The sequence below is a fragment of the Lithobates pipiens genome, unplaced genomic scaffold (genome assembly GCF_037356315.1).
Source record: "Lithobates pipiens isolate NorthernLeopardFrog02 unplaced genomic scaffold, aLitPip1_a1.2 Scaffold_16, whole genome shotgun sequence".
Taxonomy (NCBI): Eukaryota; Metazoa; Chordata; class Amphibia; order Anura; family Ranidae; genus Lithobates; species Lithobates pipiens.
This window is the reverse complement of record NW_027507748.1, coordinates 312,835-457,013: the sequence shown is the minus strand read 5'-3', so window position 1 is coordinate 457,013 and position 144,179 is coordinate 312,835. Positions and strand designations below refer to the sequence as shown.

The 144,179-nt window shown below is 49.5% G+C and overlaps 1 protein-coding gene across 1 annotated transcript; it reads left to right on the top strand.

Annotated features, from left to right (window-relative positions):
• Nucleotides 1–27,974: 27,974 nt before the first annotated feature.
• Nucleotides 27,975–114,357, top strand: LOC143981490 (uncharacterized). The gene is made up of 6 exons (XM_077479359.1): nucleotides 27,975–28,830; nucleotides 53,697–54,023; nucleotides 72,688–72,939; nucleotides 87,909–88,154; nucleotides 109,419–109,641; nucleotides 114,150–114,357. The coding sequence occupies exons 1-6, from the start codon at nucleotides 28,755–28,757 to the stop codon at nucleotides 114,355–114,357; spliced, it is 1,332 nt and encodes a 443-aa protein (XP_077335485.1). The 5' UTR covers nucleotides 27,975–28,754.
• The last annotated feature ends 29,822 nt before the right edge of the window (nucleotides 114,358–144,179 follow it).

Genomic DNA, 144,179 nt, shown 5'->3' with positions numbered 1-144,179 from the left:
TGTGTATGCGCCAAATACACATCAAGATATTTTTATAAGTAAAACTCTGACCAAATTAATGGAATTTGCAGAAGGGAAAATGATCTTAGGCAGAGATTTTAATATACCATTATACCCCAAGGAAGATACGTCATCGGGAGTCTCTTCATCCCCTAAGGGTATCAGAGGGAAGTGCGAAAGTTGCAAGAGATGCAAGTAGTGGATGTATGGAGGTTGTTACATGTAGGAGAAAGAGATTATACGTTTTTCTCCAATCCGCATCAACTCTACTCCCGCATTGATCTCTTTTTGATACCACACTACTTACTGCCGGCAGTGCATAAAGTGTAGATAGGAAACATAACTTGGTCAGATCATGCACCAGTGACACTACAGATATCCCTGTCGTGCTCGGCTCCCTTCACGGGGGGGCAATGGCGTTTAAATGAAAGTCTGTTGCAGATCCCCGGAAGATGTAGGAAAAGAAATGGAAGCGTACTTTCAGATAAACGACACTCCGGGGAGTGACCCGGGCATGATATGGGAGGCACACAAGGCGGTAATGAGAGGAGTGTTGATCAAACATGGCTCTCGAGTTATTATTTAAATAGGCTATGTAAGTTTTGGTATTCTGGGAGGGTAGGTGCGGCCTGCATTCCCATGTAGGGGTCTGGAGGAGGACCAGAGGAGGACTGGAACTCTCCTGCAGCTGTAGGAGAGATGTGAGGGCCACATGAAATGGCCTAGAGGGCCGGATTCGGCCCGCGGGCCTTGTGTTTGGCACCTGTGATCTGGGGCATTGGAACTGGTTACATGTCAAAGCTCATACATGTCAGATCAGAACACGACAAGAAAAGATTTATCACCTTATAATGTAACAAGAAGCTGCTAAGGGGGGTACAGACTCAGGTGACGGCACCCATATTTATCTAGTGGGGGGAGGGGGACCCATAAATGTTCACATATGAGAATAGAAAGACTTTAGAAGAAAACTTCCATTGGGGGATTGTCTTTGAAGGCCGGGGGGCTCCTTCTGTTCTGAAGACCCCAAATAAATCCTCTCCGGGGGAAGAACTAATCTGAGGAATAAGCATCAGGATTGTAACAAAACACATTATTATTTCCTCCGAAAAATAAACCTTCCAGATATTTAACATTTTCTTCCTTGGATGTTTTAGCAGTGCGCTTCTTCTAAGAGCAGAAATTGTTTGACGGAAAACGAAACGTCACCACGTGGATTGTATGTGTGGTGCACCATTACTATACAAACTATTATTCCCCATGGGTGAAAATGAGCCGCTCAGAGAAATCGTTTTTTTTTATATACGTTCCAGCCGACGTCTGATGACGAAACGCGTAGAAAGGCCATCGCGTCACTTCCGGTCGAGGCTGATCACAGCGTTACGACATTACTGAATTGTTTTGCTGGGAATTGTTTGTCTAAATGTGAGTACAACTAACATCTCTTCATAAATCACAAATAATTGGGGTTTACACTCGGGGCCCCCCTTCTTTTTTCATATGGGGGATAAAAGGAATTGTTGACAAATTAACATCATCCAAAAGCGTGCTCAGGAGGAGAAGGATCGCCACACATTGCTACACAGTGGTTATACTGCGGGTGTGCAGCACCCCCTGGAGGGGGGAGGATTTCTGGTGAGTGCATTCGATATATAATCACCGATAAGAGGCACTAAAAGAACGGCCTACCTATTACATATACACTGACCCTCATACCTGATGCAATACACTGACACACTTACCTGATCATTACACACGCTTACCTACCTACCTGACACACACACTGACCTACCTACCTATTACACATACACTGACCTACCTACCTGACCATTACACACACACTGACCCACCTACCTGACACATACACTGACCTACCTACCTGACCATTACACACACACTGACCCACCTACCTGACATATACACTTACCTACCTACCTGACCATTACACACACACTGACCCACCTAACTGACACATGCACTGACCTCCCTGACCATGACACACACTGACCTACCTACCACATACACTGACCTACCTGACCATTAAAAACACACACACTGACCTACCTACCTGACACATACACTGACCGACCTGACCATTACACGCATGCTGACCCACCTACCTGACACATACACTGACCTACCTGACCATTACACACACACTGACCCACCTACCTGACATATACACTGACCTACCTACCTGACCATTACACACACACTGACCCACCTACCTGACACATACACTGGTACCCACCTACCTGACACATACACTGACCTCTGTTACCATGACACACACTGACCTACCTACCTGACCATTACACATACACTGACCTACCTACCACATACACTGACCTACCTATCTGACACATACACTGACCTCTACCTGACCATTACACATACACTGACCTACCTACCTACCACATACACTGACCTACCTGACCATTACACACATTGACCTACCTACCTGACCATTACACACACACACTGGCCCACCTACCTGACACATACACTGACCTACCTACCTACCTACCACATACACTGACTTACACTGACCTACCTGACCATTACACACATACACTGACCTACCTACCACATACACTGACTTACACTGACCTACCTACCTGACCATTACACATGCTTACCTACCTGACACATACACTGACCTACCTACCTATTACACATACACTGACCTACTTACCTGACCATTACACACACATTGACCCACCTACCTGACCATTACACACATACACTGACCTACCTATCTGACTCCTATTTCCTGCACTACTCAGCCCCCATTCCCCACACACAGCTCGCTGTAGGTAGGTAGGATCCAACCTCCTCCTTCCCTTTTCTGCTTCATGGACCATCACCTCCGGGGCTCTCCTCAGCACTGGGCGGTGTTGCTCTGGTGTCCCCGCTGGCCGGGTGGTCGGCTAACAGATGCTGCACCTCTCCGTGCTCTGATCTCCACCGAGCCCCGCCCCTCCCCCGCACACACACGGCTGTGAGACATTGGGGGATTGGAGGCATACAGAGGCCGTGGCTGCGCCCTGGGGGGTAGTGTGCCCTAGGCGGCTGCCTACTCCGCCTAGTGGTAGCACCGGCCCCGACTAAAAGTCACCTGAAGGAGAAGATTTTTCTGGGAGAATAAATTTCCTGAGCCCCGGACACTTTATTATTTATTACCTTTATCACTTATAAGTGCTCTAATATCAGATCTATATACCTTTCTATGCATTGGAGTTCATCACATAGATCATTGTATAAAGGTTTGTAAGTATTATATTTCACCATATCTTTTATGATGACACCCGCCAGAGGGTACAACACACTTTGCCTTTTCTTATTATATTTGTATTAATGTTTCACTAAGTATAAACGTTTTCACTCACACCTCATTGTTATCACCATCATTTCACTCTACTTTTCACTTTACTTCTATTTCCTTCTTCCTTTATTCATCAACAAGAAACACCAGATGGGGGAGGGGCACTTCACCTTTTTTTGCATGACAATTCATCTGTTCTAACATGCACACACATGCGCACAAGCACACACACGCGCATGCACACACATGCATACACATGTACACACGTGCACACACATACGTGCATGCACGCACACACACACACACACATGCACACACGTGCACACAGACACACACACAGATGCACATGAACACACACACACACGCACATGCACACACAGACACGCACACACACGCGCGCACACACATGCATGCACACACACGTGCACACACGCATGCACAGGTGTGTGCATGCGCACAAGCACACACACACGCATGCACACACATGCGTGCACACTGGTACATGCACACACACGCGCACGCACATGAATGCACGCACATGCACACACACGTACATGTGCGCACACACAGATGCGTGTGCACGCACACACGCATGCACACATGCGCACATACGCACGCACACATATGCATGCACACACAGACACACGCATACACGCACATGTGCACGCGCTCAAAGGCCTGGGGTGTCGGGGGCCCCAGCGCTGGAGAGCAGGACCCTAACCGGAAGGCTTGAGGGTTCCGAGACCTCAGAGCTGGAAGGTGCAATCCCACAAGCTACAACAGAAACCCTGGAAAAAGGAACCAGGCATCCCGGCTGACCGGGAAGTAGCTGCCAAGCGGACAGAGTAGACCGGGGGGCGCCTGGACTTTCCTGGCCTGGGGAGGAATCGCAGAAGGTGAGAGAGACAGGTGAGGCCGGGGGCTTCCAGCATTCCAATGTTACCAAAATGTCTTTCAGAGGGGCATTGGCCGGTTCACCAAGGGAAAGGGTTCCAGCTACTCACATGGAAGAAGAAGAAGAGGCGGCTCATACTTTCTCACATCACCAATACCACGTGCCGCAACACAAGAAATACAAGTTCCTTGTTCAGCTGCTGATCTGTGTCTGTTGTTCCTCCAGTGGAAGAGCGGGGGTCACACCCGCGGTCCTGTAATGAAATACAATAGCAGCTCCCGAGGGGGTAGTGCGCTACAATCACCGATGACTACATTTCCGCTGATAGTGATCCTTCATATACATGGCTCCAGAGAACAATGTATACCTGGATTATGCCCCCTTCCCTGTGGATGGAAGGTGATCTGCAGATGTGCGCTGCGAATCCCGACATGTGCTGATCAGACACAGCAGAGACAACGAGCGTACATCCGCCCATAACCCATCTGTGCAGAGCAAACCTATCCCCTCAGACCATCGTCTGTGCAATGCACAGGGGCCCTTTCCCTGGCGGACCCCCCACTCCGCAATCACCTCTCTCCAATCCCAGGAAGTTCTCCACTACCTAACACATCTCACCCAGCGTCAGTCTGCCCCAGTCAGCTCTCTAGAGCGGCCTGTAGGGGGCGCTAACACTGGGAGACTCTTATGACAATACAGGGAGGTTAATTGGCTTCTGTCCATAAATTGTCCCCAGTATAAGAATGGGGGACCTTGGATTGTGGGGTCCTTGAGGGTCGGGACTGATGTGAGTGCGATGTACAGGGATGGGGACAATTGTGGACACTCAGGATGATCTGGATGGACTGGTGTCTTTATTCACCCTCACTGACTATGTAACTATATAAAATACATCTTATGAAATTCCCACAACAAATGTTTTGCTGATACAGCACTTTGGGGAAATGATTCCAAGTAACATGACATAAGAATCCATGGATCTCACACACACATAACTCTCTCTATTACACAACGACACCCTGTAGACTAAAATATCATCACATTTCTCCAATAAAACGCCACTTTCTTCTCTTTATTTCTCTGGTGTACATCCACAATGGGGTCTAATCCATGTCTACTTAGGTCACTATGAGACCCCTTTCACACCGGGGCGTTCTGCAGGCGGTATAGCGTTAGAAATAGCGCCTGCAATCCGCCCTAAAGAAGCTGCACCATTGTGTGTAGTGTGATCCCCCCGAGGACTTTCACACTGGAGCGGTGCGCTGGCAGGACGTCAGGGAAAAGTCCCGCCAGCAGCTTCTTTGGAGCGGTGAAGGAGCGGTGTGTTTACCCCTCCTCCACCGCTGCTCCCCATTGAAATCAATGGGGCAGCGCTGTAATAGTGACGGCAAAACGCCGCAATAGCGGTTTTAACCCTTTCTCGGCCGCTAGCGGGGGGTAAAAGCGCCCCCCGCTAGCGGCCAAAATGTGCCGCAAATCCGGCGGTAAAACAACACTAAAAATAGCGGCGTTTTACCGCCCACGCTATGGGCGGTGTGGTGTGAAAGGGGTCTAAGTACGCTGGGTGGTATAATGTGCTTGCCGTTATTTTAGCAATGTTGTTATTAAGTTGAAATATAAAATAGAAAATACTCGAGCGCTGATATCAATAATAAAAACGAATACATTATAGAAATAGCTGCACCAATGATAATGATCCCTCAATAAACAACGTAAATAAAAATAAGTATTAGTGCGCTAAAAACACTACAATGATGAGAAGATTGAACTAAACACAATATTGTGTCTCCACTTCACATGGATTTATAGGCGACACCTTTTCTCATATCCATGAACAAGAGATCTCATGTATAATTACCCGCAAAACATCCAAATATAAGGGGCCCAAAAAATGGAACCACTTGTGTAAACTTTCTACAAAAATCATTACAAGTGCACAACTAATAAGAAAATATATCAAGAGAAAAATCCATTCATGTAAAGTAAAAATAAAGTGACATGAGGTATTGTATGGTGTATGGGCTTCACACAATCAGTGATAAGGTCTCTCCTGCAGAGATGCATCAGAATAACAACCAAAATGATCTCAATCAATAGTAAAGAGCTCTTGTGCATAAAAAGTGCCGAAATAACAATCAGCAGCGATATCAATCAAAAATGACCTTTTTCCATCTCGTATCAAACAGACTGATAGCGAGAGAAGAATTTCTTCATTTCATTGGGAAGGCCACTACTCTCTGCAGACACCTTCTATTTCCTCTATTGCACTGCAATACATCTCAGTATCATTCATTGGTCTCTTAAGCCCCGTACACACGAGAGGACTTATGTCCGACAGACTTCCAAAGGAGTTCCGCCGGAGTTCCGCTGGAGTTCCGCCGGAGTTCTGACAGACTTTTCGGCCGAACGGACTTGGCCACACACGATCACACTAAACTCCGACGGATTCGAACGTGATGACGTACGACTGGACTCGAATAAGGAAGTTCATAGCCAGTAGCCAATAGCTGCCCTAGCGTCGGTTTTAGTCCGTCGGAGTAGCACACACACGAGCGGATTTTTCGAAGGGGACCGGGTCCGGCGGAGTTCCGTCGGGAAAATTTGAAGCATGCTTCATTTCTAAAGTCCGTCAGACTTTTGCGAAGCTAAAGTCCGTTGCAGCCCACACACGATCGGATAGTCTGACGGACTCGGTCTGACGGACTTTGGATGTTGAAAAGTCCACTCGTGTGTACGGGGCTTTAGTGTTTCTGCATATTCCCCTCCACTTCCTATCCCAATTCTTTCCCCGATCATGCAAAAAACCCTCCAATCGTGTAGTACTGGAAATACACCTTATTTGCTGCTGCTTTTACATGCTTCTACTCACAGAACCAATCATGTGCGCACGTCTTTTATCCAGCATCAGTTTAGCACTCCTCCTCACAGCCTTCCCGTGCAACCCAAAGGCTCCACGTCACTTGGCTCCTCCTCCCGACGCGTTGCGTCACAGGTCACAAGACGTTTTCAAGGGAACTGAGCCTAGTGACCCCCTGGGAGGATTTATTAAGCCAATTATGTTTACGGTTGCCATAGTGACTGGGCGGAGTCATCGCATCATCATAGCCCATCATCATAACTTTAAAGAAGCCGGGCTTCTGTGTTTACAAGTGACAGTGAGTCTGGCCAGCCAGGGCCTATTGTATGGTAGGGGGCTGGGGCTGCAGCTCCAATAGCCCCTGTGTTATTCCGGCCCTGCACACGATGAACAACTGCCCAAACCAAGTATATACAGCAAGCAGGGAACACAAACCATAGTCATAACAGAGCCAGGGACATACACAGAGGATCAAGCACAGGGAGCCGGGAACAAGACAGGACAGGGAGAGGGTGACAGGTGATGGAGAGAGCAGGTGGGAAGGGATCAGGCTGCAGGATCAGGATCAGGAACAGAAAGCAGGATGCAGGAACACAGGAACGCAGGTCAGGGGCACATGCAGACAGAACACCAATCAGGAATGAAGCGCATGGACAGGGCTTAAAGGGGTGTTTCAGTGGGATTTTTTTTTTTTTAAGTCAGCAGCTGAAAAAAAGTAGCTGCTGACTTTTAACAAGGACACTTACCTTTCCAGGGCGCCCACGATGTAGGCTGCCCGAGGCCAACCCGTCACTCGGCTCTCGGGTCCTGGCGCTGCCATCCTCACTAAGGGAAACAGGCAGTGGAGCCTTGCAGCTTCACTGCCCGTTTCCTACTGCGCATGCGCGAGTTGTACGGCGCTTTGTGAATGGGACACGCTGTGTTAGGAAACACACAGTTCCCATAACACAGCGCACCCCATTACCCAGAAGACAACGCGAGGAGGAGAGAAGACAGAGTATCACCACGGAGTAGGAAGAGGCAGATTAGGAAGACTGCCTAGCAACAGGGGTTTCTGGTAAGGTAAAAAAAATGTCAAATGTGTTTTTCTTTTTTTTTTTAAGAATATTAAAGCGGAGGTCCACCCTAAAGTGGACCTTCCGCTCGTTGGAACCCCCCCCTCCGGTGCCACAATTGGCACCTTTCAGGGGGGAGGGGGGTGCAGGTACCTGTACAGTACAGGTATCTACACCCACTTCCGGCGTAGATTCTGCAGAAGGTACGCCCCTTTCCGCAGAATCTACGCCCCTTTCCGAAAGTCCCCCCGCTGCCTGCTGGGAAACACACGGATCCCAGAGACAGCGGGGACCATCCTTATTGCGCAGCGCGACTCGCGCATGTGCAGTAGGGAAATGGGGAATGAAGCCAAAAGGCTCCACTTCCTGATTCCCATACCCAAGATGGTGGCGGCAGCACCCGAGAGACGATCGAGAGATTGGCTTTGGGTGCCGACATCGTGGGCGCACTGGGCGGGTAAGTGTCATTATTTTAAAAGTCAGCAGCTGCAGTATTTGTAGCTGCTGGCTTTTAAAAAAAAAAAAACGGCGGACTCCCGGCGGACTCCCGCTTTAATGCTGTTTTTTTTTTTTTTTTTAGGGTGGCCCTCCACTTTAAATACACATCCTGCAACCTGCAAGGTGATGACTGATTACATGAGATCTTCTGGCTGCTGAGAGACACCCGCTGGAGGACACTGGAACTGCAGCCTAAAGATCTGGGAGCCACAGTGCCACCAGCAGGTGAACCCTCTCCTGACAGCGGCTGTTTTTTACATTGAGAAGACAATCCAAGAATTCTCTAAACGGAAGTACAAACATTTTGCCAGCACATGGAAAAAGGACCCGGATGTTCCAGTTGGCCGCCACATGGCCTTGGTGCACGCTGATTCCAACCCCAGGGTCCTTTTTCTCATTCTGGATGGCATTCACCCTAGCCCCAGAGGTGGCGATCTTAACAAAAGCCTTCTACAAAGGAAATTAAGGTGGATATACCGTCCAAATGCCACCTCACACCCTGGCCTCGATGAGGCCTTCACTTTCCTGCCAGGATTTATTTATGGGGGTTATGAATTATCCATGTGACTTCATCTGTACCAGGGGGGTCTCCCTCCAGGAGGCTACCTCCCTTCCCCCTAATTCTTTGCACCATGCCCCCTCGCCCCATGCATCTTTTTTGTTTAACCTCCCCATCATCCCCTTTCCTCCCTTCCCCCTCCCCCAGTCTTTCTCCTTCCCTTTCCCCCTTTTTGGTTTATCTATTTATTCCATGTTCATATGTTGTATATTACCACTGTGGTTGCTTTCTATGTATGTTTCTGTATTGCAGAGATCTCCAGACTCCAGGCCCTCCAGCTGTTTCAGAACGACATGCCCCATGAGGCAATGTAAAACTCTGACATTCACAGACATGACTGGGCATGATGGGAATTGTAGTTCCTGACCAACTGGAGGGCCGTAGTTTGGAGACCCCTGGTCTATTGTATTGCATTTATTTGTGACAGGTGGAGCTGCAGTGCCCTTTCCCGACTACTGGAGGCTTTGCACATTGCGTGTCCATGACGTGTTCAGCCCGACATGTAGGGGCTCCCTGTCCTGGGCAGCTCTTCATTTTAGGCAGCAGGGGGTGATACGCATGTTCTTCCACCCCCCTTATCCACCCATGGCTTTCCCTGGCTGTGGGTGTTGCCTGGCAACGTCGGGGGTGCGGTGACATGTGATGTCATCCCGCCAGTGGGTGGGGTGTCGCCATGCGTCATCACGCCGAGGGGCCCACCCCCTCCCCGGGGCTGTCAGGGGTGGCACTCTGTGGGTTCTCAGCCCCAATGAGCAGAGGGGGGGTCTCATTACCTGCACCCAATGAGAGATGATTTTTGCACATTTATATAGATCCCGCCCCCATTCAGTGACTCTCCATTTGGGATTGGCTGCGGATTCATTGAGGACACTTTTACACCTCCAGCAGGGCACAGGTTGGCTCCTCCTACCCCATTTTACTTTCTGGAATAGATTATCTTTCTCTCTCTTCGAGACTTTACTGATCTTCATTTTTCATTTCATGTATTTTAGTTGCTAGATGGGCACCGCTTGCCTACATTACAATCGCTATTATGAGGTCATTTTTTATATATTTTTTTTGTTGTCTCCAAATTCCCTCCAAATCCTTCACCTCTCCCTCCTGCTTATGTGGTTGCCTGTGGCAACCTGGCTTTGACCTCTCTGGTTGGGCCCTTGTGGATGCACATCTTCGGGTCACACGCTTGTACCTCTCTGTGAATTGGGATGTTTTACTCCATGACAGTGGCGGTGCGTCCATAGAGGGGGTGCAGGAGCCCCGCCCCCTCTCTCCTGCACCGCTCTATCACCAATAGATAGATTCATGCATTGCATCAATCTATTGTCGCCACTGCCGCCCCCTATTCAGGTGTCCGGCCCCTTATCGGGCGCCGGGCATCTGAATTACAGCGGCCGGGTTTCTCTGGAAGCACCTGATTAAAGCTTTCAGCTCTAATAGGCGTCATGATTAGAGCCGTGGGCTCTAATAGGCTTCCAAATTGGTAAACAGCGGGCGCAATGCTGTGCGTTTGCTGTTTACACAGTTTTGTGTTAGAGAAGCGAATACATTGCTTCCCTAACACTGACCCGCCTCTCAGCTATCACAGGCGCTGTGATTGGACGCCTACCAGGCATATAATAATTGCAGAAGACGAGAGGAGGAGCGGGCAGTAGAAGACATGGGGGTCAGGATGAAATGGAGGACACTGGACACCGCTTGCCGCCACCACCCACTGCCCACCCGAGACAAGGTAAGTGCCGGGCAGACGGCGGGCGGGGGGCACAGTGACAGCACTTGGGGCACAGTGGCAACATTTGGGGCACAGTGGCAGCATTTGGGGTACAGTGGCATAATTTAATGGGCACAGGGGCAACACTTGGGGTACAGTGGCAGCACTTGGGGTACAGTGGCAGCACTTGGGGTACAGTGGCAGCACTTGGGGCACAGTGGCAGCACTTAATGGGCACAGTGGCAACATTTGGGGCACAGTGGCAAAATTTGGGGCACAGTGGCAGCATTTGGGGTACAGTGGCATAATTTATTGGGCACAGGGGCAACACTTGGGGTACAGTGGCAGCACTTGGGGTACAGTGGCAGCACTTGGGGCACAGTGGCAGCACTTGGGGCACAGTGGCAACATTTAATGGGCACAGTGGCAGCACTTGGGGCACAGTGGCAGCGTTTGATGGGAACCGTGGCAGCATTTGGGGCACAGTGGCAGTATTTGGGGCACAGTGGCAGCATTTAATCGGCAAAGTGGCAACATTTGGGGCACAGTGGCAACGTTCGATGGGAACAGTGGCAGCGTTTGATAGGCAAAGTGGCTGCGCTTGATGGGCAAAGTGGCTGCGTTTGAGGCACAGTGGAAGCATTTGATGGACAAAGTGGAAGCATTTGATGTTTTTTTTTTTCTCTGAATTTTTCAGTTTGTTTGCGCCCCCCAAAAATTTTGAGCACCAGCCGCCACTTTTCCAGCTCCATCTGAAGGCTTGTATACTACTCTTTACCATATATAAATGTAACTTCATTCAGCCTTTTGTACCATTTGCAGATAATCGGTGGCAGTTGGTGGTACATTTTTTGGGGGGGCAGCACACAGTCACCCCCCACCCCGGATTTTCTCATTCTTTGCCCTTGCTGTTTGCAGCCCTGAACACCAAGTAGTCTATACTCTTCTCCCTGGTGTATAGGCCGGACTCTACCGTTACATCACTGACCATACGGCATCGGCTCTTCTTCAGAACGGATTGCGTCCTCCGATGTCCTCATTTCCAGAAAACTGTTAAACATTTCGGCATTACTCAATGTTTTTTCCTTTGTAATGAAATTATCACTCACAATGTTCTCCAGAGGAGATGAGGTGTTTTTATGTTGGACTTGAAGGGTCTGTTTTTTACCTGAATACTACACTATACTATAATACTATACTACTACCATACTACATTTTACTTCATCAGAAATTGTGAAAACTTTCTAATAAAAAGAACTTCTAACCTTCAATTATATTAGAATTGTGAAAGGCATTGTACACTTTCAGATGTGTTTGTTGTATAACTCGATGTAGCAAGGGCTCTGGCTTTGTCCAGTCTAATGAGAACATTCCAGGCCAAAGATAGCGGACATCCTTCAATATGTGGTGGGTTGTGAGGCATGGTGGGTGCAAGATAAGGACAAGTTATTGGGCGCCAGACACTTCTTGGAGGCAGAAGAGGTTTTATTTCTTTTAACAGTCCTTTTTATATTTTGAAGGGAAAGAGGGTTAGGGCCAGGACACCCTTAAGTAGTTGCAATTTCAATAAGCAGACTCTGAGACTTCCTGGACAGGGAAAGGCCTCAGCAAGAAGCCACATTTGCACTTGCAGGAATGCCGTCTCCTATGGTAACAGTCTTTAAAGTGGTTGTAAACCCTTACAAACCACTTTGACCTACAGGTAAGCCTAGATTAAGGCTTTCCTGTAGGTCCAAGAAATATCTCCTAAACCTACACGGTTTAGGAGATGTTTGCCAAAAGACAGGCACCGCTGTCTACGGTGCATGCGCCGTAGACAGCGGCGCGCAGGCGCACTGAGCGCGCCGCAGTCACTGGCGATATGCCCGCGTGCGCATGCGCGGGAGTGACGTCATCGCGGCTTCGTCGAATGACAGCGGCGAAGCAGCGAGACCCACCGAGAAGATGGAGGCTCTGGACTACAGGGGACAGCGGTGACTTCGCTGGCTCCTGTGTCAGGTAAGTGACACATAACGGACTACCATGCGATGCGATGCGATGCGATGCATAGTAGTCCATTATGCTTTACCTTTGCAGGGAATCAAAGAGGAAGTAAACTCATCAGAGTTCCTAACTCAAACATAACAGTCCTTTCAGCTTCACTACAATTGCTCCTTGTAGTTCTTCAACACTGAGCTCCTGGTCTCTAACTAGACCCACGTATTCATTGACTCTGAATTCCTTGAGCTCCTCCAATCTTTGAGGTGGTATCTCCCTCAAGTGTCACTCATGCTTCCCCGCCGGGTGCCTAGCTTGGCACTCCAGATACTTCTCAAGCTTCACCCCTGCTGACTGGTGAGGTCCTGGACTTGACACCCAAGGCTGCTCTGCAAGCGTCTCCTCCGCAGGTTGGGTCCCTGACTTGATCACCGCCTGAAGTTTCCTGATTCTCCACCGTGCCCATTCGGTGAGAATATGGTTCCAGTACTTGCTTCAGTTACTCACTGGGGTCCCTGGTAAAGGTGTTTGGTCCTTTAGTGGTGACAGCTTCCCTTCTACCTCCGACCACGACAGGTTCTCCGGCCGGCAAACCTGTCACTTCTGGTTGGACTGCCAGCCGCAATCCCAACCCTGCGCTGCCTCTTACTTCTGAATAGGCCCTCACACAGCCTGGCAGCCAGATGCCCCCAGGATAGGCCCAATCTCCAGCCTAGCGTACGACACACGTCCACCCAGACTGCTGTCCAGGTGGTACAGAACACAGATCACCTGACCTCTCCTGAATATATAGGTTCTCCCAGCAGGCCAAGCGATTCAAGAAAACCCCTGCCTATTGGCTGAGATAACGCATATACTCATAACCTGACCTTGGGTTGCCCTTCTCATATCTAGTACCACCAAGTACCCGGCCAACTAGTGCTATGCCGCGTACACACGGTCGGAATTCCAGCCAGAAAAAGACCGATGAGAGCTTTTCCCCGGAAAATGTGACCGTGTGTACGCTCCATCGCAAATTAGCTGTCCGAATTTCCGCCAGCCAAAAATTGATAGCATGTTCTCAATTTTCCCGACGGAAAAACTTTCTATCAGTAATTTCCGATCGTGTGTATGTAATTCCGACACGCCAAAAATCACGCATGCTCAGAATCCAGTACTAGACGGAACCGCTCGGTCTGGTAAAACTATTGTTCATAATGGAGATAGCAGATTCGTCACACTGCACATTTTTTAATTGTTCAATGCCGCGCATTCTCTTCTTTATATAATGCTAGAAGAATGAAGTTGTTTTGCTGCTCATATTCACACAGAGTTCTCACAAACTTATTTTTTTAATATTTCTAGGTATCTCCTGAATAATCTTTATTTTAATTTAAGCCAGATCTACATATTATATATATTTTGTAAAGTCCTTTTTTTTTCATTAATATAATTTTTTGGATTATTGTATTATTTTCTCGTGCTCTACTTTTTATTTTTTTATGTCATATTTCCACAGCACCGTTATTATGTTGTATTTGTAAACCTGTTTGTTGTCGGTGTCCCTTGTTAATTTTGACATGTACCTGCCTACTCACCCAAAAATGTTATATTTGCTATTTGAAGAAAAAAACACATAGGCAAGTATTTTCTTGGAAAAAAAATATCACAATTTATTTAACATCGTAAAAACAAAATAAATATGAAGGCAACGCTGGAGAAAGTGCTTGAATTTGTGAAGCCTTTGGCCCCCGAGGCACACATCAACTCTGCGGCTCAAAAACTTGGTAGCTTGAGAAGTCCATATAGAAAGGAGGTCAGTCTGGTCCAGGAATCCCAGAGAACAGGAGCAGCAGATGACATATATGTACCCAGGCTGTGGTACTACAACAGGCTGCGTGTTCTTCAGACCAGACTGAAGCCAGACAATCACTTTCTTGTCTTCCATACAGCCTTCCCTGCAGCCTTCCCTGCAGCCTTCCCTGCAGCCTTCCCTGCAGCCTTCCCTGCACCCTTCCCTGCAGCCTTCCCTGCAGCCTTCCCTGCCGCCTTCCCTGCAGCCTTCCCTGCAGCCTTCCCTGCAGCCTTCCATACAGCCTTCCCTGCAGCCTTCCATACAGCCTTCCCTGCAGCCTTCCCTGCAGTCTTCCCTGCAGCCTTCCCTGCAGCCTTCCCTGCAGCCTTCCCTGCCGCCTTCCCTGCAGCCTTCCATACACCCTGCCCTGCACCCTTCCCTGCAGCCTTCCCTGCAGCCTTCCCTGGAGGCTGTGGCTCTGGAGGTGGACCTGTGGCAGAAGGAGGAGGAGGAGGAGGATGGGGGAGCGCACACAGGTGGTCGTCATCAGTTATTTCGCCACTCAACCTCTTGTGGATGGTTGTAAAAATTATTTTTTTCACATTTGCGCCGTTGGCCCTCCTCCATTTGCTGTAAATTGGAGGCTATGTAGAGCCATAGGCCTCTACAGCATCGATGGGGGATTTCAGGGCATCATTAGCCTCCTTGATGAGGGCCAGTGCTGCCTCCTCTGTTTTAGTCCCCTTCCTGGGCCTTTTGTATGGAAGGCAGAGGGGAGGCACCTGAGACTGGGTATTACTGGGCCCTGCCACCTCCTGGCTGTCACCTTCCCCCGCCTCCTCCTGTGTGCCACTTGCCAGAGCCTCCTCCTGGCCGAGGTTTTATGTATGAAAAAGGGACAGAGTTTTAGATTTTTGTTCATCAAACACACAATTTTCAGCTCATGACTGTTGCACATTTAATGTTACTAAATAGAAAAGACTATGATTCTGAGCCCAGCATTTTTCATTCTTACCCCAATCATTTTTGGCCACTACTGTCTATTGATATGTGAAACACTTTTTGTTAAATCATTCAAACAAAAGACAAAAACACTCATCTGAGGATAATCTTAACAGCCAATATAGGCATCAATCTAGATTCAGTATAGTCCGATCATGTCACCAAAGTTAAAATCTTACCTTCGTTCTAACGTTCGTCGCTTCCGTTCCTCCTTCCTCTGCACACAGAACGTAGTTACGACACACACATGTTTAAGCTTTATATACACTGCGCATGCCTGAAACTCCGCCCACGTTGCCGGCCCCTGACGTTCTTTCTAGAATATTCCCCACCCCGTCTCTTTCGTCGCAGTGGGAGAGGAACATGGCGGAGACACACCAGGTGCACAATAATAGCAGTAACGAGGAGGAGGAGGAGGAAAGCCCGGAACCAGGAACGTCCCGATCCCGGAGGAGATTTAAGGCCACAAATATGTCCTTTGCTGAGATGTTGGAGATGGTCGACATCTTGAGGAGGAACGACTATGACGGGAATTATGGTCCATACCCAAACCCAAATCTGAGAAAGGCCAAGATCATGACTAAAGTTGTGAAGAGTCTGTACAGGAATTTTGGGGTACGACGATCCAAGGATCAATTGAGGAAACGCTGGTCAGACCTTAAATGAAGGGATCAGGATCAGTACAGGAAAATCAAGAAAGTTCTTTGAAAAAGTAAATATTTGTTGTGTGTTCTTATTATTATTAATATTGCAATATATCGTTCGTTTCCTAAATAAATACGCTGTTTTCCCAGATACCTGATTAAATACATTTGTTCATGTTATTTTTGAATGTAATAAAAGAGGTTTAGGACATTGTTGTCTAGATGTGTTTGAACCTAGAAGGAACAGCAAACTAGATTCAGTGTAATGTATGGAGAGGACAGTCAGCAGCTGTCTACACATCTGGACTCAGGGGCACTAGTGTGGGACACCAGAACAAACTTTTTAGGGTGTCAAACACAGGTACTCCATTGGATACTTGGGGGCCCAAAAAAGGTAAGTATTCCAGCTTTAGTAGGGCATAATTCATGTCTTCAGCTTGTAATTCTGACCAGACAATTGTACCCCACTTCCAAGTAATGTTTATCATTCATATTTGTTGCCTCAAATATCTGTGTGCTAAGTATACCTTTTGTTTCATTCTCATAGGGGAGCAAAGAATCGGGAGATATGAGGTCACCAGGGACCCCTCACCTCCTGAACAAGGGGAACAGAGGTCACAACCAGAGGATGTAGAGGAAGGAGAGGTGATCAAGACCACAACAGGTGAGTGTCTGACACCCCGGCTTCAGGTAATAAGAGATGTATGCATTGCATATTTATAATACATGGTGTGTTTTTAGATTTTTAGGTGATGTACATGTTGTGGAAGAACAATCAGATCATTTCACCAGTGACAGCGCCCAAAGGCTAATCCAGGACGTCATGTGGTGCAGTCAGGATTTACACATTATCAAACAGAAAACTATGGATATTGAAGTAAAACTTAAAGTGGAGGGCCACCCTGAAAAAAGAAAATACATTAAAAATTAGAAAAAAATCATTAAAAAAAAGGATTTTTTTTTTAAATTTACGAGAAAGGCCTGTTGCTAGGCACATCATCCTAATCTGCCTCTTCCTCCTCCGCGGAGATCTTCTTTCTTCTCTCTTCCGTTCGGCGTCTTCTGGGTAATGGGTCGCTCTGTGTTCTGGGAACTGTGTGTCTCAGAACACAGCGCGTCCCATTCACAAAGCGCTGCACGACTCGCGCATGTGCAGTAGGAAATGGGCAGTGAAGCTGCAAGGCTCCACTGCCTGTTTCCCTTACCCAAAATGGCGGCGCCGGGAAACCGAGACCGAGGGACAGGTCAGCCTCAGGCGGCCGACATCGCGGAGCGCCCTGGACAGGTAAGTCTGCTTATTAAAAGTCAGCAGCTATAGTGTTTGCAGCTGATGACTTTTAATTTTTTTAATTTTTTTAATTTTTTTTTTCAAAACCGGCCCTCTTTAAGAACATGATTGATGAGCAGATGATCAAAGCTCGCCACAGCGCCTAGAGGCGATTCAGTTCGCATTGTGCGCTATACAAGTATTTCATTCATTCATTCATGTCCTAGGAAGAATTTAATTTTCCAAAAAATTGGCAGTATTTTGTGTTTTTTTTTTTTTTTTCAAAAAGTTTTACATTTTAAAAAAGCCTAATTTTGAAGATGCACACAGTATGTCAACATGTGCTATCTGCCATCAGGGGACAGCAATGAACGCGTTTTGTGCCTGCAACCCCTTCCTCAAAACTCAAGTAGGTGAGAGGAAGGGATTGCACCCCCAAAACACGTCCATTTGCCCCCCATGATGGGAGATAGCACATGTTGACATTAGGCATGGGATCAGAATGCAAATCCCCAGTTTGACTCCCAATTTGTGCGCATCTTCAAAATGTGGCTTTTACAGGAGTGACTTCACCCCATCTGTGGAAGGCAAGATCCACTCATTTTGGACAATATAATGTGTGATCTTGCCTTTGAAGTTTTTCAATGTTGAACTTTGTAAGTTCCAGAGTTGTGTATGTTCTGTGTTGAAACACGGCTGTTTATGTAACCTTATGTTTTGTTATGTAAAACAAAAAAATATGTAGCTAACTCAAAATGTTATATTTGTTTACAAAAAAATGTTTTCCAACACACATGTGAATGTGTACAGAACAATGTGTGGCTTCTTCTTTCAACGATCAATAACATTTTTTGTGTATAAATTGGTGTTTACACTGTCAATGGGTGTTAGATAATAATGTACACACCACTTGGTCCTGCAAGTGCACTAGGAGACAGAAAAAAGAAACACAAGCAGGAATTCAAAATCCAGATTTTTCCAGCTTTAAAGGTAAAATTTCTTCAAACATGTGCTGGCAAAGCAATGGCCCCCCTCCCCGAAAAATATTGTACGTAATTTTGGCGCACTTCACGGGCACTTTGGGGGGGCAAGCCAGGACGGGCCGCTTCCAGGGACGTCATCGATCGCTGAAGTCCGGCGTCAGGTCCAACTGTCACCACATAATTTGGGTTGTTTCTTTTCAGAAAGTTATGCAGGATGCAACAAGATAAAATGATGGTGTTAAGTTTGTATTCCACCATATTAAGGGCCGTTTGAAACAAGCGGAACCGGCTGGCCAGAGTCCCAAACGCGTTCTCCACAACTCTTCTGGCTCTGGTCAGCCGGAAATTAAAAACCCTCTTCTCAAGGGTGAGGATCCTCTGGGGGAATGGCCTCATGATATGGTTTCCCAGACCAAAAGCCTCATCTGCTACGAAGACAAATGGCAGTCCTTCAACGTTCTCCTCCGGGGGTGGCAGTCCCAAGCCACCACTCTCGAGACATCAGTAAAACTTGGTCCGGGTAAATACTCCTCCATCCAACATCCGGCCATTCCTCCCCACGTCCACATATATAAACTCATGTGTCGCCGACACCACCGCCATCAACACAATACTATGAAACCCCTTATAGTTAAAATTGTATGACCCCGAATGGGGTGGTGGGACGATGTGGACGTGCTTCCCATCAATTGCCCCTCCGCAGTTAGGAAAATCCCACCGCTGGGCAAACTGGGAGGCCACAGTCTACCATTCCTGTGGCGTTGAAGGAAACTGTGGAGTCAAACAAAAAAATCGAATTAGTAATTTTGCACAAAAACATTACAAACAGATTATACACAAACATTGTTGGCCAACATCAGTATAACATTTCTTGTAAAGAGTATTTAAAGGCTAAAATATAAGGTCCACTTATCAGATTCATCACCCCCTCTGATGGCCCCTTGTAAATATTTTTTTGGGGGGGGGTATATTTTGGACAGGTAACCACCCTCTCCACTATGTAATGGAGTAATAACAAAGTAATGTGTGTTACTTTGGCCAGCCCCTTCTTAATTACACTATTGGCAGCCCACCGGACAGGTAATAAGAAGTGGCATCAAAACAAATGAATAAATGGAAGCACATTTGTAGATTCTGCAATTACCTATCAAGATAATAATAGGAGAATAAAAATGTAAACAGTAGCATTTGAAAGTATTGAGGCAGGCCCTCGCACTACATGCTTTGGAGAAATGCATCCATAAATCTGACCACAAAAGAGGTAGGTAGAGTGTGTATTGGGTTTGGCAAAGTCAGCAGATAGAGGATTGCTATCAGATGACTTATTAGTGATTGGGGGGAGGGGGGTTCCAAATGATTTTGGGCCCCCCAAAAAAGCCTCTGGCACTCTGCATGAATTTAAGGATAACAATAACATTTGTACACATTTTAGGGGGTCTTTAGGGTAAAGCAATACAATGGAGATGACAAAATACATTGTTAAGTGACTAGACTAGGAGTATATGGGCCTCGGATAGCATGCTGGGGGGGGGGGGGGGGGGGGTTAGTGAAGGAAAATATGCATGAAGGACAAAAAAGGAGCATACAAAATTCCAACATGCATGAAGACAAAGAGGAAATTCCCAGCTTATTACAATTATGTTAATTATAGAACGATGAAAGAAATCCAAGACATTAGCAAACATTAAATACATAGAATGTGATGTTAAAGGATAAAACTTACCTTCATATAGTCCTTCTGCAGGACCTGAATGATGGCAGAACAGGTCTCTGGAATAATGATCCCCAGAGCCTGGGGGGAGATGCCTGTAGAGAACTTGAGGTCCTGTAGGCTTCTCCCTGTCGCCAAGTAGCACAACGTGGCGATGAGCCTCTGCTCCGGAGTGATGGCTTGCCGCATGTAGGTATCCTGCCTGGTGATATAAGGGGACAGCAAAGCCAGCAAACGGTGAAAAATGGGGTCCGTCATCCGGAGATAATTCCTGAAATCATCAGGATTATTCTCCCGGATCTCACGCAGCAAAGACATGTGCGAGAACTGGTGACGCTGGTGCAACCAATTCTTGGTCCACGAACTCCTCCTCGCCCTGTTCATGGACCGGGCTTGTGTCAAAGTAAGAACCCCAACACCAAGCCCCCGCACAGCACAAACTCTACGATGAGTACGTAGACGAATCATGGTTTGAAAATGGTTGGCTGGTCAGAAAGACCAACAGAAAGCACCGATAAACAGCAATGTCTGAAAGAACGAAACAAATCAGAAACAAGCGGACAATAAGCACTGAACATCAAAGCGTACTATACCAAGATATAGTCCACAATGACAAACAAATGTGAACTGACTACACACACTGATAATCAGATACGCACCGACAAGCACAAACTAGAGCAGGAACGATCTGAAGCACAAGTCTGAAAAGCGCAAATCGTCTCTCACCAAACTTCTACTAACACGCGATAAACACGAGATCAGCAGAAGGAGCCCAATGGGTGCCGGACGTGGTGCTGAACTTCCTTTTTCTAATCCCGTCGTACGTGGTGGACATCACCGCGTTCTTGGCGGTCAGAATTTGGTGCGACCGTGTGTAGGCAAGACAGCTTGAGCGGAATTCCATTGGAATTCCGTCGGCAAAACCATCAGAGCTTCTTCCGATGAGAATTCCGATCGTGTGTACGCGGCATTAGAAGAGAAAAGTGCAACAATGTCAAACTTAGGGAGAAATCAATAGATCTCTATCAATCGACCAAGATAACTACTCCTGGCAAGTAAATTTGTGAGGAGCTCCCCGACTAAACCCCAGGGTGCTACATTGATATTAGTAACGTTCTATTCCCTGTGCTGTGCTTGTCAGGAGTGGCCAAATTTGTGTAGCTACACCACAGGAAACTGCGACAAGACCATTTAATTACAGTGAAATCAAAATCCACCCAAACACCAGAAAACATAAAGATATAAGGGAACTAAAAGCCCAGAAACAAAATACCCGACTAACAACCTAACATAGTAACAGAAAGCCTAACTAGCAACCTAACTATATAAATAAATATGAAATGGGGAACACATGATACTGTACACAGTACTGATACCGCTAGGTCAGGACAAGGTTCAAATGGAACTCTGCCCTTCCATAGAAGACCACTACTCTTGGGACTGTTGTAGCACCCTCTAGTGTGCTAGATAGGATCAGTTGTTAGTGTAGGAAAATGTTAACTTTGCTGAGAGCCAAGCTTGGGCTGTGTTATTTTGGTCAGGGTTACTTTGGTTTAGTGCCTCCCCCTGTTCTCTGGAACATTGAATAATGTTCTGGACATAGTGGGTGGAGACTAGGAGGAGCTGCTTTGCATATTTATGAGGTCCCCAACCAATCCCCAGAAAGACTGGAGAAGAACACGCCACCTCATAGATAGACATGAGTCATGCCGGCAGAGAAGTAGGGTGGAAGATGGAGATGAAGTGCTGAGGGGCTACCGATGGCCCTTAAGGGTGCCCCCTGATCTGGAGGGGGGGTGGCCTCCAGCATGGGGGCTGGAGGATTCTCCCTAAAACACATGGAGGAGACCCTTCCTGGAGGCATGGGAGCAAGGAGAGGAGAACAGGAACAGGTCAGCATGTCTGGGAGCTCTCCTGAGAGTCAGCCGGGTGAGCTGGTGAGTGTCCGTCTGGAGGACTGGGAGTGTCAGTCTGGAGGACTGCAGAGAAGTAAGGTTGGAGGGCTGGTGAGAGGGCAGCTGCAGCCAGGGTGCTGGCAGGGTCTGGAAATGGTGGTGCTGGGATCAGTGGCCACAGGAGGAGTAATGACAGCTGGACACCAAACTTATTGCTACACAACTAAGGGTTCCTGGGTCCCTGCCTGTAGTGGGCAATGGCTTCATCTGAGTAACTGTTGGATAATTTATTGAGTTTCTGACTGAGTTCTGTAAACAAGTGAGTGCTGGAGGAGGAGCTTTATATAGAGACTGTATACAGGAAAAGTTGTCCCTGAAGTTTGTTCTGAGATCAAGTGGGCTTCCCATGGCTTCCCATCCCCGCCCAAGTTTATTAACCTTCAATGAACCACAAAAACAAAGCTGCGGACTGTTCTCTGTCTCTACAGTGATTGTGGAAGTTTGTTGTGGGAGCAGCTCTCACATTCAATGTGGGCATCTGGACATCCAAGCCTTGGCATAACAGGAACAAATGGCGGCAAAAAGAGTTTGGGACAGGCAACAATAGGGATCTTAAACCAAATATATACTCGAGTATAGGCCGACCCGAATATAAGCCGAGGCCCCCAATTTACCCCCAAAAAACTGGAAAACTTATTGACTCGTGTATAAGCCGAGGGTGAGACATGGCTGTCCATCCCTGTGTGTCCGTCCATCCCTGTGTGTGTGTCCGTCCATCCATCCCTGTGTGTGTGTCCATCCATCCATCCATCCATCCCTGTGTGTGTGTGTGTGTATCCATCCATCCATCCATCCATCCCTGTGTGTGTGTGTGTGTGTGTGTGTGTATCCATCCATCCATCCATCCATCCCTGTGTGTGTGTGTGTGTGTGTGTGTGTGTGTGTGTATCCATCCATCCATCCATCCATCCCTGTGTGTGTGTGTGTGTGTGTGTGTGTGTGTGTGTGTGTCCGTCCATCCATCCATCCCTGTGTGTGTGTCCGTGCAGCCTTGTGTGTGTGTCCAGCCTACCTGTGTCCCGAGCCTCCATCCCGAGCCGCCGTCGTCCCGAGCCTCCTCCGTCCCGAGCCTCCTCCGTCCCGTGCCTCCTCCGTCCCGTGCCTCCTCCGTCCCGTGCCTCCTCCGTCCCGTGCCTCCTCCGTCCCGTGTCGTGCCGATGGATCGCCGCTCCAGGATCGCCGCTCTTCTCAGCGGCCATTCTACAATTCAAAAGCCGCGCCTCCGCCTCCGCCTGTGATAGGCGGAACACTCAATTTCCCAGCAGCCTGTGTTCCGCCTATCACGGACATCCTCTCATCCTCGTCCGTAGTATGAGAATGAGCGGATGTCCGTGATAGGCGGAACACTGACTGCTGGGAAATTCAGTGTTCCGCCTATCACAGGCGGAGGCGGAGAAGGAGGCGCGGCTTTTGAATTTTAATGTCCGCCGTCTGTCTGCTCGATACGCTGATCGAGCAGTCAGACAGCGGTGACTCGAGTATAAGCCGAGGGGGGCACTTTCAGCCTCAAAAAAGAGGCTGAAAATCTCGGCTTATACTCGAGTATATACGGTAATTATCCAACAGTAATCCATGTAAGCCACATGACAACCATGGAAATTCAGAAGCTTCAGACCGATCATAAGATGGAAGCTTAACCCTATTAACAGAGTGAAGCTGGGCAGCAGGTAGGAAATCGACATTGTCTAGCTGGGCATCAACCCGGAAATCAACAAAGTCTGGCTGAGCAGTGGCTAGAAAATCAGCAAAGGCCAGCTGGGCAGCGGGCAGCAGATAATCACAGGCTGGTTAAGCAGCTGGCAACAGATTACATGCAAGCTTGGCAGAAGACAGCAGATCACCAGAGGCAGGCTTGGCTGTAGATCACCAGAGGCAGGCTTGGCAGCAGATCACCAGAGGCAGGCTTGGCAGCAGATCACCAGAGGCAGGCTTGGCAGCAGATCACCAGAGGCAGACTTGGCTGTAGATCACCAGAGGCAGGCTTGGCTGTAGATCACCAGAGGCAGGCTTGGCAGCAGATCACCAGAGGCAGGCTTGGCTGTAGATCACCAGAGGCAGGCTTGGCAGCAGATCACCAGAGGCAGGCTTGGCAGCAGATCACCAGAGGCAGACTTGGCTGTAGATCACCAGAGGCAGGCTTGGCTGTAGATCACCAGAGGCAGGCTTGGCAGCAGATCACCAGAGGCAGGCTTGGCAGCAGATCACCAGAGGCAGGCTTGGCAGCAGATCACCAGAGGCAGACTTGGCTGTAGATCACCAGAGGCAGGCTTGGCTGTAGATCACCAGAGGCAGGCTTGGCAGCAGATCACCAGAGGCAGGCTTGGCTGTAGATCACCAGAGGCAGGCTTGGCAGCAGATCACCAGAGGCAGGCTTGGCAGCAGATCACCAGAGGCAGACTTGGCTGTAGATCACCAGAGGCAGGCTTGGCTGTAGATCACCAGAGGCAGGCTTGGCAGCAGATCACCAGAGGCAGGCTTGGCTGTGGACAGTGGATCACCAGAGGTAGACCTGAATTGATATGAATCAACTGAAACTGGGGATAGTACCTCCGACCAAGCTTGGAGAAGAGGCTGAACAAAGTTACAGGTCACTTGTCTGACCAGGGAAAGCACATCAGTAATGGACACGCTGAGTATTGTTCAAAGGAATAAGCTTTATCATCTTCCAGCAACCACACCAAAGACTCAACCTTAGGCATATGAAAGGGAAACATCATGGCCATGAGAGGTAGCAGGCAAAGCTAATTCTGAATAAACTTGAACCAGAGGCTGTATTTCTCTAAAAGAAAATCTGTCCTGATTAATTAACTCTCCCTAGTTCAGTCCGGCAAAATCTGGCGGCAAAAATCCTACACCAGTTTTTCCACATTTTGTTATGTTGCAGCCTTATTCCAAAATGGATTAAATTCATTATTTTCCTCAAAATTCTACAAACAATCCCCCATAATGACAACGTGAATGATGTTTGTTTGAAATCTTTGCAAATTTATTAGAAATGTAAAACAAAACAAATCCCATGTACATAAGTATCACAGCCTTTGCCATGACACTCAGAATTGAGCTCAGGTTCCTCCTGTTTCCACTGATCATCCCTGAGATGTTTCTACAACTTGATTGGAGGTCACCTGTGGTAATTTCATTTGATTGGACATGATTTGGAAAGGCACACACCTGTCTATATAAGGTTAGCAGTGCATGTCAGAGCACAAACCAAGCCACGAAGTCCAAGGAATTGTCTGTAGACCTCCGAGACAGTATTGTATCGGGACACTGATATGGAGAAGGGTACTGAAAATGTTTTGCAGCATTGAAGGTCCCAATGAGCACAGTGGCCTCCATCATCCATACATGGAAGAACCACCAGGACTCTTCCTAGAGCGGGCCACCCGGCCAAACTGAGCAATCGGGTGAGAAGGACCTTAGTCGGGGAGGTGACCAAGAGCCTGATGGTCACTCTGACAGAGCTCCAACATTTCTCTGTGGAGAGAGGAGAACCTTCCAGAAGAACCATCTCTGCAGCCCTCCACCAATCAGTCCTGTATGGTAGAGAGGCCGGACGGAAGCCACTCCTCAGTAAAAGGCACATGACAGCCGCCTGGAGTTTTCCAAAAGGTACATGAAGGACTCTCAGACCATGAGAAAGAAAATTCTCTGGTCTAATGAAACAAAGATTGGACTCTTTGGCCCGAATGGCAAGCGTTGTGTCTGGAGGAAAACAGGCACCGCTCATCACCTGGCAAATACCATCCCTAGCGTGAAGCATGGTGGTGGCAGCATCATGCTGCGGAGATGTTTTTCAACTGAAGGAACTGGGAGAATAGTCAGGATTGAGGGAAAGATGAATGGAGCAATGTACAGAGACATCCTTGATGAAAACCTGCTCCAAAGTGCTCTAGACCTCAGACTGGGGCGAAGGTTCATCTTCCAACAGGACAATGACCCTAATCACACAGCCAAGATAACAAAGGAGTGGCTATGGGACAACTCTGTGAATGTCCTTGAGTGGCCCAACCAGAGCCCAGACTTGAACCCCATTGAACATTTCTGGAGAGATTTGGAAAAAGGCTGAGCACCGACACTCCCCATCCAACCTGATGGAGCTTGAGAGGTCCTGCAAAGAGTAATGGGAGAAACTGCCCATAAATAGGTGTGGCCAGCTTGTAGCATCATACTCAACAAGATTTGGGGCTTTAATTGGTGCCCCAAGGAGCTTCACCAAAGTATTGAACAAAGGCTGTGATGTACATGGGAGGAGCCTGTGATACTTATGTACATGGGAGGAGGAGTCTGTGATACTTATGTACATGGGAGGAGTCTGTGATACTTATGTACATGGGAGGAGGAGTCTGTGATACTTATGTACATGGGAGGAGTCTGTGATACTTATGTACATGGGAGGAGGAGTCTGTGATACTTATGTACATGGGAAGAGTCTGTGATACTTATGTACATGGGAGGAGTCTGTGATACTTATGTACATGGGAGGAGCCTATGATACTTATGTACATGGGAGGAGCCTGTAATACTTATATATATGGGAGGAGCCTATGATAACTATGTACATGGGATTTTTTTCCTTTTTTATTTTTAATAAATTTGCAAAGATTTCAAACAAACTTCTTTCACGTTGTCATTATGGGGGATTATTTGTAGAATTTTGAGGAAAATAATGAATTTAATCCATTTTGTAACATAACAAAATGTGGAAAATGTGAAGCACTGTGAATACTTTCCGGATGCTCTGTAAATAGCCTCCCATGGATGCATTTTTACATAAAGGACAGCAAATAGTCTGAGCAAATATCCTCCAGTTCCCAAGTGCAGCTGATCTGGTTATTAGAAGGTTCCAGTGTTATGTCCGGAGTCAACAGCACGGTTGCATGCTACACTCAGGAAACTGAGACCAGACCAGATTTATTAAAATAAGAAAATGTAGAGGAGGAACTAAATACCCTCCCAGGATCTACTGGCTGCTGGGAGACACCTGCTGATGGATGCCAGAACTACAACCTTCCACTCTGGGAAGCACAATGTGACCAGCAGGTGATCCAGGTCCTGACAGTTTATTTCCTTACCTAGTAATGAAGGATCAGATGTTGTGTCTGCAGTCTGTAGTGTCATGGCTGATTGATTGCCCTATGTCCATGTATTCATTCACATAGCCTGTCCCTAAGCATTATATGAAGTGGCAACTTCCTGTCTCAGGTCACACAACATCCAGTCCACACCTCACCATTTTCTCTGCAGTGAATCACAAATGTGAGAGTGATAATGTGTTGAAACACATTTCTTCCTTTTATTGTTCTGCTTGTTTGTGTCTGTGTCAGATCTAATTACTGTGTAGTTCTCAATTGCAGAGCACTACACTGAGAGACCGGGGGATTGTGGGATATATAGTTTCTTCACAGAAAGTGGCAGTTCTCACACTACAGACAGAAGTCATACATGAACTTGCATTGCCTCATGACTGAACACAGACAGAAACTTCTGACATCAGAATGTGATTTACTTTACTATAGGCAGTGTGTACAGGACAGCACATGACATCATAAAACTAGACGACAACACATGACACCAGGAAACTAGAGGACAACACATGACACCAGGAAGCTAGAGGACAACACATGACACCAGGAAGCTAGAGGACAACACATGGCACCAGGAAACTAGAGGACAACACATGACACCAGGAAACTAGAGGACAACACATGACACCAGGAAACTAGAGGACAACACATGACACCAGGAAACTAGAGGACAACACATGACACCAGGAAACTAGAGGACAACACATGACACCAGGAAACTAGAGGACAACACATGACACCAGGAAACTAGAGGACAACACATGACACCAGGAAGCTAGAGGACAATACATGACACCAGGAAACTAGAGGACAACACATGACACCAGAAAACTACATGATAAATGTACATCTTATGAATGACACCATGAAGCTACATGATCAATGCACCTTTTATACTGAAGGTGCTGGTATATGCATAAGTCACGATTAGTGGCCATTCTTACACTTCTAACCAGAGTTCAAAGGTAAGGCAGGGCATTATGGAAATTTAAAATTTGTGTTGGGTAAATTTCCTCATCATTTCTCCAGAACAGCAAACCTTGAACCTGTAGGATTCTCTGTGAACCTACAGGAGCCGCTAATCCAAACCTCATCCCTGCCCATGATGCTGGGAAATCCTTGAGTTGTACATAGACCATGAGAGCAGCATGTTAGGAGGACAGCAGATTACCCCTGGAGAAGAATGGGGGGAAGAGGACCTTTCTTCACAAGCAGATTTGAGGTGTTCAGAGCTGTGAGAAGCCGGGATATAAATCACTTGTTTCTGATGGTTTCACTCTTCACCATCCACTAGATGTGAGATATGAATTGTGGTTGGATTGACACACCAGATTTCATGTTGTTTCAGTCCACAAAATTCAGAGGAAATTCACATCTTGTGATGAAAAACCGTCTTCCGCTTTGAGTTCTTTATAACGTTCATTCTTCCCACAAAGACCTCACACCTGACTGCAGCAATGTGTCCTCTCCGTGTGCTTCTCCTGTGTCCCCTCCGTGTGCTTCTCCTGTTGGCTCTTCTCTATCCAGGCACAGGTATGTAAAACATTATAAAGATGTGCTAATACAGTATTATTATCAGAGTACATATCATAGATATCCCGACTGCAGCAATGTGTCCCCTCCATGTCCTCCTCCTGTGTCCCCTCCATGTCCTCCTCCTGTGTCCCCTCCGTGTCCTTCTCCTGTGTCCCCTCCGTGTCCTCCTCCTGTGTCCCCTCCTTCTCCTCCTCCCGTGTCCCCTCCATGTCCTCCTCCTGTGTCCCCTCCGTGTCCTTCTCCTGTGTCCCCTCCGTGTCCTCCTCCTGTGTCCCCTCCTTCTCCTCCTCCTGTGTCCCCTCCATGCCCTCCTCCTGTGTCCCCTCCGTGCCCTCCTCCTGTGTCCCCTCCTTCTCCTCCTCCTGTGTCCCCTCTGAGTCCTCCTCCTGTGTCCCCTCCGTGTCCTCCTCCTGTGTCCCCTCTATGTCCTCCTCCTGTGTCCCCTCCGTGTCCTCCTCCTGTGCCCCCTCTTTGTCCTCTCTTGTGTCCCCTCCTCCTCCTGTGTCCCCTTTGTGTCCTCCTCCTGTGTCCCCTCCATGTCCTCCTCCTGTGTCCCCTCCATGTCCTCCTCCTGTGTCCCCTCCATGTCCTCCTCCTGTGTCCCCTCCTCCTCCTCCTGTGTCCCCTCCTCCTCCTCCTGTGTCCCCTCTTTGTCCTCTCTTGTGTCCCCTCCGAGTCCTCCTCCTGTGTCCCCTCCGTGCCCTCCTCCTGTGTCCCCTCCGTGCCCTCCTCCTGTGTCCCCTCTTTGTCCTCTCTTGTGTCCCCTCCGAGTCCTCCTCCTGTGTCCCCTCCGTGTCCTCCTCCTGTGTCCCCTCTGTGTCCTCCTCCTGTGTCCCCTCCATGTGCTCCTCCTGTGTCCCATCCATGCCCTCCTCCAGTGTTCTTTCCGTGTCCTCCTCCTGTGTCCCCTCCGTGTCCTCCTCATGTGTCCCCTCCATGTCCTCCTCCTGTGTCCCCTCCGTGCCCTCCTTCAGTGTCCCCTCCATGTCCTCCAAAGAGGGGATCAATGAGAAGAATTGGTTTAGATTTTCTTCACCTTCAGTCCATATCATGAAGATATCATCAATATAGCGATAATATCTGTATGGCTTTTGTTGTATGCTGTTCAGAAATTTGTCCTCCAGGTCAGCCATAAATAAGTTTGCATATTGGGGTGCAATTTTGCTACCCATAGCAGTACCCATACACTGGAGATAGATGTCATTATTGAAAGTGAAGTAGTTGTGTGTAAGAATGAATTCGATGAGCTGTGTCACATCCTCAGCAGTGTATTTCTGGTTTGGTGAGGATGATAAGAATCTGTGACATGCCGACAACCCATCCTTGTGAGGGATGTTACTGTACAGAGATTCTACATCCATGGTGACTAGAAGTGTATTTGGGGGTAATTGTTGTATATTGTTAAGCTTGTTCAGAAAATCAGTGGTGTCTTGTAGGAAACTCGCAGTGTTCATGACTAAAGGTTTTAACATGTTTTCTACAAGGCCTGAGATATGTTCGGTAAGTGTATTCATACCTGTTATAATGGGTCTGCCTGGATTTCCTGGCTTGTGAATCTTGGGCAGCATGTAGAAGTCTCCAATTTCTGGATTATCCGGAATCGCATTGATGAGTTCTGAATGTAGGTGGCTTGGTATTGTCGCAATGAGATCTTTTAATTGCTTAGTAAAATCCTGGGTCGGATCATAATCCAGTTTTTTGTAGTAAGTACTGTATTTTCTGGCGTATAAGACTACCTTTTACACTTAAAAAAAATGCCCAAAAATTGGGGGTCGTCTTATATGCCGGGTATACAATGCTGCTCGATGGATGTCAGCCCCCAAATGTCTGCTAATACTATATGTGGCTTCAGCTACAAACAGTATACGCCGCCGAGCCAATCCCGGCGAGAGATGTATTCTATTAATGAATACAGAGCCTGCTTGGATTGGAGTAACAACCTCTGCCAATCCGAGCAGGCTACATAAAGTAGCCTGCTCGGATTGGCTTTGAGAGAGAGAGAGAGAGAGGCAAGGGCTGATGATGCTACAGCCTCTGCCAATCCAAGCAGGCGTTGCATTCATTAAAAGAATACACCGCTCACAATACTTCCCTGGGTAAATCCATTCACTGATCTCCTACTACTATACATCCTGCTGTTGGCCTTTGAGGTCCCAGGCACCCAAGAGGGACAGGTAAATCTGGGACATATGACAGGGGGGTTATTAAATGCATTTTGGTGGACAATTCTCATAGAATGTAACCCAAAAGTGGTATAGGTTTGGTTAGTGAAAAATTCTACTTTCCAGAGTTGTGGCATTCAATAGATCTCTGTTTGTGTTATTATTGTTTGAGTTACTTTATAACATATCACAGCATGGCGGATGAGTAGTTGGCATTCTTGTTTTGTGTTTTTTAATGGTTCGAATGTTTTGTTTAAATGGTGTTGCCTCAAAGGGAGGTAGTCTTATACCGCGAGTATTGCCCAAAACCTATGTTTTCACTTGAAAAATAGGGGGTCGTCTTATGCGCCCAGTCGCCTTATACGCCGGCAAATACGGTAGTATTTGCCAGCTGCCTCTGGCCCTCTTGTATATATTTGTCTGTATCCCTCACAATGACTGCTCCCCCTTTATCTGCTGGTTTGATGGTTATGGCGTGATTATTGCGCAGATCATGTACAGCTCTTCGCTCCAGTGGTGAAAGGTTGTATAATATTTTCTTTTGCTGGGTGGGTAGCAGGGATGTAACTCGCAGCCTGAAGCTGTCAATATAGGTATCCAGTTTGGGGTTGCGTCCTTGTGGGGGTGTAAAATTGCTGTTCTTTTTCTTTTTGTCACTTCCTATTGTCTTAGGATTCCTTTCATTACTGTGAAAATATTCTTTGAGCCTCAGTCTCCTAAAGAATTCCTCCATATCTGACCATACCTGTAAATTATCCAATTTGGTGGTTGGGCGGAATGTGAGGCCTTTGGAGAGGACTGTTGTTTCTGGTGTAGAAAGTTTATGATTTGACAAATTTATGATTCCGAGTTCCTCTGTTATATCCATATTTTCTGTCAAGTCAGCATTTATACAAGGGATGCCATGGGATTCTGGATCGGGGTTCAAGTTGCTGATGGTAGGAGTTGTAGAAGTTGTGTTTGTTTTTTGTTGTTTAGGTTGTATCCAAAAGTTCTGCTCTTGGTGTAGCTTTTGGAGTTTTTTTGCCTTCCTGTTCATGGCAAGTTTTTGCAGTTGTCTATGTAAGGTTTCCATCTCATTCCTAATTTGGTTGATGCTTGTAGGGTCCAATGGTGCTGAGGTTTCAAACATCAACTGCTTTTGTTTCCGGATTGTTTCCCTTTTACCATACAGTTTATGAGTGAGGTTGTTCCTTAACCTTTCGCTGGTACGTCTGCAGAGTCCTTCCGCATAAGGAGAGTTCAGTGTATTTGCACAAGGATTTTTAATCCGGAGACCCTGTGGTATGAGATTCCTCTTTTTGCATCTTGAGAGAAAGAAGATGTCACTGTTGACCTGTGTTTCCTTTGTGATCAGGTTGGTTAACTGCTTCTTTAAGTGGCTATATGCAGTATCTTCCATCATACTTAATGTGATTGTAGCCGTATTAGTGCAATTGTGACAGAGAAAATTGAGTACTGTCCGTGATACTTTTTTTATTTGCACTAACATACAATTTTTCAGGATAAGCTTTTGGGGTATGCCCCCTTCTTCAAGGTCCAAGCAGTACTGATTTACAAATTTTTACGCAGAATGTAAAAAAATAAAAAATACCTCTGAGGGAAAGAAGAGAAAAAAAAACAAAAAAAACAACAGAAAAAAAACACATACAAATCGATGGCAATAAAGATAAGAGAAGAGTTAGTGAGATAAGACAGAGGGAGAGCTATGGAATGGAGGGGGGAGGGGTGCTGGTCACAGAGGGGGTTGTAAAACTTTAGTATAATGAGTAAGGAAACCTATATCTAAATTCAGGCCATTATTTTTTGTGTCAAAAAGAATTATCATTCTTAGTTCAAAGGTTTTCCTCTCCTGGATTGTTCTGAAATTCCCTTTAAGAACTAAAACATTGAGGTCTTCTATAGGGTGGTCCGGTTGTGAGAAGTGATGTCCCCCAGGTGTACATAAACTGTCTTCTTTATGTTCCTTGATGGTGTGTCGGTGTAAATTCATCCTCACTTGTAACTTCTGTCCTGTTTCACCAACATAAGATCCTTTGCTGCACCTTTTGCATCAAAGATTTACAACCCATCATAACAGAGGATGAAACTCTGAAAGGAATATTCCAACTACCCCCATTATTGGCTTTCAGACATCCACCCGACCTCAGACACCAACCAATCAGCAGGAAACGTCACTCTGATTATGAAGTCACAAATAATGGAAGCAAACCCTGCAATAAAAAGCGCTGCAAACTGTGCAACCAGATCAATGCCTCCGAAAGTGTCCCACACACACAAACGGGACCTTCAGTATCACGGGATCTTACAGCTGTACCTCCAGCAATGTGGTGGACCTCATCCAATGCAAGAGGTGCAGCAAAGGATCTTATGTTGGTGAAACAGGACAGAAGTTACAAGTGAGGAAGAATTTCCCCCGACACACCATCAAGGAACATAAAGAAGACAGTTTATGTACACCTGGGGGACATCACTTCTCACAACCCAACCGCACTACAGAAGACCTCAATGTTTTAGTTCTTAAAGGGAATTTCAGAACTATCCAGGAGAGGAAAACCTTTGAACTGAGAATGATAATTCTTTTTGACACAAAAAATAATGGGCTGAATTTAGATATAGGATTCCTTACTCATTATACTAAAGTTTTACAACCCCCTCTGTGACCAGCACCCCCTCCCCCTCCATTCCATAGCTCTCCCTCTGTCTTGATTTGTATGTGTTTTTTTTTTTCTCTCTTCTTTCCCTCAGAGGTATTTTTCTTTTTTTTTTTTTTTTTTTTACATTCTGCTTAAAAATGTGTAAATCAGTACTGCTTGGACCTTGAAGAAGGGGACAGACCCCGAAAGCTTGTCCTGAAAAATTGTATGTTAGTGCAAATAAAAAAAGTATCACGGACAGTACTCAATTTTCTCTACCAAATAACCTGAATTTTTTTTAAATATTTTGGCACAGATAGATTCATGTATTGTGTAAGTTTGGGGGGAAATTGGTTAACATCTAAGTTCTTTTTTGTAGATTAATGTGGAGTTCCACCCATATAAAAGTCAGTAGCTACAAAAAGTGTATCTGTTGACTTTTATTAATCAGACACTCACCTGTCCCAGGGGTCCAGCGATGCGGAGAATGAAACCCCGCTCCTCTCCCCCTCCTCTCTGTGGCACCGTCATTGTCACTGTGCCTGGCCGGGCAATCGTCTGGGACCTGTGACGTGTTCCAGATGATTGCCAAGAGGGAGGGGGGAGAGGTGATCTTCCTTCCGGCGCCGCAGTGCCATGGGAGGAAGTGGGAGCTGGAACCCTCTAAAAAGAGGGTATCCACTACCCCCCCAAAAAAATGTGGTATGTCAGGGGGTCACCTTCACTTAAAGCGGAAGTTCCATTTTTTGGTGGAACTCTGATTTAAGCGCCACATTAAGCTCCCCAAAAAACAAGCTTAATGTCCCTAGTTTTCTTTGTGATAAACTGAAATCCATGAAACTTCTAGGATAGGTTTGGGAAGTTGATAATTTCGGCTCTGCAAAGTTTTAAGACAACTAATTGAGGTTTAGGTGCATTGTGGTACATTGAGCTCTTGTCACATTAAGGCAAATATTTTAGGATTTTACATGTGGATTTTTTTGGTATGATTTACCAAATGACCGGAAATGTTCTTGAATATGTTGGTATAGGTAGAGTCTTCTGTTGTGAGCAGTTTGGGGGAACTTGGTTAACATCTAAGTAATTTTTTTTGTACGTTAAACCATATTAAGCTCTCCAAAAAACAAGCTTAATGTCCCTAATTTTCTTTGTGGGAAACTGAAATCCATGAAACTTCTAGGATAGGTTTGGGAAGTTGAGAATTTGGGTTGTGCAAAGTTTCAAGGATCGAGGTGTAGGCACTTTATTACACATTCAGCTACATTAGGCCATTTTCACATCAAATGTTGGGTTGGGGGTATCATTATTCCAACCCCTCCAGACATTTCTGGGATTTACATAAAGGGGACACAAGATCTTTCTCTTATCATGGGGGTATAAAGGGTTAAAGTGGTTATAAACCTCAGACATGAACTATGAACAAAGCGTATCCCTCTATAGTGTGTAATTGTCTCAGTCCAGACCCACCAAGTGTCATTTCTCTCTGATGCCTCCTTCCTCTGCATTTCCAATTCTGGACTTTGAACAGATGTAAAGAGAAGACTGCAGATAAAACAGGTACAACTTATGTAGGAGGATTTGTGTCATCTCTGTGTGTCACCTGAGGCCGGTCACCTCACTGGGTATAAGGAGAGATTACAACCACTTTAATGCTGCACCATGTAGGGGAGACATCCATCCATCTATTGGACTTCCAGTGTAAATCAGCTTCATACATTCCAGGAACATCACAATGTTACGTGTCTTACAATGTGTTTTCCTTTAGAAAGTAACCACAGTATAAGTAGAAAAGCCTGTGCCCTGCCAACATGCTGGAGCCCTTGGCTCATTGTGTAGAAGCAGTGGTCTCTCTGCAGAGGTCTGCCATAAACCCCGATGAGTCAGAGCTAGAGCCCTCCAATCAGTATGGAGCATGAGCTGTGCTGATCTCAGAGCTCTAGAGATGACCCAGAAAAGGGGTGTGTTGGAGTTGCAGAGAGACCACTGCAACTGCAACCCCCCAGAGATGAAGGGTTCTTCTCTGCAGCATGTAGGCAGGGGACAGGCTTTTCTACACTGTGGCTGCTTTCCGAAGAAAAAACCTGTAAGACTTAAGTCCCACTCCACTACATCAGGGAGGGGTCATCGGCGCACTCTCTACAAGCCCCACCCACTGTAGGCGGAGCCACACACAGCCGTGTTTAATACAAATGTAACAGATTTCCCCTGATTGAAGCACCCCACCATTCAGGTAAGGAGGGGGTGGGGTGGGTTTGTTGCCAGATCACTACTACCCACCCCAGAATGCCTACCCCACCATGTATCCTGGGCACCACTGCCCCTCCCCCACCATGTATCCGGGGCACAACTGCTCCTCCCCCACCATGTATCCTGGGAAACCACTGCCCCTCCCCCACCACGTATCCTGGGCTCCATTGTCCCTCCCCCACCATGTATCCTGGGTTCAACTGCCCCTCCCCCACCATGTATCCTGGCCTCCACTGCCCTTCCCCACCATGTATCTTGGCCTCCACTGCCCTTCCCCACCATGTATCTTGGCCTCCACTGCCCCTCCCCACCATGTATCCTGGGCACTACTGCCCCTCCCCCACCATGTATCCTGGCCTCTGCTGCCCCTCCTCCCCCATGTATCCTGGCCTGGGATGACCATTGTGGGTGTCTGTGGGCGGAATGGAGGGAGAGAGATCAGTGAAGGTCTGTTCATTGATTGGTCCTCGGGTGAATGAACCCGGAAGTGATGAAGATTTAGTCTCTTCCGGACTCTTCTTACCCCCTATGTCATAACCATACAGTTATATTCATATTAAACCCTCATTATGTACAATAAAATAAACATTCCCCAGTAATCTCTTTGTAAAACCCTCACCCAGCGCTTTACACCTTTCAATGCTGCTGCCTCCTGATCTCTCTGTGCTGCTTCCCTGAACTTCCAGTCTACATAAGAAAGAGATAAAAGGGCAGTTCTGGCTTCAGTCAGTCTGTTAGCTTGGAGAAGGGAGGGGGAGGAGGGAGGAGGAGGGGAGTGTCTTATCATCCTAGGCTATGGGGCTGTGTGTTTCTATTGCTGCACACAGTGTAGGGAGACACAAGTCTAGTCCCTGCATACAACGGTGACTCCATAGAATGCAGCAAAGGAAAGGAGACACCCTGACACAGGAAACCTGGGGCAGAGGTCATGTGACCAGCTTACACTGGAACCTAGGTAAGGATCAAAGATAATCACCTAGGTATGGAAATGACGATTGTTCTACAGATACCCCCCGGAGTGAGAGCGATCGTTCCACAATCATTTATGGTGGTCTCTAAACTCATCACATGGGAGAGGTTTTACAGCGCCACCTATGGACACATTGTGGGCACTGAAGTTTGTAGCCGTTTCCTGGGTGAGTACAATTGTAACCACATGAAGACCCCACCGATTCCGACACTTTTTGTTTACATGTAACAATCTGTATTTATTGCTGAAAAATTTCTTAGAACCCCAAAAACATGATATATTTTTACAGCTGAGACCCTGGAGAATAAAATAGCGGGTGTTTCAATATTTTAAGTCACGTGGAATTCGTGCAGCAGTTTTTTCAAATGCAACTTTTGTTTTAAAAAAAAACACCGGGATGGGGGATGGGAGGATGGGGGGCATGGGGGGACGGGGGGCACTTTATTTATTTACACTGTGCCATTGATTTTGTTTTTTGAAAAAAAAAAAAAACACTTTATTGCTATAACAAGAGATGAACAACATGCAAAACTCCCAACTGTCCCTGATTTGGAGCAATGTCCCTCTGTCCCTCTGTCCCTCTGTCCCCTCATGTTGGTCTGATCTATAGAGTTGTATATAAAATGCACTTTTTATCTTTCAAAAAGTGTTTCCCAGAGCTAAACCTTTCATCTGATTTCTTAATTGCTGCATTTGTACATTTTAAAAGCCAATATAAAGGAATAGTGATGGTAAAAAAAAGTCCTTGTGGCTTTAATTAACCTTCTTTTTTGGCTAATTCTCCTTTAAGGGGGTGTGGCAGGAGGCGTGTCATATGCCTACATACGTTTGCTAGTAGGGGTCCCTCATTGCCGTCTCAGAATGTTGGGAGGTGTGAACATGCCTTGTGATAGTATGGGCCATGACAGGTCCTCTTTACTGGGAGATCTCGTGTCTGTTAGACCCCACATCTCTCCTCTGACCCGATGCTTTTTTCCAAGCCAGTAATGGATTGTTTCCAACCGGTGGACCCGGAAGTCATGAAATACTTGTTGCTTCTGGTTTCTTATGTAGCGGTGGCTCCTGAAGAGCACACACTATGTGATTTCAAAGTTAAAACTTTACCCAAACTACAGTTTGGTTTGGGTCTATTTGTCTAAATTTGACTTCTGTGTTAGTCTGACTGGGCTGTGAGATGTTCAGCCTGGCCACAGGGGGCACTGTCTCTTGTGGCAGGCATGGATCTAGGGTCTGGTCAGGCGCTTAAGTTACTCTCTTTCGGAGTAAGGTCAATGGCAGTGGCGCTCTCACTGTGCCCTCTGGAGGAGGGTATTTAAGATGCGGACGTCACATGGTTCAGGGTTCCGGTCCAGTATGCTGTGCTGATTACATGGTCCTGGTCCTCCTGACCAGCTCCCAGGAAGGCTATGGCCTGGGGTGTGGTTCCACCCGACTTTAATGCCTCAGGGCTGGCTAGCCCAAGGTATGGAAACTAGAGCAGGATTCTGAGGTGGATGGGTGCCGTCTCCGGTCTGGGAGAGACCCATTGGACTTCAAGCATTCCAGGGGAGGACTCTTTAGAAGAACACCACGTACGGGTTGGTTTTCTTAACAAGAGCCTGGAAGGGCTGAAGTAACCGAGAGAATCCGGTCTTGTGGATATCGCCAAGTGGGCTGAAAGATCCAGGTATCCTACAGATTAGTTTCCCACGTGTTCTGTAACAACGTCTGTGACAAAGACTTTGTTCCTGAGTAAACACCTGGTTGGCTGCTAGGCCTTGTGAGAGAGGGACTGTCCAATCTGAGTGCTGATCCAGCTTGATTGGCTATTCTCTGGATGCAGTCAAAGTAAGCAAGTTCCATAATGTTTATAGACTTTGACATTGAGAGAACCTAAACTTTCCTTCCCAACCCTCTGATCCCAAGTTGAAAGACTGTTCAATGATTGAAGTTTGCAAATAAAATCCATTCAAGCGGATCTATTGTCTATTGTACTGGACCATCTACCACGGGACATCCCCTAGACGTGCAACAAGAAGAAGTGGAAGGTAACGGTAAGCCCAAAAATAACCAGCAGCGCCTTCGGGGGTTAGTGCTACATGTGGGGGCTCGTAGTCCGGGATTTTACCTTTACCTCGCAAATGGAACTGTACACGTGGTAAAGCAAGGACAGAGGGTTGTGTTTTGTAACTGCTCCATCTTTACTCGGACTTTCACTGAGGTGTGTAAGCGTGGGAGGAGCCCTTGCCAAAGAGCCTGCGAAGTTGCACAACCTGAGTACCCCAGTGGGAGGAGTCTGAGTTGTTCTTTCCTGCACGAGGCACTGCGTGAGAGTGTGCTGCGGAAGGAGGAAAGAGCGGTTGACATTTTTTTCTCTGAGTTTGGATAAAAAGTTTTCTGGAAAATGTACAGTGTCCCAGTAATGCAGCCTGCGCCAGGACCCAGGATGCCTCTTGGAAGGGGTCCCACAGGAATACAGTTGCCTGGTACTGTACTGACGGATACGGGCATTCGCCTGCTGCTGCAGGGGCGTTTTATTCTGTATACCACAGGAGACATTGAGGGCCTGGGTATGCTGTGTGGAAAGTGCGACGGCCGTGGTCACTAACCCTCGGCCTTTCTCTAGGTGCAAAAAGTGTGGGGAATACACGTTCAAGGTCGAGCCCACTGAGTTACCTCAGGCCTACCTCATGGACTGGATCATGGGTGTGGCAACTGAGGAGGTGATTGTCTACGCCCCATAAGCATCGGTTGGAGCTCGCATTGGTGAGAGGATTCTGCACCCCCTAAAGTCCGGAGGTTGTGGACCCCTACTGCGAGTATCACTGCAGAGGAACTCGACGGCATAGAAGTGAAGCAGCCCTGCACTCCTTGTGGCCCTAAAGCTGGATCGTCTATATGCCACCCCGGGTCAAACATCTGGAAGAAGAAGGCATAGGAAGGCTGCGGGGGTTGTTACCGGAAACTGCCGGCCGACAGGGGAGTCATCACAGAGCTCAGGGAACAGTTCTGGCTCTGATGAGGGGGACGACTGGCACTTCGAACCCAAGTTGCCGTGAGTACCCTTTTAGACTTTCTACTAGAGGCTGGTAGCTACTAAGCCATGCTTGGAAAAAAAAACTGCCCGATCTAGATGAGGCCAATCGGGTCTCTGAGACTGTTAGAATAGGCGGGTGGCAACACAGGGTGGGGTTGGAATTCCCCTATGTTCCAAGGGACATTATGACTGTCATTGAAAAGAACCATGAGGCCTGGTACGAGGACGATGTTTGGAGCTATATAAAAGTACCAAAGCCGCTCCGGAAAAAGGCCTTTTCACTGGAGCTTTATGAACGGTTTGTCAGATGCTTACGGCATTGGAGTTACGGTCGGCACATCTGTGAGGACAAAGTTGTGATCTGCAGACCTGATAAAGACAGTGCTGTGTACTTTGTTACTACTGTGGATGCTCAGGGGAGAGACTTTGCCTGATCCCCGTTTCTACTGGTGAACTGTTCCTGAGTCAAGACTTTGAATTTGCAAGGAGAACTTTTCTGGGTTTTCATCTCCTTTGCATTTTTCTTTGAAACTACTGAACTTTGGGGTAGTTAGTCAGAGGACGGCGCAATTAGTACTGCTTTGAAAAAAATGGTTTTAGAAGTTTAAGAAGTTTTAAGGGTTAGTAAAGAGAAATGCACGGAGATTGGTGGAATCCTGCTTTCTAACAGTTAGGTGTAAAGTATTGTATATATGTTTTTTTCTTTTCCAGGATTCACTGGAGAGCATCTATCAAGACACCGGAGAATGGGTGGGCTAGATAGACAGGCTTGGGTGGTAACTGTAATGTAAGATAATTCTGTGTTGCTGTAATGTGAAAGTTTTACTGTTGCTTTCCTTTCCTTTTTCCCTTCCCCACCCAAACATTCAGGGACTCTAATGTTTTTTTTGTAGGTCTAGTTGTTAGCTCTGGGTTTCTTTTTTCCTGTCTTTCCCAGATGATGGGGACATCGTCTAAATAAGCAGGGGGAGTGTGTAGCGGCGGACTCCTGAAGAGCACACATGTTTTTTTCAAAATGTAACTTTACCCAAACTGCAGTTTGGTTTGGGTCTATTTGCCTAATTTTGACTTCTGTGTTAGTCCGACTGGACTGTGAGATGTTCAGCCTGGCCACAGGGGGGCGCTGACTATGGTGGCAGGCGTGGAACTATGGTCTGGTTAGGCACTTGAATTATTCCCTCTCGGAGTCAGGTCAGTGGGAGTGGCCTCCCGCTGTGCCCTCTGGGAGAGGGTATTTAAGACACAGATGTCACATGGTTCGAGGTTCCGGTCCAGTATGCTGTGCTGATTACATGGTCCTGGTCCTCCTGACCAGCCCCCAGGAAGGCTATGGCCTGGGGTGCGGATCCACCTGACTTTAATGCCTCTGGGTACCCAGTGTACTTTGAGCATTCCAGAGGAGGGCGAGGACTCTTTAGAAGAACACCACGTACGGGTTGGTTTTCTTAACAAGAGCCGGGAAGGGCTGAAGTAACTGAGAGAATCCGGTAGAATATAACATAATAACACAATAGAATGAAAATACAAGAATAGTAAAAAACAGAATAGAATTCTATAGAATGTAATAAAATACAATAGAACAATATGACCTTCTTCTGAAATTATAATTTTGAATAGTATAATTTTAGAATTTGAGAATAGATTTGAAAATAACTCAAAACAATGGAAACTAAAATAATATATATTATATTTTATTATAGTTTATTCTTAGTCTATTCTTTTCTATTATTTTCTATTCTAATATTTTCTATTCAAATTTGATCCCAATTTTTATACTAAATTAGAATTTCAGAAGATGGTTTTACAGATAGATAGATAGATAGATAGATAGATAGATAGATAGATAGATGGATATATAGATGGATATATATCTATATATATATAAGTATATATATAGCCATCTTCCTAAATTTGAATTTCCTATAGAATGAATTAGAATAGAAAAGAATAGACTAGAAAAACAACTGAACAGAATAGTATAAAATATTATTTTATTATATTCCAATCACTGAGTCCAAGCCTTATTCTTCAAGGGGAAACCCTAACCCCAACCCTAAGCCTAACCCGAACCCCAAGTTGTGTATTGTCCACTTGCCACATCACCTGCCACAAGTTGTGTATTGTCCACTTGCCAAGACACCTGCCAGGAGTGCCATGTGACCAGCCACCAGTGCCACGTAACCTACCACGTGACCAAGTTGTGGATTGTCCACTTGCCACATCACTGGCCACAAGTTGTGTGTTGTCCACTTGCCACATCACCTGCCACATTTTGTGTATTGTCCACTTGCCACATCACCTGCCACAAGTTGTTTATTGTCCACTTGCCACGTCACCTGCCACAAGTTGTGTATTGTCCACTTGCCATGACACCTGCCACGTGACTGGCCACAAGTGGCACGTGACCTGCTACAAGTGCCACATGACCGGCCATGAGTGCCACGTGACCAAGTTGTGGATTGTCCACTTGTCATGTCACCTGCCACAAGTTGTGGGATTGCTAGCACCAAGTGACCCAGAGATATGGGCAATATGCCAAGTAATTTTCTGCAGCAGAGAATGACATTTTGTAACCCGACTTTGGGACCACGTATCTCAGGTACACTTATAGCTAGAAACCCCAAATTTGGTATGCAAACACAGTAGAACTAGCACTACAACATCTCCAAATGTGGAGTTTCTAGCACCAAGTGACCCTGAGGCATGGGGCCCAAAATTTGGGTCGCAAAATGTCATTCTCTGCTGCAGAAAAGTGCTTAACATTTTGCGACCCGACTTTGGAGATGTTGTAGTGCTAGTTCTTCTGTGTTTTCATACCAAATTTGTATCTAGCTATAAGTGTACCTGAAATAGCATCTATTTCATTTTTATTTTATTTTTATTTTTTGCATTAGAGCAGCCATTTCCTTTATTTCAGCAGATCTCCTGCAGACTATTAGCATCTATTTCATATATGAATGGAGGAACAGTTTGAGGAATAGACAACAAGAGAGACATCATCACTGCTTATATCTCTATACACAGGGAAATGGCTGCTAATAATTTACAGGAGACCAGCAAAAAATAAATAGATGCTTATAGTCTGCAGATATGATGAGAAATTTAAATAGATACTAATAGTCTGCAGGAGATCTGCAAACAAAATCTATAAATGCTAAAAGTCTGCAGGAGATCTGATGGAAATAAATAGTAATCTGCAAAAAAAAAAAACATAGATGCTAATAGTCTGCAGGAGACCTGCTGAACTAAAAGAAATGGCTGTTCTAATACAAAAAAAGAAAAAGAAAATGAAAATGAAATAGATGCTAATAGTCTGCAGGAGATCTGCAAAAAAAATGAAATAGATGTTAATAGACTGCAGGAGATCTGATGAAAATAAATAGTAATCTGCAAAAAAATTAAATTGATTCTAACAGTCTGCATGAGATCTACAAGAAAAAGAAGTGAAATGGCTGTTAATAGTCTACAGGAGATCTGCTAAAAAAAGAAATAGATGCTCATAGTCTGCAGGAGATCTGGTGAGAAAACTAAATAAATACTAATAGTCTGCAGGAGATCTGCAAAAAAAAAATGAAATAGATGTTAATAGTCTGCAGGAGATCTGCAAAAAAATGAAATAGATGCTAATAGTCTGCAGATCTTATGGAAACAAATAGTGATCTGCAAAAAAAAAATGAAATAGATAGTATCTATATTCTATTCTATTGTTTTTCTAGTCTATTCTCTATTTCCATTCTAATCTTTTCTATTCAAATTCATTCTATACGAAATTCAAATGTCGAGGAAAAAAAAAAATATATATATATATAAAACCATCTTACGAAATTCACATTTAGTATATAATGATTTTGATTTTAATAGAATATAAAAGAATAGACTAGAAAAACAATAGAACAGAACAGAATAAAGTATAATATATTCTATTCTTCTGTTCTATTGTTTTCTAGTCTATTTTCTATTTTATTATAATCTTTTCTATCCAAATTTAAAATTAATTAATTTAAAAATTAGAATTCATACTATTCGGAATTCAAATTTATTCTATTTGAAATTCGAATTTCAGAAGATGGTTGTATATTCTATTTTATTCTATTAAATTATATATTTTTTTCTATTCTGTTCTAATCTTTTCTGTTTGAATTAGAAATTTTGGAAGATGGTTAGTTACTTATATACATCTGTCACATCAACTTCTCATACTTGCAGTGTACAGTGCAAAACACACATCTTATTTCATTTATATTTATCACATCAATGAAGTTGTCAGCGTGTCTGATTGAAGAAGTCACGGATGTCAATCGCAAGGCAAGTGCATATGCTGTATGTCATTGTCCACTTGCCACGTCACCTGCCACAAGTTGTGTATTGTCCACTTGCCACGTCACCTGCCACAAGTTGTGGATTGTCCACTTGCCACGTCACCTGCCACAAGTTGTGTATTGTCCACTTGCCACGTCACCTGCCACAAGTTGTGTATTGTCCACTTGCCACGTCACCTGCCACAAGTTGTGTATTGTCCACTTGCCACGTCACCTGCCACAAGTTGTGGATTGTCCACTTGCCACGTCACCTGCCACAAGTTGTGTATTGTCCACTTGCCACGTCACCTGCCACAAGTTGTGTATTGTCCACTTGCCACGTCACCTGCCACAAGTTGTGTATTGTCCACTTGCCACGTCACCTGCCACAAGTTGTGTATTGTCCACTTGCCACGTCACCTGCCACAAGTTGTGGATTGTCCACTTGCCACGTCACCTGCCACAAGTTGTGTATTGTCCACTTGCCACGTCACCTGCCACAAGTTGTGTATTGTCCACTTGCCACGTCACCTGCCACAAGTTGTGTATTGTCCACTTGCCACGTCACCTGCCACAAGTTGTGGATTGTCCACTTGCCACGTCACCTGCCACAAGTTGTGTATTGTCCACTTGCCACGTCACCTGCCACAAGTTGTGTATTGTCCACTTGCCACGTCACCTGCCACAAGTTGTGTATTGTCCACTTGCCACGTCACCTGCCACAAGTTGTGGATTGTCCACTTGCCACGTCACCTGCCACAAGTTGTGTATTGTCCACTTGCCACGTCACCTGCCACAAGTTGTGTATTGTCCACTTGCCACGTCACCTGCCACAAGTTATGTATTGTCCACTTGCCACGTCACCTGCCACAAGTTGTGTATTGTCCACTTGCCATGACACCTGCCACAAGTTGTGTATTGTCCACTTGCCACGTCACCTGCCACAAGTTGTGGATTGTCCACTTGCCACGTCACCTGCCACAAGTTGTGTATTGTCCACTTGCCACGTCACCTGCCACAAGTTGTGGATTGTCCACTTGCCACGTCACCTGCCACAAGTTGTGTATTGTCCACTTGCCACGTCACCTGCCACAAGTTGTGTATTGTCCACTTGCCACGTCACCTGCCACAAGTTGTGTATTGTCCACTTGCCACGTCACCTGCCACAAGTTGTGTATTGTCCACTTGCCATGACACCTGCCACAAGTTGTGTATTGTCCACTTGCCACGTCACCTGCCACAAGTTGTGGGGTTCCTAGCACCAAGTGACCCGGGATATGTGCAATATGCCAAGTACTTTTCTGCAGCAGAGAATGACATTTTGCGACCCGACTTTGGGGCCACATATCTCGGGGCCACTTATAGCTAGAAACACCAAATTTGGTATGCAAATACAATAGAAATAGCACTACAACATCTACAAATTTGGGGTTTCTAGCACCAAGTAACCCTGAGATATGTGGCCCCAAAATCGGGTTGCAAAATATTTTCAAATCCGGTAGAAATATTTTCGAATTTGGTTGAAATATTTTCGAATGCGAACAATTTCTTGAATTCAGTAGAAAACTAAACAAAATCCAAAAACAAATGTAATGAATTTAACGAATATAACTAAACTAAATTAATTAATTGAAAAAAAGGAAAAAAAAACTGCGCTAAGGTGAAACACAATAAACAATTATATAGATTGATCCTGAACGGATCAGATTTGGCTGCGGCTTAACTGTGTCACATAACTACAGAAAAAAACTAAAGACAAAAATATAAGCTGCGCTAAATCCCACAAACATCAAGATGTGTATATATATATACAGTATATACAGTAAGAATGAATTATGGGCTGTTCTCAGCCTCTAAACATAAATTAATATGAACTCAAACCATAAGTGATAAATACATATAAATGTTACAAACTCAGACCATGCGAACCGCCTGTTCCTTGCAATATAGGACCAAGCCGCATGCCCCTATATATAATAACACAAACTCTAAATACACCCAGTGTATAGATCAACAAGTCTGTATGTATAAATCAAAGAAAGTTCTTTGTGTTAATAAAGAACGTGAATAAAATCCTCCACAAATGAACCATAAATGATCCACTGCTGTATGCGATTAAGTAGTGCTTGATCCGCCACCAAATAATTAAATTTGCAGCTTACCAGAAAATCATGACCCCCCACTACAGGGGGTCACAAAAGGCATATGAATGTATAATCGTCTCCTAATCCAGAGGGGTCCTCGATACTCCAGAAACCTTCCAAGCCCAGGGCCAACAAAGCTTCTAAAGCCGCGTACACACAGGGCGGACTATCTGGCCAACTTAGTCCGTCAGACAATCTGACGGACAGTCCGTCATACTTTCGAATGAACGGACTTGACCACACACACCACTTTTTGAGCGGACTAATACGGCGTACTAAGTCCGCCATACTATCCGCCCTACTTTTGAAATGAACGGACTCGCCCACACACGCGGAGGAAAGTCCGCTCATTTCGAGCGCGTCTCCAGGTAGGCGGGGCCCGCGAAGGAGACGTCGCTGGCCCCGCCGCCTGGTATGGACTTAAAGGGGAACCCAACGCCGAAAAAAATCGGCGTGGGGGTCCCCCCCAAGTCCACAACAGACCCTTGTCCGAGCACGCTACCCGGCCGGCCAGGAAAGGGGGGCGAGCGAGCGCCCCCCCTCCTGAGCCGTACCAGGCCGCGTGCCCTCAACATGGGGGGGGTGCCTTGGGGAAGGGGGGGCCGCGCGGCCCCCCCACCCCAAAGCACCTTGTCCCCATGTTGATGAGGACAAGGGCCTCTTCCCGACAACCCTGGCCGTTGGTTGTTGGGGTCTGCGGGCGGGGGGCTTATCGGAATCCGGGAGCCCCCTTTAATAAGGGGGCCCCCGGATACCGGCCCCCCACCCTATGTGAATGAGTATGGGGTACAATGTACCCCTACCCATTCACCTGTAAAATAAAAGTACCAAAAAAAACACAACACACGAGATAAAATACTTTATTGCACAGCTCCGGGGGTCTTCCGTCTTCGGGGGTCTTCTCGCCGGACTCCTCCGCTATCTTCTTGTAGCTCTTTTGCTAGCGGAGGAGCACGGCTTTCTTCCTCGCCGCCGGCCTCTTCTCCCGACTTCGGGGGTCTTGTCCCCCTCTTCGGTTCTTCTGCCGGGCCACCGCGCCTTCTTATAGCTCTTTTACAGGCGGTGGCCCGGTCTTCTGTCGCCGCCGTCGCCCCTGCCTTCCGTTCTTCTTCTTCTTCTTCTTCTTCTTCTCCAGGAGATGTTGCCTCGACGATCTCTCCGGCCGGAATGCCAGGGACGCACTGCGCGGCCACTTATATAGGGACAATGGGGCGGTGTCACATGGCTTTATGTCACATGGGTTGGTGTCACATGGTGACCCCGCCCCCTTACGATGTCATAGTCCCCATGTGACATCAACCCATGTGACCAACCCATGTGACATAAAGCCATGTGACACCGCCTCATTGTCTCTATATAAGTGGCCGTGCAGTGCGTCCCTGGCATTCCGGCCGGAGAGATCGTCGAGGCAACATCTCCTGGAGAAGAAGAAGAAGAAGAACGGAAGGGGCGGCGGCGGCGGCGACAGAAGACCGGGCCACCGCCTGTAAAAGAGCTATAAGAAGGCGCGGTGGCCCGGCAGAAGAACCGAAGAGGGGGACAAGACCCCCGAAGTCGGGAGAAGAGGCCGGCGGCGAGGAAGAAAGCCGGACTCCTCCGCTAGCAAAAGAGCTACAAGAAGATAGCGGAGGAGTCCGGCGAGAAGACCCCCGAAGACGGAAGACCCCCGGAGCTGTGCAATAAAGTATTTTATCTCGTGTGTTGTGTTTTTTTTGGTACTTTTATTTTACAGGTGAATGGGTAGTGGTACATTGTACCCCATACTCATTCACATAGGGTGGGGGGCCGGTATCCCAATAAGCCCCCCGCCCGCAGACCCCGACAACCAACGGCCAGGGTTGTCGGGAAGAGGCCCTTGTCCTCATCAACATGGGGACAAGGCACCCCCCCATGTTGAGGGCACGCGGCCTGGTACGGCTCAGGAGGGGGGCGCTCGCTCGCCCCCCTTTCCTGGCCGGCCGGGTAGCGTGCTCGGACAACGGTCTGTTGTGGACTTGGGGGGACCCCCACGCCGATTTTTTCGGCGTTGGGGTTCCCCTTTAAGTCCATACCAGGCGGCGGGGCCAGCGACGTCTCCTTCGCGGGCCCCGCCTACCTGGATACCCGCTCGAAATGAGCGGACTTTTCTCCGGGCGGGAAAAGTCCGCTCATTTCAAAAGTACGGCGGACTGGCACACACACGGGCGGATCGTCCGCCGAAATGCGAGTCCGACGGACAGTATTACGGAAATTCCGAAATACTTAGTCCGCCAGACTGCACGCTGAAAAAGTCCACTGAAGCCCACACACGAGCGGACTGTCCGCTGAAATGTGTTTCGGCGGACTAAGTAGGCCAGACAGTCCGCCCGTGTGTACGTGGCTTAAGGCTTCAAATAAGTCCTTCTGAAGGTGTCTCCACTTAACCCTCTCAAGTAGGAGCAGGACTAGCCTAATTCGGGGGGGTTTGGGTAGTCAAATTACAGGATGCCTGGATTGTATTACTGTCTCGAGTTCACAACAAGGCCCCATCAGACCTTGTTCATAGAAACTGGGCTTCCTACAGATATTTGAGAGAATATATAGGGGAGCTGTTGGCAGCAAGGGCCATCCTTTCCGGTTCCAAGGCAGGAATTCGGTCAAAGAGTATGTTCCCCTCTGTTTTTGGTCCCAAAGGCTTCAGGGGGATTCGGACCAGTTTTTTGGCCTCAAAGTCCTGAATTCTTTCATGAAGGTTCCACCATTCAAAATGGAGTCAGTGTAAATGATCATTCCCGTTGTGGACTTAGGAGACTGGATGGTTTCCATCGAATTGGCAGATGCGTATCTTCTTGTTTCCATAGACGCATCTCAGCATCGCTTTCTCAGGTTTTCCGTGGAAGGCTCTCATTTTCACTTTTAATGTCTCCCATTCAGTCTCTGCACGGCTCTGAGAATTGTTCTGAAAGCTTCTGTCTGCTATTGTCGCGACTTTCAGGGTCAAGGGAGTGCAAATATTCCATTATCTAGTCGACATGCTACTTCTGGGTCCGTCAAATGAACTCCTTCTACTACATGTGAATTTCACCTGCAAACACTAACTCGTTTCGCTTGGTCGTTCAACTATCGGAAGAGCCAGATGCATCCGACCCGAATGTTGGAGTATTTAGGAGTACAATTGAACACAGGGTGGTGTTTCTCTTCCTCAGAAGAAGGTCCAGGAGATTCAGTCTTAGACAAAAGCAGTGATAGCAAGGCCTTCGATGATGGTGAAGGAATGCATGCAGTATCTGGGGGTTCTATCGGCCACAGTTCCAGTAGTCCCATGGGTCAAGTGGCGCAGAAGGAGGTTTCAATGCAGCTTTCTTCTTCAGTGGGATCGTCACTCCTTCTACAAGAAGTTCTATCTGCCAATTCAGATAATCTGGTCCCTGGTTTGGAGGTCAGTAGCTTGCAATCTTTCCTGCGGAGTTCCGTTGAAGGCCTCAGAACCAATAGTGGTGACGATCAATGCCAGTCTGGCAGGCTGCGGGCATACTGCCTGGGATAGCAGGTTTAAGGCCAATGGAACTTTTGTGAATTTCCTAGGATTGGAAGCTGTCAGACGCATTCTCTTAGCGTTCCAACCTATGTTGCAAGGTCGAGCTGTCTAGATTCTTGGGCAACAATTACGGTGGCTTATGTGTCTCAAGGGGGCACAAGAAGTCGCCCTCTCCTTCAGGTGACATGTCAATCTTCCTATGCGCAGAGAAGAATCTCGGCTTTTACAGCATCTTATTTCCCAGGGCCTGGGAATGGTTTTAGCAGATCACTTGAGTCAAGGCTTTGAGGATCACAACGAATGGGGCCTGAATCGATAGATCTTATGGCATTGGAGGAGAATTGTCAACTGCCTTGCTTCTAATCCCGGACCTGGCATCCACAGGCGTTGGGTCAGAGTGCTCTGTCCAGGTCTTGGAACTTCCCCTTGGTTTATGTGTTCCTGCTGCTTCCATTGGCTCTCAAAATCCTGCTGAAGATTTAGTGGGAAGGATCACAGCAATAGTATTCTTACCTTACTGGCTCAGGGAGTCGTGGTTTCCTCTGACTTGGAGGATAAAGTTGGGCTCGCCAATCCCACTGCCTCCTTGTCAAAATCTCCTTCTGTGGAGTGGGGCCTGACACCCGAACTGCAGGAGGATGAAGTTAATAACTTGAAAGTGAGAGGGAGGCTTTAACTGGCTTGGGTCTCTCAGGTGGTGTAGTGGAGACATTATTACAGGCTCGTAAGAGGTCCACAAATGTAACCTATCACCAGATCTGGAATACTACAGAAAGGGGTTGGGACCTTGGATCTCCTTCAGTGTCTACCATTTTGGAGTTTCTGCAGAGTGGTCTCTAAGGGTTAGATTATAATTCCCTGAAGGGTCAAATCCCCACTTTGTTGGCTATGTCGTGTACTAGATATTCTCTACATCCGTTGGTGATTTTTAGGGGCAGCCATAGAAATCAGACCTCCATTGAAATCGTTTTTTCAAAAAGAGGACTTAACACTAGTCTTGGGAACATCGCTGGTTCCTCCATTTGATCAACCTTTCTCTTGTTCATTATTTCTTTTAACAGTTTTTTGTTTTTTACTAGCTGTTGCCTCGGCCAGAAGGGTCTCCGAGTTGTGCGCCTTCTCATCTAAAGAACCATATTGTTTGGTGCTCCCAGACATGATAGTCCTTAGGCCGATTCCAAGCTTACTACCTAAGGTTGCCATATGATTTCATATGAACTGGGAGGTCATTCTCCCAGCCTTTCCGGCAGATACAGCTGATGATGAGTGGAGTAGGTTAGACCCGGGCTCTGCGGTTTCAGCCTACCTGAAATGGTCTAAAAGCAGATCAGCTGTAGTTTTTTTCCCAATGGGGCCTAAAAGGGTATGCAGGCAACATCCAGAGTTTTTTCTTCCATATTTGTCAAAGACCATGCATATTGCATACAAAACTCTGTGCCTTCCTCCTCCAGAGATCAAAGCACATTCGATGAAGGGTATGGCAGCATCCTGGGGAGCATACGCAAAGGTCGCCCCTGAGGTAGTTTGCAGAGCAGCAAACTGGAGCGTGCCCAACGCCTTTTATTAGGCATTACAGGCTTAATTGGCTTTCCCGCCTGAGGAGACATTTGGCTCTATGGTTATTATGGCGGCTGCCGTCCATTAAAAATTTGAGTAACATTGAGGGTTTGGCTTATTTTTTGTCTTCCCTCCCTTTTTAGAAAGCTGCTACATCCCATAGTAGGCGGACATGGGGAGGTCCAGGAATAAGGAAAATTGTTGCCCATACTTACCGTAATTTTCCTTTCCTGGATCCTCCCCATGTCAGCCGGAGGATTCCCACCCAGTTTATCCGTCGCGAGGCAGGTATTTTTTGAACACTGGTGTGGGCAGACAGCCGCCCTTTATGGGCTAGGAAAAAGGTGGTCCTGGAGGGGTCAGAGGGGGCAGAGCTGACCCATAGTAGGCTGACATGGGGAGGATCAAGGAAAGGAAAATGACGGTAGGTATGGGCAACAATTTTCCTTAATGAGATGAATACTTTCATGTGTAGTCTGGTAATGGGCAGCTTCTCTCCTCCCCTCTCTGTCCTGCTGTCCCCTCCTCCCACTCCATGTAGCTCCTCCCTCTGCCTGCCCACACACACACAGCTCCTCCCTCTGCCCACCCACACACTCACAGCTCCTTCCTCTGCCCACCCACACACTCACAGCTCCTCCCTCTGCCCACCCACACACTCACAGCTCCTTCCTCTGCCCGCCCACACACTCACAGCTCCTTCCTCTGCCCACCCACACACTCACAGCTCCTCCCTCTGCCCGCCCACACACTCACAGCTCCTCCCTCTGCCCACCCACACACTCACAGCTCCTCCCTCTGCCCACACACACTCACAGCTCCTTCCTCTGCCCACCCACAAACACACAGCTCCTCCCTCTGCCTGCCCACACACTCACAGCTCTTCCCCGCCCACACACTCATAGCTCCTCCCTCTCTCCACCCACACACTCACAGCTCTCTCCACTAGATCAGTCTGTGAACAGTGAACAGTCCGGCAGGGCTCCAGTAGCCGGGACTAGAAGCAGAGCATCGGGAAATGCGGTCAGGAGGTTCTGTATCCCTCCACAGAGAGAAACAAGTCCCTTGTAATTAGGGCTGTTTCCATCCAGACAGTTACATATATGTAAAGATATGTGACATTCTAATACGTTATGGATCCTAAATTATGATTAAGATTTTATGTGAGTGTTATAAGTATTTTTGAGGATGCCCTGGTGGCTGGTGTCCGGGTGACAGGCAGTCAGAAACCCGGGCAAAGGATGTAAAAACCGGACTGTCCGGGAGAATCCCGGACAGATGGCAACCCTAGCTGGGGCGACATTTGGTAAGGGATACCTCGCGATTCCAGTCCTGATCAGGTGAGAATAAAAAGGAGAATGCTGTGAGCCAGGTCTGTCTTTGATTTATAATTAACCAGACCTATCAGGTTGTGGGGGCGGAGTCACAACCCATATGTATGATGTCATAATGCACCAGGAAAGTACATTTTATATACAACTCTATAGATCAGACCAAAATGAGGAGGAAAGAGGGACAGAGGGACATTGCTCCAAATCAGGGACAGTCCCTCAAAATCCGGGATGGTTGGGAGCGATGATAAAAGAGAAAAAAATCCTCCAATCCCATCTACACAATCCTATACCTACAGAGGATCCAGAGGAAGGCGAAATAAAGCTGGGTTCACACTGCTGAGGAAGCGAGAACCGGATGTGATTCCCACCGCACTGCAGTGCAAATCACATCAGCCATACAGATAGTATACAGATAGTATACAGATAGTATACAGATAGTATGGCTGAATTCGCATCGCACCCGCCCCAAACTCGCACGGGACCCTTTTTTTGGTCCGCAGCAGAATCGGATCGCATGGGTGTTCACACCATGCGATCCGATTCCTGTCCGAGTTTGCAGATCGCACTGCGATATGCGGACTGATCTGGGGGTGTCATTAACATTTCACTGACACTCCCAGCAGTCCGCATAGGGCAGTGTGAACTTCCGGCGGGAGGCATGCGATGCGGGAAAACGCCGCGGATTCGTGGCGTTCCAGCATCGCTCCGGTGTGAACCCAGCCTAAAGGACGCTCCAATTTACTCCAGCAGGGGAAATGGGGGGAGGAATGATTGTCTATTCATTGATGATTTATTGGTAGAATAATGGAGAGTATAGGGGTGTCAGAGGAGATTCCTCAATGATCTGAGATGGGAAGAAAACAGAGGAATCCCAGGAAGACCCGGAGGACTCTGATAGATGGAATCTGAATATTTCTGGGATCCTCATAGAGGGATATATGTTATATGAGGGGGGAGGGGAGTACACTGTGACCTGACTGGGATCTGTATTCTGTCTGTACAGGAAAAGTCCAGGAAATATTCACCCGGCCGGGATCTGACCTTCTCATCCCCATCAGAATCCATCTCACCCTCAACCCTACAGATAGTTGGAGATGTGACCGGATTATCTGGATATATGAGAAATTTCCTGGAGACTGGGAGGAAATAGCTGTACACTGGAATTGTGATCCGTCTGATGTCAGATATTTCCCCAATACAAGGATATCAGAGAATGGAAGTCTGATCATATCCAATGTGACTCCGGAGAATGACGGGATATACCGTGTGTATATAGAGAACTCTACAGGACGACTTATACAGAGAGATGATTACTTCATCCATGTAGAAGGTAAGTCCAGATGAGATTGTACAGCGCTGTGTATGGGGGTCACATGACTGAAGAAAATGGGTGTGATGTTAGTGGGGGGATTTAGTGTTGGGGGAGGGGTGCACACAGACACAATCTATCTCCTCCAGTCTCCAGGAAGATGTCTGCACACCTGATTATAGGTAAGGGTGGGGGAGGGGCATGCTGTGTATATATTGGATCTGATCAATGGAAATGATTGTCTCTCTCAGTTCCAGTATCGGTTCCGCTCCTCCATGTCTCATGTCTCCGGAATGGCAGCGCTGAGATCTCCTGCAGGGTGGAGGAGGGGACTAAGCCGAATATCAGTCTATCTGTGATTGGAGGATCCCAGCGGAATTATTCCAATAACATTACAGCCATTGTGGGGTCCCCGGGGCCCTGGAACATCACCTGTACTGTGAAGAATGGGGTCAGCCAATCAGAGGAGAGTAGAGGCGGGGTCACCTATCCAGGGGAGGAGAGATCGGGGGATGGGCACAGAGACATTTAAACAGAGCAGGTGGGAGGGGCAGAAAACAAATAAGCCCCGCCCACTGACTGAATAGAGAATATGAAATATATACAGAAATGATAGATTTACATTACAGGTTTTATTTTTTAGTCCTGATCATAATAAAATAAAACACAATATTTCCCCTTCACGGTGTTTGTTCTCAGAGGACAGGAAATGATTTCCAATCATAGATGGCGGATAATATTCCTGTCTATATAATCCGCAGTCTAGAGCGGGTAACCACTTCCTTACCGGGCACTAAACCCCTTCCTGCCCAGACCGATTTTCATCTTTCTTCGCTGACGCACTTTGAATGACAATTACACAGTCATACAACACTGTACCCAAATGACATTTTTATCATTTTTCCCCACAAATAGAGATTTCTTTTGGTGGTATTTATTATTTTTTAATTTTTTTGCTAAACAAACAAAAAAAGGGAAAATTTGGAAAAAAAATCATGCTTAACCACTTCAGCCCCGGACCAATAAACACCTTAAGGACCAGAGGTCTTTTTCCAATTTCACACTGCATTGCTTTAACTGGTAATTGCGCGGTCATGCAATGTTGCACCCAAACGAAATTTGCATCCTTTTCTTCCCACAAATAGAGCTTTCTTTTGATGGTATTTGATTGCCTCTGCGATTTTTATTTTTTGCGATATAAATGGAAAAAGAGCGAAAATTTTGAAAATAAATGATATTTTCTTCTTTTTGTTATAAGAAAAATCGAATAAACTAAATTTTAGTCATACATTTAGGCCAAAATGTATTCAGCCACATGTCTTTAGTAAAAAAAATGTCAATAAGCGTATATTTTTTGGTTTGCGCAAAAGTTATAGCGTCTGCAAACTAGAGTACATTTTCTGGAATTTACACAGCTTTTAATTTATGACTGCCTATCTCATTTCTTGAGGTGCTAAAATGGCAGGGCAGTACAAACCCCCCCCAAATGACCCCATTTTGGAAAGTAGACACCCCAAGCTATTTGCAGAGGGCCATCTTGAGACTATTGAATATTTTTTTTTTTGTCCCAAGGGATTAAATAATGACAAAAAAAAAAAAAAAAATTTTTACAAAAAGTTGTCACTAAATGATATATTGCTCACACATGCCATGGTTATATGTGGAATTGCACCCCAAAATATATTCAGCTACTTCTCCCGAGTATGGGGATACCACATGTGTGGGACTTTTTGGGAGTCTAGTCGCGTACGGCACCCCGAAAACCAATCACCACCTTCAGGATTTCTAAGGGTGCAAATTTTTGATTTCACCCCTCACTACCTATCACAGTTTCGAAGGCCATAAAAAGCCAAAATAGCACAAAACCCCCCAAAATGACCCCATTTTGGAAAGTAGACACCCCAAGCTATTTACTGAGAGGCATGTTGAGTTCATGGAATATTTTATATTTTGCCACAAGTTGCGGGAATATTACAAACTTTTTTTTTTTGCACAAAGTTGTCACTAAATGATATATTGCTCACACATGCTGTGGGCATATGTGAAATGACACCCCAAAATACATTCTGCTGCTTCTCCTGAGTACAGGGATACCACATGTGTGGGACTTTTTGGGAGCCTAGCCGCGTACAGGACCCCGAAATCCAAGCACCGCCTTCAGGATTTCTAAGGGCATAATTTTTTTATTTTACTCCTCACTACCTATCACTACCTATCACAGTTTTGACGGCCATAAAATGCCAAGATGGCACAAAACCCCCCCAAATGACCCCATTTTGGAAAGTAGACACCCCAAGCTATTTACCGAGGGCCATCTTGAGACTATTGAATATTTTTTTTTTTTTTGTCCCAAGGGATTGAATAATGACAAAAAAAAAAAAAAAAAATTTACAAAAAGTTGTCACTAAATGATATATTGCTCACACATGCCATGGTTATATGTGGAATTGCACCCCAAAATATATTCAGCTACTTCTCCCGAGTATGGGGATACCACATGTGTGGGACTTTTTGGGAGTCTAGTCGCGTACGGCACCCCGAAAACCAATCACCACCTTTGGGATTTCTAAGGGTGCAAATTTTTGATTTCACCCCTCACTACCTATCACAGTTTCGAAGGCCATAAAATGCCAAAATAGCACAAAACCCCCCCAAATTACCCCATTTTGGAAAGTAGACACCCCAAGCTATTTACTGAGAGTCATGTTGTCTGAACGAAAAAAAAGAGATTGATCGGTGGGTATGCCCACCATTAGATACCTCCCTTCATCCACCCACTTCTAATGATGGACATACATGCACCATTTATATATGCCGAAGCATGGGGGCATCCTCCCGCAAAAAAGTTATGGCGCGTACATACGTTCAAACTTTTCCATGGGCAAGCCCTCCGTCGGAATTTTGACCGTATGTACGCGGCATTAGGAGCAAAATCGCTCCTCCACCCCTTATGCCCCCATGCTTCGGCATATATGCTCTTTTTTAACTGTGGTGGTGAAATCACCGCCTACAGCACTGGAGTCACGGCTTTATGTATCGTGGGAGCAAACGCTGTTGCTGTCAAGATAAATAAATCCGCGCTGCAGCTGAATGGCGTACCTGCTAAGCAAATTATGGTTAACGTTAAAACAAAGTAACATCACAGGAAAACCTTACCCTACCATACCTGCAAAGCAAATGCCAAAAAAAACAGTAAAAAATAAAACATTTTTTAACACAACCTGTGCCTAAAATATATATATGCCGAAGCATGGGGGCATCCTCCCGCAAAAAAGTAATGCCGCGTACATACGTTCAAACTTTTCCACGGGCAAGCCCTCCGTCGGAATTTTGACCGTATGAGCGCAAAATCGCTCCTCCACCCCTTATGCCCCCATGCTTCGGCATATATGCTCTTTTTTAACTGTGGTGGTGAAATCACCTCCTACAGCACTGGAGTCGCGGCTTTATGTATCGTGGGAGCAAACGCTGTTGCTGTCAAGATAAATAAATCCACGCTGCAGCTGAATGGCGTACTTGAAAACATGAAAAATGGTTAACAATAACACAGTAAACAGTAAAGTATAAAAAATTAGAGAGAAGAGAGAGAGAGAGAGAGAGAGAGAGAGAGAGAGAACAATAAAACGACAACTATTTTTGGTTTTTATATTTTATATTTTTTTTGGTTTTTTTATTTTACTTTTTTTTTTATACACTTTTTTTTTAACTGTAAACTGTAACGGTTCGGGTCTCTCAAAATGCGATGGCATCTTGGGAGACTCTGTGTTAGTGTGTCTAGCCTGTGAAATGCTGTACCCTACGCTAATACTTCACTAGTTCATGGTAGCGTTCAAAACACTCACCCTGACAAAGACCAGGATTGCCAGGACAGCGTGGACAATAAGAACGGGTGTCACGCCTAAATCCGCGCTTGGTACAGACACGACATCTTTTTTGGGGGGCTCGTTGGGTAGGGGTACTCGGGAGGACATAACAATAATGCCTCTCATGCAGCCGGCTTACTGCATTTGGTTGGGAATGGTGAGGTGCAGAACCCTCTGGATACAGAAGCTCTGTGACAACCTCTCTTTGGAAGAAAAGAAAGGTTAAAGTCCCGCCTGAAGCTTTGTATAGCACAAAAGCATTCAGCAAAGCCAATTGAAATAAGTAAGCAGACACTTTTTTGTACCAGCGTCTGGCCTTACGGGAAACTAGATGCGGCGCCAACAACTGGTCATTGAGGTCCACCCCTCCCATATTTTTGTTATATTCGTGGACACAGAGGGGTTTCTCCACAATACCAGTCGCCGTAGAAATTTGGACCGTCGTGTCTGCATGAAGGGAGGTAAGAAAGAAAACATTCTTATTATCCCTCCACTTCATAGCGAGCAAATTATTACACCGATAGCAGGCTCTCTCCCCCAGCCTAAGACGGGAATCTACAAGCCGCTGGGGAAAGCCCCGGCGATTAGGTCGCACGGTGCCACATGCTCCAATCTGATGATCAAATAAATGACTAAACCGTGGCACGCTGGTGTAATAGTTGTCCACGTACAAGTGGTACCCCTTTCCGAATAAGGGTGACACCAATTTCCACACTATCTTGCCAGCGCTTCCTATGTAATCAGGGCAGTTCTCCGGCTCTACGTAACTATCTTTACCCTCATAAACCATAAAGCTCCATGCATAGCCTGTGGCCCTGTCACAGCACTTATAGAGCTTGACCCCGTATCTGGTACGCTTGTTGGGAATGTACTGTTTGAATGACAAGCGGCCAGTAAACTTAACTAGGGACTCATCAACGCAGACAACTTTTTGGGGAGTAAACAAGTCTGCAAAACGTTGGTTGAAGTGGTTTATGAGGGGCCGAATTTTGTAGAGCCGATCGTATTCAGGGTCTCCACGTGGACGACAAAGTTCATTGTCACTGAAGTGCAAGAACCGCAAGATCTGCTCGTATCGTTTCCTGGACATGGAGTTAGAGAACACGGGCATGTGGTCAGCCGGATGCGTGGACCAATAAGCCCGCATCCGCATGAATTTATGTGTGCCCATGTTGAGGGAAAGGCCCAGAAACGTCTTAAATTCGGAAACCGTAACTGGTTTCCAATCTCTGGCAAGAGACGGCAACTGGGGATTAGCGGCGATGTGTTGACCAGCATATAAATTGGTTTGGTCCACAATAGATCTATAGAGATCTTCCGTGAAATACAGAGAATAAAAATCGAGTGGCGTAAAATCATCTGTATCCACCTGAATACCGGGTTGGGCAGTGAATGGGGGAAGTACTGGTGCTGCAGAAGTGGTGGGCACCCAATCAGGATTGGCGAATTCTGCAGGAAGGGCACTATGGGAAAGACGGGCCTGTCTTCGTCTTCTTGGTGGCAGCGGGACACTACTTGTGCTTGCCACCTCGCCAGCTTGAACTGCACTTATGAGACTCGCCACGTCACCACGTGATACTGCAGTGCTGGATGTACGTCCAGGGTGTACTAGGCCGCTGGTGCTTGCCAGTTCACCAAAAGGATGAGCGGCGCTAGTACTGGCTCTATACTCCATACGAGGGACTTGCGGTTCCCGCACCTCAACAACATCAGAAAATCGGGGTCGGGTACGCCTGACGTTAGCAGGGACCTCTTCTTCATCGTCAGAGCTATCTGACATGGAGGCGCTGTCCTCTACAGGTTCGTATTCTGAGCCTGAATCTGACAGATCAGTGTCTTCCTCTTCACTATCTGTCATGCTCAGAAACGTGTAGGCCTCTTCACTAGTGTACCTTCGCTTTGCCATTTTGGGCTCTAAATTTAGGGGTACAGTAGTGAGACTCACAGGTAAAAAAGCACCTAGCCTGTCAGCGACTGTATAAAACGCTACAAAAAAACCTGTTAGCGATGGCAGGGATCAGGCCTGACTCTGCGAACGCTGCAGTTATGTGTGTTGTGTTTTGTAAGTGACAGTGATCGATCGATACTGCACTTGGGTGGGCTGGGCTGGGCTGGGCTGGGCAGAGGGGCAAAACGCAGGTGCTAGCAGGTATCTGGATTGATCCTGCTAACAATGCGTTTTTTTAGAACCCTAAATTGCTGGGCACGCTAGTATAGATCTGATCAGATCAGATATTGATCTGTTCGGATACTATACCACTAAGGGAGGTGTATGCTTTGCGCGTGGGTGTTAGCGGTACTGGCACTAACCTAGCACTGCCTGGGGCGACGCAGACCCTTTCTGACCCTAAAACCAAATTTATATCACCCGCCGGGTGATCAGGGGGTTAAACCTTTATTAGGTAATAAATGGTGGGTGCCCTGATGCTATAAAAAGCGAAAACTACCTAACCAGCGTCACCCGTAACACTTATACGGTGATCACTGGTGAAAGGGTTAACTAAGGGCAATCAGGGGTTAAAACCTTTATTGGGTATTTATATGGGGGTACCTGAAGCTTTATAAAAACCTGACGGGAATAACTAAATAACTAACTGGCTAACCAGCGTCACCAGTGACACTTATGCAGCGATCGCTGGTGAAAGGGTTAACTCTAGGGGCAATCCAAGGGTTAAAACCTTTATTAGGTTATATATCGGGGTACCTAACGCTATTAAAACCTGGCGTTGAACCTAAAAAAAACTAGCTTCCTAGCGGGACCAGTGACACTATTGCAACGATCAGAAAAACGATCGCTTAGTGACATTGGTAAAAGGGGGTGAAAGGGTTAACTGGGAGGGCAATCAAGGGGTTAAACCTTTATTAGGGGGGGTAGGGGGCTACCCTGGACCTAAAGGGGCCTAACACTAGCTGCCCTGACACTTTTTACAGTCACAACTGACACTAAATGTAGTGATCAATAAATAAATGAACACTGCATTAGTGACACTGTGACTGGGGGGGGGGCGGGGGGCCGATCGGGGGGGTGATCGGGGGGTGACTGGGGTGAAATGTGTGCCTATGTGTACCTATGTGTCAGTGGACTGTTGGTGCACTTACTTGAATGTCTTCACTCCTCGCTGTCCGGTTCAAAAAGACCGCCACGAGGAGTGTAACATCACTTCCTCCTCCTGTGTTTACATTTTCACAGGGGAGGAAGTTCGTCACTGGCCAGGAGCGATCGAGAGGGGATGGCCAGAAATCAACGGCCATCCCCTCATCGCGGATCGCTCCGGCACCGAAAGGGACCGCCGTATCTAGCGGGAGGGGGTCCGATCGGACCCCCCACCCGCTGGAAGGCAGGCACGTACACCAACGTGATTGTGCCTGCCTGTGCCATTCTGATGACGTATAATGGCAATACGGCGGTCCTTAAGTGGTTAACCAGTTCCTGACTAGGGATGAGCTTCGTGTTCGAGTCGAACGTACGTTTGACTCGAACATTGGCTGTTCGTCCGCTTGGTGAAACCCGAACATTTTGGTCCGTTCGCGTCAAATTCGTGTGGCGCTCACGGCCCACAATGCACTGCAATGGCGCAGTGCATTGCTGGCTCATGATTGGCCAAGCATGCACTATGACCCCGCATGCTTGGCCAATCGCAGCGCCAGCAGCGAGGAGAGCCATGATTGGCCACAGGCAGGATGCCTGTGGCCAATCATAGCTCAGGCTGTGTAGTGCACACCCCACACTATATAAGGCCGCCATCGCGGCGGCCTCGTGTAGTGTGTTGGCATCTGAAGCAGTGGGTGTTCTGTGTACCTTCAACACAGTACACACCGATCGTTTTCGGCCGATTTTCTATCTTGCTGTTGTGTAGTGGTTATTGTCTGTGTGCCCTGACCGCAGTATACACCGCTATATTCACCTCACCTATATAGCTAGTGATCTATCTTTTATAATAGAGCTTGCAGTCAGTAGTGTTAGGAGATAGTGCGTGCTGTCTGCGTGCTCTGTACCCAGTACATACCGCTATATCCACCTACATAGCTCTTCTCTATTTGAGCCCACTTGCCATCTGCAGGAGTTATTGGAAGTTGTGTGTGCCTCCAGCACAGCACAGTATACATCTGTATATACCCCTTTATCTCTGGTGTTCTATAATAAAGGCATCTGCAGGAGTTAGTGGGTGTTGTGTGCCTCCAGCACAATATCCACTACCCAACTGCTGTTTTACCCAACTCCCTTCAGGCCTATACCATGTCTGGAAGGCCGGCAAGGAGAGGCAGACAGGCGCGAGCCGATAAAAGAGGGCAAGCAGGCTCTGTGTCTAGAGACAACAGTGCTGGTCGTGGACGCGGTGCATTGTCATCAGCACGTGGCCATGGGACACGCTTGTCCTTCTTTTCGGCAGCTGGACATGTTGAACCGCAACATGCCAACGACTTGGTAAAGTGGATGACCAAGCCCTCTTCATCCTCCTCATCCTCTCTCACCCAGTCTCAGGGTAGTAGCAAAGCAGCTGCCAACGCATCGTCTTCCCTCCTCTCAATGTCATCATCAGTGACTCCTTCCCTAGACCCACCACGTCCTCCTGAGGAGTCTCCTGAACTCTTTGAGCACAGTGTTGGGTACATGCTCCAGGAGGATGCCCAGTGTTTTGTGGGCTCTGATGATGACACTCAGCTAGAGGAAGGCAGTAGCGTGAGCGCAGAGAGAGGGGATGCTCAAGAAGGACAGCAATCTGGCAGTCATGTTCCACAAGCTGCAGCATACTGCCAGGTTTGCTACAGCGATGAAGAGGGAGGGTATGATGAGGGCACTGACTCCACGTGGGTGCTTGGAAGGAGGGAGGAGGAGGAGGAGGAGGAGGAGGCACATGTCCAATGAGGCAGGATGCCCTCCGGGGGCCAGCTTAGGGGCAGCACACCGACTGAATCACACCGCAGAGCTCCACCTGCGCAGAGCGCTTCCTCTGCGCGTTATTCTAAAAGTTCTTTGGTGTGGGCCTTTTTTGAGACGAGTGCATCAGATCGCACCACTGCTATTTGCAACATATGTCTCAAGCGTATCTCACGTGGCCAAAACATCAGCCGCTTGGGCACCACATGCTTGACCAGACATATGTTGACCTGCCATGCAGCTCGTTGGCAAGCGTACCTCAAAGACCCACACCAAAGAACAAAGTGGACCTCTCCTTGCTCCTCATCAGCTGGCATCTCCAACCCCACTAGACCTTCAGTCCTCTCTGAAACCTGCTCTGAGAGGAATGAAGGTGTAGAATTAGGTGTGTCACAGCCAAGTGCTTCCGGGAACTCTGCTAGCGGTACACCCACGTCCGATTATAGCAGGCAAATGTCCCTGCCCCAGCTGCTGGACCGGCGGAAGAAGTTCACTCCCAGCCATCCACATGCCCAGCGGTTGAATGCTAGCTTGGCTAAATTGCTAGCACTTCAACTGCTGCCTTTTCAGTTGGTAGACTCTGCCCCCTTCCGTGAGTTTGTACAATGTGCGGTTCCTCAGTGGCAGGTCCCCAAACGCCACTTTTTCTCACGGAAGGCGATTCCGGCTCTCTACCGGCATGTGGAAGGCAATGTCCTTGCCTCGCTGGACAGGGCGGTCAGCGGTAAGGTGCATATTACCGCTGACTCATGGTCCAGCAGGCATGGACAGGGACGTTACCTGTCTTTCACGGCCCATTGGGTCACTCTTCTGGCAGCTGGGAAGGATGCAGGACAAGGTGCAGTAGTGTTGGAGGTTGTTCCGCCACCACGCCTCCAAAATGCTACTATTGGTTGGGACACACCTCTCTCCTCCACCCCCTCCTCTTCTTCTTCCTCCATGGCCTCTTCCAGTGCTCTGTCCTCAGAACCAGCGGTGCTCCGTAGGCGTTCCAGGGGCTACGCAAGTACACAGGCAAAACGATGCCATGCCGTGCTTGCGCTGGTTTGTTTGGGGGACAGGAGCCACACTGGGGCGGATGTTTTGTCAGCTCTGCAGGGGCAGGCTGAGAGGTGGTTGACGCCATGCCAGCTTAAGCCAGGAATGGTGGTTTGCGACAATGGCACCAACCTCCTCTCCGCCCTCTGACAGGGACAACTGACCCATGTGCCCTGTGTAGCTCACGTCCTTAACCTGGTGGTGCAGCGGTTCTTGGACAGGTACCCCGGCTTACAGGATGTCCTGAAGCAGGCCAGGAAAGTCTGTGTGCATTTCCGCCGATCATTTAATGCCTGTGCTCGGCTGGCTGAGCTCCAAAAGGAGTTGAACCTGCCCAAGAACCGCCTTATATGTGACATGCCCACCAGATGGAACTCAACATTGGCCATGCTGCAGCGGCTGCACACGCAGCAGAGGGCCATCAATGAGTACCTGTGCGACTACGGCACCAGGACAGGGTCAGGGGAGCTTGGTTTTTTCTCACCACGCCAGTGGGACATGATCAGGGATGCATGCACTGTCCTGTCACCGTTTGAGGAGGCCACAAGGATGGTGAGCAGTGACAGTGCATGCATCAGTGACACTGTACCTCTTGTCCACCTCTTGGAGCATACGCTGCGTGGAATAATGGACAGGGCACTTGAGGCAGAACAGAGGCAGGAAGAGGAGGACTTCCTTGCCTCTCAAGGCCCCCTTTATCCAGACAGTGTTCCTGCTGTGCCACCCATCACACAAGAAGAGGATGAGGAGGAGGAAGAGGAGGAGGAGGATGATTGTGTCAGCATGGAGGTGGAGGCTGGCACTCAGCATCAGCAGCAGCAGCAGCAGCAGCAGTCCTGTAGGGATGATTTACAATCCCAAGAAACACGTGGACTTGTACGTGGCTGGGAGGAGGTAGCTGCGGATCATGTTGCCCTTAGTGACCCAGAGGACTCCGGACCGAAAGCTAACCTACGCTGCATGGCCTCCCTGATCCTGCAAAGCCTGCGGAAGGATCCTCGTATTCTTCGGATCAAGGAGAGGGACCATTACTGGCTGGCCACTCTCCTTGATCCACGGTACAAGGGTAAGGTTGCCGACCTTATCTTGCCATCGCAGAGGGAGCAGAGGATGAGACATCTTCGGGAGGCCTTAGAGAAAGGTCTGTGCAACGCGTTCCCAGAGACTGGGAGGTTACAAACTCCTGGTCCTGGACAACGTGTTGCTGAGGCATCGGTCAGAAGGAGCGGTGGAGAAGGTGGCCGTCTGACTGATGCTTTCAGACAATTTTTTAGTCCGCAGCCCCAAGGTATGATCGGTTCCAGCACCCATCGCCAGCGTCTGATTTACATGGTGCAGGAATACCCAGGGGCAAGGTCAGACTTGGACACCTTTCCCACCGAAAATCCTCTGGCTTACTGGGTCTTGAGGATGGATCACTGGCCAGAGCTTGCACAGTATGCAATTGAGCTACTGGCCTGTCCTGCATCCAGCGTTCTTTCGGAACGCACCTTCAGTGCTGCTGGTGGCTTTGTTACCGATCACAGGGTGCGCCTGTCCACCGAATCAGTTGATCGACTGACCTTTATCAAGATGAATCAGTCTTGGATCACCCACAGCTACCAAGCACCTGAAGCTGATGTAACCGAATAATTTTTTTTGAAATACCACATCCCTTCAAGACTGCCTATGCTGATGCTGAGTGACTGTCCTGTTATGTTGATTGTCTATCCTCTTCCTCCTCCGCTGATATGTTGGAAGAACATTTCTGGTTCTGGTTGATGCCATCAGCCCAATTTTTCTGCCCCTGTTTAACAGGGGCGTTTAAGTACAATTTTTGATGCAATGCTTTGCAGCAGGGCTAATTCCTGCAATCAAACAAGAGTATATGGGAGAGGTTGCAGTGTGGTGGCACCAGCACCAGTGCCTAAGGCCCAATTTTTCTGCCCCTGTTTAACAGGGGCGTTTAATTACAATTTTTGATGCAATGCTTTGCTGCAGGGCTAATTCCTGTAATAAAACTAGAGTATATGGAAGAGGTTGCAATGTGGTGGCACCAGCAGCAGTGCCTAAGGCCAAATTTTTCTGCCCCTGTTTAACAGGGACATGTAATTACAATTCTTGATATAATATTTCACAGGAGGGCCCCTTCCTGTGCCCACCCAGAGTAACGGTGAGGACTTATAGTGTTGTGGCACCAGCACCACAACCACCAAAGGTCAATTTTTCTACCACTGTTCAACAATGGCATGTAATTACAATTCTTGATATAATCGTTCACAGCAGGGCGCTCCAGCGCCCACCAAGAGTCACTTTGAGGGCTTACAATGTTGTGGCAAAACCAACACCTTGTTCCGCCATTTCTGCAGAGCATATAGGGCAGGCCCCTACTTTCAAACATCCAACTTACAAACATCTCCTACTTGCAAACGGAAGGAGACAACAGCAAGTGAGATGAAAAAAGATGGACGACAAAACAAATTATACAGGGGTGATAACCCTTCCCTATGTTTTCCAAAAAGCTTAAAAATCGTTTTTTTGACTGGAGCTACACTTTAAAAATGTACCAGTTGAAAATTACAAACAGATTCAACTTAACACAACAAACCTACACAGTCCCTGTCTTGTTTGCACCGCCTGTATACTGCTGTTCTGAGTATATAGGGCCTGGGGGCCACACGCATTTCCTTTTTTTAATATGGGTACGGGGTTCCCCTTAATATGCGTACAAGACCCAAATAGGCTGGTAATGGGCAGGGAGGGCTACCCATGCCATTTTTCTGAATGATTTTCAACCATATTGCAGGAACCAGATATAACATTAAAACCGCAAGCAGTTTTAAATGGTGTTATTTCCGTTTAATGTGATTTTGTGCAGGGACTGTTCTAAACACGGGAAACACGTGGCACTTCACAGGCATACTACAGACACCCCCCAGGCACCATATTTACAGGAATATTTCACTTTTTTTTTTCACTTTAATCGTCATTAAAAACAGTGCTCCCGCCAAAACGGCCATTTTTAAAAACATTTTAGGCATTGACCCATGTTCCCTGGGGCAGGAGCCAGGTCCCCAAACCCTTTTTAGGACAGTATCTTGCATATCAGCCGTTAAAATTAGCACTTTCCATTTCAAACGTTCGAGTCCCATAGACTTCAATGGGGTTCTAACGTTCGTTACGAACGCGGGGTCCGTTCGAAAGTTCTGGTGCGAACCGAACCGGGGGGTGTTCGGGTCATCCCTAATCACAACCTTGTCCTTTTCACACTCTCCTTGCCTCCTACATCCCATGCTGCCAACCTACAAACCGCGACCCGCAGAAACCTTCGCAACCTCAACCCTTCCCTTCTTCACTCTGCTACTGATGGCCTTTATGACAAAATCGCACCCCCTGTCCTGCCCAGACCTAACCACTTCCATCTACAACAACACGCTGTCATCCTCCCTAGACGTAATTCCTTCTCTTTCTACACATAGAACAAGGACCCATCTGCCACAACCCTGGCAAAGAGACGACACCAGAAGTCTTAAAAGACACAGCCGTGCTCTTGAGCGAGCATGGCGTAAATCTAAGTCCCTGCAAGATTTTACCCTCTACAAATCTGCTCTTCTCAAATACAACTCCTGCCTCCACACTGCTAAACAAACCGACTGCAACACTCTCATCAAAACCCTCTCATCCAAACCTCGTCAACTCTTTTATACCCTTAATTCCTTACTTCACCCACCACTGCCCCCACCCACCAACTTGCTTACCGCTCAACAGATTGCCAACCATTTCAATAGCAAGATTGACACAATTCGCAAGGAGATATCCAGCATTCAACTTCCTCCCCTACTCAACAACAGGTCCAACACCACACTCAATACTTTCCTCCTTCTGCCCAGTTACCACCGATGAAGTTAATAAACTTCTCTCCACGGCCCACCTCACTACCTGCTCCCTGGACCCTGTCCCCTCACAATTACTGCAACCAGCTTCCCACTCTATCCTAAACTCCCTAACCCACATCTTCACCCTCTCCCTCTCCTCCGGCACATTTCCTTCCCCGCTCAAACATGCACTGGTTACCTCCATACTCAAAAAACCCTCACTAGACCCCACCTGTTTGGACAACTTAAGACCCATCTCCCTGCTCCCGTTTGCCTCCAAGCTTATCGAACGCCTTGTCCATGACCAAATGAGTTGCTACCTCATGGACAACAACCTTCCGACCCCCTACAGTCCGACTACCGCCCACAACATTCCACTGAAACTGCACCACTAAAACTCACCAATGACCTACTAACTGCTAAAACTAACGGCCACTACTCCATACTCCATACTCATACTATATCCTCCATCCTCCATCCTCCATACTCCATCCTCCATCCTCCATCCTCCATACTCATCCTCCATCCTCCATACTCATCCTCCATCCTCCATACTCATCCTCCATCCTCCATACTTCATACTTATCCTCCATCCTCCATCCTCATACTCCATACTCCATCCTCCATCCTCCATACTCCATACTCCATACTCATACTTTTAGACCTCTCTGCTGCCTTTGACACAGTTGACCACCTGCTCCTCCTCAGCAAATTACACTCTTGGCCTCCGTGATTCTGCTTTATCCTGGTTCTCCTCCTACCTATCTCACCACACTTTCAGTGTCGCTTACAACTCCATCTCCTCCGCTCCCCTTCCTCTTTCTGTTGGGGTACCCCAAGGTTCTGTCCTTGAATCCCCCTATTCTCGCTCTATACCTCTTCCCTGGGCCAGTTGATAACCTCCCATGGTTTCCAATACCAGCTCTATGCCGACGACACCCAGATCTATCTCTCCACTCCTCAACTCACCCCCTCCGTCTCCTCACCGATCTCCAACTTACTGAATGACATCTCAGTATGGAGGTCACACCACTTCCTCCAACTCATTTGTTCTAATACTGAGCTTCTTATATTTCCTCCTTCACAATCCACCCCCCCCCCCCTTATGACTTCACCATTAATATCAACAACACAACCATTGGTCCCTCCACACATGCCAGGGTCCTGGGTGTAATCCTTGACTCTGACCTCTCCTTCAGCCCCCATATCCAATCACTGGCTAAATCCTGCCGCCTTCCCCTCCGCAACATCTCCAGAATTCCACCTTCCCGAATAATGACATCACAAAGCAACTTCTTCACTCCTCGATTATTTCCCACTTTGACTACTGCAACTCTCTCCTCAATGGCCGACCCTTACACAGGCCCCGCCCCTTCAGTCTATTATGAATGCTGCTGCTAGACTAATACACCTCACTAACCGATTCGTGACTGCCGCCCCTCTCTGCCAATCCCTTCACTGGCTTCCCCTCCCCCACCGTGTAAAATTCAAAATGCTAACCATAACATACAAAGCCATTCACAACATCGCCCCCCCCCCCCCTCTACATCAACCAACCTCATCTGCAGATATCGCCCAAATCATCCCCCCCCATCTACATCACCAACCTCATCTGCAGATATCGCCCAAATCATCCCCTCCCCCCATCTACATCACCAACCTCATCTGCAGATATCACCCAAATCATCCCCTCCCCCCATCTACATCACAAACCTCATCTACAGATATCACCCAAATAATTGCCTCCCCCCATCTACATCACCAACCTCATCTGCAGATATCGCCCAAATCGTCTCCTCCGCTCCTCCCAGGAGCTTCTGCTTTCTATCTCCCTTGTTACCTCCTCTCATGCTCGCCTTCAATACTTCTCCAGAGCCTCTCCCATCCTCTGGAACTCCCTGCCCCAGTCTGTCCGATCAGCCCCTACCCTGTCCACCTTTAGGAGTTCCCTGAAAACTCATTTATTCAGGGAAACCTATCCCACACCCACCTAACTGTCCCCGAGCCGCCCCCATCAAATCATTCTCTGCAGCTATTACCTTTTGTACCACCACCCCCTCCCTTTAGAATGTAAGCTCTATGAGCCGGGGGCCCTCCTGTACCTTTTGTATTGTACTGTAATTGTGTTGCCCCCCCCCCCCATACATTGTAAAGCACTGGGTAAACTGTTGGCGCTATATAAATTGTGAATAATAATAATAATAACAATGTTCAGCAGCCAAAACGAGTACTGCCTAGTTATTGGTTGCCAGAGGTTGGAAGATCTGACATCTATATTCAGACGGGAAGGAAGCGGTATATGACGGAAGCACTCAGGCGGAGTGTGGGGACGTTTCCTTATACAGTATACATTGTAAAATGGAAAACAGACACAGTGTTGGACCATTAAAGTCCCACAATGTCCATCCACTGTCAATCACATTGTCCAATGATGTAGATCCATATCAACCGTGATGCCCCGATTCCTGCCGACCCACTGAAGGAAAAAAAAACCCGGATCACCGACACACATCTGTTCCCCTTCCTTCGCTCCCTCTGAATGACAGGTCCGGTGGATGACGGCTTTGATAAACAAAGGGGTGGGTCATCTGGATGATGTTATTGACCAGACTTAGTCCATAACGCCATGTTATCCCGGTGTGTTCCGAATGAACCTGAAGCTTATCCCTAGAGATCGATGACGGAGATTTTACTGCATGAGGAGCTACTCGTCCTCTATTCATTTTTGGGGACAATTCAGTCCGGTGAGTTGCTCTGATCACATGGTTTGGGGTTTTGGTTTGAAGGACCTCATTATATGATGTTGCTAAGTGAGACTACAAATCGTTGGTGGATAACAAATGACTATTTATGGAATATTCCGACAAAAATTCCCGAATCAGCATCTTAAGGATTCTCAGATCATTACTATACAAAACAAACCAGACTACCCACCACACCAAATATCAAAAGCAAGTAAACAGTCCAATCTATGTATCTGCGGACAATACTAAGCTAAGCAGGGCAATAACTTCTCCGCAGGAGGTGGGAACCTTGCAAGAAGATCGGAACAAATGAATGGGGGGAGGGGCAACTACATGGCAAATGAGGTTCAATGTAGAAAAATGTAAAATAATGCATTTGGGTGGCAAAAATCTGAATGCAATCTATAGACTGGGGGGAGAATCTGGGGGGGATGTAGGATGGAGGAGGACCTGGGGGTCCTAGTAGATGATGGGCTCAGCAATGGCAAGCTGCTGATAACAAAGCAAACAGAGTATTGGCATTAAAAAGGGATCAACTCCAGAGATAAAACGATAATTCTCCCCTCTACAAGACTCTGGTCCAGCCGCACCTGGAGTATACTGACATATAATCACACAACATACATGATATACAATGTAATACTGACATATAATCACACAACATACATGATATACAATGTAATACTGACATATAATCACACACATAGGTTGAACTTGATGGACTTGTGTCTTTTTTCGACCTCACCTACTATGTAATTATTATTATACACAATTTATATAGCGCCAACGGTGTACGCAGCACTTTACAATGTCAATGGGACAGTACAATTACAGTACAGTTCAATACAGAAGAGACAGGAGGGCCCGGCTCATTGAGCTTACAATCTAAAGCGAGGGGGGAGGTGGTACAAAAGGTAATGGCTGTAGGGGATGATGTGATGGGGGTGGCTCAGCTATGGTTCTTATGTGGGTGTGGGATAGGCTCCTCTGAATAAAAAAAAAGTTTTCAGGGATCGTCTAAAGGTGGACAGGTTAGGGGCTGAGCAGACATACCGGGGCAGAGAGTTCCAGAGGATGGGAGAGGCTCTGGAGAAGTTCTGGAGGTGGACAGGTTAGGGGTTGATCGGACATACCGGGGCAGGGAGTTCCAGAGGATGGGAGAGGCTCTGGAGAAGTCCTGGAGGTGGACAGGTTAGGGGTTGATCGGACATACCGGGGCAGAGAGTTCCAGAGGATGGGGGAGGCTCTGGAGAAGTCCTGGAGATGGACAGGTTAGGGGCTGAGCAGACATACTGGGGCAGAAAGTTCCAGAGGATGGGAGAGGCTCTGGAGAAGTCCTGGGGGTGGACAGGTTAGGGGTTGATCGGACATACCGGGGCAGAGAGTTCCAGAGGATGGGAGAGGCTCTGGAGAAGTCCTGGAGGTGGACAGGTTAGGGGTTGATCGGACATACCGGGGCAGAGAGTTCCAGAGGATGGGAGAGGCTCTGGAGAAGTCCTGGGGGTGGACAGGTTAGGGGTTGATCGGACATACCGAGGCAGAGAGTTCCAGAGGATGGGAGAGGCTCTGGAGAAGTCCTGGAGGTTGACAGGTTAGGGGTTGATCGGACATACCGGGGCAGAGAGTTCCAGAGGATGGGAGAGGCTCTGGAGAAGTCCTGGAGGTGGACAGGTTAGGGGTTGATCCGACATACCGGGGCAGAGAGTTCCAGAGGATGGGAGAGGCTCTGGAGAAGTCCTGAAGGCGAGGATGAGAGGAGGTAACACGGGAACTAGAGAGCAGAAGGTCCTGGGAGGAGCGGAGGGGATGATTTGGGCGATATCTGCAGATGGGGTTGGTAATGTAGATGGGGGCGATGTTGTAGGTGGCCTTGTATGTTGGGGTTAGCATTTTGAATTTTATACGGAGGGGGGAAGGGAAGCCAGTGAAGGGATTGGCTGAGAGGAGCAGCAGTCACAGATCGATTAGTGTAAGTAACAGACCGGCTAAACACTTCTCCGGGAAGTCTGAACCCGAAGCTCTCTCAGGCAAGATATCAGGAGGTTCTTCATTTCCTTGTCATCAAAGTCTCCACACTTAGAGATGGGATTAAGTCTGAAATATCATCAGACCCCCCAAGATCCGGTAGTACAGACCCCCCATCTACAAGCCTACAGAGAACATTTGGTATCAGTGATGATTGGACCTTGGCCCAGATCCAAGGGCCCATCTACTGGTTATCACATCGGGAGCACCAGACAGCAGCTGATAGACAAATGACGTGTTTGTAGGATGCAGCCTGTGTAAACGTCTTGGATGTCTCCTCAGATCCCCTCTCCGCACCCCGCCTGACTGTCTCTTGCAACAATAATGGAAGTGCCAATGTCTCCTGTGTGTTAGAAGACAATGAGGATGTATCTTATCACTGGACAGTGAATGGGACATCTCTTCCTAGAAATCACTCCCGTAATATCACCATTATTAATGAAGAATTCATCTCTGGCCCTCTGAATGTCAGCTGTTCTGTAAATAACTCAGTCAGCAAAAAAGAGAGCAACTACACCAACATTTTCTGCCTAGGTGAGTAGAGAGTGACCTCTACTCCCTGTCCTTCCCCATGTTCTCCCTCAGCTCCCTGTCCTTCCTCACAATCTCCCTCAGTTCCCTGTCCTTCCTCACACTCTCCCTCAGTTCCCTGTCCTTCCCTGCACTCTCCCTCAGTTCCCTGTCCTTCCTCACACTCTCCCTCAGTTCCCTGTCCTTCCTCACACTCTTCCTCAGTTCCCTGTCCTTCCTCACACTCTCCCTCAGTTCCCTGTCCTTCCTCACAATCTCCCTCAGTTCCCTGTCCTTCCTCACAATCTCCCTCAGTTCCCTGTCCTTCCTCACAATCTCCCTCAGCTCCCTGTCCTTCCCTGCACTCTCCCTCAGTTCCCTGTCCTTCCTCACACTCTCCCTCAGTTCCCTGTCCTTCCTCACACTCTCCCTCAGTTCCCTGTCCTTCCTCACAATCTCCCTCAGTTCCCTGTCCTTCCTCACACTCTCCCTCAGTTCCCTGTTCTTCCCTGCACTCTCCCTCAGTTCCCTGTCCTTCCTCACACTCTCCCTCAGCTCCCTGTCCTTCCTCACACTCTTCCTCAGTTCCCTGTCCTTCCCTGCACTCTCCCTCAGTTCCCTGTCCTTCCTCACACTCTCCCTCAGTTCCCTGTCCTTCTTCACACTCTACCTCAGTTCCCTGTCCTTCCCCACGCTCTCCCTCAGTTCCCTGTCCTTCCTCACACTCTCCCTCAGTTCCCTGTCCTTCCTCACACTCTCCCTCAGTTCCCTGTTCTTCCTCACACTCTCCCTCAGTTCCCTGTCCTTCCTCACACTCTCCCTCAGCTCCCTGTCCTTCCTCACACTCTCCCTCAGTTCCCTGTCCTTCCTCACACTCTCCCTCAGTTCCCTGTCCTTCCTCACACTCTCCCTCAGCTCCCTGTCCTTCCTCACACTCTCCCTCAGTTCCCTGTCCTTCCTCACACTCTCCCTCAGTTCCCTGTCCTCCCTCACACTCTCCCTCAGTTCCCTGTCCTTCCTTGTACTCTCCCTCAGTTCCCTGTCCTTCCCCATGCTCTCTCTCAGTTCCCTGTCCTTCACCATGCTCTCCCTCAGCTCCCTGTCCTTCCTCACACTCTCCCTCAGCTCCCTGTCCTTCCTCACACTCTCCCTCAGTTCCCTGTCCTTCCTCACACTCTCCCTCAGTTCCCTGTCCTTCCTCACACTCTCCCTCAGTTCCCTGTTCTTCCTCACAATCTCCCTCAGTTCTCTGTTCTTCCCCATGTTCTCCCTCAGTTCCCTGTCCTTCCTCACACTCTCCCTCAGTTCCCTGTCCTTCTTCACACTCTACCTCAGTTCCCTGTCCTTCCTCACCCTCTCCCTCAGCTCCCTGTCCTTCCCCATGCTCTCCCTCAGTTCCCTGTCCTTCCCTGCACTCTCCCTCAGTTCCCTGTCCTTCCCGATGGTCATAGTATGATAACTGTCCTTTTCCATACCCACTCTCCACACTCTATCTCTACTAGTAATGGGTGAATCTGTGTCAGGGTCCCAATCTGAACCTGCAACCTCCGTGGTGTCTGGCCACAGCGATTCTTGCTGGACAGCTCCCTGTCTGATCTTTTTGGACAATCTTGCCTTGTTTCTGGTGAACCTTGAACTCTTTGCTCTTCCCATGAACTCCTTGACTTAAAGCGGAGGTCCACCCTAAAATGGACCTCCGCTCATCGGAATCCCCCCCCCCCCCTCCGGCGCCACAATTGGCACCTTTCAGGGGGGAGGGGGGTGCAGTTACCTGGATAATCCAGGTAACTGCACCCACTTCCGGGATAGCTGTCTGCGGAAAGGGGCGTAGATTACGCCCCTTTCCGCAACTGCCCGCCCCTTTGCGCAAGTGCCCCGCTGCCTGCTGGGAAACACACAGTTCCCAGTGGCAGCGGGGACCGTCCGGATTGCGCCGCGCGGCTCGCGCATGCGCAGTAGGGAACCGGGAAATGAAGCCGAAAGGCTCCATTTCCTGATTCCCATACCCAAGATGGCGGCGGCAGGACCCGACAGACGACCTAGCGATCGGCTTCGGGTGCCGACATCGCGGGCGCGCTGGACAGGTAAGTGTCACTATTTTAAAAGTCAGCAGCTGCAGTATTTGTAGCTGCTGGCTTTAAAAAAAAAAAAAAAAAACGCGGAGTCCCGGTGGACTCCCGCTTTAAGCCATGAATCTGGACTTCCTGTTTGCCAGATTATTGTGCTCTCTTTAGCCTATATGTTGTTTGTCCTTATCTCGACATTTGTTACCAGAGTTTGGCTTGTTCCTCGACTATGCTTCCACTTTGACCTCAGCTACCTGTTACTGACCTTTGGCTTTTTTACTGACCATGCTTTTGCTTGATTCCTACCTGCTATATCTGCTACTGGACCCTTGGTTGCTCACCTCCTGGTGGGGCGATCCTGAGGACCGTGACCTGGTACTAACACGCAGCAAAATCCACCCCACCATCAGGAGCTCTGGCGAACACTGGTTAGTGCTTGCACCCCGCACTTTGGGGGAGCCCACATCATCCGCCAGGGTGACCTGCGAGTATACCTATCCTGCTGGTTGGTGGGAGCCTCTCTACTGGCATAGCAACTGGTCTCCGTTCCTGACCCTGGACCATGACAATCTGCTTGAAATTGATTCCGGGGCAGGTCCAGCCAACATGTCCAAACAAAATTCGATATGAACCCCATTAAGGTCAATGGGAGGTGAGTCTTGACAATGAATTCTCTACATTTTCAAGGTTAATAGGCAAGGGGGTGTCAAGCAAAGTGCACTGCCAGGGGGACGTGTGTCAATGCAAAAAAATAATACGACTTTTCAACAGTTCCTGCTAATTAGGATTAAGGTGCAACATTTCTAAAATACACAAATTAAAGTTGTGTTATAAATTAAAAAAGGAAGGAAATAAAAAACAAATACAAACATTGCAACAATGTAGTCCATGAAGTGATAATAATCCAATATGTCCCTCGGTGCATGTAAACATTCACCTGAATGGTGTGTGAATTCCAGAACAGCCTCTATAAGGATGGCCGCTTTCTTATGACCTCCCATTACGGAAAGGTCTTTCCCGCTTGTGGCTATAAACCCAGCCAGGGCCTTTAGTCATCCAGGGGAATCACGCTGCAGAGCATCCACCGCTCAAGGAAGAGCCCGATCGCATAAGAACCCCAAAAGAAATAAGGCTTCCATAGTATAAAATCTTTTGAGGTTTTAATAATATAAAAAGGCGGCACAAGGAAGTGGTAAAACACACACAAATAAGCCGGCTGGCTCGTTACAACAGCCCGTCCTTCCGGGACCCGCACAAGCACGGTGACGTCAGCAGGTCGCTCCTCCCTACGCATTTCGTCACAAGATGATGTCCTCCTGTGCCCCACCGTGAGATATATTGGATTCCTTATCACTTCATGGACTACTGTGTTGCACCGTGTTTTCATTAGTTTTTTTCTTTCCTTCTTTTTATAATTTATAGCGCAAATTTAATTTTGACCCTTTAAATAACATACTTGGGGGGATATCTTAAAGGTATCTTATATATCGTATAGCCCCCCCCACCGTTTTACTTATCTGAGCCCTGTAATTTCCCATGGTGAGGACACGTTGTCCCCCTCTGCCCGGGGGTTCTCGGCACTTGATTGGATAGATTGATAGCAGAGCAGCCTTTGGCTCCCGCTTCTGTCAATCAAATCCAATGATGCGGGCGCTGGTGGGGTGGGGCAGAGTCATACATTCGGCGGCTATGGACGCCGATTGATGGACTCGGGAGCACGCCCACAAGGTAACCCCCCTGGGTGAGCGCTTCTCCTAGGGGGTTATTTGATGCGGGGAGGAGCCGCGAGAGCTGACAGGGGACCCCAGACCTTCGGTGTTCTCGGCCACTCTGTGCAAAACGAGCTGCACAGTGGAGGTAAGTATGACATGTTTGTTATTTAAATAAAAATAAATAAAAATTGAAGCTTTACAATCATTTTGAACCTGCCTGTGAAGTGGCTCATTTTCAAAATGTACTGAAGCAAAGGGGACATTTACAAAGAAAATGGAAAATTCCCTTTCACATACTTTCCGTAATTTTCATTCCCTGATCACCTCAATGGCAGTATATGAATGGGTATTCTCCATCCTCACTCCTACTCCATAGGACCCCACTCTCATACATTTGAGGCTAGCACAGGCCTCGTGTTCCATAACTAGCCTACTCATCAAACTGGGAGAGATGTCCATGGAGTTATCAAGGAAAGGAAAATTAAGGTAAGTAATTGAGAAGGAATTTCCATTTTTCTGACTAAATCCATGGCAGCTCATGAATAGGGAATAACTCAGACAAGAAAAGAGAAAGTTGTAATCACAGTTCTTGACTAACAGAAACAATAAGGCCAAGATTACCAAGATAAAGGTTCTGGTGGCAGAGTGGCCGATAAAGGTTCTGGCTCCATGCCTAGTGAGCCATAAAGGTTCCACTGGAGCACCATGCTGTCACCCTACCTTTACTGCTGGTGCCCCATGACAGGGAGTCCACAAAGTCCACACACTTTTGGTTAGGTTGGTCATCGTTTCTGAAGAAGTCAAGCCTTTAGCCCCATAAACCCATTAGTTAGCCAGCACAATCCATCCAGAGGTGATTCTGGATGATGTTTGCTTCTCTCTGGTTCTGCCAGGGAAGGTGAAAGCGATGGTCTAAGTTCCTAAAAGAAGCTGAAGCTTGTGAGTAAGTTGGAAGTCACCTGCCGACATCCAGCAGATGGAACAGGTCATCCTAATGCCCCGTACACACGATCGGACTTTCCGACAACAAAACCATGGATTTTTGTTCAAAAGGTTGTTGGCTCCAACTTGTCTTGCATACACACGGTCACACAAATGTTGGCCAACAATTATGAACGTAGTGACGTACAAGGCGTGCGGCAAGCTGATAAAAAGGAAGTTCAATAGTCATGTGATATCTCCATTATGAACGCTAGTTTTACAAGACCGAGCGATTCCGGCTAGTACTTGATTCCGACTTGACTCGGACTTGTGTACACATGATCGGAAAGTTTTGTTGGTGGAAAATTTTAACTACTAGCCAACATTTGTTGGCAGAAAATCCGACAACAAATGTTTGATGGAGCGTACGCACGGTCAACCAACAAGCTCACATCCAACATTTCCCAGCGGAAAACCTGACCGTGTGTACGCGGCATGCTAGCACATTATGTGACACTTACCTGAAAACAAGTCCCACGTTGTACCCGATGCAGGCCGCATCTATGTTCGCCCCTACTCCTTCCGGGGCCACTCTGTGACTGGCTGGAGCCACGTGACGTCACCTCCAGTCACGGCACTCGTTCGTGAAGAAATGCCTGGGGGGTCCGTTTGTAGATGACACAGTAAATATCTCATGAACAATGCACGTTGAGGAGATATCTACAGTACCTATATTTAAGCCTTATTTTAGGCTTACCTATAGGTACAACTTTCACAGAGAGGTTTACAACCTCTTTAAAATGGTGCAATCTGGAGATGGCATGGAACTTCAGAATGAGTGATAAATCCCAATAAGATGCAGTTCCTCTTTAAGGAATTGGGCGAATCGCTAGCAAAACTTTGGAGAAGACCAGGAGTGCAGAGATTTGTGCTTTTAGAGAGCTGATTTACAGTTCAATATTCAGGGTGACCTGTAATGCTGCGGTGGAGTTCCGACGGACTTTCGGTGGAGTTCCGACACACTTTTGATGGAGTTCCGACGGACTCTCCGAACGAACGGACTTGTCCACACACAAGCACACCAAAGTCCGACGGATTCAAACTGATGACATACGACCGGACTAGAATAAGGAAGTTCATAGCCATTAGCCAATAGCTTCCCTAGTGTCTATTGTCATCTGTCGGACTAGCACACAGATGAACGGATTTTTCGACCAGACTCGAGTCCGTTGGTAAGATTAGAAACATGTTTTAAATCTAAAGTCTGTCTGATTTTTAGACAGCAAAGGTCCGATGAAGCCCACACACGATCCAATTGTTCGGCGGAGTCGTTCCTTTGGACCTAGTCTGTCAAAAAGTCCGCTCGTGTGTACGCGGCATAAGAAGTTCCGAATGTAATGGGCATGAGGATTGAAGCAGGACAAATCAGCAGCAGGTAGAACTGGATGAATCTTATTGAAAATCGGGAGTAAACTAGGCCGGTGCTCGATCATCCAGGATTATAGATATCAGCTTAGAAAAACAGCCAAGGCTGGTTATTCTTTCCTTCTCAAGAGCCCGACCATTACCAGATGGTGGGATGGACAAGGAGGCCGTATTGTACCCTGTGGCCAAAGATGTTGTCTGAGAGACAGAGGGACTGATACTGAGATGGAGTAGAAGAAGAGATCCATGACGTCTTTAGTCAACAGGTGGAATTGCTACAACTTTTTTGCAGCAATGAAAGGGAGGTTTTTGCCATAACACATCTTGTTAGGTAGTAAGAGGATCACATGACCCGTGTAGGCCAAATGACCCCTTCTATTATACTGTTATGTCCTTATACTCCCATCCCCTTAAAACCCCCTTTCCAAAATAACCGAGACCACACATTGCTTATGGAGTATAACTGGTCATAACAGCCTTTATTAAAACAATTCCACCAAATAACTCCATTATAAAATATGTAACATGAAAACAACATAACATTTTAACCCAGTTTGTTGTTCTCTGACGACGACCCACCTTTTACCATATAATTATATCACCACACACTGTGGGAACATTTTACAACCTGTTAGGCCTCCAGCTGTCACCGCTCGGAGACACCCACCTTCCCGCAGTGCCACCATTATCGAATTCCACCCCCCTTGCTGGAATACACCGGAGGGGCACATACCGAGATGAGCCCCCCACCCCTTTTCCATCACGTACATTTTACCGCCACCATCAGAGACCAACAAGCAACACCGCCACAGCCCGAAAGGGTGACTAACTTACACAAGAGGGCGCCTCCCCAACTCTAAAGCCCTGTGAGCCCCTTCCTGTATACTCATTGTCCAGAGGTCAATCCCCACATCCGAATCCCCCATCCTTTCATCCTTCCATCAGTAAAGCCCAACATTATTTTCCAGCTCTTGATGCCTGATCACCAAGCCACCATTTTTTATCACAAACCGCCCCACCACCTTGTTCACTCGAATACATGTCTTCTGGATACTTGCCACTGACCTGGCCCATCAAACTGTCCGTGCCACTATGTCCGACCGCAGCATCACTGTATCAGGGAAAGTCACTCGCAACTGCAAGAAGTCCGACTTGATGCCAGCGATCAGATCCCTGACCGGGTGAAGCCCCAAGTCACTGCCCCCCACGTGCAAAACCAAGACATCCGGAGGTTTATCCAGACTGGCATAGCACAACACATCCCTGAGCACCCTCTCCCACAACATCCCTGGTGAACCCAATCATCTCATATATGCCTCCCTTCTAGAGATACCTAACTGCCTTCCATCCGACCTAGCATCTCTTCTCCTGGCCCCCCCAGCACACATAAGAATGTCCAAGAATCCAGACGAGGCGCGTTGAACCTCCATCTGAAACGAGATGATAACATAAAATAATAGCACACACCCAGCTCACTGCTAATCGTACCCCTACCCCCATTCACCCCCTTTTTTTAATTCAATCACCATATGGGGCCAATATAGGATCAAAATCTCCTTGATTCCCACCTACCAATCCGACGCACAGCCGCTTCGTCCAAACCACATCTGGCCGCTTCGTAGCTGCCCCAATGCGGAAGGAGTGCGAGGCGTACTGTGACCCGTCCAAACCTGCCCTCATCAGGCATTTCCTAAACACTGAAATAAATTGGAACCTAGATAAGCAGGACCCATCCTCGTGCTTCAGAAATGGCCTTCCCCAACCATTCTGACCTCTGCAAATTTCTTTACCGCCCCTACCGGGCAGATTGCAGAACCTGGCAATGCCAACAGCCAAATATCCACACCCTTGCCCTGTTGGTCCGTCTTCGACTTACGCAGCCTACAACACACCCTATCCTCTTCCAAGCAAATATCCCTCTCCAAAATCCCACCAGCTGCAACCTGTGATGGGCTCACTAATTCCTCTATCCGGAACGCCCCATAAAACGAAAAGGCAGCCTTAAACAGTAGCTCTTCATATGGAGAGGTACACACTGCCTCCAGAAACCCACAGATCGACTGCAGATTAGCAAACGTGACTGGGCACCTGGAATCCACTCTCCTGTGGCCTTTTCTAAAACCCTTTAGGGCCTGCCTTATCCAGAAATCCTTCGTTGCATCCTCACCCCTGTCAACTTAAACAGGAAGGACAGCCCTGCCATCTTCCTCTCTAGGACAGAGACTGACACCCCCATTCCATGTGCCGGGATACAAAGTACAACACAACCAACCTTACCTCCGACCTGTTCTTCCCAATCCCGGCCTCTTGCACCAATAATGACCATTCCTTCCACACCTTAAGGTAGTAAACCCACGTAGATTCGCTCACCGACCGGCAAATCCACCCTGCGATGACTCCAATGCCAGCTCCCAAATCCACACCGGGCAAGGAATGCCATCCCTCTCCGCGCCCGGGGCCAGTTCCCTGAACCTGTCCCACTGAAAGCTAGACAGAGTGTCAGACAAATTATTGTCCACTCCCGGTATGTGAACAGCATAAATGAAAATATTTAAACTCAAACACCTCAAAACCAACCTGCGCAACAGCCGTATAACAGGCGGCAATGACGCTGACATGCGGTTGATCACTTGGACCACCCCCATGTTGTCGCAATTCAGCCTCAACTTTAGGTTCCAGCAAGCCTCCCCCCATAGTTCCATGGCCAACACTACTGGAAACAGCTCTAATAGCACCAGGTTCCGAGCAAAGCCGTCATCCACCTAGGACTGCGGCCATGACTCCGCGCTCCACTGTCCCCAAAAGCAGGCCCCGCAACCCGCGGATCCCGCCACATCCGCAGCCAACTCTACGTCAAAATTACTTACCGGGCCTGACATCCACACTGACCTGCCATTGAATGATTCCAGAAACTCTAGCCACACCCTAAGATCCTCCCAATGCTCTTTGTTAAGTCTAACAAAGTGCTTAGGAGCCTTCACCCCCGTTACAGGCAAAATTCAACTTACCCAAAAGTGACTGCAGCACCCTCAACTGAACTATCCGCAGTCCTTGGATCCCACAAATTTCACTCTGCTAATTCTCCAATTTCTCTCTGGGCAGTCTGCACTCCATTGCAACTGCGTCAATGACTATGCCCAAAAAACTGAGTTCCGTCGTTGGGCCCTCAATCTTTTCCGCTGCCAAAGGCACGCCAAACCTGCCTGCGATGTGATGCAACGTTGACATTAGAATCGCACACACAGCAGAGGCAGGGGGGACCAATGCACAGGAAATCATCCAAATAATGGATGACGGAATCCAGAACCGACACATCCCTAACCACCCACTCCAGGAAAGAACTAAATGCCTCGAACATGGCGCACGAAATGGAGCAACCCATAGGCAAACATTTGTCCACTTAGAACCGCTCCTGCCAACAACAACCCAACAGCCGAAAACTATCCAGGTGCACTGGTAACAAGTGAAAAGCTGACTCAATATCCGACTTCGCCATCAGTGCCCCTTGTCCGTATTTCCTCACCCACCACACCGCCACATCAAAAGACGTGTACGAGACCGTGTACGCCTCCGGGTCATTGAAATCGTTCACAGAGCCCCCCTTTGGGAATGACAAATGGTGTATAAGTCGGAACTTGTTTGGTTCCTTCTTAGGCACCACTCCCAATGGAGAAACCACCAAGTCAGGCAAAGGAATTTTTTCAAACGGCCCCCCCTATGCGGACCTCCTTCGTCAGCTTCTCCCCCACCACCCCCACGTGTTCAAACGCAGACCTCAGATTCTAAGCCAGCGGGGGAACTACCGACAAGGAACACTATATCTTAAAACCCTCCCTAAAACCATCCGCTAACAATTTTTCCGCCTCCGCCAGGCTCTCCAGCACGCTTCCCCTTCTTAAAGCAACGGGGCAGTGGGTGGGTACCCCCGCAACCTGAGCACTCATGCTTGAATTTGCAGGAGCCCCCAAATCTGCAGGCACCCTCATTGTACTGCCAGCACAACCCCAATTTTTTCCTGGCCGAAAGTCCTAAGGCTTGACTACTCCCGGCCCCCCCTTGAAGAAACTGTGACGGGGTCCTCGCCGAAGACATAAGCCGCATCCAGAGGCTTAAGTCTTTGTGATCCCACCGGAGGGAAGGCGTGACTGCCCTAAGCTGGTGAAACTGCTCGTCATAACGTAACCAAGAAGACCCACCATATATCCCGTGGGCCTCCCGATTGCATCCATATAACAAAATAATGCAGAGCAATGCTTTTCCCCTATCACGCTAGCCATAATGGCAAACGCCTGGAGCCAGTTTGCAAAAGTTCTTGGAATCAGCCGATACCTCCTCTTTTCTTTGCCTTCTTTCTTGGAGTCATCCGGCTTCACCCTTTCCAGATTGAATTACTCTAAGGGAAGCAGCGAAAATATCTCCACATACTCACCCTTGTGGATCTTGTCCCACACCTCCTGCTTCAAGTGTGCACCTAGCGGGCCCTCAAAGCACGCGTATACCTCACACTTCGCCACATCTTCACTATATCAGACCTTGCCGCGGGATCCGCACTAGTTTTTTCCCCGGTACCTGTAGCCTGTTCACCCCCTCCCGCCCCCCTCAAGGTAGACTCCGCTGGGGCAACTGTGCTCGTAGCCCCCGTGTCCCCTTCCACAGCCCCCTACCCTGCACCTGTCCACGGGGCAACCTGAGGGGCCTGATCCTGCCTGTGCTCGAACTTACCCACCAGTGCCTTTAAACCCACCAATAACTCCCTCAGCTATGTATCTGACCCGGGACCGGCTGGCCCCTTAGTCACCGGCTGCCATTCAGGTGCCCCACGTGCCGACTCCCCTGCCCCAGCCATTACCACCCCCAACAAGTCACTTAAAGCAGTAGACAGTGTATCAGTTGGCTTACTTGGCCGTCCGGGCCTATGCCCCACCTACTCTGAGCTGCTTGGGACTGCTAGTGCTTGTAGTTCCTCTTTGTCCAACACTTCCCCTTTGGATCGATCACTGTGCTCCAGTACAGGTGGCGCCGTCAGCCCCCCAGGGGAAGTAGACCCAGAGGCCATTGTATCCTGCTCCTGTAAGGGCCGACTCCCTCCACCCAATAACCCTCTGGCCAGCGCTGCGCTTGGAGTCGCCCTGGACCTGGCTGATGCCATCTGCTGCAGTCCCCTCCTGACATCTTGGTTTCTTGTTCTCCCTCCTCGTGGGCCCCCCGACCGGTGCACTGCGTCCTGCTCACCCCCGCTGCCCAGCCTGCTGCCTTTCCTCCCCACAGCCACCCCCCCTGCCTCTCTCACGCTGCTCTGCTCCATGCTGCTGCCTCACAGTCGCAGGCAGGGAAGTGGCGTCATCCCGGCCCGTGGCCCCGCTCCCCCGTACAGGCCCTGCTTGAGCCCCAGAAACCAGTTGTTCGTCGGTGGTAACGACCTTTCCTCCCTCGGGCTCCTCGTGTACCTTACAGGCCGCTCCGGCGGCCCAAGCGAGAAATGTGCAGCGGCAACGACCTCCACGTGCACTTCAGGACAAAGCGCTACAGGACAAAGAATGAGGAGAATGCTGGGTGGAAGCCAGAGAGAGCCATGCTGCCCAGCACCACCAGAGAGAGAGCCACGCTGCCCAGCGCCACCAGAGAGAGAGCCACGCTGCCCAGCGCCACCAGAGAGAGAACTATGCTGCCCAGCGCCACCAGAGAGAGAGAGAGCCACGCTGCCCAGCGCCACCAGAGAGAGAGAGCCACGCTGCCCAGCGCCACCAGAGAGAGAGAGCCACGCTGCCCAGCGCTACCAGAGAGAGACACACACTGCCCAGCGCCACTAGAGAGAGAGCCACGCTGCCCAGCGCTACCAGAGAGAGAGCTACGCTGCCCAGCACCACCAGACAGAGAACCACGCTGCCCAGCGCCACCAGAGAGAGAACCACACTGCCCAGCATCACCAGAGAGAGAACCACGCTGCTCAGTGCCACCAGAGAGAGAACCATGCTGCCCAGCGCCACCAGAGAGAGAGCCACGCTGCCCAGTGTCACCAGAGAGAGAGAGCCACGCTGCCCAGCGCCACCAGAGAGAGAGCCACGCTGCCCAGCGCCACCAGAGAGAGACACACTGCCCAGCGCCACTAGAGAAAGAGCAACACTGCCCAGCGCCACCAGAGAGAGAACCACACTGCCCAGCGCCACCAGAGAGAGAACCACGCTGCCCAGCGTCACCAGAGAGAGAACCACGCTGCCCAGCGTCACCAGAGAGAGAACCACGCTGCTCAGCGCCACCAGAGAGAGAACCACGCTGCCCAGCACCACTAGTGAGAGAGCCACGCTGCCTAGCGCCACCAGAGAGAGAACCACGCTGCCCAGCGCCACCAGAGAGAGAACCACGCTGCCCAGCGCCACCAGAGAAAGAGCCACGCTGCCCAGCGCCACCAGAGAGAGAACCACGCTGCCCAGCACCACCAGAGAGAGAACCACGCTGCCCAGCATCACCAGAGAGAGAACCACGCTGCTCAGCGCCACCAGAGAGAGAACCATGCTGCCCAGTGCCACCAGAGAGAGAGAGCCACGCTGCCCAGTGCCACCAGAGAGAGAACTACGCTGCCCAGCACCACCAGAGAGAAAACCACCCTGCCCAGCATCACCAGAGAGAGAACCACGCTGCTCAGCGCCACCAGAGAGAGAACCATGCTGCCCAGTGCCACCAGAGAGAGCCACGCTGCCTAGCGCCACCAGAGAGAGAACCACGCTGCCCAGCGCCACCAGAGAGAGAACCACGCTGCCCAGCGCCACCAGAGAGAGAGCCACGCTGCCCAGCGCCACCAGAGAGAGCCACGCTGCCCAGCGCCACCAGAGAGAGAGCCACGCTGCCCAGTGCCACCAAAGAGAGAAAGACTGAGCCGCTACCAGGGTACAGAAATGCTATACTACTGACCAGAGTCGATCCCAGGGAACCCAGAGTGAGCGATTATCCAGCCGGAGGGATCACTGCTGTCATTCCTCTGGGTCTGGTAACAGGACCTGTTGGCCATTATCCATTATTTATCCTAGGTCTGTACTACGTCTACAGTCTGACCATGATAATGTGATAATGACATTGTCAAAAAGGGGCAGTGCATGGATGACCCTAAAATGATGCCCCTCCCTGAAAAAAGTTCTGCGGACCCCAATGGTCAGATGGTAAACATAAGACAATGTTTCAGAACTGCTCAGAGCCCCTTCGTTAGGCGAGTCACTTACCGGACAAAGGGGCACTGTGTGGCTCCGAAACGTTGCCTTAGGCCGCATACACACGGGTGGACTGTTCGCCCAACTTTGTTCGTCAAACAATCCGACAAACAGTCCGCTCAAAATTTGCATGAACAGACTTGACCACACACGATGAACGAACAGTCCGCTGAAAGCGTGCGCGATGACGTGAACGGCACGTACGACGGGACTAGAAAAACGACGTCCTATACACTGCAATGCAACCTTCGGCCGTGTAAACCCTTTCTGAGTATGCGCGATACTTAGTCCGTCCAACTTGCCTACACACGAGCGGACTGTCCGCTGAAACCAAGTTTGGACGGACAAAACCAAGTTTCAGCGGACTGTCTGAGGCCGCGTACACACGCGCGGACTGTTCGCCCAACCTTGTCCGCTGAACAGTGTTTGGGCGGACAGTCCGCTCGTGTGTGGGGCTTCAGCGGACAGTTTCAGCGGACAGTTGGACGAACAAGGTCTTACGGAAATTCCGAAAAACTGTCCGCTGAAACAAGGTTTCAGCGGACTGTTCGCTCGTGTGTAGGCTTGTTCGGCCAACTAAGTCTCGCGCATGCTCAGAAAGGATTTCCACGTCGGAAGGTTGTATTGCAGTGTATAGGACGTCGTATTTTTCGTCCCGTCGTACGTGCCGTTCACGTCATCGCGCACGGTTTCAGCAAACTGTTCGTCCGTCGTGTGTGGCCATGTCCGTCCATGCTAAGTTTGAGCGGACTGTTTGCCGAAACTGTTGGACGGACAAAGTTGGGCGAACAGTCCGCGCGTGTGTACGCGGCCTTACAGAAATTCCGTTAGACTTTGTTCGTCAGACTGTCCGCTGAAACTGTCCGCTGAAGCCCACACACGAGCGGACTGTCCGCTGAAACACTGTTCAGCGGACAAAGTTGGGCGAACAGTCCGCCCGTGTGTATGCGGCCTAATGTTTCCCATGTGACAAAGAAAATGAAGCTTTGGTCCATTCTGAAGAATCCTCGGTGTGCTGGGGACATTGTATCCATGTTGATGAGGATAAGGGATTCTTCTCCACATTCTGAGCTGAGTAGATGTGGGATTCTGCAGGGGGAATAATAAAATAAAGCGCTAATAATAAAATAATGACTGACGCATGTGTCCAAATACGATCACTGTCCTCACCCAGGATGCCCATCAGCATTTTTTATGAGCCACGAGTATAGGGATAGGGGTTGCTAGGGCGCTGGTGGCCGACTTCACCTTCGCAACCAACAATGCTAGCAGCCTGCAAGGTGTTCCTATCATTTTTCATTGTCGGTAGTAATACCACCAAATAATCAATGGCTGAAGCTGCTTACATCAAGAGGTTTGGGTGGGAAAAAAGGCTGAAAAGTTTGTCTGCTCCTTGACCCCCAAACAAGTACGAAGCAAACCCTGTGCTGCCAAACCCCTGAGCACTAACCCTAATCCTGCCCCACATTCACACTCCGCTCCCTGTATAATTCCTCTTCTTCCTAGCAGTAACATTATTCTTCCTCACCCTTCCCCATACTCCGCTCCTCTCTTCTTCTCCTCTCCTCACCTCTACATTCTTCTTGTTTTCACCTTTATTTCCTCTCGTCTCCTCTTCTCCTTCCTCATCATCTCTTCCTTTGTAAGTGTCCTCAATGTCTTTTCAGCTCCACCCTCTACACCTAAGGTGATCTTCTCTTGCCAAAACAATGGAAGTGTCAGTGTCTCCTGTGTGCTAGAGAAGGAGCAGAATGTCACTTATAACTGGACAGTGAATGGGAAAGTATATGGAGATCACTCCAGTAATGTCACCTTCTCTAAAGAACGCAAGACTGTCCCAATGAATGTCAGCTGTTCTGTACAAAACTCAGTGAGCAGGAAAGAGAGCAACACCACCCACATCTCCTGTCCAGGTGAGTAGAGAGCGACCTCCCCTCCCCGTCCTTCCCCACATTCTCCTCCTTGTCCTTCCCCACACTCTCCTCCCTGTCCTTCCCCACACTCTCCTCCCCGTCCTTCCCCACATTCTCCTCCCTGTCCTTCCCCACACTCTCCTCCCTGTCCTTCCCCACACTCTCCTCCCTGTCCTTCCCCACACTCTCCTCCCCGTCCTTCCCCACATTCTCCTCCCTGTCCTTCCCCACACTCTCCTCCCTGTCCTTCCCCACACTCTCCTCCCTGTCCTTCCCCACACTCTCCTCCCCTTCCTTCCCCACACTCTCCTCCCTGTCCTTCCCCACACTCTCCTCCCCGTCCTTCCCCACACTCTCCTCCCCGTCCTTCCCCACACTCTCCTCCCCGTCCTTCCCCACATTCTCCTCCCTGTCCTTCCCCACACTCTCCTCCCCGCCCTTCCCCACACTCTCCTCCCCGTCCTTCCCCACACTCTCCTCCCCGTCCTTCCCCACATTCTCCTCCCTGTCCTTCCCCACACTCTCCTCCCCGTCCTTCCCCACACTCACATTCTCCTCCCTGTCCTTCCCCACACTTACACTCTCCTCCCCGTCCTTCCCCACATTCTCCTCCCTGTCCTTTCCCACACTCTCCTCCCCGTCCTTCCCCACATTCTCCTCCCTGTCCTTCCCCACGCTCTCCTCCCCGTCCTTTCCCACACTCACATTCTCCTCCCTGTCCTTCCCCACACTTACACTCTCCTCCCCTTCCTTCCCCACACTCTCCCCCCTCCTTCCCCACACTCACACTCTCCTCCCCGCCCTTCCCCACACTCTCCCCCCCTCCTTCCCCACACTCTCCTCCCTGTCCTTCCCCACACTCACACTCTCCTCCCCATCCTTCCCCACACTCTCCTCCCCGTCCTTCCCCACACTCTCCTCCCCGTCCTTCCCCACACTCTCCTCCCCCGTCCTTCCCCACCACTCACACTCTCCTCCCCCTCCTTCCCCACACTCACACTCTTCTCCCCGTCCTTCCCCACACTCACACTCTACTCCCCGTCCTTCCCCACACTCTCCTCCCCATCCTTCCCCACACTCACACTCTCCTCCCCATCCTTCCCCACACTCTCCTCCCCGTCCTTCCCACACTCTCCTCCCCTTCCTTCCCCCACACTCTCCTCCCCCGTCCTTCCCCACACTCACACTCTCCTCCCCCTCCTTCCCCACACTCACACTCTTCTCCCGTCCTTCCCCACACTCACACTCTACTCCCCGTCCTTCCCCACACTCTCCTCCCCCTCCTTCCCCCACACTCACACTCTTCTCCCATCCTTCCCACACTTACACTCTACTCCCCGTCCTTCCCACACTCTCCTCCCCGTCCTTCCCCACACTCACACTCCCTCCCCATCCTTCCCCACACTCACACTCTCCTCCCCATCCTTCCCCACACTCACGCTCTCCTCCCCTGTCCTTCCCCACACTCACACTCTCCTCCCCGTCCTTCCCCACACTCACACCCTGCTCCCCGTCCTTCCCCACCACTCACACTCTCCTCCCCGCCCTTCCCCACACTCTCCCCCCTCCTTCCCCACACTCCACTCTCCTCCCCATCCTTCCCACACTCTCCTCCCCTCCCTTCCCCACACTCTCCTCCCCTGTCCTTCCCCACACTCTCCTCCCCCGTCCTTCCCCACACTCTCCTCCCCCTCCTTCCCCACACTCACACTCTCCTCCCCGTCCTTCCCCACACTCACACTCTACTCCCCGTCCTTCCCCACACTCTCCTCCCTGTCCTTCCCCACACTCACACTCTCCTCCACCTTCTGCACACCTCTCCTCCCTCCTTCCCCACACTCACACTCTCCTCCCTGTTCTTCCCCACACTCACACTCTCCTCCCGTCCTTCCCCACCTCTCCTCCCCATCCTTCCCCACACTCTCCTCCCCGTCCTTCCCACCACTCTCCTCCTCCGTCCTTCCCACATTCTCCTCCCTGTCCTTCCCACACTCTCCTCCCCGCCCTTCCCCACACTCTCCTCCCCGTCCTTCCCCACACTCTCCTCCCCGTTCTTCCCCACATTCTCCTCCTGTCCTTCCCCACACTCTCCTCCCCGTCTTCCCCACACTCACATTCTCCTCCCTGTCCTTCCCCACACTTACACCCTCCCCCCGTCCTTCCCCACATTCTCCTCCCTGTCCTTCCCTCACTCTCCTCCCCGTCCTTCCCACATTCTCCTCCCTGTCCTTCCCCCACGCTCTCCTCCCCGTCCCTGTCCCACACTCACAGTCTCCTCCCTGTCCTTCCCCACACTTACACTCACCTCCCCTTCCTTCCCACACCTCCCCCTCCTTCCCCCACACACACTCTCCTCCTAATAACCACACTCTACCCCTCCTTCCCCACACTCTCCTCCCCGTCCTTCCCCACACTCACACTCCTCCCACATCCTTCCCCACACTCTCTCCCCGTCCTTCCCCACACTCTCCTCCCCGTCCTTCCCCACACTCCATCTCCCCATCCTTCACCACTCGCCCTCCTTTCTCCCCGTCCTTCCCCCACACTCACACTCTACTCCCCGACCTTCCCCACACTCTCCTCCCCGTCCTTCCCCACACTCACACTCTCCTCCCCATCCTTCCCCACACTCTCCTCCCCGTCCTTCCCCACACTCCTCCTCCCCCGTCCTTCCCCACACTCTCCTCCCCCGTCCTTCCCCACACTCACACTCTCCTCCCCCTCCTTCCCCTCACTCACACTCTTCTCCCCCGTCCTTCCCCACACTCACACTCTCTCCCCGTCCTTCCCCACACTCTCCTCCCCCTCCTTCCCCACACTCACACTCTTCTCCCCGTCCTTCCCCACACTTACACTCTGCTCCCCGTCCTTCCCCACACTCTCCTCCCGTCCTTCCCCACACTCACACTCTCCTCCCCATCCTTCCCCACACTCACACTCTCCTCCCCATCCTTCCCCACACTCACACTCTCCTCCCCGTCCTTCCCCACACTCACACTCTCCTCCCCGTCCTTCCCCACACTCACACCCTGCTCCCCGTCCTTCCCCACACTCACACTCTCCTCCCCGCCCTTCCCCACACTCTCCCCCCCCCTCCTTCCCCACACTCACACTCTCCTCCCCATCCTTCCCCACACTCTCCTCCCCGTCCTTCCCCACACTCTCCTCCCCGTCCTTCCCCACACTCTCCTCCCCCGTCCTTCCCCACACTCTCCTCCCCCGTCCTTCCCCACACTCACACTCTCCTCCCCCTCCTTCCCCACACTCACACTCTCCTCCCCCTCCTTCCCCACACTCACACTCTCCTCCCCGTCCTTCCCCACACTCACACTCTACTCCCCATCCTTCCCCACACTCTCCTCCCTGTCCTTCCCCACACTCACACTCTCCTCCCCGTCCTTCCCCACACTCACACTCTCCTCCCCCTCCTTCCCCACACTCACACTCTCCTCCCTGTCCTTCCCCACACTCACACCCTGCTCCCCATCCTTCCCCACACTCACACTCTCCTCCCCATCCTTCCCCACACTCTCCTCCCCATCCTTCCCCACACTCTCCTCCCCGTCCTTCCCCACACTCTCCTCCCCGTCCTTCCCCACATTCTCCTCCCTGTCCTTCCCCACACTCTCCTCCCCGTCCTTCCCCACACTCACATTCTCCTCCCTGTCCTTCCCCACACTTACACTCTCCTCCCCGTCCTTCCCCACATTCTCCTCCCTGTCCTTTCCCACACTCTCCTCCCCGTCCTTCCCCACATTCTCCTCCCTGTCCTTCCCCACGCTCTCCTCCCCGTCCTTTCCCACACTCACATTCTCCTCCCTGTCCTTCCCCACACTTACACTCTCCTCCCCTTCCTTCCCCACACTCTCCCCCCTCCTTCCCCACACTCACACTCTCCTCCCCGCCCTTCCCCACACCTCTCCCCCTCCTTCCCCACACTCTCCTCCCCGTCCTTCCCCACACTCACACTCTCCTCCCCATCCTTCCCCACACTCTCCTCCCCGTCCTTCCCCACACTCTCCTCCCCGTCCTTCCCCACACTCTCCTCCCCCGTCCTTCCCCACACTCACACTCTCCTCCCCCTCCTTCCCCACACTCACACTCTTCTCCCCGTCCTTCCCCACACTCACACTCTACTCCCCGTCCTTCCCCACACTCTCCTCCCCGTCCTTCCCCACACTCACACTCTCCTCCCCATCCTTCCCCACACTCTCCTCCCCGTCCTTCCCCACACTCTCCTCCCCGTCCTTCCCCACACTCTCCTCCCCCGTCCTTCCCCACACTCACACTCTCCTCCCCCTCTTTCCCCACACTCACACTCTTCTCCCCGTCCTTCCCCACACTCACACTCTACTCCCCGTCCTTCCCCACACTCTCCTCCCCCTCCTTCCCCACACTCACACTCTTCTCCCCGTCCTTCCCCCACACTTACACTCTACTCCCCGTCCTTCCCCACACTCTCCTCCCCGTCCTTCCCCACACTCACACTCTCCTCCCCATCCTTCCCCACACTCACACTCTCCTCCCCATCCTTCCCCACACTCACACTCTCCTCCCCGTCCTTCCCCACACTCACACTCTCCTCCCCGTCCTTCCCCACACTCACACCCTGCTCCCCGTCCTTCCCCACACTCACACTCTCCTCCCCGCCCTTCCCCACACTCTCCCCCCCTCCTTCCCCACACTCACACTCTCCTCCCCGTCCTTCCCCACACTCACACCCTGCTCCCCGTCCTTCCCCACACTCACACTCTCCTCCCCGCCCTTCCCCACACTCTCCCCCCCTCCTTCCCCACACTCACACTCTCCTCCCCATCCTTCCCCACACTCTCCTCCCCGTCCTTCCCCACACTCTCCTCCCCGTCCTTCCCCACACTCTCCTCCCCCGTCCTTCCCCACACTCTCCTCCCCCGTCCTTCCCCACACTCACACTCTCCTCCCCCTCCTTCCCCACACTCACACTCTCCTCCCCCTCCTTCCCCACACTCACACTCTCCTCCCCGTCCTTCCCCACACTCACACTCTACTCCCCGTCCTTCCCCACACTCTCCTCCCTGTCCTTCCCCACACTCACACTCTCCTCCCCGTCCTTCCCCACACTCACACTCTCCTCCCCTCCTTCCCCACACTCACACTCTCCTCCTGTCCTTCCCCACACTCACACCCTGCTCCCCATCCTTCCCCCACACTCACACTCTCCTCCCCATCCTTCCCCACACTCTCCTCCCCATCCTTCCCCACACTCTCCTCCCCCATCCTTCCCCACACTCTCCTCCCCATCCTTCCCCATACTCACACTCTCCTCCCCGTCCTTCCCCACACTCTCCTCCCCCACACTCATACTCTTCTCCCCGTCCTTCCCCACACTCACACTCTCCTCCCCGTCCTTCCCAACACTCTCCTCCCCTTCCTTCCCCACACTCACACCCTGCTCCCCGTCCTTCCCCACCCTCACACTCTCCTCTCCATCCTTCCCCACCCTCACACTCTCCGCTCCGTCCTTCCCCACACTCACACTCTCCTCCCCGTCCTTCCCCACCCTCACAGTCCGCTCCCCATCCTTCCCCACCCTCACACTCTCCTCCCCGTCCTTCCCCACACTCACACCCTGCTCCCCGTCCTTCCCCACACTCTCCTCCCCGTCCTTCCCCACACTCTCCTCCCCCACACTCTCCTCCCCCACACTCTCCTCCCCGTCCTTCCCCACACTCACACCCTGCTCCCCGTCCTTCCCCACACTCACACCCTGCTCCCCATCCTTCCCCACACTCTCCTCCCCGTCCTTCCCCACACTCTCCTCCCCCACACTCTCCTCCCCGTCCTTCCCCACACTCACACCCTGCTCCCCGTCCTTCCCCACACTCACACCCTGCTCCCCATCCTTCCCCACACTCTCCTCCCCGTCCTTCCCCACACTCTCCTCCCCATCCTTCCCCACACTCACACTCTCCTCCCCGTCCTTCCCCACACTCTCCTCCCCGTCCTTCCCCACACTCACACTCTCCTCCCCCTCCTTCCCCACACTCACACTCTGCTCCCCATCCTTCCCCACACTCACACTCTCCTCCCCCGTCCTTCCCCACACTCTCCTCCCCCGTCCTTCCCCACACTCACACTCTCCTCCCCCTCCTTCCCCACACTCACACTCTTCTCCCCGTCCTTCCCCACACTCACACTCTACTCCCCGTCCTTCCCCACACTCTCCTCCCCATCCTTCCCCACACTCACACTCTCCTCCCCATCCTTCCCCACACTCTCCTCCCCGTCCTTCCCCACACTCTCCTCCCCGTCCATCCCCCACACTCTCCTCCCCGTCCTTCCCCACACTCACACTCTCTCCCCCTCCTTCCCCACACTCACACTCTTCTCCCCGTCCTTCCCCACACTCACACTCTACTCCCCGTCCTTCCCCACACTCTCCTCCCCCTCCTTCCCCACACTCACACTCTTCTCCCCATCCTTCCCCACACTTACACTCTGCTCCCCGTCCTTCCCCACACTCTCCCTCCCCGTCCTTCCCCACACTCACACTCTCCTCCCCATCCTTCCCCACACTCACACTCTCCTCCCCATCCTTCCCCACACTCACGCTCTCCTCCCCGTCCTTCCCCACACTCACACTCTCCTCCCCGTCCTTCCCCACACTCACACCCTGCTCCCCGTCCTTCCCCACACTCACACTCTCCTCCCCGCCCTTCCCCACACTCTCCCCCCTCCTTCCCCACACTCACACTCTCCTCCCCATCCTTCCCCACACTCTCCTCCCCGTCCTTCCCCACACTCTCCTCCCCGTCCTTCCCCACACTCTCCTCCCCCGTCCTTCCCCACACTCTCCTCCCCCTCCTTCCCCACACTCACACTCTCCTCCCCGTCCTTCCCCACACTCACACTCTACTCCCCGTCCTTCCCCACACTCTCCTCCCTGTCCTTCCCCACACTCACACTCTCCTCCCCGTCCTTCCCCACACTCACACTCTCCTCCCCCTCCTTCCCCACACTCACACTCTCCTCCCTGTCCTTCCCCACACTCACACTCTCCTCCCCGTCCTTCCCCACACTCTCCTCCCCATCCTTCCCCACACTCTCCTCCCCGTCCTTCCCCACACTCTCCTCCCCGTCCTTCCCCACATTCTCCTCCCTGTCCTTCCCCACACTCTCCTCCCCGCCCTTCCCCACACTCTCCTCCCCGTCCTTCCCCACACTCTCCTCCCCGTCCTTCCCCACATTCTCCTCCCTGTCCTTCCCCACACTCTCCTCCCCGTCCTTCCCCACACTCACATTCTCCTCCCTGTCCTTCCCCCACACTTACACTCTCCTCCCCGTCCTTCCCCACATTCTCCTCCCTGTCCTTTCCCACACTCTCCTCCCCGTCCTTCCCCACATTCTCCTCCCTGTCCTTCCCCACGCTCTCCTCCCCCGTCCTTTCCCACACTCACATTCTCCTCCCTGTCCTTCCCCACACTTACACTCTCCTCCCCTTCCTTCCCCACACTCTCCCCCTCCTTCCCCACACTCACACTCTCCTCCCCGCCCTTCCCCACACTCTCCCCCCCTCCTTCCCCACACTCTCCTCCCCGTCCTTCCCCACACTCACACTCTCCTCCCCATCCTTCCCCACACTCTCCTCCCCGTCCTTCCCCACACTCTCCTCCCCGTCCTTCCCCACACTCTCCTCCCCCGTCCTTCCCCACACTCACACTCTCCTCCCCCTCCTTCCCCACACTCACACTCTTCTCCCCGTCCTTCCCCACACTCACACTCTACTCCCCGTCCTTCCCCACACTCTCCTCCCCGTCCTTCCCCACACTCACACTCTCCTCCCCATCCTTCCCCACACTCTCCTCCCCGTCCTTCCCCACACTCTCCTCCCCGTCCTTCCCCACACTCTCCTCCCCCGTCCTTCCCCACACTCACACTCTCCTCCCCCTCCTTCCCCACACTCACACTCTTCTCCCCGTCCTTCCCCACACTCACACTCTACTCCCCGTCCTTCCCCACACTCTCCTCCCCCTCCTTCCCCACACTCACACTCTTCTCCCCGTCCTTCCCCACACTTACACTCTGCTCCCCGTCCTTCCCCACACTCTCCTCCCCGTCCTTCCCCACACTCACACTCTCCTCCCCATCCTTCCCCACACTCACACTCTCCTCCCCATCCTTCCCCACACTCACACTCTCCTCCCCGTCCTTCCCCACACTCACACTCTCCTCCCCGTCCTTCCCCACACTCACACCCTGCTCCCCGTCCTTCCCCACACTCACACTCTCCTCCCCGCCCTTCCCCACACTCTCCCCCCCTCCTTCCCCACACTCACACTCTCCTCCCCCATCCTTCCCCACACTCTCCTCCCCGTCCTTCCCCACACTCTCCTCCCCGTCCTTCCCCACACTCTCCTCCCCCGTCCTTCCCCACACTCTCCTCCCCCGTCCTTCCCCACACTCACACTCTCCTCCCCCTCCTTCCCCACACTCACACTCTCCTCCCCCTCCTTCCCCACACTCACACTCTCCTCCCCGTCCTTCCCCACACTCACACTCTACTCCCCATCCTTCCCCACACTCTCCTCCCTGTCCTTCCCCACACTCACACTCTCCTCCCCGTCCTTCCCCACACTCACACTCTCCTCCCCCTCCTTCCCCACACTCACACTCTCCTCCCTGTCCTTCCCACACTCACACCCTGCTCCCCATCCTTCCCCACACTCACACTCTCCTCCCCATCCTTCCCCACACTCTCCTCCCCATCCTTCCCCACACTCTCCTCCCCGTCCTTCCCCACACTCTCCTCCCCGTCCTTCCCCACATTCTCCTCCCTGTCCTTCCCCACACTCTCCTCCCCGTCCTTCCCCACACTCACATTCTCCTCCCTGTCCTTCCCCACACTTACACTCTCCTCCCCGTCCTTCCCCACATTCTCCTCCCTGTCCTTTCCCACACTCTCCTCCCCGTCCTTCCCCACATTCTCCTCCCTGTCCTTCCCCACGCTCTCCTCCCCGTCCTTTCCCACACTCACATTCTCCTCCCTGTCCTTCCCCACACTTACACTCTCCTCCCCTTCCTTCCCCACACTCTCCCCCCTCCTTCCCCACACTCACACTCTCCTCCCCGCCCTTCCCCACACTCTCCCCCCTCCTTCCCCACACTCTCCTCCCCGTCCTTCCCCACACTCACACTCTCCTCCCCATCCTTCCCCACACTCTCCTCCCCGTCCTTCCCCACACTCTCCTCCCCGTCCTTCCCCACACTCTCCTCCCCCGTCCTTCCCCACACTCACACTCTCCTCCCCCTCCTTCCCCACACTCACACTCTTCTCCCCGTCCTTCCCCACACTCACACTCTACTCCCCGTCCTTCCCCACACTCTCCTCCCCGTCCTTCCCCACACTCACACTCTCCTCCCCATCCTTCCCCACACTCTCCTCCCCGTCCTTCCCCACACTCTCCTCCCCGTCCTTCCCCACACTCTCCTCCCCCGTCCTTCCCCACACTCACACTCTCCTCCCCCTCTTTCCCACACTCACACTCTTCTCCCCGTCCTTCCCCACACTCACACTCTACTCCCCGTCCTTCCCCACACTCTCCTCCCCCTCCTTCCCCACACTCACACTCTTCTCCCCGTCCTTCCCCACACTTACACTCTACTCCCCGTCCTTCCCCACACTCTCCTCCCCGTCCTTCCCCACACTCACACTCTCCTCCCCATCCTTCCCCACACTCACACTCTCCTCCCCATCCTTCCCCACACTCACACTCTCCTCCCCGTCCTTCCCCACACTCACACTCTCCTCCCCGTCCTTCCCCACACTCACACCCTGCTCCCCGTCCTTCCCCACACTCACACTCTCCTCCCCGCCCTTCCCCACACTCTCCCCCCCCTCCTTCCCCACACTCACACTCTCCTCCCCGTCCTTCCCCACACTCACACCCTGCTCCCCGTCCTTCCCCACACTCACACTCTCCTCCCCGCCCTTCCCCACACTCTCCCCCCCCTCCTTCCCCACACTCACTCTCCTCCCCATCCTTCCCCACACTCTCCTCCCCGTCCTTCCCCACACTCTCCTCCCCGTCCTTCCCCACACTCTCCTCCCCCGTCCTTCCCCACACTCTCCTCCCCGTCCTTCCCCACACTCACATTCTCCTCCCTGTCCTTCCCCACACTTACACTCTCCTCCCCGTCCTTCCCCACATTCTCCTCCCTGTCCTTTCCCACACTCTCCTCCCCGTCCTTCCCCACATTCTCCTCCCTGTCCTTCCCCACGCTCTCCTCCCCGTCCTTTCCCACACTCACATTCTCCTCCCTGTCCTTCCCCACACTTACACTCTCCTCCCCTTCCTTCCCCACACTCTCCCCCCTCCTTCCCCACACTCACACTCTCCTCCCCGCCCTTCCCCACACTCTCCCCCCTCCTTCCCCACACTCTCCTCCCCGTCCTTCCCCACACTCACACTCTCCTCCCCATCCTTCCCCACACTCTCCTCCCCGTCCTTCCCCACACTCTCCTCCCCGTCCTTCCCCACACTCTCCTCCCCGTCCTTCCCCACACTCACACTCTCCTCCCCCTCCTTCCCCACACTCACACTCTTCTCCCCGTCCTTCCCCACACTCACACTCTACTCCCCGTCCTTCCCCACACTCTCCTCCCCGTCCTTCCCCACACTCACACTCTCCTCCCCATCCTTCCCCACACTCTCCTCCCCGTCCTTCCCCACACTCTCCTCCCCGTCCTTCCCCACACTCTCCTCCCCCGTCCTTCCCCACACTCACACTCTCCTCCCCCTCTTTCCCCACACTCACACTCTTCTCCCCGTCCTTCCCCACACTCACACTCTACTCCCCGTCCTTCCCCACACTCTCCTCCCCCTCCTTCCCCACACTCACACTCTTCTCCCCGTCCTTCCCCACACTTACACTCTACTCCCCGTCCTTCCCCACACTCTCCTCCCCGTCCTTCCCCACACTCACACTCTCCTCCCCATCCTTCCCCACACTCACACTCTCCTCCCCATCCTTCCCCACACTCACACTCTCCTCCCCGTCCTTCCCCACACTCACACTCTCCTCCCCGTCCTTCCCCACACTCACACCCTGCTCCCGTCCTTCCCCACACTCACACTCTCCTCCCCGCCCTTCCCCACACTCTCCCCCCCCTCCTTCCCCACACTCACACTCTCCTCCCCGTCCTTCCCCACACTCACACCCTGCTCCCCGTCCTTCCCCACACTCACACTCTCCTCCCCGCCCTTCCCCACACTCTCCCCCCCCTCCTTCCCCACACTCACACTCTCCTCCCCATCCTTCCCCACACTCTCCTCCCCGTCCTTCCCCACACTCTCCTCCCCGTCCTTCCCCACACTCTCCTCCCCCGTCCTTCCCCACACTCTCCTCCCCCGTCCTTCCCCACACTCACACTCTCCTCCCCCTCCTTCCCCACACTCACACTCTCCTCCCCCTCCTTCCCCACACTCACACTCTCCTCCCCGTCCTTCCCCACACTCACACTCTACTCCCCGTCCTTCCCCACACTCTCCTCCCTGTCCTTCCCCACACTCACACTCTCCTCCCCGTCCTTCCCCACACTCACACTCTCCTCCCCCTCCTTCCCCACACTCACACTCTCCTCCCTGTCCTTCCCCACACTCACACCCTGCTCCCCATCCTTCCCCACACTCACACTCTCCTCCCCATCCTTCCCCACACTCTCCTCCCCATCCTTCCCCACACTCTCCTCCCCATCCTTCCCCATACTCTCCTCTCCCCGTTGCCATTAACCCCCCACACTCACACTCTCCTCCCTGTCCTTCCCCACACTCACACCCTGCTCCCCCCGTCCTTCCCCACACTCACACTCTCCTCCCCGTCCTTCCCAACACTCTCCTCCCCTTCCTTCCCCACACTCACACCCTGCTCCCCGTCCTTCCCCACCCTCACACTCTCCTCTCCATCCTTCCCCACCCTCACACTCTCCGCTCCGTCCTTCCCCACACTCACACTCTCCTCCCCGTCCTTCCCCACCCTCACAGTCCGCTCCCCATCCTTCCCACCCTCACACTCTCCTCCCCTCCTTCCCCACACTCACACCCTGCTCCCCGTCCTTCCCCACACTCTCCTCCCCGTCCTTCCCCACACTCTCCTCCCCCACACTCTCCTCCCCCACACTCTCCTCCCCGTCCTTCCACACACTCACACCCTGCTCCCCGTCCTTCCCCACACTCACACCCTGCTCCCCATCCTTCCCCACACTCTCCTCCCCGTCCTTCCCCACACTCTCCTCCCCCACACTCTCCTCCCCGTCCTTCCCCACACTCACACCCTGCTCCCCGTCCTTCCCCACACTCACACCCTGCTCCCCATCCTTCCCCACACTCTCCTCCCCGTCCTTCCCCACACTCTCCTCCCCATCCTTCCCACACTCACACTCTCCTCCCCGTCCTTCCCCACACTCTCCTCCCCGTCCTTCCCCACACTCACACTCTCCTCCCCCTCCTTCCCCACACTCACACTCTGCTCCCCATCCTTCCCCACACTCACACTCTCCTCCCCGTCCTTCCCACACTCACACCCTTCCCGTCCTTCCCCACACTCACACCCTGCTCCCCGTCCTTCCCCACACTCACACTCTCCTCCCCATCCTTCCCCACACTCTCCTCCCCGTCCTTCCCCACACTCTCCTCCCCCACACTCTCCTCCCCGTCCTTCCCCACACTCACACCCTGCTCCCCGTCCTTCCCCACACTCACACCCTGCTCCCCATCCTTCCCCACACTCTCCTCCCCGTCCTTCCCCACACTCTCCTCCCCATCCTTCCCCACACTCACACTCTCCTCCCGTCCTTCCCCACACTCTCCTCCCCGTCCTTCCCCACACTCACACTCTCCTCCCCCTCCTTCCCCACACTCACACTCTGCTCCCCATCCTTCCCCACACTCACACTCTCCTCCCCGTCCTTCCCCACACTCTCCTCCCCGTCCTTCCCCACACTCTCCTCCCCGTCCTTCCCCACACTCTCCTCCCCATCCTTCCCCACACTCTCCTCCCCATCCTTCCCCACACTCTCCTCCCCATCCTTCCCCACACTCTCCTCCCCATCCTTCCCCACACTCACACTCTCCTCCCCATCCTTCCCCACACTCACACTCTCCTCCCCGTCCTTCCCCACACTCACACTCTTCTCCCCGTCCTTCCCCACACTCACACTCTCCTCCCCGTCCTTCCCCACACTCACACCCTGCTCCCCATCCTTCCCCACGCTCACACTCTCCTCCCCGTCCTTCCCCACACTCACACTCTACTCCCCGTCCTTCCCCACACTCTCCTCCCTGTCCTTCCCCACACTCACACTCTCCTCCCCGTCCTTCCCCACACTCACACTCTCCTCCCCCTCCTTCCCCACACTCACACTCTCCTCCCTGTCCTTCCCCACACTCACACCCTGCTCCCCGTCCTTCCCCACACTCTCCTCCCCGTCCTTCCCCACACTCTCCTCCCCCACACTCTCCTCCCCGTCCTTCCCCACACTCACACCCTGCTCCCCATCCTTCCCCACACTCACACTCTCCTCCCCATCCTTCCCCACACTCTTCTCCCCATCCTTCCCCACACACTCCTCCCCATCCTTCCCCACACTCTCCTCCCCATCCTTCCCCATACTCACACTCTCCTCCCCGTCCTTCCCCACACTCTCCCCTCCTTCCCCACACTCATACTCTTCCCTCTCCTCCCACACTCACACTCTCCTCCCCGTCCTTCCCAACACTCTCCTCCCCTTCCTTCCCCACACTCACACCCTGCTCCCCGTCCTTCCCCACCCTCACACTCTCCTCTCCATCCTTCCCCACCCTCACACTCTCCGCTCCGTCCTTCCCCACACTCACACTCTCCTCCCCGTCCTTCCCCACCCTCACAGTCCGCTCCCCCTCCTTCCCCACCCTCACACTCTCCTCCCCGTCCTTCCCCACACTCACACCCTGCTCCCCGTCCTTCCCCACACTCTCTTCCCCGTCCTTCCCCACACTCTCCTCCCCCACACTCTCCTCCCCGTCCTTCCCCACACTCACACCCTGCTCCCCGTCCTTCCCCACACTCACACCCTGCTCCCCATCCTTCCCCACACTCTCCTCCCCGTCCTTCCCCACACTCTCCTCCCCCACACTCTCCTCCCCGTCCTTCCCCACACTCACACCCTGCTCCCGTCCTTCCCCACACTCACACCCTGCTCCCCATCCTTCCCCACACTCTCCTCCCCGTCCTTCCCCACACTCTCCTCCCCATCCTTCCCACACTCACACTCTCCTCCCCGTCCTTCCCCACACTCTCCTCCCCGTCCTTCCCCACACTCACACTCTCCTCCCCCTCCTTCCCCACACTCACACTCTGCTCCCCATCCTTCCCCACACTCACACTCTCCTCCCCGTCCTTCCCCACACTCACACCCTTCCCATCCTTCCCCACACTCACACTCTCCTCCCCATCCTTCCCCACACTCTTCTCCCCATCCTTCCCCACACACTCCTCCCCATCCTTCCCCACACTCTCCTCCCCATCCTTCCCCATACTCACACTCTCCTCCCCGTCCTTCCCCACACTCTCCTCCCTGTCCTTCCCCACACTCATACTCTTCTCCCCGTCCTTCCCCACACTCACACTCTCCTCCCCGTCCTTCCCAAACACTCTCCTCCCCTTCCTTCCCCACACTCACACCCTGCTCCCCGTCCTTCCCCACCCTCACACTCTCCTCTCCATCCTTCCCCACCCTCACACTCTCCGCTCCGTCCTTCCCACACTCACACTCTCCTCCCCGTCCTTCCCCACCCTCACAGTCCGCTCCCCATCCTTCCCCACCCTCACACTCTCCTCCCCGTCCTTCCCCACACTCACACCCTGCTCCCCGTCCTTCCCCACACTCTCCTCCCCGTCCTTCCCCACACTCTCCTCCCCCACACTCTCCTCCCCGTCCTTCCCACACTCACACCCTGCTCCCCGTCCTTCCCCACACTCACACCCTGCTCCCCATCCTTCCCCACACTCTCCTCCCGTCCTTCCCCACACTCTCCTCCCCCACACTCTCCCCGTCCTTCCCCACACTCACACCCTGCTCCCCGTCCTTCCCCACACTCACACCCTGCTCCCCATCCTTCCCCACACTCTCCTCCCCGTCCTTCCCCACACTCTCCTCCCCATCCTTCCCCACACTCACACTCTCCTCCCCGTCCTTCCCCACACTCTCCTCCCCGTCCTTCCCCACACTCACACTCTCCTCCCCCTCCTTCCCCACACTCACACTCTGCTCCCCATCCTTCCCCACACTCACACTCTCCTCCCCGTCCTTCCCCACACTCACACCCTTCCCGTCCTTCCCCACACTCACACCCTGCTCCCCGTCCTTCCCCACACTCACACTCTCCTCCCCGTTCTTCCCCACACTCTCCTCCCCGTCCTTCCCCACACTCTCCTCCCCGTCCTTCCCCACACTCTCCTCCCCATCCTTCCCCACACTCTCCTCCCCATCCTTCCCCACACTCTCCTCCCCATCCTTCCCCACACTCTCCTCCCCATCCTTCCCCACACTCACACTCTCCTCCCCATCCTTCCCCACACTCGCACTCTCCTCCCCGTCCTTCCCCACACTCACACTCTTCTCCCCGTCCTTCCCCACACTCACACTCTCCTCCCCGTCCTTCCCCACACTCACACCCTGCTCCCCATCCTTCCCCACGCTCACACTCTCCTCCCCGTCCTTCACCACGCTCACACTCTCCTCCCCGTTCTTCCCCACGCTCACACCCTCCTCCCCGTCCTTCCCCACGCTCACACCCTGCTCCCCATCCTTCCCCACACTCACACTCTCCTCCCTGTCCTTCCCCACGCTCACACTTTCCTCCCCGTTCTTCCCCACGCTCACACCCTCCTCCCCGTCCTTCCCCACGCTCACACTCTGCTCCCGGTCCTTCCGCACACTCACACTCTCCTCTCCGTCCTTCCGCACACTCACACTCTCCTCCCTGTCCTTCCCCACACTCACACCCTCCTCCCCGTCCTTCCCCACACTCTCCTCCCCATCCTTCCGCACACTCACACTCTTCTCCCCGTCCTTCCCCACACTCACACTCTCCTCCCCGTCCTTCCCCACACTCTCCTCCCCGTCCTTCTCCACACTCACACTCTCCTCCCCCTCCTTCCCCACACTCACACTCTGCTCCCCATCCTTCCCCACACTCACACTCTCCTCCCCGTCCTTCCCCACACTCACACCCTGCTTCCCATCCTTCCCCACACTCACACTCTCCTCCCCGTCCTTCCCCACACTCACACCCTGCTTCCCGTCCTTCCCCACACTCACACTCTCCTCCCCGTCCTTCCCCACACTCACACCCTGCTCCCCGTCCTTCCCCACACTCACACTCTCCTCCCCGTCCTTCCCCACACTCTCCTCCCCGTCCTTCCCCACACTCTCCTCCCCGTCCTTCCCCACACTCTCCTCCCCGTCCTTCCCCACACTCTCCTCCCCAGCCTTCCCCACACTCTCCTCCCCATCCTTCCCCACACTCACACTCTCCTCCCCATCCTTCCCCACACTCACACTCTCCTCCCCGTCCTTCCCCACACTCACACCCTGCTCCCCGTCCTTCCCCACACTCTCCTCCCCGTCCTTCCCCACACTCTCCTCCCCCACACTCTCCTCCCCGTCCTTCCCCACACTCACACCCTGCTCCCCGTCCTTCCCCACACTCACACCCTGCTCCCCATCCTTCCCCACACTCACACTCTCCTCCCCGTCCTTCCCCACGCTCACACTCTCCTCCCTGTTCTTCCCCACGCTCACACCCTCCTCCCCATCCTTCCCCACGCTCACACTCTTCTCCCCGTCCTTCCCCACACTCACACTCTCCTCCCCGTCCTTCCCCACACTCTCCTCCCCGTCCTTCCCCACACTCACACTCTCCTCCCCCTCCTTCCCCACACTCACACTCTGCTTCCCATCCTTCCCCATACTCACACTCTCCTCCCCGTCCTTCCCCACACTCACACCCTGCTTCCCGTCCTTCCCCACACTCACACTCTCCTCCCCGTCCTTCCCCACACTCACACCCTGCTTCCCGTCCTTCCCCACACTCACACTCTGCTCCCCATCCTTCCCCACACTCACACTCTCCTCCCCGTCCTTCCCCACACTCACACCCTGCTCCCCGTCCTTCCCCACACTCACACTCTCCTCCCCGTCCTTCCCCACACTCACACCCTGCTCCCCGTCCTTCCCCACACTCACACTCTCCTCCCCGTCCTTCCCCACACTCTCCTCCCCGTCCTTCCCCACACTCTCCTCCCCGTCCTTCCCCACACTCTCCTCCCCGTCCTTCCCCACACTCTCCTCCCCAGCCTTCCCCACACTCTCCTCCCCATCCTTCCCCACACTCACACTCTCCTCCCCATCCTTCCCCACACTCACACTCTCCTCCCCGTCCTTCCCCACACTCACACCCTGCTCCCCGTCCTTCCCCACACTCTCCTCCCCGTCCTTCCCCACACTCTCCTCCCCCACACTCTCCTCCCCGTCCTTCCCCACACTCACACCCTGCTCCCCGTCCTTCCCCACACTCACACCCTGCTCCCCATCCTTCCCCACACTCACACTCTCCTCCCCGTCCTTACCCACGCTCACACTCTCCTCCCTGTTCTTCCCCACGCTCACACCCTCCTCCCCATCCTTCCCCACGCTCACACTCTTCTCCCCGTCCTTCCCCACACTCACACTCTCCTCCCCGTCCTTCCCCACACTCTCCTCCCCGTCCTTCCCCACACTCACACTCTCCTCCCCCTCCTTCCCCACACTCACACTCTGCTTCCCATCCTTCCCCATACTCACACTCTCCTCCCCGTCCTTCCCCACACTCACACCCTGCTTCCCGTCCTTCCCCACACTCACACTCTCCTCCCCGTCCTTCCCCACACTCACACCCTGCTTCCCGTCCTTCCCCACACTCACACTCTGCTCCCCATCCTTCCCCACACTCACACTCTCCTCCCCGTCCTTCCCCACACTCACACCCTGCTCCCCGTCCTTCCCCACACTCACACTCTCCTCCCCGTCCTTCCCCACGCTCTCCTCCCCGTCCTTCCCCACACTCTCCTCCCCGTCCTTCCCCACACTCTCCTCCCCGTCCTTCCCCACACTCTCCTCCCCGTCCTTCCCCACACTCTCCTCCCCGTCCTTCCCCACACTCTCCTCCCCATCCTTCCCCACACTCTCCTCCCCATCCTTCCCCACACTCTCCTCCCCATCCTTCCCCACACTCTCCTCCCCATCCTTCCCCACACTCACACTCTCCTCCCCATCCTTCCCCACACTCACACTCTCCTCCCCGTCCTTCCCCACACTCACACTCTTCTCCCCGTCCTTCCCCACACTCACACTCTCCTCCCCGTCCTTCCCCACACTCACACCCTGCTCCCCATCCTTCCCCACACTCACACTCTCCTCCCCATCCTTCCCCACGCTCACACTCTCCTCCCCTTTCTTCCCCACGCTCACACCCTCCTCCCTGTCCTTCCCCACGCTCACACTCTGCTCCCCGTCCTTCCGCACACTCACACTCTCCTTTCCGTCCTTCGGCACACTCACACTCTCCTCCCTGTCCTTCCCCACACTCACACCCTCCTCCCCGTCCTTCCCCTCACTCACACTCTCCTCCCCGTCCTTCCCCACACTCTCCTCCCCGTCCTTCCCCACACTCTCCTCCCCGTCCTTCCCCACACTCACACTCTCCTCCCCGTCCTTCCCCACACTCACACTCTCCTCCCCGTCCTTCCCCACACTCTCCTCCCCGTCCTTCCCCACACTCACACTCTCCACCCCGTCCTTCCCCACACTCTCCTCCCCGTCCTTCCCCACACTCTCCTCCCGTCCTTCCCCACACTCACACTCTCCTCTCCGTCCTTCCGCACACTCACACTCTCCTCCCTGTCCTTCCCCACACTCAGACTCTGCTCCCCATCCTTCCCCACCCTCACACTCTGCTCCCCGTCCTTCCCTACACTCACACTCTCCTCCCCGTCCTTCCCCATGCTCACTCTCTCCTCTCCGTCCTTCCTCACACTCACACTCTCTTCCCTGTCCTTCCCCACCCTCACACTCCGCTCCCCGTCCTTCCCCACCCTCACACTCCGCTCCCCGTCCTTCCCCACCCTCACACTCTCCCCTCCGTCCTTCCCCACACTCACACTCCGCTCTCCGTCCTTCCCCACCCTCACACTCCGCTCCCCGTCCTTCCCCACCCTCACACTCTCCTCTCCGTCCTTCCCCACCCTCACACTCTGCTCCCCGTCCTTCCCCACCCTCACACTCTGCTCCCCGTCCTTCCCCACCCTCACACTCTGCTCCCCGTCCTTCCCCACCCTCACACTCTGCTCCCCGTCCTTCCCCACCCTCACACTCCGCTCCCCGTCTTTCCCCACCCTCACACTCCGCTCCCCGTCCTTCCCCACACTCACACTCTGCCTTGGCATTCCTCTACTCTGAGTTTTATCAATGTATATATGCTGTGTGATATCATCTAAGGCACTTCTTACTGACTATTGGTATCTCCCGATTCAGAGTAAGATTTGGTGATATCAGTGCTTCTCACTGTTTTCCTTACTGGAGAGGAAGTTGTACTTGAGGCCCTGCCATGCAAGCATCTCCTTGCTTCTGATTCATCCATTCTGAGGATCTATGTTTCCTCCACCTCTATCATTACCCCACCAGTCATCAGGACATCTGTGGGCAGCTTTGAAATGAGGAAGCATAGCCCTGCTTGTACCAAGATGGTTATCTCCTTACAGCAACACAGTGTAGAACAAGCATGATAGGCCAGTAATGAGGAAATGTTTAGCGGTTGGGAGGCCAGAGGAAATACCGGCCACTATTCCTTTGTCCTCTCCTTGACTGTTTTTGCACAGCTTGCTATAGGTGACCAGTAGGAGGAGAGGAGCAGACAGTGCAACCGGGGGGGTTGGGGGGGAGGACTCCAGAAGAAGTAAGAGACCACTCTCTGCAATACCATTGAACAAAGAAGGTAGGTTTACCGTCTTTTTTATTTTTCCTAAAAAAATATAGACTTTACAATCACTTTAATAACAGACATTGTGATGCGGTAAATCTTTCATGGGTGGGGTTCCGTATCCACTGAGAGGAGGACAGTCCTGGTGATTTGAGGAATGGATTGAAGGGTAGAGTCATCAGACGGTACTGAAGGTGGAGCATAGTAAGCCAGACAACTGCAGAGTGTGACAGAATCTATGATTAGACATTGGTGTCATGGAGGTGTCACTAGAATGCTTCAGAATCACTAGAATCATGGGGCACAAAGGGGCACACTGGGGTCACCAGAGGGGCAGTACAGAGAACACTTGACAGCTTAAGAATCTCAGGGGACACAGAGGACTGGAGCTGTGTCCTGATTGGTTGTGGCACAGGCACTCCAGGTGAAACCCAGAAGTTCTGGTGGCCACACACCAAAGAGTAGACTCAGCATTGGATTGGAAAAGGGGGTGAGTGTGATATAATTAGGGTTTTTATATAAATGGAGAGTGAATGTAAGGTTCACATTGCTGGGTTTGGCACAAAACGGGTCAGAATTCCAGCTTGCAGCAGATTAATAAAATATTTTTAGGAAATTATTAATAAAATAATTGTCCATCATTTCTGGTTTGTGTTTATTCATTGTGAGTCTACAAGTGGCATGTTCTGACTGAAGAGCGTCATTGTCCACCTAACACAGATAAAAGATGGAAAATCATGACCTCTTGTAAATATCTCACACTCTGGTCTCTCCCGTCTCTTGTAGGTCAGCCTTGTTTAAGCTGTTTGACGAAGTCCTTAATTGCAGGCTCTGTGGCTCTGCTTTTGACAATGCCCCCTGTCTTCGTCGCCCATTGGTACATACTACGTGGTATGAGAAAGAAAACCTAGACCATCTTCACATAGGACACAGAGGAACAATCCGCCTTCCAACATGAGACAACAAGGACACAAGATCTGGGTTTGATTTATATAAAATGACCTGGGTCTTCAGAACGGACTTCTGCTGCAGAACGATCCCTTTATCACCTCTACCTGGCTATGGAAGACATAAACATTTCCTACAATCCCTGCAAGTTGCCCGATACTACCCACCATCCTCTTGTATGGCCACAGCATGTCTACATTTCCCACCAACCCTCCAACTTCTATCCACATCTGCTATGACCTCATTGTGTCTACATGTCCTTCAATCCCTCCTCTTTCCCCAGTACTACCCACCATCTTCTATGACCTCATTGTGTCTACATGTCCTTCAATCCCTCCACTTTCCCCAGTACTACCCACCACCTTCTTGTATGACCTCAGCGTGTCTACATGTCCTTCAATCCCTCCTCTTTCCCCAGTACTACCCACCATCTTCTTGTATGACTTCAGCGTGTCTACATTTCCTTCAATCCCTCCTCTTTCCCCAGTACTACCCACCATCTTCTTGTATGACCTCAGTGTGTCTACATTTCCTACAATCTCTCCTTTTTCTCCAATATTACTCACCATATTCTTATATGAGCTGATCGTGTCTAAACCCTTGTACACATGGTCGGAGAATCTGTCGGAATGCGTCTTATCGGACCGTGTAGTCGGATAATCCGACTGTGTGTGGTATGCATTGGACTGATTCCGTCCAAATCTCCGTCCGACCCAATTTTACAACATGTTGGAAATATTTCCTGACCAACTGGGCCAGACGGACCTAATCCGATCATGTGTAGAGAATTTTGATCGGACCAAGTGCCACGCACGCTCAGATCAAATTCCTACATCAAAGCTATTGGCTACTAGCCTGAACGTAGTCCCATCGTAACGAAATTACCTCATCACGTTCTGAATGATCGGATTTTTCGACAACTTAGTCCGACCGTGTGTATGCAACAGTTTCGGACAAGATCCGACGGACAAAATCCGACGGATTTGGTTGTCGAAATCTCCGACCGTTTGTACAGGGGCTTAATTTCCTACAATCCCATCTTATGTCCCCACCATTATCCTGTATGACCACAGCGTGTCTACATTTCCTATAATCCCCCTTGTTCTCCAATACTACCCAACAACTTCTTGTATGATCTCAGTGTATCTACCTTTCCATACAGCTCAGCATCACAGGACAGAGTATATAGCTCAGCCTCACAGATCATGGTATATAACATTTCTCACAGAGCCTGGCGTATAACATTTCTCACAAAGCCTGGTATATAGCATTTCTCACAAAGCCTGGCATATAGCATTTCTTACAAATCCTGGCATATAACATTTCTCACAAGCCTGGTATATAACATTTCTCACAAGCCTGGTATATAGCATTTCTCACAAGCCTGGTATATAGCATTTCTCACAAGCCTGGTATATAGCATTTCTCACAAGCCTGGCATATAGCATTTCTCACAAGCCTGGCATATAGCATTTCTCACAAGCCTGGCATATAGCATTTCTCACAAAGCCTGGCATATAGCATTTCTCACAAGCCTGGCATATAGCATTTCTCACAAGCCTGGCATATAGCATTTCTTACAAAGCCTGGCATATAGCATTTCTCACAAAGCCTGGCATATAACATTTCTCACAAGCCTGGCATATAGCATTTCTCACAAAGCCTGGCATATAGCATTTCTCACAAGCCTGGCATATAGCATTTCTCACAAAGCCTGGCATATAGCATTTATCACAACGCCTGGCATATAACATTTCTCACAAGCCTGGCATATAGCATTTCTCACAAGCCTGGCATATTGCATTTATCACAACGCCTGGCATATAACATTTCTCACAAGCCTGGCATATAGCATTTCTCACAAAGCCCGGCATATAGAATTTCTCACAAAGCCTGGCATATAGCATTTCTCAGGGAGAATGCTGGCAGCGGATGGGGATGGGGTGCTGATATAAGGTGACTCTGATATAATGGTAATATAATCAGCAGTCAGCATCCCCCATTAGTTCAGAGTCACTTTATAGCAGCGCCAGTGGCAACTATGGTGTGAATGAGCCCCTCCTGTAGCAATGCCACTGATCAGCAACCCGTCTTACAAAGTGATACCCCCATTGGATTATTGGAGTGAGTCCCTTAATAATAGCAGCACCCCCCACCTTAGAGACCCTATTAGCTCTGAGTGAGTCCTTATATGTATCAGCATCCCCCCCCCCCCAATGGAGACCTCCATTAGTGAGAAAAAAAACCTTACCATCCTGGAGTGCAGTGGGAGCAGCATTAGCCCAGTGCTGTATTGACAGGGCCCAGGGGCAAGCGGGACCAGAACGGGACCGAACTAATTGCCACTGCTCCATTAGCCCGGCGGAAGGGGGAAGCGTGCTGCTGGTGGGAGAGAGTGCAGTTGCCGATCAGCACATTTAGGTGGGAGGACGGGGGTAGCTCCCCCACCAGTGCCAGAACCTCACAAGCAGCCCCCCAAATCTGTTCTCTCCGGAGTCCCGCCGCTCCACTCCACTCCTGTTGCAATGCTGAGTGCACTGCACACACTCTCATGTGTTAGCAGCCAAAAACACCTTCAAGTTCCCCCGCTCCAAGTCCCGTATCTTCTGTGGAAGATCACTCAGCATTGTGTACAGGACGCCAAGGTTGGGTCCTGGACGGGTGCTATGTAGCACCTGTATTCGGGTTGTGGTCCCTTTAAGAGAGTCCCGGTAGACTTCAGGGGGTCACCCAGAATGGGTGAGGAATTCTGGGTGTAGTCATCAGGAGAGGACTGACTCGCGGTCCTCTCTATATTAAGAGTGAGATAGTTGGGACCCGGAATTTGGGGGGGCTCTGAAGTGACATTTGGGTGGGAAAGAGCCTCCCTCCCTGACCACAGAGATTCGGCACACAGGGGGTTAATGGCCTCCAAGAAGACCGCCCATAAGACAGGAAGTAGTAGAGAGGTGGTGGTGGGGAGGAGATTAACACATGTCTGATGAGCTGTGTTGCTATTTTGGAGGCTGCAAAAGATTTCTATAAGGACTCTGAAAACTTTGGGGCGAAGACCCGACTACAGAACTGGAGGTGCTTTCTTTAATTTTTGTTTTTTTTGCTGAAGATAAGCGGACTTTAATTTACGTTTTGATCTGTGTGCTGAAGAAAAGCCTTATTTTTTATTTAATTATAAATAAAAGTCTTTTGGTTTCACCTTTGACCGGTTTATGCACTTGGTCCCGCGGAGCTAGGATCTCCAAACTTTACAATTGCAACAGGAGAGGATTGGGCGGTGGGACTCTGGAGACCGGAGAGAACAGATTCGGGGGGGGGGGGGGGGCCTGCTGGTGCTGGGTCCTCCCATACCGCCCACCATCTTCTTCTATGACCTCAACAAGTCTACATTTCCTACAATCCCTCCTTCTTCCTCCCATACCGCCCACCATCTTCTTCTATGACCTCAACAAGTCTACATTTCCTACAATCCCTCCTTCTTCCTCCCATACCGCCCACCATCTTCTTGTATGACCCCAGCATGGTCTACATTTTTTACAATCCTTCCTCCTTTGCCTTATACCACCCACCATCTTCTTGTATGACCTCAACAGTCTACATTTCCTACAATCCCTCCTTCTTCCTCCCATACCGCCCACCATCTTCTTCTATGACCGCCAACAGTCTACATTTCCTACAATCCCTCCTTCTTCCTCCAATACTGCCCACCATCTTCTTCTATGACCTCAGCAAGTCTACATTTCCTACAATCCCTCCTTCTTCCTCCCATACTGCCCATCATCTTCTTCTATTACCTCAACAAGTCTACATTTCCTATAATCCCTCCTTCTTCCTCCCATACCGCCCACCATCTTCTTCTATGACCTCAACAAGTCTACATTTCCTACAATCCCTCCTTCTTCCTCCCATACCGCCCACCATCTTCTTCTATGACCTCAACAAGTCTACATTTCCTACAATCCCTCCTTCTTCCTCCCATACCGCCCACCATCTTCTTGTATGACCCCAGCATGGTCTACATTTTTTACAATCCTTCCTCCTTTGCCTTATACCACCCACCATCTTCTTGTATGACCTCAACAGTCTACATTTCCTACAATCCCTCCTTCTTCCTCCCATACCGCCCACCATCTTCTTCTATGACCGCCAACAGTCTACATTTCCTACAATCCCTCCTTCTTCCTCCAATACTGCCCACCATCTTCTTCTATGACCTCAGCAAGTCTACATTTCCTACAATCCCTCCTTCTTCCTCCCATACTGCCCATCATCTTCTTCTATTACCTCAACAAGTCTACATTTCCTATAATCCCTCCTTCTTCCTCCCATACCGCCCACCATCTTCTTCTATGACCTCAACAAGTCTACATTTCCTATAATCCCTCCTTCTTCCTCCCATACCGCCCACCATCTTCTTCTATGACCTCAACAAGTCTACATTTCCTACAATGCCTCCTTCTTCCTCCCATACCGCCCACCATCTTCTTCTATGACCTCAACAAGTCTACATTTCCTACAATGCCTCCTTCTTCCTCCCATACCGCCCACCATCTTCTTGTATGACCTCAACAAGTCTAAATTTCTTACAGTTCTCCACCCTCTTCTTCTATGACCTCAGGGTGTATGCATTTTATTCAGTCCCTCCATGTTCCCCAATACTGCCCACCATCTTCCTGTATGCCCTCAGCATGTCTACATTTCCTACAATCCCTCCTTCTTCCTCCCTTACTACCCGCCATCTTCTTGTATGACATCCCTGATGTGTCACAGATGAAATTATGATGATCCCTCTAATGGTGTCCCACCTAAACTATCGCCCCCTTTCCTGGATTTGCACTGTAACTAGGAGTTCCTGCTTCTTTGTAATATAAATATTGTTATTTTTGGTTACATTTTATGCAATTTTTTTTGAATAATCAGATGATTTGATTTTGATGTATATTATAAAAGCTTTGCTGTGTATGTTGTTTTATATCATCGCTTTCTATGGATTTTCTTTTCAATGTCTTGTTCATGAAAGTATGAGAAACATGAATTCAAATAGTTCAACGAATTATGAGTTCTCATTCTTGTGTTCATCTTTCGGATCGTATTTTATACCGGTCATGACTTCATCCAATCAGAGTCAGGCCGGCGTAGGACAGAACTACAGCCCAGATATGGGAAGACAAGGGGCACCTAGTCCTCGGTCGGGACTTGGGAAGGGGTTTGTGGTCTACAGCAGCTGACTTGATGTAGAGCTGCCCCCTCAGGGGGTTCTTCTCTAATAGTACAGAGGCCATCCACCACCACAAGCACCAGGCCATGCACTCCGGCTCCAATACCTCAGCCTAGGGAATGTCTTTATAAAAGGTATTGCTTGAAGAACTTTAAACAGGAGAAGGGTTAGGGCATGGGATACTCCAACACACAGCACAGCAACAGGAAGACACTCATCTCTAGGCTGACACTCCCAAATTCTGCTGAGTGAAGATGGAGAATGAATGAGGCTTCCCAGTCCAAGCTATCTCTGGCACTTATATCCCAAATGCACACAGTCACCAGGAGGCAATCCTTCTCCAGACCGGGTCCCTTAAGGTTTAGTCCTACAGCCAGCTCCTCAGAAGATCACTCCAGGCCCTCAGCCCTGACACAGCTGAGACCCCAAAGAACAGCTACAGCGACCCCAAAGAATAGCTACACAGTCCATGGGCTGTCTCAAAGGGGCAGCAGCCACCCCCCCCCCCCCCACCCAAGGCTTGAAATCCTCCCGGGGAACAAGAGAAATCTCTCCAGGGCTTCAGACTATTTCAACTCCCAAGCCACCTTCTGGACACTCCTCTCCAGGAATTGGCCAGACCATGATAAAAATTCAGGCTGGTCATTTTAATCTCCCTCTCTAAGCTCTGGAAGCTTCTCCTCATGGCAGGGGGAAGCAATCAAACTCCCAGTCTGTGAAACCCTGAACAGACCAGAATAAATGATCATTGCTCCCTTGACTACAGAAAGAGCCAACGACTAGATTGGCCGCACATCCTGTGCTGGGGGGGTGGGGGGTGCTACATCTGCCAAGATCTGCTGCCAGTCCGTGGAATTCATATCCTCACCAGAATGCTAAAGGTTTAAGGTGCTCATAAAGATGAAAGATGTCCAATCTACAATAGGCACGAAGGTTTATGTATAGTCCATTTTTAATACATCCAGGGAGGTAGATAAGGACGGAATCTGAATCCCCCTTGAGAGATGAAAGGTGTCCAATCTACAATAGGCAAGAAGTTTTATGTATAGTCCATTCTTAATACATCCAGGGAGGTAGATAAGGAGGGGGTCAGGGGGTCTGAATCCCCCCGGAGAGATGAAAGGTGTCCAATCTACAATAGGCAAGAAGCTTTATGTATAGTCCATTTTTAATACATACAGGGAGATAAGGAGGGGGTCAGGGGGTCTGAATCCCCCCGGAGAGATGAAAGGTCCAATCTACAATAGGCAAGAAGCTTTATGTATAGTCCATTCTTAATACATCCAGGGAGGTAGATAAGGAGGGGGTCAGGGGATCTGAATCCCTCCCCGGAGAGTCCTGCCAAAATTTTAAGTGTCACTGCCCTGCTGCTGTGCACGGTGGTGCTGCCACCGAGCAAAAGGCGGCACAGCGGTCCGTGTGTGTGGTGGAATGATGTGCCGGTGTAGTACCAGGCAGTGACTCTCGCTGTAGAAGGCCAGGCTGGCTGACGGATCCCTCCGCTGCTGTTGGGCCCAGTGGATCACAGTGACGTATTCCCAGCACTGCGTGCAGCACCTGAACTCCCACCCACCACGCGCTATACACTATATTCTCCTGCCACCGCACCGCTCCTTTGGAGTGAGAGGAGCCTGACCTGGAGGATAGAATGGGCAGGGTTGGTGGTGTACCAGAGAACTGATGCTCCCATCCTCCCTCAGCATCATAGACCACTTACCTCTGCTGCCATACATGGGTAAGTGACTGTGGCAAAGTCGGTGGGTGGTCCTCTGCTTACTGGTGCCCACTCCAGACATGTGCAGAATGGAAAAAAAAATTGTTTTGATTCGTTATTCAAAGTTTAGTTCAATTTGTTTTTGGAATTTGTTTCATTTCGTTAATTAAAAAAAAAAAAATTGATAAAAATTTTCCAAATTTGGTTGCATTTAATTAAAAAATAATAATAAATAAGGAGGGGGCGCGGCCTGACGCGCAGGAGTAATGGACGTCTAAAGACTGAGCTCCGGAGAAGAGCGACGGTTCTCCCAGCAAAAATGAACATCCTTTTGCAGGATGGGCAGACTCTCTAGAGGGGAATAGCACCACAATCATCCCCGGACCCCGGGATTCTCAAAACACAAAGCGATTCCCGAGATATTCCTGTCACAGGGACAGGGGAAGAGAGGCCCAGCAGAGGACAATATGGCGCGTTCCAGCACGAGGGAGGAGGAGGAGGAGGATTTTGATTCAGAATCCCTGATGACTTTAGAGGATCTGGTAAGGAATTCCCTGCCACCCGATCAACCCCTCTCCGGGGGGGAATCAGATCCCCTGACCCCCTCCTTATCTACCTCCCTGGATGTATTAAAAATGGACTATACATAAAGCTTCTTGCCTATTGTAGATTGGACACCTTTCATCTCTCCGGGGGGATTCAGACCCCCTGACCCTCTCCTTATCTACCTCCCTGGATGTATTAAGAATTGACTATAGATAAAACTTTTTGCCTAAAACTGCTATGATGGATATTGCAGCGGACATCAAATCCTCCCTTTCCACAGCGATTACGGATCTCAAGGCGGACATCTTAATGCTAACCGAACAAATGGCGGCGGGGGAGAGAGCGGGTAGACAGAGACAAAGCCATCCAAAGATTAGATGAGGTCTCTTATCAACATTCACAACATCTAATCAATGTCAACAGACATTTAGAAGATTTAGATAATCGGGACAGAAGGTGTAATATCAGAGTCAGAGGAATCCCAGAATCAATCACTGCGGATCAGATTAGACCCGTGTTGTGCTCAGTGTTCAATCAACTACTGGAGAGGCCACAAGAATCCCCCATTGAGTTTGACAGAGCCCATAGAGCCCCAGACCCAGAGCCCCAGACCCAGCACCACCACGTGACATCATTTGCTGTCTTACCAGCTTTACCTTAAAGGAAGAAATCCTACAGAAGGCAAGACAAACCGACCAAATTATCTTTAATGAGACCACCATCCAGCTATTCCAGGATCTTTCTCCCATAACCCTGAGAAACAGGAGAGCCCTTAAACCCCTGCTGGATGCCCTGAGGGAAAAGGGTATTCCTTACAGGTGGAAGTTCCCCTTGGCGGTCCAGGCATCTTACAATGGGAAGCAACACTCCTCTTGCGCACCCCAGATGAACTACCTAATTTCTGTAATAGCCTACAGATCGATCAAATCGAACTACCCGATTGGTACCAGGAGTTCCGTCTTCCACCACCGATCACTACAACATCCTCACCGCCACGCATATCGCCGTGCAAATCGCCCTATGTCAAAGGCTTGGGAGGGAAAAAAACAGAAATTGTATGATAACTACAATCCCTCTACTCCACCACACAAATCAAGCAAAATGAAAGACAGTCGTCAATACAATCATCTATAACAGTCTGTAAATTGGCTTCATAATATGTTCTCTACTATAATACCATTATAGAGGTTCTACAAGCTGATTTTCCACTATTGTCCTAAGTTTTTCTTTCTTTTTGTATTTAAGAACACTACCCTTTTTTTCGCCACTAGATGGCAGCAACTGACAATTTATGAACACTTGTGTTACACACAGCTCCTTCTTCTCAGTAGGTTGTAATGCCATCATATCTGGCTCTCTTTTCCTTACAACAGTTCTACTTATGACTCATTTTTTTCATTTACTATACCATCCCTTTGAGGAGCTTCTATCAGCCCTACGGTTGGATGAACAGCCGACTATATACCCCAAACTCATCAACTCATCAATCTGTTCGGAACACTTATATTCTCCTATTGTTCCCAAAATACAGCCCAATTCAGAGTCCAAACATGGAAAATGAGTAAAATCAAGTCCAGCATACAGTATATGGCACAGAGTACTTCCAATAAATCTGTATGGAAGGTACATGGGGGATAGGTGAAGTCTTCCCGTGATAAGATGCTATAGATGAGAGCGGAGTCTGTCCTACACCTTCACCGTTTGCAGCGCAATGCAGACCCACATAGATGGCTGCTTACCAGACATGATCTGCTTTAAGGCCTGTCTATTAATTCCCACTGTATGGACACCTCTTGTATCCTCCTGCCTCCTCCGCTTTTATTATGCTGTCCTCGTTGCGGGTAAGCGTGTAAAAAAATGCAAGGGGTCCAATATCGTGTTATACCCCTTCAGAGGGCGCCCTCTGAAGACGTAATTACGAAACGTGTCAGGGCGTGACCAGGCGAGTAGTGAGGTTGGACAGGAGCAGACGAAAACACCCGGGACTCGACTGACGGGCAGTGTTGAAAGATGATATCAGCCTGACGGTGAGACCTTCGTTCTGAATCACTGACAACCCTTGTACATGCTTTCAACAGTTTGATTTTAAGTAAGCGCATTTTGTAAGGGGGGGGGAGGGTTACTGGTAATAAAGGGTATAACACGATATTGGACCCCTTGCATTTTTTACACGCTTACCCGCAACGAGGACAGCATAATAAAAGCGGAGGAGGCAGGAGGATACAAGAGGTGTCCATACAGCGGGAATTAATAGACAGGCCTTATACCAGATCATTTCTGGTAAGCAGCCATCTATGTGGGTCTACACTGCGCTGCAAACGGTGAAGGTGTAGGACAGGCTCCGCTCTCATCTATAGCATCTTATCACGGGAAGACTTCACCTATCCCCCATGTACCTTCCACACAGATTTATTGGAAGTACTCTGTGCCATATACTGTATGCTGGACTTGATTTTACTCATTTTCCATGTTTGGACTCTGGTTGTTGATAATTACTGTGATTGGAGCGGTTTAACAAATAGAATTGGACTGTATTTTGGCTGCTAATATTAGAGGAGAGATAATTTCTCATCGGATTCAGTCTTAATAATTCACTGACACACATGAGCGCTGGGGTCAGGTGTATGTACAACAGTATACAGAGTATATATTCCTGATATTGATTGAGAGATGGTATATATTGATTCAAAATAATTTATCTATTCTATTGATATATAACTTACTCTTTCTATCTCACCTCCAACAATGGTGACCTTCACCCATATACCTAGTTAGAGGTCTTATTAAATAGTATTAAGAAAGCAGTAGACTGCAGACCTCACTATACACACCTGGGGAATATCTTACAGAAGGTTTACTTATCAGTAGTGGAATCCAATTTAACCGACAGAACCAAGTAGTAGAGATTACTTACTTTAAGTAAGGTAACTGTTCAGACTATGACACCTACTTTCATAAACTTTGTGTTAAAGCGGAGGTCCACCCTAAAGTGGAGCTTCCGCTCATTGGAACCCTCCCCCCCTCCGGCGCCACAATTGGCACCTTTCAGGGGGGAGGGGGGTGCAGGTACCTGTACAGTACAGGTATCTGCACCCACTTCCGGCATAGCTATCTGCGGAAAGAGGCGTAGATTCTGCAGAATCTATGCCCCTTTCCGAAGGTCCCCCGCTGCCCGCTGGGAAACACACGGATCCCAGAGACAGCGGGGTCCATCCTTATTGCGCAGCGTGACTCGCGCATGCGCAGTAGGGAACCGGGAAATGAAGCCAAAAGGCTCCACTTCCTGATTCCCATACCCAAGATGGCGGCGGCAGCACCCGAGAGACGATCGAGAGATCGGCTTCAGGTGTCGAAATCGCGGGCGCGCTGGACAGGTAAGTGTCACTATTTTAAAAGTCAGCAGCTGCAGTATTTGTAGCTGCTGGCTTTAAAAAAAAAAAAAAACGGCGGAACTCAAGGCGGACTCCCGCTTTAACTCAACTGTCAAACTGTTATGCACTTAGGAACATCAGCAGTTCGTTACTAGACGTGCGCACACTGAAATATTTTGTTTCAGAATTTCGTTTTCGTCCAAAAAATACATTTATTTAGTTACTCCCGAAATTCATTTTTATTTATTTCTTTTCATTAAAAAATGCATTTGTCCGAAAATCCGAAATAAATAAGGTGGAATCTGTCATTGAAGGCTTATGGTGTCTGTGGAATGTTCTAAGAAGATTGGACGGAATATCTTGTAGGCGGAACATTGGGCGGAGCAGCTAAACTGTACGACGCTACAATTGTACATTTCCGGGCGAATGTACTGCTTACAAGTAGACATGTGCAGAGTAAAATATTTCGTTTCGGAATTTCGTTTTCGTCCGAAAACTTAATTTATTTAGTTACTCCCGAAATTCGTTTTTATTTATTTCGTTTTTCGTTCAAAAATTGCATTCGTCCGAAAATCCACATGAATTACGGTCGAATCTGTCTTGGAAGGCTTATGGTGTCTGTCAAATGTATAAAGAAGATTCGACGAAGCTAGTATATAGCATACTTTAGAACCCCTGTTAAAGTCTATGGGACTCCAACATTCAAATTCTAAAGTGCTAATTGTAAAGACTAATTTGCAAGTTACTGTCCTAAAAAGTGTTTGGGGACCCGGGTCCTGCCCCAGGGGACATGTATCAATGCGAAAAAAAGTTTTAAAAACGGCCGTTTTTTCGGGAGCAGTGATTTTAATAATGATTAAAGTGAAACAATAAAAGTGTAATATTCCTTTAAATTTCGTAGGGGGGGGTTGTCTATAGTATGCCTGTGAAGGGGCGCATGTTTCTGGTGCTTAGAACTGTCCCTGCACAAAGTGTCATTTCTGCAGGAAAAAAAGTCCTTTAAAATCACTCGCAGCTATTATGAATTGTCGGCTCCCGTAATACAGAGAACACTCATTGAAAGTCATTGATAAAAAAAAAAAAAAAAAAAAAAAAAAAAAAAACCGTGGGGGTCCCCCAAATTCAATTACCAGGCCCTTCAGGTCTGGTATGGATATTAAGGGGAACCCTGCCTCAAATTTAAGAAAAAAATTGACGTGGGGTTCCCCCTAAAAATCCATACCAGACCCTTTATCCGAGCACGCAACCTGGCAGGCCGCAGGAAAAGAGGGGGGGACGAGAGAGCGGCCCCCCCTCCCTCCTGAACCGTACCAGGCCACATACCCTCAACATTGGGAGGATGTTTTGGGGGTCTGTGACCCCTCAAAGCACCTTTTCCCCATGTTGATGAGGACAAGGGCCTCATCCCCACAAACGTGGCCGGTGGTTGTGGGGGTCTGCGGGCGGGGGGCTTATCAGAATCTGGAAGCCCCCTTTAACAAGGGGACCCCCAGATCCCGCCCCCCCTGTTTGAAATGGTAAGGGGGTACAAAATTACCCCTACCATTTCACAAAGAAAGTGTAAAAAATAGTTAAATAAGACAAAAAGACTTTTGAAAAATTCCTTTATTAAAAATAAAAAAATAAAAAAAAAGATTCCAGCGGCGGTAATCCACTCTTGCTATCCAGCGACGGACGGTCATCTCTCCAGCGATGGCTCATCTCATCCAGCGCAGCGTATCCATCCTTCTTCTGTCTCCATGGAGGAGACACTGCAAGGATTCTGGCGGTCTGACGTTTCTTATATACGGAGGGCGGGGCCACCCGTCACTTGACCCCGCCCCCCTCTGACGCAAGGGGAAACCCGGGGTTTCCTGTGACGTATGGGTGACCCCGCCCCCTCTGATGTAATGGAAACCTGCCTGTGTTACATCAGAGGGGTGCGGGGTCACCCATACGTCACAGGGAACCCCGGGTTTCCCCTTGCGTCAGAGGGGGGCGGGGTCAGGTGACGGGTGGCCCCGCCCTCCATATATAAGAAACGTCAGACCGCCGGAATCCCTGCAGTGTCTCCTCCGCGGAGACAGAAGAAGGATGGATTGCTGCGCTGGATGAGACGAGCCATCGCTGGAGATGACCGTCCGTCGCTGGATAGCAAGAGTGGATTACCGCCGCTGGAATCTTTTTTTTATTTTTTTACTTTTAATAAAGGAATTTTTCAAAAGTGTGTTTGTTTTATTTAACCATTTTTTACACTTTCTTTGTGAAATGGTAGGGGTACTTTTGTACCCCCTTACCATTTCAAACAGGGGGGGGGGGGCGGGATCTGGGGGTCCCCTTGTTAAAGGGGGCTTCCAGATTTTGATTAGCCCCCCGCCCGCAGACCCCCACAACCACCGGCCACGTTTGTGGGGATGAGGCCCTTGTCCTCATCAACATGGGGACAAGGTGCTTTGAGGGGTCACAGACCCCCAAAGCATCCTCCCAATGTTGAGGGCATGTGGCCTGGTACGGTTCAGGAGGGAGGGGGGGCCGCTCTCGTCCCCCCTCTTTTCCTGCGGCCTGCCAGGTTGCGTGCTCGGATAAAGGGTCTGGTATGGATTTTTAGGGGGACCCCCACGTCAATTTTTTTTTAAATTTGACGCGGGGTTCCCCTTAATATCCATACCAGACCTGAAGGGTCTGGTTATGGATATTTAGGGGGAACCCCACGTCAATTTTTTTCTTAAATTTGGGCAGGGTTCCCCTTAATATCCATACCAGACCTGAAGGGCCTGGTAATTGAATTTGGGGGACCCCCACGTTTTTATTATTTTTATTTTTTATTTTTATTTTTTTATCAATGACTTTCAATGAGTGTTCTCTGTATTACGGAGCCGACAATTCATAATAGCTGCGAGTGATTTTAAAGGACTTTTTTTCCTGCATAAATGACACTTTGTGCAGGGACAGTTCTAAACACGGGAAACATGCGCCCCTTCACAGGCATACTATAGACACCCCCCCCCCCCCCCTACGAAATTTAAAGGAATATTACACTTTTATTGTTTCACTTTAATCATTATTAAAATCACTGCTCCTGAAATAACGGCCGTTTTTAAAACTTTTTTTTGCATTGATCCATGTCCCCTGGGGCAGGACCCGGGTCCCCAAACACTTTTTAGGACAATAACTTGCAGAATCTTTTCTCTCTGTCAAATCTTTTTTCTCTGTCGAATATTTTCTCTATATAATCTTGGACTAATAGAGGTAAGGTTAGGCACATTCGACCACAGGTTCTATAGACAGATTGTTATTGTCAGAGTCATGTCGAATCTCCTATTCTATATCGAACTGTTGTAACAATGAAAACGAAAATAAAGCATTTATTTATGTCGGATCTTTCGTTTTTCGGATTTTGTGCTTTCGTTATCGTTTGTCAAAACGAAAACGAAAATAGCTGAAATTCGGACGAAAACAAATGCACATGTCTACATACAAGCTATAGTAGAATTCTAATGTTGTATGACACTAATTATATGTATTAATCAGTCAACCAACATTGGAATTCTTCTATAGCCTATGGGCGGAGCATTTGACCATAAATGTCCACTCACCGCGACTGCTTCATCGAATCTTCATGTCGAATCTTTTTTCTCTATGTCAAATCTTTTCTCTCTATGTCAAATCTTTTCTCTATGTTGAATCTTTTCTCTCTATGTCGAATCTTCTCTCTCTCTATGTCGAATCTTTTCTCTCTATGTCGAATCTTTTCTCTCTATGTCAAATCTTTTCTCTCTATGTCAAATCTTTTCTCTCTATGTCAAATCTTTTCTCTATGTTGAATCTTTTCTCTCTATGTCGAATCTTCTCTCTCTCTATGTCGAATCTTTTCTCTCTATGTCGAATCTTTTCTCTCTATGTCAAATCTTTTCTCTCTATGTCAAATCTTTTCTCTCTATGTCAAATCTTTTCTCTCTATGTCGAATCTTTTCTCTCTATGTCAAATCTTTTCTCTCTATGTCGAATCTTTTCTCTCTATGTCAAATCTTTTCTCTCTATGTCGAATCTTTTCTCTCTATGTCGAATCTTTTCTCTCTATGTCGAATCTTTTCTCTCTATGTCGAATCTTTTCTCTCTGTGTCAAATCTTTTCTCTCTATGTTGAATCTTTTCTCTATGTCAAATCTTTTCTCTCTGTGTCGAATCTTCTCTCTCTATGTCAAATCTTTTCTCTCTATGTCAAATCTTTTCTCTCTATGTCGAATCTTCTCTCTCTCTATGTCAAATCTTTTCTCTCTATGTCAAATCTTTTCTCTCTGTGTCAAATCTTTTCTCTCTATGTCAAATCTTTTCTCTCTATGTCAAATCTTTTCTCTCTATGTCAAATCTTTTCTCTCTATGTCAAATCTTTTCTCTCTATGTCGAATCTTTTCTCTCTATGTCAAATCTTTTCTCTCTATGTCAAATCTTTTTTCTCTATGTCAAATCTTTTCTCTCTATGTCGAATCTTTTCTCTCTATGTCGAATCTTTTCTCTCTATGTCGAATCTTTTCTCTCTATGTCAAATCTTTTCTCTCTATGTTGAATCTTTTCTCTATGTCAAATCTTTTCTCTCTATGTCGAATCTTCTCTCTCTCTATGTCAAATCTTTTCTCTCTATGTCAAATCTTTTCTCTCTATGTAGAATAATCTTGAACTAACAGAGCTAAGGTTAGGCACATTCGACCACAGGTTCGATGGACGCAGATCGCTATTGTCAGCGTCATGTCGAATCTCCTTTCTATATCCAACTGTTGTCACAATGAAAAACTAAAATAAAGCATTTGTTTATGTCGGATCTTTCGGGTTTTCGGATTCTGCACGTTCGTTATCGTTTGTTAAAATGATAATGAAAATACTCGAGATTCGGACAAAAATGAATGCACATGTCTATTCGTTACTAAACTACCACGTTAGAAGAGTTTATGCTTCTATAGGAGGACTGCCGCTCCTCCTATTTCCTGACTGAGTTCGTTTTTTTATACGTATTAATTATTTTGTATTTTATTTACTCAGAGTTTCAGTGTAATTGCTCTCAAATAGCCACGCTACGCACCCGCCCAGAATTTATTACGCTCATTAAAAATATTTTCTCTCAATTTACTTATCTAACCACAATATTAACGTAGGGACAACAGGCACTCCCCTGCGTTCATTTTTTCCGCATTTTTCATTATAACTAATATTTCTTTCCCGCCCCTCCCCCCCTCTTTTTTTTTTCTCTCTCGTCCTTCCCCCCCTTATAAACTCTAAACTATGGCTTACGCCAGCTTAGACAAATCACCTACGATAATTTCTCACAATGTGAACGGCCTAAACATACCGCCTAAAAGACATTTGTTACTTAACCACTTAAGGACCAGGCCTCTTTTTCAGATTTGGTGTTTACGTGTTTAAAACAGTTTTTTTTTTTGCTAGAAAATTACTTAGAACCCCCAAACATTTAATATTGTTTTTTTTTTTCTAACACCCTAGAGAATAAAATGGCGGTCATTGAAATACTTTTTTTCATACCGTATTTGCGCAGCGGTCTTACAAGCAAAACTTTTTTGGGAAAAAATTCACTTTTTTGAATAAAAAAAATAAGACAACAGTAAAATTAGCCCAATTTTTTTTTTTTTTTTTACATTGTGAAAGATAATTGGTACGCCGAGTAAATTGATACCCAACATGTCACACTTCAAAATTGCGCCCGCTCGTGGAATGGCATCAAACTTTTAGCCTCAAAAATCTCCATAAGCGACATTTAAAAAATTCTACAGGTGGCATTTTTTGCGTTACAGAGGAGTTCTAGGGCTAGAATTATTGCTCTCACTCCACCGATCGTGGCGATACCTCACATGTGTGGTTTGACCACCATTTTTATATGCGGGCGCTACTCGCGTATGCGCTCGCTTATGTGCGCAAGCTCGTCGTGACGGGGTGTTTTTTAAAAACTTTTTTTTTTTTTCTTATTTATTTTAATTGATTTTATTTATTTTTACACTGTTTTAAAAAATAAATAAAAAATGGATCACTTTTATTCCTATTACAAGGAATGTAAACATCCCTTGTAATAGAAAAAAGCGTGACAGGTCCTCTTATATATGAGATCTGGGGGGTCAAAAAGTCCTCAGATCTCATATTTGGGCTAAAATGCAACAAAAAAAAGAAAAAAAAGAAAAAATGACATTTAAAAAAAATATACCTTAAAGAGGTGTGGGCGGAAGTGACGTTTTGACGTCGCTTCCGCCCTCCTATGGTATAGAGATGAGTGGGGGCCATCTTAGCCTCACTCGTCTCCATACCCAGCTAGGAAGAGGACACGATCGCCTCCGCCGCTACCGACGGCTCCGGGAAGGTGCGGGAGGGCGGCAGGAGGTGGGGTGGCACCTCTCCCGCCGCCGATAGCGGTGATCTCGCGGCGAATCCGCTGCGGAGACCACCATTATCGTACAGACGACCGGCGCCTGAAGAGATGGATATCTCGGTTGTGGCAGCAGCTGCTGCCGTTACAGAGATATCCCTTTTCAAAAAAAAAATAGGACGTACATCGGCGTGCGGTGGTCGGTAAATGGTTAATGAACTTAAGAAAAGTAATCCACAGATTGTTTATCTACAATAAACACATTTTAAGGGTACACAAAATCCCCAAATTAACGAACAACCTCTTTACGCAAGCCTTCCATGCTTCGAACACACACGCCAAAAACAAAAGGCGTTTCCGTTCTTCTCAATAAAAATTCTAATTTTGATGATAGACACCAACTAATAGCCCCGGATGGCAGGTATCTATTTTTGAAAGGTTCCATTTTTGGCAAACCGGTCACATTAGCAAAATGTTAACTTTCCAAATAACTCCCATGTTTCGTTTTGCCGATTGATTGTTGATGAGCTTCAAAGCTTTGCCGAGGGCTGCGTTATCCTCGGCGGTGACTTTAATGTCCCTCTTGAGCCCCACTTGGACACCTCCACGGGCAAATCCAGCATTGCTTACAGTATTTAAAAAAAAATAAAAATAAAACACTACTAAAATCCCTCACTCTTATCGACACTTGGAGAACATTACATCCAACGGACAGAGATTCTACCTTTTTTTTCACCAACTCATAATAGATATGTGAGAATAGATCTTTTATTTATCTCTCAAAGGGACATACAAGACGTGCTTAAAGCTGAGATAGGAAATGTAACCCTATCAGACCATGCACCCATAGCAATTCAACTTCAGCTTAAAGCGGGAGTCCGCCGGGAGTTCCGCCATTTTTTTTTTTATAAAAGCCAGCAGCTACGTATACTGCAGCTGCTGACTTTTAAAATAATGACACTTACCCGCCCAGCGCGCCCGCGATGTCGGCACCCAAAGTCGATCTCTCGATCGTCTCTCGGGTGCTGCCGCCGCCATCTTGGCTATGGGAATCAGGAAGTGGAGCCTTTCGGCTTCATTTCCCGGTTCCCTACTGCGCATGCGCAAGTCGCGCTGCGCAATAAGGATGGTCCCCGCTGTCTCTGGGTTCCGTGTGTTTCCCAGCAGGCAGCGGGGGGGACTTTCGGAAAGGGGCGTAGATTCTGCGGAAAGGGGCATACCTTCTGCAGAATCTACGCCAGAAGTGGGTGCAGATACCTGTACTGTACAGGTACCTGCACCCCCCTCCCCCCTGAAAGGTGCCAATTGTGGCGCCGGAGGGGGGGGGGGATTCCAATGAGCGGAAGGTCCACTTTAGGGTGGAGCTCCACTTTAATACTAAAAAGAACACGTCCCTTTTGCTGGAGACTCAACTCCTCTCTCCTGGCAGACCCTTCTGTTCACGCTCATATACACAAAGCAATTTCAGACTATTTTATTGAGAACGACACTATAGATGTCTCACCACTGACAGTGTGGGAAGCACACAAAAGTGTAATTAGAGGCAAATTGATCAGATGGGGGGCCAGAATTAAGAGAGAGAAAGAAAAACACCTTAATGAGTTAACATTAAAAATTGAAAAATTGGAACTGATGCATGAAAGATCTCTCGCCCAAGCAAATCTGGCTGATCTTACAAAAGGCAAGAAAGGAATTTCGAGACTTACTAGACAACAAAACCAAGAGACTTTTGTTCTTCCAAAAATCTATTTTCTATGAGCATGGGGATAAAAGAGGTAAAATCCTGGCCAGAGCCCTTAGAGATTCATTGGTATCGAACAACATACATGGGATCCGCACCAAAGGCGGGCTCTATGACTCACGACTCTTCAAAAATAGCGCACGTCTTCCACGAATTCTACTCCTCGCTATACAATATCCCTTCCCAAACTAGAAAACAAACTGATTCGGGGACCCGAGACCAAGCAATAACCTCTTACTTAGTCAACTGCTCTATGCCCTCACTAATTTGAGAGGACATAGACCTCCTAGAACGCCCAATTTCAAAAATAGAAGTTTCTAATATTATTCAAGACATACCAGATGGGAAAAGTCCTGGCCCCGATGGCCTGACCTCACAATATTATAAATCATTTGAATCCACACTAACAGAACCCCTGACAAAGGCACTCAACACCATCACGCAAGGGCATAAAGCCTCTGAGGAGTTCCTCATGGCGCATATCACTATAATACCCAAACCTAAAAAAGACCCCTCAGAATGTACTAATTATAGACCTATTTCTCTCCTCAATTTAGATTTAAAAATTTTAACAAAAATAATCACAAATAGACTGAGACCACTACTGGAAAAACTTATAGGCCCCCGAACAAGTTGGTTTCATGCCAAACCGTGAAGCAAAAGACAACACCACCAAATCTCTTAATTTGATTCACCGGATGGTACAGGATGGAGTTCGGAGGCCTTCTCCTATCAACTGACGCGGAGAAGGCCTGCGACCGAGTCGCTTGGGATTATATGTTTAAAGTTTGTGAACATGCAGGTTTCGGAAATAATCGAATGAAATGGAATACGATCAATTTATGCCAACCCTAGTGCCAATATTAAAATTAACGGGACACTCTCCAAAAAGGTCGCAATTAACAATGGCACAAGACAAGGGTGCCCGTTGTCACCACTTCTATTCATCCCGTCCATCGAACCACTTATTAGAACAATTCATGAACAAAAGGCAATACATGGATTTGATATAAAAAGGGAGAGAAATTAAAATAGCTGCCTATGCAGACGATCTACTATTTTATATCACACAACCCCATATCTCAATACCCAACCTTTTAGGAGCTTTCCAGGATTTTCACCATCTATCTAATTTTAAAATAAACCAAAAAAAAAAAAAATGTGAAGCTCTAGGTCTGAACTTAGATGAGACAACAGAAAAAACAGACAAGATCTAACTGTCCATTTAAATGCGAACAAAACTCCTTGACTTATTTGGGGATCCGCCTCTCTCAGAAGCTAAATTCTTTGTATACTCCTAACTTCCATCCCTTACTGAAAAATATAGAAACGGACCTCCAGCGATGGGTAAAGGGGAGATTCTCCTGGTTTGGCAGGGCCGCCATCTTGAAGATGGCGATACTGCCAAGCAGGGGCGGATCCAATGGGGCAATTGCACCCCCCGAGAAAAGAATGAGCGGGTGAGCCGGCGGGTGACTGAACAGGCCAGCGGGTGAGCGAGCGGATGGGCAATCATGCCGGCGGGCTGGCGTGTCACTGAGCAAGCAGGCAGGTGTTGTCAGGAAGCCGCTGCTCATCTGAATATGTGACTGAAGGGACGTTGCGTTGCGGTCATCTTGGTACTCCCGCACTCGTCGACAGTAAGCCTAGTGTTGTAAGTCGGCAAACGGACATCTTTATACACCCACCGCATCATTGCTTTTCCCAGGTATTTTTAAAAGTAAACTCAACTTATATTTCACTAAATAAACTTTACTGTTAAAAATAACTGTTAAAAGCAAGATTCCGGTGGGTGTATAAAGATGTCCACTTGCTGACTTCTAACTCTAGGCTTACTGCAGATAAGTGGGGGAGTACCAAGATAGCCACGACGCAACGTCCCTTCAGTCACATATTCAGATGAGCAGCGGCTTCCTGACAAAACCTGTCTTCTTGCTCAGCCGCAAGTGACAATTCACATCTGGTGGCAGGGGATGTGGCAAGTGACATGGCAAGTGAAAATCTGCATTTGGTGCCAGCCAATGGTGGCAAGTGACATGCTGCATCTGGTGGAAGGCAAGGTAGCAAGTGACACACTGCATCTGGTGGCAGGCAACGTGGCAAGAGACACGCTGCATCTGGTGGCAGGCGACATGGCAAGAGACATGCTGCATCTGGTGGCAGGCGATGTGGCAAGAGACACGCTGCATCTGGTGGCAGGCGACGTGGCAAGAGACACGCTGCATCTGGTGGCAGGCGATGTGGCAAGAGACACGCTGCATCTGGTGGCAGGCGACGTGGCAAGAGACACACTGCATCTGGTGGCAGGCGATGTGGCAAGAGACACGCTGCATCTGGTGGCAGGTGATGTGGCAAGAGACACGCTGCATCTGGTGGCAGGCGACGTGGCAAGAGACACGCTGCATCTGGTGGCAGGCGATGTGGCAAGAGACACGCTGCATCTGGTGGCAGGCGACGTGGCAAGAGACACGCTGCATCTGGTGGCAGGCGACGTGGCAAGAGACACGCTGCATCTGGTGGCAGGCAATGTGGCAAGAGACACGCTGCATCTGGTGGCAGGCAATGTGGCAAGAGACACGCTGCATCTGGTGGCAGGCGACGTGGCAAGAGACACGCTGCATCTGGTGGCAGGCGACGTGGCAAGAGACACGCTGCATCTGGTGGCAGACGACGTGAAAAGTGACACGTTGCATCTGGTGGCAGGCGACGTGAAAAGTGACACGCTCAGGGCTCCCACTGATTCTACATTATGGTGAGCTGAAATATTCAATTTTATATTACAATGTAATAATAGAAATAATGCGCTTCAATCATCCTGACATTATATTAATCATGGCGCTGTGATGATTGAAGCGCTAACACCAGCCATTGCCCCAGCAAATTGCCGCAAAATTTTCTGGCAGGGCCCCTCCCGAGACTAGGCTCTGGATCCGCCCCTGCTGCCAAGACTACTATATATATTTCATACACTTCCCATAGACATCCCTTAAACCCTTTTTTGTACACTTGACACGCATTCAAAGGAATTTTCTTTGGGCAAATAAGAAACCCCGTATCCAAGTCAAATATTTACAAAGACACAAACAGCAAGGAGGGATTGGTTTCCTGATTTTAGGAAGTACTACTATGCAACGCAATTATCAAGAGTCATAGATTGGCGTTGCCACGCGTTTTGCAAAGACTGGGTCAATATTGAGAAGGCTTATTCTGATGTAGACATTGCTCAGCTTCCGTGGTCAAATTATTCAACTCTTCCACTAACTATCAAATCCCATCCGGTCATTAATTCCACTTTACGAATCTTCCATAAAATAGCTGAAGTTCAGGGAATCTCCACGACTCCTGGGCCATTAACATCACTAGCTAACAATCCTGACTTCACACCGGGTCTAAACAATAAAAAAAAATGTACGCATCTTACCCCACCAAACCTCTATTAGCAACACATCGCCTACAAAATAATAAGATAAAAACGCTACAGGAAGTAAATAAAAAGAGATGACATCACCTCCCATGACTGAGTGGTCATACTTACAGATTCATGATTACATCTCTAACAATAAAAATAAAGAAAAGATTCTCAGGCCATTAACAACCTTTGAACATATATGAGCACGAAAAGCACCCACTAAGAAAACCACCTCCATGATTTAGAAATGGTTATAACCAATACAAAGAAAGACGAACCAGATAAATACAAAACAAAAGTGGGAAAGAGATCTCCAAATAGATATTTCCACAGAACAATGGGAAAAGGCGAATGTTTTCACTCACAAATGTGCACTTAGCTCACACATGCAGGAAACATCTCACAAAATCCGCACACAGTGGTATATCACACCACTTAAAAAAAAATAGCTGGGACCAACAGGAATCTAAGCTCTGCTGGAGATGTGAATGGGAGGAGGGCTCTTTCTTGCACCTATGGGGGATTGTCCAAAAATATCAACATTTTTGGAACCAGGTAAAACATTGGACGAAACTTATCACAGGTTTAGACAAAACCCCTGATGCAGCTTGGTGCCTCTTAGCCCTTGTACACACGGGTCGGACATTCTGACAACCAAATCCGTTGGATTTTGTCGGAAACTGTTGCATACACACGGTCGGACTAAGTTGTCTGAAAATCCGATTGTACGTAACGTGATGACGTTATTTCGTTATGACGGGACTACGCTCAGGCTAGTAGCCAATAGCTTTGGTCTAGGAATTTGAATGTGAGCATGTGTGGCACTTTGTCCGATCGGAGCATTTTGTCGGAAAATCTTTCAGAACGTGATGACGTTATTCTGTTACGATGGGATGACATACTCAGGCTAGTAGACAATAGCTTTGATGTAGGAATTTGATCTGAGCATGCGTGGCACTTGGTCCGATCGGAATTCTCTACACATGATCGGAGTATCGGACAAGTTGGAAAATTTGGTCCGACGGATATTCCGACGGAAACAGTCCGATTATTCGACAACAAGGTCCGATAGGAAACATTCCGACGGATTCTCCGACCGTGTGTACAAGGACTTAGACATCAATAATCTATCATTCAGATCCTGTAAGAAATCCCTTATTAGCCCCCGTACACACGGTCGGAGAATCCGTCGGAATGTGTCCTATCGGACCGTGTTGTCGGATAATCCGACTGTGTGTGGTCTGCATCGGACTGATTCCGTCGGACCAAATTTTCCAACTTGTTGGAAATATTTTCTGACAAAATGCTCCGATCGGACATACTCCGATCATGTGTAGAGAATTCCGATCGGACAAAGTGCCACTCATGCTCAGATCAAATTCCTACATCAAAGCTATTGGCTACTAACCTGAACGTAGTCCCGTCGTAACGAAATGACGTCATCACGTTCTGAACGATCGGATTTTCCGACAACTTTGTCCGACCGTGTGTATGCAACAGTTTCGGACAAAATCCGACGGATTTGGTTGGCAGAATGTCCGACCCGTGTGTACGGGGGTTTAGACATCTTTTTAACGCTGCCAAAAATCGGATTCCTCTATACTGGAACTCTAAAACCATTCCATCCATCACTGAGTGGCTTTCAAAAGTGCGCTCCATCTTTGAAATGGAGGAAACCATTGCTATTAGGCGGGGAAACAGCACAATCCCTACACAATTGGGAACCCTGGTGTACCTTCACTAACACACAGCTTTTTCAAACATTAACAGCGTAATGAGCGGATGCTCACACCGATTCATACATCTTAAAATCAGAGAATACAACAAACACCAAAGTGCCTTTGTAATACGTTCAACCTAATCAGAAACACGAGCGATTTGATTTGCAATGTAATACTAAAATGATCTGATGTTACTGTTTACTACAATTTCTTCTTATTTACATTTGTTACCATTTTGTTCATGAACATTTTCTATGTACCATGCTAAGTTCATTAATATGGTTTATTTACTGTATACATATTATTTACTATTGATTGTAAACTTTCAATCTTTTTCAATAAACTTTATTGTGAACAAAAAAATTAAATAAATAAACGCCCTGCAAGGCCTAATTCACAAGTGTATTTAATCACAAGCAGATCACTTAGACATTGCGCCTGCTTGAGGAGAGAAGACCGGGAAGTGGGGATTCGATTGGACGGCACATTTACAGGCACTTTATATATAGAATCCCCTCCCCTTTCCCCTTTCACTCACCCCACTGAAATACCCCACTCAAGCAGGCGCAATGTCTAAGTGATCTGCTTGTGGTTACATTTCTTATTTCTTTTATATCATAGTTTGAAGTTATGCACTTTTGTGTGTTTTTTTTGCATTAATTTTTTTAGAGCCATGTTTGGTTGTATTGTAATTTAATTTATTTTCATCTTTATTTATTATATTGCACTTTTTTTTTTTTTTATTATTTTATTTCTGTACCCATGAGCCAAATATTAAGCACTTGATGAATAGGCTCTGCAGGACATTTACTTTTTATATAATATTTTAATGATTGATCTTTTCTTTTGGATGGTATTTAATTTATGAATTTATTTTTAATTTATTGGGTGTAGCCACCTATTGTGTATTCATTTTTTTTTTTAAATCTTTTTAGCTTTTTGTCCTATTATTATTCTAAGTAATCGCTATTGTTATTCATTTGCACTCACCCTAGAAGCACAACACTTTCTGGTTGTATTGACCTTTGCAGGCTTAAGGGTGACGGTGATGGGTTATTGTTTACATTATTTAGCTAATTTATGTAACGCAAACCATAGTTGACTCTGCAGTGCGTTTACTTTTACTACTTTGGCGGTATTAGTTATATCCATTTATTGCGATCATAATAGTGAATTAAGTGTATATTTTCTTGAAAAAGCATCACCATTTATGTATAGGGTCTAGGCGAAGACACCTCTGTAGTGCAATTACCAGTTTTTATATGACACATTGCACTTTGATATCTAGTCGGCACTTTGCACAATTTTATTCAATTCATTTAGAATCACATGTGAATAGATTTGGACTTTACCTTTTGGGTCTAAAAATAGTCCCGATAGTCCTTTACCATTTATAGAGGATTGTATACCCCCTGTGTTTATGTTTATTATCTGTAACCCCCCCTACGAGCCAGGTAGATAGGGATTTACCTTCTTTGAATTAACACTCTAAATTAGAAGAGCGACACCAACTTCCCCTTTCATAATCCAGGTATACATTGTCTCTGCTGTGTCTGATCAGCACATGTCGGGATTCGCAGCGTACATCTGCAGATCACCTTCCATCCACAGGGAAGGGGGCATAATCCAGGTATACATTGTTCTCTGGAGCCATGTATATGAAGGATCACTATCAGCGGGAATGTAGTCATCGGTGATTGTAGCGCACTACTCCCTCGGGAGCTGCTATTGTATTTCATTACAGGACCGCGGGTGTGACCCCCGCTCTTCCACTGGAGGAACAACAGACACAGATCAGCAGCTGAACAAGGAACTTGTATTTCTTGTGTTGCGGCACGTGGTATTGGTGATGTGAGAAAGTATGAGCCGCCTCTTCTTCTTCTTCCATGTGAGTAGATGGAACCCTTTCCCTTGGTGAACCGGCCAATGCCCCTCTGAAAGACATTTTGGTAACATTGGAATGCTGGAAGCCCCCGGCCTCACCTGCCTCTCTCGCCTCCTGCGATTCCTCCCCAGGCCAGGAAAGTCCAGGCGCCACCCGGTCTACTCTGTCCGCTTGGCAGATACTTCCCGGTCAGCCGGGATGCCTGGTTCCTTTTTCCAGGGTTTCTGTTGTAGCTTGTGGGATTGCACCTTCCAGCTCTGAGGTGTGAACAGTGTACCCCTACCTATTCACCTGTAAAATAAAGTACAAAAAAAACACAAAACACAAGATAAAATAATTTATTGCACAGCTCCGGGGGTCTTGTCGCCGGACTCCTCCACTATCTTCTTCTAGCTCTTCTGCTAGCGGAGGAGCCCGGCATTCTTCTTCATTGCCACGGCCTCTTCTTCTGACTTTGAGGGTCTTGCCCCCCTCTTCGGTTCTTCTGCCGGGCCACCGCGCCTTCTTATAGCTCTTTCACAGGCAGTGGCCCGGTCTTCTGTCGCCGCCGCCGCCTTCCGTTCTTCTGTTCTTCTCTTCTTCTTCTTCAGATGTTGCCTCACCAAGTCCTCCGCTCACAATGACGGGGACCGGGGCACGCAGCTAATTATATAGGGACAAGGGGCGGGGTCTTCAGTTGATGTCACATGGGTTGATGTCACATGGTGACCCCGTCCCCTTACGATGTCACAGTCCCGGAGGATGCTGGGACTGTCGCCATGTGACATCAACCCATGTGACATCAACCAATGACCCCGCCCCTTGCCCCTATATAAGTGGCCACGCAGCGCGTCCCTGGCATTGCGGCCGGAGAGAGCGTTGAGTCAACATCTCCAGGAGAAGAAGAAGAAGAAGAACGGAAGGCGGCGACAGAAGACCGGGCCACCGCCTGTAAAAGAGCTATAAGAAGGCGCGGTGGCCCGGCAGAAGAACCGAAGAGGGGGACAAGACCCCCGAAGTCGGAAGAAGAGGCCGTGGCGACGAAGAAGAATGACGGGCTCCTCCGCTAGCAAAAGAGCTACAAGAAGATAGCGGAGGAGTCCGGCGAGAAGACCCCCGAAGACGGAAGACCCCCGGAGCTGTGCAATAAATTATTTCATCTTGTGTGTTGTGTTTTTTTTGTACTTTATTTTACAGGTGAATGGGTAGGGGTACATTATACCCCATACTCATTCACATAGGGTGGGGGGCCGGTATCCGGGGGCACCCTTATTAAAGGGGGCTTCCGGATTCCGATAAGCCCCCCGCCCGCAGACCCCGACAACCAACGCCCAGGGTTGTCGGGAGGAGGCCCTTGTCCTCATCAACATGGGGACAAGGTGCTTTGGGGTGGGGGGGGCTGTGCGGTCCCCATTCCCCAAGGCACCCCCCATGTTGAGGGCACGTGGCCTGGTACGGCTCAGGAGGGGGGGCGCTCGCTTGCCTCCCCTTTCCTGGCCGCCCGGGTAGCGTGCTCGGACAAGGGTCTGTTGTGGACTTGGGGGGACCCCCACGCTGATTTTTTCGACGTTGGGGTTCCCCTTTAAGTCCATACCAGGTGGTCCATACCGGGCGGGAAAAGTCCGCTCATTTCAAAAGTACGGCGGACTGGCACACACACGGTCGGATTGTCCGCCGAAATGCAAGTCCGGCGGGAAGATTGGAGTGCAAAACTACTTTCTAAATCTGCCGTACTTTCGGGTCAAAAAAGTCTGCCGGAGGCCACACACGGGGTGGATTGTCCGGCGGACTTCAGTTTGCCGGACTTTTCCACCCGCTTGTTTGATCGTGAGTACTCGGCATAACTGGGTACCCTGGGCTCTCATGGATATGCGGGTGGATGTGGATGGACGCTTCCTCTTTTTAAAAGGACAAATTGGGGGTGCAAAGGGTCACGCTGGCTACTGTGTATGCGCCAAATACACATCAAGATATTTTTATAAGTAAAACTCTGACCAAATTAATGGAATTTGCAGAAGGGAAAATGATCTTAGGCAGAGATTTTAATATACCATTAGACCCCAAGGAAGATACGTCATCGGGAGTCTCTTCATCCCCTAAGGGTATCAGAGGGAAGTGCGAAAGTTGCAAGAGATGCAAGTAGTGGATGTATGGAGGTTGTTACATGTAGGAGAAAGAGATTATACGTTTTTCTCCAATCCGCATCAACTCTACTCCCGCATTGATCTCTTTTTGATACCACACTACTTACTGCCGGCAGTGCATAAAGTGTAGATAGGAAACATAACTTGGTCAGATCATGCACCAGTGACACTACAGATATCCCTGTCGTGCTCGGCTCCCTTCACGGGGGGGCAATGGCGTTTAAATGAAAGTCTGTTGCAGATCCCCGGAAGATGTAGGAAAAGAAATGGAAGCGTACTTTCAGATAAACGACACTCCGGGGAGTGACCCGGGCATGATATGGGAGGCACACAAGGCGGTAATGAGAGGAGTGTTGATCAAACATGGCTCTCGAGTTATTATTTAAATAGGCTATGTAAGTTTTGGTATTCGGGGAGGGTAGGTGCGGCCTGCATTCCCATGTAGGGGTCTGGAGGAGGACCAGAGGAGGACTGGAACTCTCCTGCAGCTGTAGGAGAGATGTGAGGGCCACATGAAATGGCCTGGAGGGCCGGATTCGGCCCGCGGGCCTTGTGTTTGGCACCTGTGATCTGGGGCATTGGAACTGGTTACATGTCAAAGCTCATACATGTCAGATCAGAACACGACAAGAAAAGATTTATCACCTTATAATGTAACAAGAAGCTGCTAAGGGGGGTACAGACTCAGGTGACGGCACCCATATTTATCTAGTGGGGGGAGGGGGACCCATAAATGTTCACATATGAGAATAGAAAGACTTTAGAAGAAAACTTCCATTTGGGGATTGTCTTTGAAGGCCGGGGGGCTCCTTCTGTTCTGAAGACCCCAAATAAATCCTCTCCGGGGGAAGAACTAATCTGAGGAATAAACATCAGGATTGTAACAAAACACATTATTATTTCCTCCGAAAAATAAACCTTCCAGATATTTAACATTTTCTTTCTTGGATGTTTTAGCAGTGCGCTTCTTCTAAGAGCAGAAATTGTTTGACGGAAAACGAAACGTCACCACGTGGATTGTATGTGTGGTGCACCATTACTATACAATCTATTATTCCCCATGGGTGAAAATGAGCCGCTCAGAGAAATCGTTTTTTTTATATACGTTCCAGCCGACGTCTGATGACGAAACGCGTAGAAAGGCCATCGCGTCACTTCCGGTCGAGGCTGATCACAGCGTTACGACATTACTGAATTGTTTTGCTGGGAATTGTTTGTCTAAATGTGAGTACAACTAACATCTCTTCATAAATCACAAATAATTGGGGTTTACACTCGGGGCCCCCCTTCTTTTTTCATATGGGGGATAAAAGGAATTGTTGACAAATTAACATCATCCAAAAGCGTGCTCAGGAGGCGAAGGATCGCCACACATTGCTACACAGTGGTTATACTGCGGGTGTGCAGCACCCCCTGGAGGGGGGAGGATTTCTGGTGAGTGCATTCGATATATAATCACCGATAAGAGGCACTAAAAGAACGGCCTACCTATTACATATACACTGACCCTCATACCTGATGCAATACACTGACACACTTACCTGATCATTACACACGCTTACCTACCTACCTGACACATACACTGACCTACCTACCTATTACACATACACTGACCTACCTACCTATTACACATACACTGACCTACCTACCTACCACATACACTGACCTACCTGACCATTACACACATTGACCTACCTATTACATATACACTGACCCTCATACCTGATGCAATACACTGACACACTTACCTGATCATTACACACGCTTACCTACCTGACACACACACTGACCTACCTACCTATTACACATACACTGACCTACCTACCTGACCATTACACACACACTGACCCACCTACCTGACACATACACTGACCTACCTACCTGACCATTACACACACACTGACCCACCTACCTGACATATACACTTACCTACCTACCTGACCATTACACACACACTGACCCACCTAACTGACACATGCACTGACCTCCCTGACCATGACACACACTGACCTACCTACCACATACACTGACCTACCTGACCATTAAAAACACACACACTGACCTACCTACCTGACACATACACTGACCGACCTGACCATTACACGCATGCTGACCCACCTACCTGACACATACACTGACCTACCTGACCATTACACACACACTGACCCACCTACCTGACATATACACTGACCTACCTACCTGACCATTACACACACACTGACCCACCTACCTGACACATACACTGGTACCCACCTACCTGACACATACACTGACCTCTGTTACCATGACACACACTGACCTACCTACCTGACCATTACACATACACTGACCTACCTACCACATACACTGACCTACCTATCTGACACATACACTGACCTCTACCTGACCATTACACATACACTGACCTACCTACCTACCACATACACTGACCTACCTGACCATTACACACATTGACCTACCTACCTGACCATTACACACACACACTGGCCCACCTACCTGACACATACACTGACCTACCTACCTACCTACCACATACACTGACTTACACTGACCTACCTGACCATTACACACATACACTGACCTACCTACCACATACACTGACTTACACTGACCTACCTACCTGACCATTACACATGCTTACCTACCTACCTACCTGACACATACACTGACCTACCTACCTATTACACATACACTGACCTACTTACCTGACCATTACACACACATTGACCCACCTACCTGACCATTACACACATACACTGACCTACCTATCTGACTCCTATTTCCTGCACTACTCACCCCCCATTCCCCACACACAGCTCGCTGTAGGTAGGTAGGATCCAACCTCCTCCTTCCCTTTTCTGCTTCATGGACCATCACCTCCGGGGCTCTCCTCAGCACTGGGCAGTGTTGCTCTGGTGTCCCCGCTGGCCGGGTGGTCGGCTAACAGATGCTGCACCTCTCCGTGCTCTGATCTCCACCGAGCCCCGCCCCTCCCCCGCACACACACGGCTGTGAGACATTGGGGGATTGGAGGCATACAGAGGCCGTGGCTGCGCCCTGGGGGGTAGTGCGCCCTAGGCGGCTGCCTACTCCGCCTAGTGGTAGCACCGGCCCCGACTAAAAGTCACCTGAAGGAGAAGATTTTTCTGGGAGAATAAATTTCCTGAGCCCCGGACACTTTATTATTTATTACCTTTATCACTTATAAGTGCTCTAATATCAGATCTATATACCTTTCTATGCATTGGAGTTCATCACATAGATCATTGTATAAAGGTTTGTAAGTATTATATTTCACCATATCATTTTATGATGACACCCGCCAGAGGGTACAACACACTTTGCCTTTTCTTATTATATTTGTATTAATGTTTCACTAAGTATAAACGTTTTCACTCACATCTCATTGTTATCACCATCATTTCACTCTCATGTACTTTACTTCTATTTCCTTCTTCCTTTATTCATCAACAAGAAACACCAGACAGGGGGAGGGGCATTTCACCTTTTTTTGCATGACAATTCATCTGTTCTAACATGCACACACACGCGCATGCACACACATGCATACACATGTACACACGTGCACACACATACGTGCATGCACGCACACACACACACACACATGCACACACGTGCACACAGACACACACACAGATGCACATGAACACACACACACACGCACATGCACACACAGACACGCACACACACGCGCGCACACACATGCATGCACACACACGTGCACACACGCATGCACAGGTGTGTGCATGCGCACAAGCACACACACACGCATGCACACACATGCGTGCACACTGGTACATGCACACACACGCGCACGCACATGAATGCACGCACATGCACACACACGTACATGTGCGCACACACAGATGCGTGTGCACGCACACACGCATGCACACATGCGCACATACGCACGCACACATATGCATGCACACACAGACACACGCATACACGCACATGTGCACGCGCTCAAAGGCCTGGGGTGTCGGGGGCCCCAGCGCTGGAGAGCAGGACCCTAACCGGAAGGCTTGAGGGTTCCGAGACCTCAGAGCTGGAAGGTGCAATCCCACAAGCTACAACAGAAACCCTGGAAAAAGGAACCAGGCATCCCGGCTGACAGGGAAGTAGCTGCCAAGCGGACAGAGTAGACCGGGTGGCGCCTGGACTTTCCTGGCCTGGGGAGGAATCGCAGGAGGCGAGAGAGGCAGGTGAGGCCGGGGGCTTCCAGCATTCCAATGTTACCAAAATGTCTTTCAGAGGGGCATTGGCCGGTTCACCAAGGGAAAGGGTTCCAGCTACTCACATGGAAGAAGAAGAAGAGGCGGCTCATACTTTGTCACATCACCAATACCACGTGCCGCAACACAAGAAATACAAGTTCCTTGTTCAGCTGCTGATCTGTGTCTGTTGTTCCTCCAGTGGAAGAGCGGGGGTCACACCCGCGGTCCTGTAATGAAATACAATAGCAGCTCCCGAGGGAGTAGTGCGCTACAATCACCGATGACTACATTTCCGCTGATAGTGATCCTTCATATACATGGCTCCAGAGAACAATGTATACCTGGATTATGCCCCCTTCCCTGTGGATGGAAGGTGATCTGCAGATGTGCGCTGCGAATCCCGACATGTGCTGATCAGACACAGCAGAGACAACGAGCGTACATCCGCCCATAACCCATCTGTGCAGAGCAAACCTATCCCCTCAGACCATCGTCTGTGCAATGCACAGGGGCCCTTTCCCTGGCGGACCCCCCACTCCGCAATCACCTCTCTCCAATCCCAGGAAGTTCTCCACTACCTAACACATCTCACCCAGCGTCAGTCTGCCCCAGTCAGCTCTCTAGAGCGGCCTGTAGGGGGCGCTAACACTGGGAGACTCTTATGACAATACAGGGAGGTTAATTGGCTTCTGTCCATAAATTGTCCCCAGTATAAGAATGGGGACGTTGGATTGTGGGGTCCTTGAGGGTCGGGACTGATGTGAGTGTGATGTACAGGGATGGGGACAATTGTGGACACTCAGGATGATCTGGATGGACTGGTGTCTTTATTCACCCTCACTGACTATGTAACTATATAAAATACATCTTATGAAATTCCCACAACAAATGTTTTGCTGATACAGCACTTTGGGGAAATGATTCCAAGTAACATGACATAAGAATCCATGGATCTCACACACACATAACTCTCTCTATTACACAACGACACCCTGTAGACTAAAATATCATCACATTTCTCCAATAAAACGCCACTTTCTTCTCTTTATTTCTCTGGTGTACATCCACAATGGGGTCTAATCCATGTCTACTTAGGTCACTATGAGACCCCTTTCACACCGGGGCGTTCTGCAGGCGGTATAGCGTTAGAAATAGCGCCTGCAATCCGCCCTAAAGAAGCTGCACCATTGTGTGTAGTGTGATCCCCCCGAGGACTTTCACACTGGAGCGGTGCGCTGGCAGGACGTCAGGGAAAAGTCCCGCCAGCAGCTTCTTTGGAGCGGTGAAGGAGCGGTGTGTTTACCCCTCCTCCACCGCTGCTCCCCATTGAAATCAATGGGGCAGCGCTGTAATAGTGACGGCAAAACGCCGCAATAGCGGTTTTAACCCTTTCTCGGCCGCTAGCGGGGGGTAAAAGCGCCCCACTAGCGGCCAAAATGTGCCGCAAATCCGGCGGTAAAACAACACTAAAAATAGCGGCGTTTTACCGCCCACGCTATGGGCGGTGTGGTGTGAAAGGGGTCTGAGTATGCTGGGTGGTATAATGTGCTTGCCGTTATTTTAGCAATGTTGTTATTAAGTTGAAATATAAAATAGAAAATACTCGAGCGCTGATATCAATAATAAAAACGAATACATTATAGAAATAGCTGCACCAATGATAATGATCCCTCAATAAACAACGTAAATAAAAATAAGTATTAGTGCGCTAAAAACACGACAATGATGAGAAGATTGAACTAAACACAATATTGTGTCTCCACTTCACATGGATTTATAGGCGACACCTTTTCTCATATCCATGAACAAGAGATCTCATGTATAATTACCCGCAAAACATCCAAATATAAGGGGCCCAAAAAATGTAACCACTTGTGTAAACTTTCTACAAAAATCATTACAAGTGCACAACTAATAAGAAAATATATCAAGAGAAAAATACATTCATATAAAGTAAAAATAAAGTGACATGAGGTATTGTATGGTGTATGGGCTTCACACAATCAGCGATAAGGTCTCTCCTGCAGAGATGCATCAGAATAACAACCAAAATGATCTCAATCAATAGTAAAGAGCTCTTGTGCATAAAAAGTGCCGAAATAACAATCAGCAGCGATATCAATCAAAAATGACCTTTTTCCATCTCGTATCAAACAGACTGATAGCGAGAGAAGAATTTCTTCATTTCATTGGGAAGGCCACTACTCTCTGCAGACACCTTCTATTTCCTCTATTGCACTGCAATACATCTCAGTATCATTCATTGGTCTCTTAAGCCCCGTACACACGAGAGGACTTATGTCCGACAGACTTCCAAAGGAGTTCCGCCGGAGTTCCGCTGGAGTTCCGCCGGAGTTCTGACAGACTTTTCGGCCGAACGGACTTGGCCACACACGATCACACTAAACTCCGACGGATTCGAACGTGATGACGTACGACTGGACTCGAATAAGGAAGTTCATAGCCAGTAGCCAATAGCTGCCCTAGCGTCGGTTTTAGTCCGTCGGAGTAGCATACACACGAGCGGATTTTTCGAAGGGGACCGGGTCCGGCGGAGTTCCGTCGGGAAAATTTGAAGCATGCTTCATTTCTAAAGTCCGTCAGACTTTTGCGAAGCTAAAGTCCGTTGCAGCCCACACACGATCGGATAGTCTGACGGACTCGGTCTGACGGACTTTGGATGTTGAAAAGTCCACTCGTGTGTACGGGGCTTTAGTGTTTCTGCATATTCCCCTCCAC

Bases quoted from the DNA above. Each gene is read 5' to 3' on its own strand.
- LOC143981490 (XM_077479359.1), top strand. From the start codon at position 28,755: ATGTGTCCTCTCCGTGTGCTTCTCCTGTGTCCCCTCCGTGTGCTTCTC. The intron at 28,831-53,696 runs GTATGTAAAACA...CTGTCTGTACAG, and splicing joins TCTTCTCTATCCAGGCACAG to GAAAAGTCCAGGAAATATTC. The intron at 109,642-114,149 runs GTATGACCTCAG...TGTTCATGAAAG, and splicing joins GTACTACCCACCATCTTCTT to TATGAGAAACATGAATTCAA.